The sequence below is a fragment of the Armigeres subalbatus genome, chromosome 3, assembly GCF_024139115.2.
Source record: "Armigeres subalbatus isolate Guangzhou_Male chromosome 3, GZ_Asu_2, whole genome shotgun sequence".
Classification (NCBI taxonomy): domain Eukaryota; kingdom Metazoa; phylum Arthropoda; class Insecta; order Diptera; family Culicidae; genus Armigeres; species Armigeres subalbatus.
Window position 1 is genome coordinate 363,931,431 of NC_085141.1, and position 144,179 is coordinate 364,075,609.

General features: G+C 41.4%; 7 protein-coding genes and 2 long non-coding RNA genes across 15 annotated transcripts; 4 read left to right on the forward strand and 5 right to left on the reverse strand.

The window, feature by feature from the left end:
* Positions 1-4,148: 4,148 nt before the first annotated feature.
* On the reverse strand, positions 4,149-24,390 carry LOC134223454 (polyglutamylase complex subunit TTLL1-like). 5 transcript variants are annotated; one of them, XM_062702599.1, is made up of 7 exons: positions 23,973-24,390; positions 23,763-23,920; positions 23,510-23,665; positions 22,590-23,162; positions 6,210-6,411; positions 5,802-6,142; positions 4,150-5,740 (listed from the first exon to the last, which is right to left on the reverse strand). In XM_062702599.1, the coding sequence occupies exons 3-7, from the start codon at positions 23,563-23,565 to the stop codon at positions 5,602-5,604; spliced, it is 1,311 nt and encodes a 436-aa protein (XP_062558583.1). In that variant the 5' UTR covers positions 23,566-23,665; positions 23,763-23,920; positions 23,973-24,390; the 3' UTR covers positions 4,150-5,601. The 5 variants fall into 5 exon arrangements, with proteins under 5 accessions (XP_062558585.1, XP_062558583.1, XP_062558584.1 ...); XM_062702600.1 differs by lacking the exon at positions 23,763-23,920 and having other exon boundaries at positions 23,510-23,623; XM_062702598.1 differs by lacking the exon at positions 23,763-23,920 and having other exon boundaries at positions 23,973-24,389.
* Positions 24,391-46,710: 22,320 nt separating this feature from the next.
* Positions 46,711-51,121, reverse strand: LOC134226307 (cytochrome b-c1 complex subunit 8). Its single transcript, XM_062707004.1, has 3 exons — positions 50,966-51,121; positions 50,568-50,747; positions 46,711-46,898 (listed from the first exon to the last, which is right to left on the reverse strand). Exons 2-3 carry the CDS (start codon positions 50,719-50,721, stop codon positions 46,804-46,806), a joined length of 249 nt encoding a protein of 82 aa, XP_062562988.1. The 5' UTR covers positions 50,722-50,747; positions 50,966-51,121; the 3' UTR covers positions 46,711-46,803.
* A 1,441-nt stretch (positions 51,122-52,562) lies between these two features.
* LOC134223455 (uncharacterized) lies at positions 52,563-53,418 on the reverse strand. 2 transcript variants are annotated; one of them, XR_009982584.1, is made up of 3 exons: positions 53,163-53,418; positions 52,947-53,115; positions 52,563-52,884 (listed from the first exon to the last, which is right to left on the reverse strand). It is a non-coding gene; the product is annotated as an uncharacterized LOC134223455 (long non-coding RNA). The 2 variants fall into 2 exon arrangements; XR_009982583.1 differs by having other exon boundaries at positions 52,947-53,094; positions 53,163-53,416.
* Positions 53,419-58,598: 5,180 nt separating this feature from the next.
* Positions 58,599-60,971, reverse strand: LOC134223456 (uncharacterized). The gene is made up of 3 exons (XR_009982585.1): positions 60,780-60,971; positions 60,597-60,677; positions 58,599-58,736 (listed from the first exon to the last, which is right to left on the reverse strand). It is a non-coding gene; the product is annotated as an uncharacterized LOC134223456 (long non-coding RNA).
* Positions 60,972-64,251: 3,280 nt separating this feature from the next.
* LOC134223457 (large ribosomal subunit protein uL23m) lies at positions 64,252-64,985 on the forward strand. The gene is made up of 2 exons (XM_062702603.1): positions 64,252-64,685; positions 64,753-64,985. The coding sequence occupies exons 1-2, from the start codon at positions 64,392-64,394 to the stop codon at positions 64,912-64,914; spliced, it is 456 nt and encodes a 151-aa protein (XP_062558587.1). The 5' UTR covers positions 64,252-64,391; the 3' UTR covers positions 64,915-64,985.
* A 1,891-nt stretch (positions 64,986-66,876) lies between these two features.
* LOC134223458 (uncharacterized protein CG13380) lies at positions 66,877-67,727 on the reverse strand. Its single transcript, XM_062702604.1, has 2 exons — positions 67,385-67,727; positions 66,877-67,321 (listed from the first exon to the last, which is right to left on the reverse strand). Exons 1-2 carry the CDS (start codon positions 67,562-67,564, stop codon positions 67,196-67,198), a joined length of 306 nt encoding a protein of 101 aa, XP_062558588.1. The 5' UTR covers positions 67,565-67,727; the 3' UTR covers positions 66,877-67,195.
* A 3,579-nt stretch (positions 67,728-71,306) lies between these two features.
* LOC134226310 (heat shock 70 kDa protein 4) lies at positions 71,307-96,587 on the forward strand. 2 transcript variants are annotated; one of them, XM_062707006.1, is made up of 6 exons: positions 71,307-71,839; positions 90,382-91,053; positions 91,115-91,937; positions 92,451-92,558; positions 94,726-94,827; positions 94,910-96,587. In XM_062707006.1, the coding sequence occupies exons 1-6, from the start codon at positions 71,733-71,735 to the stop codon at positions 95,603-95,605; spliced, it is 2,508 nt and encodes an 835-aa protein (XP_062562990.1). In that variant the 5' UTR covers positions 71,307-71,732; the 3' UTR covers positions 95,606-96,587. The 2 variants fall into 2 exon arrangements, with proteins under 2 accessions (XP_062562990.1, XP_062562991.1); XM_062707007.1 differs by lacking the exon at positions 92,451-92,558.
* Positions 96,588-122,893: 26,306 nt separating this feature from the next.
* LOC134226313 (uncharacterized) lies at positions 122,894-126,092 on the forward strand. The gene is made up of 2 exons (XM_062707010.1): positions 122,894-123,193; positions 123,266-126,092. Exons 1-2 carry the CDS (start codon positions 123,062-123,064, stop codon positions 125,963-125,965), a joined length of 2,832 nt encoding a protein of 943 aa, XP_062562994.1. The 5' UTR covers positions 122,894-123,061; the 3' UTR covers positions 125,966-126,092.
* Positions 126,093-141,072: 14,980 nt separating this feature from the next.
* Positions 141,073-142,265, forward strand: LOC134223460 (uncharacterized). Its single transcript, XM_062702606.1, has 2 exons — positions 141,073-141,987; positions 142,064-142,265. Exons 1-2 carry the CDS (start codon positions 141,144-141,146, stop codon positions 142,066-142,068), a joined length of 849 nt encoding a protein of 282 aa, XP_062558590.1. The 5' UTR covers positions 141,073-141,143; the 3' UTR covers positions 142,069-142,265.
* The last annotated feature ends 1,914 nt before the right edge of the window (positions 142,266-144,179 follow it).

The window sequence follows — 144,179 nt, forward strand, 5'->3', positions numbered from 1 at the left end:
ACAACGAGCAAATCTCGCCTAACTTTTCAAAAGGACCTAAGTAACATTTTTTTCATGAATTAATTTGAATACTGCAATCAATTTCTTTTTTTTTTTTTACTAATTTTATTTGCTAATTATCTAATACATGCATTCATCTCTTAGACTAGGTGTTCCGTGTTTTCTTAACACTATCATCCTTATTTGCTATGTTACTTTTTAGTTATTATTAATACATTTCAATTGCCTCTGGCAGTTAGAATTTTTCCTCTGGTTGAATTGAACCATGTAGGAATTACAATGTTTTCAACTTAAACTAAACTTAACCTATTTTATACTAAGGGTACAAGGAGTTAATTGTTGCAATAGAAGATTGCAACGATTTTTGTCTAAAATTGGAAATTATTTTGTTGGACATTTGTTGCAATGTCTCAATATTAGAAATTCTATGAAGTTCATTGGTACTATACCACGGAGGCAACTTCAGAATCATTTTCAAAATTTTATTTTGAATCCTCTGGAGTGCCTTCTTTCTGGTATTGCAGCAACTAGTCCATATTGGCACAGCATACAACATGGCAGGTCTAAAAATTTGTTTGTAAATCAAAAGTTTGTTCTTAAGACAAAGTTTTGATTTACTGTTTATAAGTGGATATTGACACTTAATATATTTGTTGCATTTGGCTTGAAGGCCTTCAATGTGATTTTTAAAAGTTAATTTGATCTAGCAGAAGTCCTAAATATTTAGCTTCGCTAGACCAATTAATTGGAACCCCATTCATAGTGACAATATGTTTACTAGAAGGTTTCAAATAAGACGCTCTCGGATTATGTTGAAAAAATATAAGCTGAGTTTAAGAAGCAATCGGGGAAATTTTCCAATTTTCAAGTAAGTGGAGAAAATATCCAAACTTTTTGCAATCTACTACAAATGACACGAAGGCTTCGCCCTTTGGCTGAAAGGCCCGTGTCATCTGCAAACAAAGATTTTTGACACCCTGGTGGTAAATCAGGTAAGTCAGAAGTAAAATGTTATACAATATGGGCCCCAGTATGCTGCCTTGGGGACACCAGCCCTTACAGGTAATCTATCAGATTTAGTATTCTGATAGTTTACCTGCAGTGAGCGATCTGATAAATAATTTTGGATCAGTTTAATGATGTACAGAGGAAAATTAAAATTCTTCAATTTTACAATCAAACCTTCATGCCAAACACTGTCAAATGCTTTCTCTATATCAAGAAGAGCAACTCCAGTCGAATATCCTTCAGATTTGTTGAGCCGAATTAAATTCGTTACTCTTAATAACTGATGGGTGGTTGAATGCCCATGGCGAAAACCAAATTGTTCATCAGCAAAAATAGAATTGTCATTAATATGAACCATCATTCTATTTAAAATAATCTTTTCAAACAGTTTGCTTATTGAAGAAAGCAAACTGATTGGGCGATAACTAGAAGCATCAGCTGGATTTTTGTCCGGCTTCAAAATTGGAACAAATTTGGCGTTTTTCCATTTATCTGGAAAGTATGCCAATTGAAAACATTTGTTAAATAAATTAACTAAAAAGGATAAAGAGCTCTCAGGAAGTTTTTTGATAAGTATGTAGAAAATACCATCATCACCCGGGGCTTTCATATTTTTAAATTTTCTACTAATAGATCTCACTTCATCCAAATTAGTTCCCAACGAAGTTGATTGATAATGTATTCAAAGCTCCGTGTAACCTGATCCTCAATTGGATTAGTGAGACCTAGACTAAAATTCTGGGCACTCTCGAACTGCTGAGCAAGTTTTTGAGCCTTTTCGCCATTTGTTAATAAAATTTCATTTCCCTCTTTAAGCGCTGGAATTGGCTTTTGAGGTTTTTTAAGAATTTTTGTTAATTTCCAAAAGGGTTTCGAACTGGGATCCAACTTCGAGACATTATTCTCAAAGTTGGTATTTCTCAGAATAGCGAAACGTTTTTTAATTTCATTTTGCAAATCTCGCCAAATAACTTTCAACGCGGGATCGCGAGTTCTTTGGTATTGCCTTCTTCTCACATTTTTAAGACGGATCAGTAGCTGAAGATCGTTGTCAATAATAATGGAGTTGAATTTAATTTCACATTTAGGAATTGCAATGCCTCTGGCTTCGACAATTAAATTTGTCAAAGATACGAGAGCATTATCAATATCACTTTTGGTATCGAGAGGAATATCAACATCAAAATTCCTATCGATATATGTTTTATATAAATCCCAATCAGCTCTGTGATAATTAAAAAAAGAGCTGATTGGATTATACATGGCTTCTTGTGAGATTTCAAATGTCACAGGAAGGTGATCAGAGTCAAAGTCAGCATGAGTTACCAATTGGCCACACAGCTGACTTGAATCCGTTAAAACTAAATCAATTGTAGAAGGATTTCGACTGGAAGAAAAACAAGTAGGGCCATTGGGATATTGAATAGTATAATATCCCGCAGAACAATCTTCAAATAAAGTTTTACCATTAGAATTGCTTTGAGCATTATTCCATGAACGGTGTTTGGCATTGAAGTCACCAATTACGAAGAATTTAGATTTGTTGCGAGTCAGAATTTGAAGATCAGCTTTCAACAAATTCTTTTGCTGCCCATTGCATTGAAAAGGCAAGTAGGCTGCAATGAAGGAAAATTGTCCAAAATTTGTTTCAACAGAAACTCCCAAGGTTTCAAAAACTTTGGTTTCAAACGAAGAAAATAATTTATGTTTGATACGTCTATTAATGACAATGGCGACCCCACCACAGGCGCTGTCAAGACGATCATTTCTGTAGATAAAATAGTTTGGATCTCTTTTAATGGAGAGTCCTGGTTTTAAATACGTTTCAGTTATAATGGCAATATGCACATTATGAACTGAAAGGAAGTTGAATAATTCATCTTCCTTACCCTTTAGAGAGCGGGCATTCCAATTTAGAACTTTCACACAATTATTTGGATCCATTGAAACGGAGTCCGATAACAATTTTTTGTGTGTACTTTATACCAACCTGAACAGCTTCTGGTATGGTATTTGCTTTGAACATTGCATCAATCATGTTATGCAATTGTTCAGTTAAAAAATCAAAATCGGAAGCAGTCATGCTACCTGGATCGGCAACATGACCGTTATTTTCCGTTGGGACATGGGTATAAACCTCATTTTGAGAAGAGAAATTTTGTCTACCAGCAGCGATGTTTGCATACGTAGGTACATTGGAAAAATTGGAATTTACTGAAGTGCTTGCTACCCGTTGACGAGCGGCAAAATTTGTTTGTGAATTGTGGTGGGTATGAATTGCTCGACCGGTAACCGGTTTCGAAATTTGAGCGTTTGAAAAATGTCTACCCGTCGAATCTGGGATCCGATTGGAATTTCCCGTCATCAATTTTGCACGGGAATTCAAAACTTTTTTGCGTGAAGGGCATTCCCAGAAATTGGATTTATGATTGCCCCCACAATTAGCACATTTAAATTTATTGGAATCTTCTCTCACAGGACATGCGTCCTTGGCGTGAGAGGTTCCACCACAAATCATGCATTTAGCATCCATGTGACAATGTTTGGTTCCATGACCCCACTTTTGGCACTTACGGCACTGGGATACTGCAATCAATCATGTTGTTCTTTTGATTGCGCTATTCAAATTAATTCATGAAAAAAATGTTACTTGGGTCCTTTTGAAAAGTTAAGCGAGAAATCATCAAATACCATTTCCTACTGTGCAAGGTAGAAATCAATCACCCATTACAAGGAGTTGATGAATCAATGCATCAAGCGTCTCCATATGCTTGTATGCTTGCTTATACATCGAACATGTTCAAAACGTGTTGGCATAACAATCAACAAATTTCCTAAAGTAAGGAAATTACGAACTTGGTGTCTTCGACAAAGTTTTTCGGAAGAACTTCTGCTACAATTTTCCATTCTTAGTAGGCACTGACTTTGACGACAGCTGAAAACAAAGTTTTGAGTACCCACGTGGGCATCGTTACCATGGTAACGTTATAACAAATTCACATAATCGCTTAGCCCAAAATAACGTTAATTTTTTAACCAAAATAATTTAGGCTTGGATAGCGCAGACAAGCGGAGATGTAAAAATGGATTTGATTCATTGGGATTTATTCAATGATAACTTATTAATGATGGCTATCGACATCGGTATATGAGCCAAATTATAGGTACGGGTTGAAATCTGAGCTGAGACAATATTTACAAGGACAAGACGATAATTTAGGGAACATTGGGACTTGCATAATATATACTAACTCTTATTAAATGATTCTGTATCTGAAACGATAAGATCACTTTAAATTATTATATCACACATTTTTTTGAACAGTACAACATTATTTCTGATTACTACATCGTCCAAAAATGGATGTGACGGTTGTTTTGAATCAATGTATGATGAATGCATTTGTATTCGAGTCTACTTTCGGACAATCGGTGTTCTACCAAACCGCACCACCTTCTGACTAACTTGCGATACTTTGCGGTAAAAATAAAACGAAAAAATATTCGTATCAATTTATGCGTGCATTTTCTATCTACCTATCTATCCTCAGCAATTATAGACTGAGGGAGATCCGGTTTGATTTGTAGTCAATTAGAATAGCTGCACTAAAACTTAATCGAAAAATCAAGCGATTTTCCAAAGGCGCTTGGTGCGATTTTGCAGAACCCCGACCAATTGTTTGTCACAGTGTAAATAAATTGGAGCTTTGGGGAGTTATATTTAATTAACTTATTATCAGAAGTACTGAACTTTTTTTCTGTATCAAATGAATGTCATCGTTAATAAATGAATCTGTAAAAAAAAAACATTTTTAAGTTGTACTACCGTTTACTATTAATTATTTATGTATGAATTTTAACACATATCTAAATTGACAAAAAAAGATTTTATTTACTACGATATTATTAGTTTCTATGGTTTATCTGTGGTATTCATTTACTACACGCATGAACCGCAACTCATTCTAGCGAGTTTCATAGTTAAACACCCTTCATATTCGATACTTTTAATCTATTCAAACCCCCTCTACTACTTGCTTCAATTAGATGTGCTTATCAGTTCCGATAAATTTTATGTTTACAAGACATTGAAAATGGTAAGTATGAACTGTTCAGACCCCTGCTGAATACACTTTTCTCTGAAGTGAGACTTGAAATTTGGAAAAAATGACAAATAAGAAAACGTTCGCACAATTATTGTATAGTACCGAGAAAGACAGATATAACAAAAGAAAACCGCATATAGAGAAAATATTTAACGAAAGTAAAGCAAATCTACCGCATTTGAGTTGCATATAGGAAAATCGAGAAATTCGGAACCAAAACTAGTGTTAGGTCATTGATACAATCAACGAAGCCAAGTTGGGCAAATTGATAGACGCGTTTATTTTTTGGGAGCCACGCGCACAACGCGGTGGCGTTTGCATTTGAATCAACCAATTTGAACACGAAGAAAACATTGGAAATAAAAACAAACCGATTGTCAATAGAACCAAAATAAACACTTTTAAGAGAAAAGGAAATGTCCTTAAACTGAACCATTAAAAATAAAAAGAAAATTAAGATAAATTGTACGTACGTTTTAATTTATTCTCATTTCCACCGATTGTTATTCGATCTACTTTTTCCGATGTTGCTGGGGGCGCCTTCATCCTGTGCAGCGATCTCCTCATCGATCAGTAGATCAAAGTTGCCGAGCATATCCGGACTGGGAATCTTATTCCACCGAACACTGAAAGAAAGTTCCCCTCGTAAAAATGATGACCAACCCTTGCCATGCACTCTGAACTTACTCTGGGATTCCATCCGGTGGCAAAACAATATTCAAAATATTATCAATCAGCTTGTACTTCAGTATCCGATCGTTGGCCGTCGTCGATGTGAGAGAAGGTGAAGCGTTGACCTCCACCAGCCAAGGTTTCAGCGTGTTGTCGATGATAATGTCATAACCGTAGCACTCGAAACAATGCCGATCGCTGGCCATCACGCTGGATACGGCCTTCAGCGAGTGTACGATCAGCCACGTGATGGATCCGAACAGCTTGTCGGTGACCTCTTTGCCACGGGTTCCCTCCAGGAAGAGCCGTAGATTTTGGACACTCCACTTTCCGCCGTGATGATTATTGTATTCACCCTAAAGTTAGTGGACGGGAAAATTTAAAGAAAACATACATAGTAAGAACAATCGTGATGGAACTTACGCCATGTTTTTGAACGCTGACGTTGGTCAAGTGGACGTACATGTTGTCCAGTTCGGTCACACTGGTGTCATATTTTACCGTGCAGAACCGACAGAAACCCAACCGGAAGAGATATGCCTTGAGAGGTCGGAACGAGGTGACCAGCACGTATAGACGAAGGTCGAACTTTTTACCGCCGATAAGAAGGGGATTCTCGATGTATCTGATGGTGGGAACAAAATAGTTGAAAGAGTATTTGTATAAACGTTCGTTATTGTTCAGCATCAACCAGGAATATTTTCAATAACCTTCAGGACCGCCTCGTACTTCATCTTTTAAAACAATGGACCAATCAATAAGCAAAAACTGCCGCTATGAAATGAGCAGATCGCGCCACCGTAGACATGTTCTGTCAAACACACACGAATAGAAATATGCGTATACAGTGCCGCCGTTGTTTTGATGCGGTGAGTGCAAAATGAGTTACCTTGATTGATCCATTGGCAGATTTTCAATATTAATGCCTCTTTATACGCATATCTTTATACGCATTTAAATCTTCTTCTTCTTCTTATTGGCATTACATCCCCACACTGGGACAGAGCCGCCTTGCAGCTTAGTGTTCGCTAAGCACTTCCACAGTTATTAACTGCGAGGTTTCTAAGCCAGGTTACAATTTTTGCATTCGTATATCATGAGGCTAGCACGATGATACTTTTATGCCCAGGGAAGTCGAGACAATTTCCAATCCGAAAATTGCCTAGCCCGGCACCGGGGATCGAACCCAGCCACCCTCAGCATGGTCTTGCTTTGTAGCCGCGCGGCTAAGGAGGGACCCCTAAATTTAAATATCTAAAACTAACAATATTTTGGGAAAAGTGGCCTTATAGCTAATTAAATCCCGCTATAAATATACAACTGTAACGACTTTCACAGATACTTTTACCTTATATAATAGTTCACAAAAATACTTAGCTGATGCCATATTAAAATTATTGAAAATCTAGATGATTTAGAAAATATTCAAATTAAAAAAATACTGATGTTGTTCTTCTACCGGTAAATTGTTGGAGGCAAAACGCATGAACGATGTACCAGGCGTTTTTGTCTTTCGTTTTGATATGGACAGACAATCGTGGAGGCGTGTTGTATTCCACAGATTAGAATTGCCGGTGCGTTTCGCCTCACAAAATCGTTGAAAATTTCAAAAGTGGAAAATCTCAGTGTCCCACACCTTTTGTTTGTTTGCTATTTCAATACTTTTATATTTTTGTTACGTACAAACCTCAAACGAGATATACTATATAGGGGCGGGGGTGACGTTATATGGGGCTTCTTTTACTATCGGTTTAGTATTTACTATTGTTGCGATGCTTAACAGCTACGGTTGTTTTACATACGAGAAAGGCTTCATAAAGATCAACAAACACCCCTCCCCCTTCCGTGGGATAATGCCTTTTGGGTATTCCCTCATATAGTTATAACGAGGTTAAGATGGACGCAACAAAACTAGGCCTAAAATTATATACTTTATGTGAATAACGTATCAAAACAAAATATAGCAGAGTAAGAAAAACGTTTAATCCAGTTGGGTTCCGGTATTTCCTACCTTCCTATCTATCATTTTCCAAAATTGGATGAAACATCTAACGTTTTGGCAAAGCAAAACGCCAGAGCAGAGCGGCAATAAGCTACGGCGCACCACGCGCCTCCACTCACTGTCCATATAAGAATGTTTTGTTCATAAGCCGATGCTCGGGCACATGAGGACACCGCTAAAGAATATCCCGCACGACCGGATTTTGTCGAAATAAGGAAGAAAGCCAGCTCCGAAAATCTTACGAGAAGCCAACCACCGGTCATCAAAGACCAGAACTTTCCGAGCCTCGTACCCCCACGGCACACAACAACAACAACAAAAATATCACAACCGGTCAACCCATGGTCAGCTGTTCCTCCTGGATTACGACAGAATATCGAATCAAAGCCCGTACCCGTACCGATTGCTTTCCCTGTTCAACCAACTGGTAGGTTGGTTGCGTAGCTGCAAAACCCGCATGGACCAGATCGTGCTACTGGGCATATTTGTAATCGAGAATGGCATCTAGAGGATTGAGCGGATAAACGAAACGCCAGCGCGCTATCCTGGCAAATTTAGGTTAGTTAGTGTAGTTAGGTAGGATAAAAAAATTTGAAATTTAAATCCCAAACCAGATACCAGAAAAGTTAAGAATGTACATGGTTGAGGATAAGTGCCCGAAAAATGAGTGACATTTTTACCCGATTATTGCGTAAAAAAAAGTGTTTTGGCCATAACTTCCAAACCCATAGTCCGATCTGGCCAATTTTTGCAATCTGGCCAATTGTAAGCCAATCAGTTGAGGATAAGTGCCCAAAAAGAAGTGACACTTTTGCTACATTTTGGTACGTGGGTGCGCACAGACACACACACATACACACAGACATCACCTCAATTCGTCGAACTGAGTCGATCGGTATATAACACTATGGTTCTCCGGGTTTTCTATAAAAAGTTTGTTTTTGGAGCGATCATATAGCCTTTACGTATACTTAGTATACGAGAAAGGCAAAAACAGAGCTGAAGAACTTTTGGGTTATAATTCTCGAAATGTAAAATTAACTATGTAAAAAAGTTGAAAAATTAAAAGAAAGAAGGGCAAAATTTCAATTTAAAAAAAACCGATGCTCGGTGCATTGTTCTCGTTACACTTATAGTTAAGGCTCCCCTAGAACAAAGCGATCACCAACGCGACGGTGATAACTAGTAGCCGCGATTCTATCGTTAGGTCGTGGCAGGCAATGTTCAATTTCTCGGAGTAAAACAAATGGTGACTAGTCGAGTCGGTGGTTTCAATGAAATATATTTAGTAAATACATATTAAACAATCGATTTTGCTCCACAGTGCTCATCTGATTCTTTACCATGTTCTGAGTGTTCTCTGAAAATTTGAGCTAATTTGGATTAAAAATGATTTAGCACAAGCCGTTTCAAGTTTGCATGCAAATTAATATGGGGAAATAATTTTTTTATTATACTGTTAATGACGCTTCCCCATTAAGAGCATGTTAAAAGAAAACCTACATAGCTAAAAGGAATGAGTATTCTCACTCAGTGAAAACCGCATCTCAATTAATCGTTCCAATAATTAGTAATCGAATTTAATCTATATCGTGGTTTTCTGGAGCTAATTGCATAACTCATCAACAGGCAACATTGCTGCTCGCGGCGCGAAAGATAGCACACACAAATTCAGGCTACTATGTTGCACTGCACATTTCAGTGATGCCCTCAAAGAAGTTTAACGATCATGACTAAAGATTCGCAACCTGTCGTAAAATCGATTACTAATTATTGGGACGATTAATCCACATGCGGTTTTCGTCGGCTGAAAGCTGGTGAGTATCCCTTTCAGCTATGTAGGTTTTCTTTTAACCTGCGCTTAATGGGGAAACGTCATTAACAGTATAATGAAAAAATAAATTTCCCCATACTAATTTGCATGCAAACTTGAAACGGCTTGTGCTAAATCAGTTGTAATCCAAATGAGCTCAAATTTTCAGAGGACACTCAAAACATGGTAAAGAATCAGATGAGCACTGTGGAGCAAAATCGATTTTTTGAACCATCCTAATGGCATACTGCATCGTGATTGGGTTTTCTTCATTAACACTCCTCCTCAAGCGCGATTAACTGTAGTCCCAATGATAACTCTCAGCTTTCCATGTTTGATGCGTGATAATGGTTTTGTCAGTATATCAGCTAGCATAAATTCGGTGGAACAGTATTGAACTTCAAGAATTCCAGTATTTTGCAAGTCACGGATGAAATTGAATTTTGTATCTATGTGTTTTGTACGTTGACTCAGTCCGTAACAGATTAATGCAACTCTGATTGTCTTCTTGTAATATAATTGGTTTTTGAAGCTTCACTCCCAGATCCGACTTCAATTTTAATAACCATAGCAGTTCCTTACTTGCTTTAGAAATTGCTACGTATTCAGCTTCTATTGAAGATAGTGTTACGCATGCTTGCTTTCTTGCTGTCCATGAAATAGGTCCTCCACCGAGTAGAAAAACGAAACCGGTATTTGACTTACGATCAGACTTATCTCCAGCCCAATCTGCATCAGCATATCCAATTAGTTCTCCAGATCCGTCAAGAAAAAGTTTCAAGTCAACGGTGGAATGTAGATAACGTAAGACTCGCTTAACTTCTGTCCAGTCAGCTTTGGTTGGCTTGCTAACCTTGCGTCCTAATATTGAAGCACTAATAGCGATGTCAGGTCTGGTACTTAACGCTAAATACAGCAAAGCTCCTACAAGGCTTATGATTTTTTCTCTGATGGGCATTATCTCCTCCTTTTGCTTGATGTTAAGTATCCAGGATCCATCGGTATTGCAGACGGCTTGGCTTGATCCAATTGAAATTTGATGGGTAGTGACTTAATGTAGCTTTTCTGGTTCAGCATATATTTACCGTTTGCGTTTTGATTGACCTGTATTCCAAGGTGGTTGTTGATATCTCCGAGGTATGTTATTTTGAAATTACTTCTCAAGTAGACTACCACATTCTCGTATTCTTCTTCTTCTGAATTTTGTCTGTTTGTTTTTTTGGCATGATTCATTACTAACTGAAGCCAAACGGCAGACAATCGAAATTGGAAATTTTGGAAGGGCTCGTGTACAGTTGCCTAATTTGCGATTGTGTGTAGATGTGAGTGTAAGATTAGCGCTAAATTAACCGATTTTTCCCATACCTGCATAGAGGTAGGCAGTTTTTATATCGATGTGTTTAACTATCAATTTACGTTCAGCAGCTACCAACAATAGTGCCCGAAACGTAACCTGCTTAGCAACTGGGGCAAATACAGCATCATAGTCATCTCCGTATTTCTGACTAAACCCATCGATCTTTTTCTTATATATCCATTTGCAGCCAATGAGTTTTCTATCCGATGGTAGTTTCACAATTTCCCATGTTCGGTTTTCTTGTAACGATATAAATTCTTCATCCATTGCTTTTCTCCACGCATCTCTTTCATTGCCTGATATTCGGTGTAATTTCTGGGTTCGTGACAATTTTCATTTACAAGTCGACAACTTTCTTTATACCGCGATGGAACTCCTTTCGTCGAGCGATTTGAGATTTGTGCCGGTGTATGAGTAGATTCAATCAGTGTATTGCTAGGACATAGATCCACTTCCATTGTCATTGATAAGAGTTTCGTTAGTTTCATTGCAATCTTCATAATCAGGTTCAGGCTCCTCCTCAGAATGTAAATGTCCGCCTATTACGTCGCCTGCAACAGTTGATGGTTCACTAGTCTTGCAAGTAGCTTTTGAAATTGTAAATAACGGGTAGTCTACGAAACTTTCGTCTCCATCTATTTTACGAGATCTGTTGGTTGGTAGGAACTTGGTATCTCTACTGTTCACAACACGGTTTGTCTTCAAATCGATGAATCTATAGGCTTTCTGGTTCATCGAATATCCAACAAAAACAAGTTTCTGTGCTGTTGATTCCAGTGTAGATTTATTTGCCTTCAGAATCCACACATACGCTTCGGATCCGAAAATCTGTAAATGATTCAGGTCTGGCTTCTCTCCCCACCACATTTCATATGGTGTACGCTCTATTGGTATCGATGGAAGCCTATTTTGAAGATAGTTGACAGTACTCACGGCTTCTGCCCAAAACTTCATTGGTAGTTTAGCATCAAGCATCATACATCTGGCCATTTCCTTCAGCGTCCGATTTTTCCTTTCAGCAACTCCGTTCTGTTGTGGGGTATGTGGTGTGGTAAACTGTTGACGAATACCTTCGGCTTTGAAAAATGCTTCTAATGACTTATTCTTGAATTTTCCGCCATTATCCGAACGAAATATCTTTGGTGGCCGCCCAAAAGTCGTTTTCATTTCCCTCACAAATTCTTCCAAACGTATTTCTGCTTCTGACTTCTCGCGGAGAAAATAAACAGTGCAATAACGAGAATAATCATCTATTACCGTAAGAAAATAGCGACAGCCTCCAGGTGTAACTGTGTTCATAGGTCCGCATACGTCCACGTGTAATAAATCCAAAGTTTGTCAGCTCGTTGTCATTGAAATGGAATACGGGCTGATTTTGCTTCCAAATAGCATTCACAGACAGCACGCTACCCGCAATCTGTAATCTGCATTCCCGTGACAAATTTATTCTTCAGCATTTTTTGAACTGCGTCGTTGTTACGATGTCCCAATTTTCGATGCCATTGATGTTGACAGTCTGCGCAATGATCCTTTTCATTTACTTTCAGTGCTTCATTTACCGTATTCAACTCATATAATCCACGTTTTAGTATAGCAGAGGCCGCTTCTTGTTTTCCCTTCATGATCTTGCAACCGCTAGCGTCTAAGGCGACATTCGCTCCCTTGGCAACAAGCTTTCAAACCGATATAAGGCTTGCTTCCAAATCCGGTACAAACAGTGTTTCAGAAAGTGATGTTGTTCTTGTTACCTGCAGACTGCAGAGTCATAGCACATAACGCTACAGGTTCCTCTACCTTTAGCCTTCGTTGTCTTACCATCTGCCAAAGTGATATATGCAGTAGAGCATTCCACCAGGTCCGTGAAGTAGCTTCTATCTCCACACATATTCAATGTTGCGCCTGAATCAACAATCCATTTCCCTGAAGACTTTCCGGAATCGAACATCATGAAAGCGAAATCAGTGTTCTCACGTAGGGTTTTGTTTTTGAAAAATTCTTCCGTGCTTTGCGATCATCTTGATGTATCTGTTTCACGACTGTTCATCATCTTACGGCATTTCCGCTGCATATGTCCAGGTTTTTGGCAATAATAGCAAATTAAACTTCTCTTTTTTTGTTGGGGCGTAGAACCACTGCGTCCATTGAGTTGAACTTTTGTGGTATAAACTTCTCTTACTCGTGCCTGCCTTGAGAACAGTTTTGTCGCTGAAACTTCCTTGCTTCGTGACTTCATTGATTAGTTTCATTTTGACCAGTTCCAAGGTAAGTTCCTCATCTGCACGTCCTTCTAGAGCTGTCGTTAATGTGTTGAATGACTTCGGAAGACTGCTTAATACTAACGCAACTTGTAATTTCTTGTCGAGTTCAAGTCCAGCTTGAGATAGTCGTTCAAATGCTTCTTCCATTTCAGTGACATGCCGCTCCATATTGTCGCCTTTGGAGTACCGTTTCAATATGAGATTTCTCAGGTACGAAACTTTCGAAGTAAGGGTAGGTTTCTCAAAATGAGTTTTCAGCTTCCCCCAGGCTTCTTTGGCCGTGGTCGTTTGCTTAATGAGTCCGTGTTGGCAGCTCGCAGCTAGTATTCAAGCAACACGTCTCATTCATCGTTGACAAAGCATCCAGAACTATGGGATTCATCTTTAGAGTTGCAAAGAATTTCACCGACATATACTGTTTAAAAAAAGATATTTTAGTTACTAGATAAAGATTGTCGCTTCGGTTCCCTTTGTTCTGCTGTCCGGAACATGTTGGGTACCAAGCTCAAATCGTATGGATTTTTCTTCTTTGACATTTAGCTCCCCTATCCTCGCCAGCAAAAGATGTTCCGAACAGCGATGACAGCAGCTCAGTTGTGATTCTGCTTTCGTCAATCGTGGACGTCTAGCAGCAGATTGGTTTCGGACTACGGCAACCGTTGTAGGTATCGATCAGTTTAGGTTTTTTTGCTTTGTCTGCTTATCGCCCTGCTTTATTTGTCGCGGTAGATAATAGAGTGTGAAATGATAGAGAATACGGTTCAATTTCGTTTCCCTGTTTCTGCTCCCCGGCCGAGCTGGGTTGAGATCGCCGGGTTTGTGCGGCAATTAGATGTGGATGTATCGTCTATGGAAACTGTTTACAAAACAGCAATGGACAGATCACTGTTTGTTAAATTTGTTACACTGGATGCAATGCAGGATGCATTGAAGAAAAATGTGGAACCAAGAAAGTTTCATTATTCTAGTGGAAAGACAGTTGAAGTAAATATGGTGATTGCAGGCAGTAATGTCCACTACATCCGTGTATTTGACTTACCACCTGAATTACCGGATAGTGAGTTATTGTCGCGTCTGGTGGAATACGGAAAAGCAGAGCGCGTGATCCGGGAAAGATTTCCGCCCAACTTAGGATTGGATCATATGTTTACTGGTGTGCGAGGGGTATATCTGGATGTTCAGAAGGAAGTTCCACCGTCGCTTGAAGTACTAAATTGGACCGGCAGAATATTTTACCAAGAGCTTCGAAATAAATGCTTCGTGTGTCGAGAGGAAGGCCATCGGAAGGACTTGTGCCCACAATGGAAGAATAGGAGTCGGGAAAACCAGGATCATGGCAAGCAAGTAGGGAAAAGCAGAGATGGACAAAACCGAACATACTCAGGAGTGGTGATCGGATTTGAACGGACAGCACCGGAGCAATCGTCAGTAGAAATAATGGAAAATGAGGTAATCGAAGAGGATGCAGTTGAGTTAGACACTGGATCGACGGCAACAAAACAAGCGGAAACTGTGTCCATCCCGGATTCTATGATCGAACGCGAGAAGATGGCGGAAACAATGAGTTTCAAAAATAAAACTGATCGGATCTGGTTTGTGAAGAAAGGAGTAATGGGCTACACAGACTGTGTAAGCGCATTGAGGAAGGAGGAGGAGAAAAGCAATCACGATTGGCGAATCAGCGACTACATCTAACTATGGCAGGTTCCATAGACCGGTCGCCACCGAAGAAAACCTCTCGCAGGAATGCTTCTCACAGCACATCAGAAACAACTTCAGATTAAAATTGAATTGTTTATAAGCTTTTGGCTCCGTAGAGTTTTATTGTAAACATCTGAGCCTGTAAAATAAACGAAATGAGTAAAAAAAAAAGCGACGACAGCGACAATCTTTATCTGGTAGTAAAATATCTTTTGTTTAAAAGCTCTCTATTGCTCTCTGGTGCGCTCGACCCTAGTGTACTGTTCTGTTATCTGGAGTCCGTCTTACAACAACGGTGCTGAGAGAATCAAATCTGTTCAACGGCGTTTCCTTCGATACGCGCTTCGAAAACTACCTTGGCAGAATCCGTTTCACCTACCGAGCTACGAAAGCCGTTGTCAGCTGATCAACTTGGAATTACTTCGCTCAAGGAGAGATGTCGACAAAGCCAATTTGATCGCCGATACCCTGCAGGGACGAATCGACTGTCGAGTTATGTTGGAACAAATAGACCTGAACGTCCAGGCACGCACGCTCCGTAACAGCTATATGTTGAGGCTGCCCTTTCGTCGTACAAATTATGGCATGCATGGAGGTATTTGTGACCTAAATCGTGTCTTCAACAGAGTCGCATCACTCTTCGATTTCCACGTCACACGGAGCATGTTACGCCGAAGATTGTCATCGTTCTTCGCAGACATAAACAGACGAAGAAAATGACAATGCTTATTTAAATGTTTTATACCTACTTTATATTATCTCTTGACAACATATTTTCATGTACACTTTTTTTTCAAATACTCTCTACATTATTGGGAAACATTCTCGACACCCTGGCATAGTGCATCCATTGTACTTGCCACACAACATACATACTCTAGAAATACTACAATAAGAGATCGGCGAAGACGCCATCTTGTTTCCAATCGAACCGTCAAAAGCGGTTCCAATTCGACTTGTTTACTTTTTGCATCCATAAGAAGCAAGCAAAAAGTTCAAGTGATGCCAGTATTATTTTCACTATTTCATGCATTTTCATACGTTGCCATTCGACAGTTTTTCACTCCGTCGGTCTCTGGTTATAGGGTGGCTAACATACTCTACTCATGCAATGGCGGGCATATAAAAACTTTCAATTAATAACTGAACTGAGGAAATGCTAATAGAATACTAAGTTGAAAAGCACGGACCACGGACCATATACGATTATTCAATCATCTAAGTTTAAATACTAAGGACTACTAAGACCGGTAGTATAAATCGCCCACTTGTTGTTTTTCATACAAAATGGTCAACTTAGAAGTTCTGGACCTCGGTTGCCCGTGAACCTATTTTGCTAAATTTTGACCATAATTAAATTATACCAATGTTTCGACCATATTGAGTCACAGGATAGAAATTATTTATATTGTTCCCTTGGCTGGCTCACCTCTGGGAAACAAAGAAACTATAGCGGTAAAACCAAAATTAATTTTTAGACAGATAAAATGATTTTCAAATATCTTGAAGACTTCAACTATTTGTGCAAAGGTACATCCAGCAAGCAGTTTTGCATTGCAAAAATACGCGTTTTCGCTGAACATATCATCATTGCACAGCCCAAAGAATACAAGGAATTTCAAGTAAAAGCATAAGTACTAGAACGCTAGTGGCGCTGTAGTCATTTTGACAAAATATGCTTCCACAAGCATAACTTGTCGGTTTGTTATGCATAATGTTGTAGTGCATGTTATGTTTCATTACCTACATTGGTTTGACACTTGTAGTACCGGTACTTTGGCTGCCAGATCAAAGTGACCTATATAGATGTTAGTCACGCGAACAGGAACGACATTAGCAATCTAATACTCATGCATCTACTGAATTTCAAAACAAAAATGCGTAAACAATGTTTTGGTTTCACCAGCGCTGTCATCCCATATGTATTGTGATCAACATGAGTTGATTCAAAAGTATAAGATTGCTATTGTCGTTACTGTTCGCGTGACTCACATGTAGGTAACTTCGACCTGGCAGCCAAAGTACTGGTACTACAAGTGTCAAACCAATGTTGGTGATGGAACAAAACATGCACTACAACATGATGCATGAATTATGGCCAATTGAAACTTGTTGAAGCATAATTTGGCAAAAAAAATTAAATTGCTTCTATTTCAAATTTATTACATTGCTTTTAAGCCTTCACTTCAACATGATTCAACCAAAGTAACCAAATTTATTATTCTGGTTCGCTTTTTCTCAAGCTTTCTCAAGTGTGGAGATTAGGCTACTGTGATGTAAAACAATGATATCTGACACATAGTGTACCGCCTTGATCAAAACATGTAGATAACAAGATTTACGACGCCATTAGCAATCTAATACTTGTGCATCAACTGTTTCAACGATGTTGCGATGTTGGTCTAGAAGTGTACGATTTCTATGCTGAAAATTTTTCAGACATTCCGTATTGTATACTTCGTACAAAGATGCAAAGATGTACCCCTTTTTTTTAACTAATTTTATTTGCTAATTATCTAATACATGCATTCATCTCTTAGACTAGGTGTTCCGTGTTTTCTTAACACTATCATCCTTATTTGCTATGTCATATTTTTAGTTATTATTAATACATTTCAATTGCCTCTGGCAGTTAGAATTTTTTTCTTCTGGTTGAATTCAACCATGTAGGAATTACAATGTTTTTAACTTAAACTAAACCTAACCTAATTTATACTAAGGGTACAAGGAGCTAATCGTTGCAATAGAAGATTGCAACAATTTTTGTCTAAAATTGGAAATTATTTTGTTGGACATTTGTTGCAATGTCTCAATATTAGAAATTCTATGAAGTTCATTGGTACTATACCACGGCGGCAACTTCAGAATCATTTTCAAAATTTTATTTTGAATCCTCTGGAGTGCCTTCTTTCTGGTATTGCAGCAACTAGTCCATATTGGCACAGCATACAACATGGCAGGTCTAAAAATTTGTTTGTAAATCAAAAGTTTGTTCTTAAGACAAAGTTTTGATTTTCTGTTTATAAGTGGATCCACTTAATATATTTGTTGCATTTGGCTTGAAGGCCTTCAATGTGATTTTTAAAAGTTAATTTTTGATCTAGCAGAAGTCCTAAATATTTAGCTTCGCTAGACCAATTAATTGGAACCCCATTCATAGTGACAATATGTCTGCTAGAAGGTTTCAAATAAGAAGCTCTCGGCTTATGTGGGAAAATTATAAGCTGAGTTTTGGAAGCATTCGGGGAAATTTTCCATTTTTGCAAGTAAGTGGAGAAAATATCCAAACTTTTTTGCAATCTACTACAAATGACACGAAGGCTTCGCCCTTTGGCTGAAAGGCCCGTGTCATCTGCAAACAAAGATTATTGACACCCTGGTGGTAAATCAGGTAAGTCAGAAGTAAAAATGTTAAACAAAATGGGCCCCAGTATGCTGCCTTGGGGGACACCAGCCCTTACAGGTAATCTATCAGATTTAGAATTCTGATAGTTTACCTGCAGTGAGCGATCTGATAAATAATTTTGGATCAGTTTAATAATGTACAGAGGAAAATTAAAATTCATCAATTTTACAATCAAACCTTCATGCCAAACACTGTCAAATGCTTTCTCTATATCAAGAAGAGCAACTCCAGTCGAATATCCTTCAGATTTGTTGAGCCGAATTAAGTTCGTAACTCTTAATAACTGATGAGTGGTTGAATGCCCATGGCGAAAACCAAATTGCTCATCAGCAAAAATAGAATTGTCATTAATATGAACCATCATTCTATTTAAAATAATCTTTTCAAACAGTTTGCTTATTGAAGAAAGCAAACTGATTGGGCGATAACTAGAAGCCAGCTGAATTTATAACAAATCCAGCTGCATTTTTATCCGGCTTCAAAATTGGAACAACTTTGGCGTTTTTCCATTTGTCTGGGAAGTATGCCAATTGAAAACATTTGTTAAATAAATTAACCAAAAAGGATAAAGAGCTCTCAGGAAGTTTTTTGATAAGTACAGTCAAACCTCCATGAGTCGATGTTCTATGACTCGATATCGACTCAAGGAAGCAAATTATGCCATATTAAAAAATATTTTCTGGGTTACTGTGATGGTCTCTTCAAACGGCTGTCCAAAGATTTGCTATTCCTCATCTCGATATTTCCATAAGTCGATGGTCCCTTCAATATCGACTCATGGAGGTTTGACTGTATGTAGAAAATACCATCATCACCCGGGGCTTTCATATTTTTAAATTTTCTAGTAATAGATCTCACTTCATCCAAATTAGTTCCCAACGAAGGGTCAAAAACATTATCTTGGTTGTGAATGTCTTCGAAGCTTCGTGTAACCTGATCCTCAATTGGACTAGTGAGACCTAGACTAAAATTATGGGCACTCTCGAACTGCTGAGCAAGTTTTTGAGCCTTTTCGCCATTTGTTAATAAAATTTTATTTCCCTCTTTAAGGTGATTATAGAATGAAGCCAAAAATCGGCCATTTTGTAAACCACGTGCTTTTCCAATATTTTTTTCAAGAGCACGTGATAAAAGAACCATAACGCGTATGGGACTGAAATAATGATAGATCGTTTGCTTAGTTATGCTGAACAATCATAATTTAAGTTTCGGCACTGTACGAAAACTATTACGCCAGATTTGGGGTTTTGGAAATTCTTCTTCTTCTTCTTGGCATTACATCCCCCACTGGGACAGAGCCGCCTCGCAACTTAGTGTTCATTAAGCACTTCCACAGTTATTAACTGCAAGGTTTCTAAGCCAGGTTACCATTTTTGCATTCGTATATCATGAGGCTAGCACGATGATACTTTTATGCCCAGGGAAGTCGTGACAATTTCCAATCCGAAAATTGCCTAGACCGGCACCGGGAATCGAACCCAGCCACCCTCAGCATGGTATTGCTTCGTAGCCGTGCGTCTTACCGGTTTTGGAAATGTATGTAGATAAACGTGTGGTGAATTTGAAATTCACCACGGGCTTCATTCTATAATCACCTTAAGCGCTGGAATTGGCTTTTGAGGTTTTTTAAGAATTTTCGTTAATTTCCAAAAGGGTTTCGAACTGGGATCCAACTTCGAGACATTATTCTCAAAGTTGGTATTTGTCAGTATTGCAAATCTCGCCAAATAACTTTCAACGCGGGATCGCGAGTTCTTTGGTATTGCCTTCGCCTCACATTTTTAAGACGGATCAGTAGCTGAAGATCGTCGTCAATAATAATGGAGTTGAATTTAATTTCACATTTAGGAATTGCAATGCCTCTGGCTTCGACAATTAAATTTGTCAAAGATACGAGAGCATTATCAATATCACTTTTGGTATCGAGAGGAATATCAACATCAAAATTCCTATCGATATAAGTTTTATATAAATCCCAGTCAGCTCTATGATAATTAAAAGTAGAGCTGATTGGATTATAAATGGCTTCTTGTGAGATTTCAAACGTCACATGAAGGTGATCAGAGTCAAAGTCAGCATGAGTTACCAATTGGCCACACAGCTGACTTGAATCCGTTAAAACTAAATCAATTGTAGAAGGATTTCGATTGGAAGAAAAACAAGTTGGTCCCAAATAAAATTTTACCATTGGAATTGCTTTGAGCATTATTCCATGAACGGTGTTTGGCATTGAAGTCACCAATTACGAAGAATTTTGATTTGTTGCGAGTCAGAATTTGAAGCTCAGCTTTCAACAAATTCTTTTGCTGCCCATTGCATTGAAAAGGCAAGTAGGCTGCAATGAAGGAAAATTGTCCTAAATTTGTTTCAACAGAAACTCCCAAGGTTTCAAAAACTTTGGTTTCGAACGAAGAAAATAATTTATGTTTGATACGTCTATTAATGACAATGGCGACCCCACCACAGGCGCTGTCAAGACGATCATTTCTGTAAATAAAATAATTTGGATCTCTTTTAATGGATAGTACTGGTTTTAAATAAGTTTCTGTTATAATGGCAATATGCACATTATGAACTGTTAGGAAGTTGAACAATTCATCTTCCTTACCCTTTAGAGAGCGGGCATTCCAATTTAGAACTTTCACACAATTATTTGGATCCATTGAAACGGAGTCCGATAACAATTTTTTGTGTGTACTTTATACCAACCTGAACAGCTTCAGGAATGGTATTTGCTTTGAACATTGCATCAATCATGTGATGCAATTGTTCAGTTAAAAAATCAAAATCGGAAGCAGTCATGCTACCTGAATCGGCAACATGACCATTATTTTCCGTTGGGACATGGGTATAAACCTCATTTTGAGAAGAGAAATTTTGCCTACCAGCAGCGATGTTTGCATACGAAAAATTGGAATTGGAATTTACTGAAGTACTTGCTACCCGTTGACGAGCGGCAAAATTTTTTTATGAATTGTGGTGGGTATGAATTACTCGACCGGTAACTGGTTTCGAAATTTGAGCGTTTGAAAAATTTCTACCCGTCGAATCTGGGATCCGATTGGAATTTCCCGTATTCAATTTTGCACGGGAATTCAAAACTTTTTTGCGTGAAGGGCATTCCCAGAAATTGGATTTATGATTGCCCCCACAATTTGCACATTTAAATTTATTGGAATCTTCTCTCACTGGACATGCGTCCTTGGCGTGAGAGGTTCCACCACAAATCATGCATTTAGCATCCATGTGACAATGTTTGGTTCCATGACCCCATTTTTGGCACTTACGGCACTGGGTGGGGTTTTGGAAATTTCCCCCAGGCCTGTGGAAATGTTCCCATGTAACACGGACATGGGACATAATACAGGCCTTTTCCAAACTTTTCATATTATTTAGTTCACTTTTGTTAAAATGAACTAAATAAAATTCTTGAGAAATGCCCCTCTGGGAAGTACCAGAGTGGGATTTCTTTTTCATCTTAATTATTTGGACTGGTGAAAACAGGAAGAATGAAGAAAGAGGAACAAGGAAGTAGGAAGAAAGAAGAGGAAAGAAGCAAGAGAAAAAAAGGAAGACGTATGAAAGAAGAATAAAGAAGGAAGAAAGAAGAAAAACCAGGCAGAGAGAAGGAAGAATGAAGAATATAAAATATAGAAGTAATCTTGGCAAGAATCGAAACCCAAATGCAAGAACCAAGAACAATAAATAAAGTCTTGTTCTTTTCTATGCTACCTCCAAATTTGTTGTGCAGTGTTTCTTGTGCAAAAGTGTATCAAAATCTGACATGTGACTGACATGCGACAAGTGGCTTTTGATTTTCAAAAGCCTGTTATTTTATCAGCTTTTCTCAAAGTTGAAGTCATTTAAAGCTTATTTCTGGAAGAAAATCAAAATCATCAAAAAATGACATGGGACTCTTATGCCAATGGCGAAAGTATAGAGATTTTTAATGCACCTATGTTAAATAACGGATTATCCCTTCAACGCTTCTATAATCAAGTTTATGATTTTTATAAATAGAAGCTTGTGATTGTTCGTTGGCTAAAACTGACATTTTTTTGTATATCTACCTCACCAAATAAAAATATCATTGTGGTAGTAATAAAATTTTACAGATATTTCAAAGTCATTACTTTTGAGCTTTAAGCCTAATGATTTTTTTTTATGATTGTTTCAATTTTTTACACCCCTTCAATATGCGAAGAATACTAGGTCATATTTAAGAAAAATCATAACTGGCAAACTTCAAACTTTCCGTCTACTAACCTGGAAATTACGTAGCTCTCCTTTCCAATTTGTGGATGAAATGATGTCTTCGCCTCCCGCGACCATCGCTTCAGCTTCGATAGCTTATTGATTAGAAATATGCCAGCGCCTTGTGATTTTCCGCACGGCTTCATAATCCATGTGCTTTGTGGGTTCTTGCGGTACTCCTCAACAAACATGTTATAATCTGCCGGGAGAACAAATGTAACCGGAATGAAATCCAAGTACAAATACTTTGATCCTCCGGGTATGTTCACTTCCGTCTTCTCAGCCAAAGGATTTCCATCTCGTTCCAAGTCCTTTCTGTAGCGTTTGATATTTTTCACCAGTAAATCCTTCCGCGACAGCTCATAGTGGTTCGGAAAGTGATTGATCAGCTGGTTATCATGCATCCGATAGCCGCTGTCCACGCTGAAAATATTCCGACATGTACCCGTCCCGGCCCAGTAGAAGTTCCAATCATCATCGGCCGACACTTGAACCCATCCACGCTTCTCGAAGTTGTTGATCAGTACCGATTTGTCCAAATCCGTACAGAAACATATCTTCATCCGTTCGTGTCCTGCGGCGATTCTGAAGTCAATACAAAATAATCTACGGTTAGAGCAGATTAATTAAAATTACCGCGTCGCATTTTCTTGAACCGCGTTGTCATCTAACGTGTACGATCCAGAACAATAGCAAAAGTGTAATGTTAGGTCAATCCCACTCAGATGGCACCTTTAGACTAAATCAAACCCGAAAATGTCCCATCTCAAAGCTGGAGACCAACCACCCTCAATATTTACAACAATGCCTCAACTTGGTTTTGCTTATGCAACGACGCCAAGAATGTGCGGTTATTCTGATCGAACCATATAAAATGGAATATACGACCGCCGTTCGCTCGTCCTTTCCATGTTCTTCCTTAGACAACTCACCTGCCGTAAATGGTGGCCAAATTGGTTGAAACACGTTTGGGTTCTGAAGTTGACATCTACTCAGCTCTATATGGCAAACCCAGCAACCGCAATGTTCAAATCGCTCCGAACGCCCTGTCAAGAGGGAGAGGCACGCAATGATCTAATTTCCGGTCCCTGAAGATACACAGTCAACAAATATGAAACAATACACAGCAATGCATAGCGTACAGCAAGAAGGTTCTCAAACCTTTACAGAAGCGACCGAACTTACGTATGGAAAAGAAGGTACATTCTTAGATGTCAGGTCAGACTTTCCATGAGTGTAATTTTAGAATCCTGAACGCCAGTGTGTTTAGATCTTGGCGAGCCGCCTTATAAGTTTAGCTCATTGCCACCAGCAGGTTGACATCCATAGCAGTTTGAGAAACGCTTTCGTATAGCACAAATATCATAAACAATAAATCGGATTGAAATAACATACCTTTACTATTTGTCTACAAACGATAACTGGAACGATGCTCCAGTTATTTATGCAGTCCGGGTCACGCGAAAGCCACAGAATTGCGAGGCGAAATTTATGCACACTCTACAATCCCAGTCACGCTCCAGATCCTGTACCTATATATTTTGCCACCTATGCAAATTGTCAATCAATTTCTAGGCAGTTTCGAGATCCGAATACGGTGTTTATAGAAAATAGGATCGTCGAATTGTTTTTAGCACATTTTCCTAGGGTTCTATGCACACTTTAATAACACTGACTGGAAAATAATAAACATCCACAGCGCAGTGCTGCTTCCAGGGCGACCGCGAAAAGCGCCTCGTCCCTTCGATGCGCACGCTTCATGCTCGAGTTGCTATGATAACCACGTGGTTGCAGAGGACGTGCTGATGGCTGATAACTTCCGACCAAAAGATTTAGGATGCGGGTTGCGTTTGGCCAAGCGCGGGAGCTCCGAGTATCGTTAGTTAATAGGCTGTGAAATCATTCGAACGCTTAAGGTCCACTTATTCGCTTCATAGTACATTGATTTTTAAATGGCCTGTTCAGATTACGAGGTTTCTTACTAAATGAAAATAAGATTGAACTTGACATCAAGATGCCCTTCATTATGTCCTAAAGCTCATAATCTGTCAAGGACAATCACGTAAGCGATAATATCGAGTTAGAGAGATGAAATTTAGAATACGCTTTGACAGTTGTTAAATGAGTAAATAAATTAGTTAATTGATCGACCAGCTCAATAATCGAGTAATTTTAAATCGTTGGCTCCTTTTCAATCGAGATAATCGATTAGATTGCTTTGATTAACACAGCGATTATTGCGAAAATGTTAACATTCTTTCATTTATATGCTCGCAGCAAAAAGTATAACATTGACTCAATACTTTGACGTTACAATACCTGGGACCGCGTCCCATCCCTCCAATTTCGATTGCGCCCCACTCGCCAAGTGATTTTGCACCTGGTTCGCCTATCTAGCTTTTCTTGTATCAGACGTGTCTGAATCTAGGTCTGAATCAAATATAATTTTAGCAAAGTTGCTGCACGCCATTCTTGCAACATGCCCTGCTCATCGCATTTTTCCCATTCCTTCTTGCAAACTTAACTAAACATTTATAAAGCTATGTCCAATTAGAATCCGGAATCATTTATTGTATTGCAGCGGCACGGAAAGTGACCGCTGCAAGAATTCTTTTACAGCGGTTTGTCTACCTAGGCGCCCACTTGCTGTGGTATAAATTTCACGAAGGTTCGTGCAGCGTGTCAAAAATTATTCCAGATGGAAGCCGAAAGGAGAGAAAAAAGTCTGCACACCCACGTTGATAATTCTGTCATCGACGATAGAACCTACGTCAAAATGGATTTCGGACAGCTTCCTAGCCAAAAATTCTACATGGTGACGGCACGAGGAGTAGTTCCTGCGAAGTTTAAGTTTGCTTTTTGGACAAACTTGCGAAAAAAAACGGATGATTGTGGCAAGGGATATGCAACTGTGGGGCAAAGTGTTTGTGACGAATAAGACGATAGACTCGAAGTTGTACAAGGAGGAATGTCTCAAAAACCGCGTTCGACCTTTCAATAAGGCCTTAAAGGTCCCGTGAAGTTTTGGCCAAATTTGTCGAGTTGCCACTACAGCCGGGAAGTCATACAGTGGTGCCGCGATAACTCCGGAACCTACCCCCGATACTGGCTAGGAATATCCTCCTTCTAGCCTAGGCTCCGGTAGCGCACAAGTATAATTAGCCTCCCAAACGACACCCAAATAAATCCCACCACTGGGTCAAACAGCCACCATTCAGCGCGATCAGTAATCCCACACGAGCAATATCAGCGAGAAACACTCCCTTTTTCCACCGTTCACTCCTTAAAAACCACCCACAGTCAAGGATTATCCCAGGACACAATTCTTCCGTAGAGAAACACTTTATACACCGACCGTTTCTTATTAAAAAACTATATTCAACTACTGAACTTAAACTTAATAATATTTCAATTTGGAGGTAAATCAACCGACCGTACCGATTTTGTTTGTAGTGTGGACTGGTCACTGGTATCTTCATCAGAGCAATCCAACCTTCCTCCGTTCTCTGTTGAAGATATCAGTGACGTCATCGTTCTGAGCATAGTCCGACAGTGAGAGCTTATCTCCGTCGGTTGCTCTGTTGTCCACTATGGCATCTCTAGGCACCCGTCGGCTGGTCAGCTGCTATCGTCATACAAAGAAGGCACAGCAGCAACGATCGTCCAACAGCGTAAAGCATTGTTTGCCTCTCCGTCCCATCCTTGTCGCCTTGCAAATGATTAGGCTGCGCCGGCAGAACACAAGCAGAACAACGTCGATTGCTCACCGGGCGATACATCCTCTGCAGATTAAAAGCGGTCTGGCTGCTGTTGGAGATCGCAGGCAAAACCACTGGTGTACACAGGGGGGCGAGCCCAAACAGATTTCATCAATAACAACATAAATCCACGCAACTGCCCACAGCTCCGGCGCGAATTTTCACTAGAAACAAGAAGAAATTATTTGTACCAATAATTTTTCCTAAAAGTACAGTAAATTACCCTTGTTTTGATGTATTAACCTTATTTGTGCATCAATCCGTTACCGAGATACAGATGATTTTATTATTCCGGATTCTTAATGGACATAGCTTTACCCAACTAACATTTAATGTCAATGTAAATGTTATTTCAACTCGTCTATACGGCTTCAAGCTGAATATGTGTGCTATACATGTGATCAAGAACTTCTATTCAATGCTTTTACCAGCAAATCTGGCGAATCTATTCAGCTGTTTTTGACGTGTCTGCACAACTACTTTACAGCATGTTACACAGTTTTTTCTCAATCTTTACTAAACCATTTAGTAATATAATTCGCTTCAATGGCGCTTATTCAGATTTTTTGAATCTGTTAAATAAGTTTTATACAGCCACTGAATTTAATTTGATTAAATATTATTTGAGAGGAGAGTAAATTTCGGGAGTTTATTCAATGTTTTTTTTTGTGAAAACTCAAATATCAATTTTGTTGCTACCTAGATTCGAACTCCTGATCTCCTGATTCAATGGCCGCTGCTCTGTCATCACCGTCACTTTGACATATGTAAATAACAAAGAAAATTATGGATGTGCTTCTTCGCATACCCTATAGGTTGTTTTACCCATTTTACTAACGCTATTTTCAGATTCATGCTGTATAAACGTTAGAAAGAGGCCTACATGCTGCTTTCAGCACATAAGCTTAAAAATTATGCTTTCAGCATTATTTCAACCATTATTCAAACATCTATCAGCATGTTCTGTTGGCTAACTTTTATCCATCATCAATCGCTGAAATTGTTTTTAGGCAACATTTTCTCGACCTGTATAGATGCTACTTTGCTGCTAATCATTTAACAGTAGCCGTCAACAGAAATATCGCTTCTAAATGGCTTGTTTTCTTACGCTACCTGCTAGCATTAATGACAGCGCTAGGTCAGTTGCTATAAGAGCAGGTGAATATCTTTGTAGCTGCATTACAGAAATCAATAGCTCATACACAGCACCAGCAACAAAAATCAAATGTAAACATAGCGGTTTTGACGTTCCATACTGATATGCTATTAAAAGAAGCAGTAATATATAGGTTTACTTAAACGTTGTGTAATCTTCAAAGGTACAGAAGTTGCCTAAAAGCTTCGTTAGTTCATTTATAGCGCCATTACGCTATATTGTTAGTGCTATAACAACAGCAAAAACGTTTTCATTGTGTATGCTACTCACCGTAATATGGGAAGTTGCCAACAAGCAACTCAGTTACATACATGAGCTCTTAACCGATAAGCTTTGTTGCTAATTCAGACAGAGCTGTTTTATGACTTTATGAAAGCTGCATAAACGATAAAAGATTAAATATATTTCAGACCGCATCGTGCTTTCGTGCTGTGCGGTTCTTTCTCTCTTTGCGGAAGGAAGTTTTTAATACTACCCGAAGCTATTTTAATTTCAACGGTGCTTCTTAGCGCTATTTGTACCCACTGATCCCGTTACGATCTTTGCAAGGACCCGTGCCTTCGTTTTACGTTGGACCCGTTTGCGGAAGTAAAATTCCGACAAGCGGTGGTAATCCTGCAGGGACACCGTTCTGGGAAAAACCTCTTAGAAGGTCACGTCTCCACGCTCAGCCATGAGCATTAATAAAAACAAGAGGAAGGGAGTCTCTGAATTCTCCACTTCCTTCGAAGAAACAAGGTTTCAAGACCGTCCTGCCTAAGCGCGGAAAAAATAGAAGGAAGCTGGAGAATTCAGATATTCCTTCAAACTCTAATGTCGGAAATAAATTTCTCCTATCGAACTGAGCAATCAGTTCGATTTGATTAATGATGATATTGAGCAAATCGAATCTAGCCCAGGTGATTCGATTCATGCGAAAAAGCAAAGGATTCCGCCGATTGTGGTATCTGTTGCCGAGTTTTCTGGCTTTAGGAATGAGATTTTGAGTAACCTTCAGCGGATCAAGGTTTCATTTCAGATTGCTAGGAAGGGTGACTGCCGCGTTTTGCCGGGATCCTTTGACGATCGCAAACGTCTTCTGCAGTATTTAACTGAGAAGCGCCATAAATTCTTCACATACGACGACAAAACTGAGCGATTGTTCAAAGTCGTCTTGAAAGGTCTCCCCACTGATGACAAATCACTGGATGAGATTAAAATTGAAATTTCTCAATTACTTGGATTTTCACCAGTCCAAGTAATTAAGATGAAAAGAAATCCCACTCTGGTACTTCCCAGAGGGCATTTCTCAAGAATTTTATTTAGTTCATTTTAACAAAAGTGAACTAAATAATATGAAAAGTTTGGAAAAGGCCTGTATTATGTCTCATGTCCGTGTTACATGGGAACATTTCCGCAGGCCTGGGGAAATTTCCAAAACCCCACCCAGTGCCGTAAGTGCCAAAAGTGGGGTCATGGAACCAAACATTGTCACATGGATGCTAAATGCATGATTTGTGGTGGAACCTCTCACGCCAAGGACGCATGTCCTGTGAGAGAAGATTCCAATAAATTTAAATGTGCAAATTGTGGGGCAATCATAAATCCAATTTCTGGGAATGCCCTTCACGCAAAAAGTTTTGAATTCCCGTGCAAAATTGATGACGGAAATTCCAATCGGATCCCAGATTCGACGGGTAGAAATTTTCAAACGCTCAAATTTCGAAACCGGTTACCGGTCGAGCAATTCATACCCACCACAATTCACAAACAAATTTTGCCGCTCGTCAACGGGTAGCAAGCACTTCAGTAAATTCTAATTTTTCCAACGTACCTACGTATGCAAACATCGCTGCTGGTAGACAAAATTTCTCTTCTCAAAATGAGGTTTATACCCATGTCCCAACGTAAAAAAACTGTCATGTTGTTGATTCAGGTAGCATGACTGCTTCCGATTTTGATTTTTTAACTGAACAATTGCATCACATGATTGATGCAATGTTCAAAGCAAATACCATTCCTGAAGCTGTTCAGGTTGGTATAAAGTACACACAAAAAATTGTTATCGGACTCCGTTTCAACGGATCCAAATAATTGTGTGAAAGTTCTAAATTGGAATGCCCGCTCTCTAAAGGGTAAGGAAGATGAATTATTCAACTTCCTTTCAGTTCATAATGTGCATATTGCCATTATAACTGAAACGTATTTAAAACCAGGACTCTCCATTAAAAGAGATCCAAACTATTTTATCTACAGAAATGATCGTCTTGACAGCGCCTGTGGTGGGGTCGCCATTGTCATTAATAGACGTATCAAACATAAATTATTTTCTTCATTTGAAACCAAAGTTTTTGAAACCTTGGGAGTTTCTGTTGAAACAAATTTTGGACAATTTTCCTTCATTGCAGCCTACTTGCCTTTTCAATGCAATGGGCAGCAAAAGAATTTGTTGAAAGCTGATCTTCAAATTCTGACTCGCAACAAATCAAAATTCTTCGTAATTGGTGACTTCAATGCCAAACACCGTTCATGGAATAATGCTCAAAGCAATTCCAATGGTAAAATTTTATTTGAAGATTGTTCTGCAGGATATTATACTATTCAATATCCCAATGGACCAACTTGTTTTTCTTCCAGTCGAAATCCTTCTACAATTGATTTAGTTTTAACGGATTCAAGTCAGCTGTGTGGCCAATTGGTAACTCATGCTGACTTTGACTCTGATCATCTTCCTGTGACATTTGAAATCTCACAAGAAGCCATTTATAATCCAATCAGCTCTACTTTTAATTATCATAGAGCTGATTGGGATTTATATAAAACGTATGTCGATAGGAATTTTGATGTTGATATTCCACTCGATAACAAAAGTGATATTGATAATGCTCTCGTATCTTTGACAAATTTAATTGTCGAAGCCAGAGGCATTGCAATTCCTAAATGTGAAACTAAATTCAACTCCATTATTATTGACGACGATCTTCAGCTACTGATCCGTCTTAAAAATGTGAGAAGAAGGCAATACCAAAGAACTCGTGATCCCGCGTTGAAAGTTATTTGGCGGGATTTGCAAAATGAAATTAAAAACGTTTCGCTATTCTGAGAAATACCAACTTTGAGAATAATGTCTCGAAGTTGGATCCCAGTTCGAAACCCTTTTGGAAATTAACAAAATTCTTAAAAACCTCAAAAGCCAATTCCAGCGCTTAAAGAGGGAAATAAAATTTTATTAACAAATGGCGAAAAAGCTCAAAAATTTGCTCTACAGTTTGAGAGTGCCCATAATTTTAGTCTAGGTCTCACTAGTCATAGTGAGGATTAGATTACGCGGAGATTCAAAGACATTCTCAATCAAGAAAGTGTTTTGACCCTTCGTTTGGATCTAATTTGGATGAAGTGAGATCTATTACTAGAAAATTTAAAAATATCAAAGCCCGGGTGATGATGGTATTTTCTACATACTTATCAAAAAACTTCCTGAGAGCTCTTTATCCTTTTTGGTTAATTTATTTAACAAATGTTTTCAATTGGCATACTTCCCAGATAAATGGAAAACGCCAAAGTTGTTCCAATTTTGAAGCCGGACAAAAATCCAGCTGATGCTTCTAGTTATCGCCCAATCAGTTTGCTTTCTTCAATAAGCAAACTGTTTGAAAAGATTATTTTAAATAGAATGTGATGAACAATTTGGTTTTCGCCATGGGCATTCAACCACCCATCAGTTATTAAGAGTAACGAATTTAATTCGGCTCAACAAATCTGAAGGATATTCGACTGGAGTTGCTCTTCTTGATATAGAGAAAGCATTTGACAGTGTTTGGCATGAAGGTTTGATTGTAAAATTGATGAATTTTAATTTTCCTCTGTACATCATTAAACTGATCCAAAATTATTTATCAGATCGCTCGCTGCAGGTAAACTATCAGAATACTAAATCTGTTAGATTACCTGTAAGGGCTGGTGTCCCCCAAGGCAGCATACTGGGGCCAATATTGTATAACATTTTTACTTCTGACTTACCTGATTTACCACCAGGGTGTCAAAAATCTTTGTTTGCAGATGACACGGGCCTTTCAGCCAAAGGGCGAAGCCTTCGTGTCATTTGTAGTAAATAAAAAAAGATTTTCTACTAAACTTGCAAAAATGGAAAATTTCCCGAATGCTTCCAAAACTCAGCTTATAATTTTCCCACATAAGCCGAGAGCTTCTTATTTGAAACCTTCTAGCAGACATATTGTCACTATGAATGGGGTTCCAATTAATTGGTCTAGCAAAGCTAAATATTTAGGACTTCTGCTAGATCAAAAATTAACTTTTAAAAATCACATTGAAGGCCTTCAAGCCAAATGTAACAAATATATTAAGTGTCTATATCCACTTATAAACAGAAAATCAAAACTTTGTCTTAAGAACAAACTTTTGATTTACAAACAAATTTTTAGACCTGCCATGTTGTATGCTGTGCCAATATGGACTAGTTGCTGCAATACCAGAAAGAAGGCACTCCAGAGGATTCAAAATAAAATTTTGAAAATGATTCTGAAGTTGCCTCCGTGGTATAGTACCAATGAACTTCATAGAATTTCTAATATTGAGACATTGCAACAAATGTCCAACAAAATAATTTCCAATTTTAGACAAAAATCGTTGCAATCTTCTATTGCAACGATTAGCTCCTTGTATCCGTAGTATAAAATAGGTTAAGTTTAGTTTAAGTTGAAAACATTGTAATTCCTACATGGTTCAATTCAGCCAGAGGAAAAATTCTAACTGCCAGAGGCAATTGAAATGTATTAATAATAACTAAAAAGTAATATAGCAAATAAGGATGATAGTGTTAAGAAAACACGGAACACCTAGTCTAAGAGATGAATGCATGTATTAGATAATTAGCAAATAAAATTAGTTAAAAAAAAAAAAAAAAAAAAAAAAAAAAAAAAAAAATTAAATATATTTGGCACACTGACTAGCTGATAGATATTTGGGTAATAGTCGAGTGGAAGTTTAAGGGATTATTTGCGGAGGCTTTTCTTTTATTCAGCATTGGCTGCTTTTATTCAAATATTATACAGCCAAAGGCTAGAAGTTGAAGCTTTTAGCACCAAAAATGTTAGTTGGGTATGTCTCGGTGTTTCGAATTTCACAACACATTAGTAAAATCTATTTAGTCAATCTCCATGGTAAACTTGTTAAAAAAAATGTAAAGAAAATAATGCAAGTTGAATGAAATTTGAGGTTTGAACTCCAAACCAATTTTTTATATGCTTCGGAGTATAGGAAAACTGAATCCTTTTCTCTGCGCTCCAGAGAACCTCCGAATTCTTGGTAATTCAAGGCTTAATCATATTTAATTCTTGCTATCGGTAACAATTTCTGTATTAACCCTTTCAGGACGGATGGGACCAAAATATCTTCTTCTTCTTCTTCTTCTTCTTCTTCTTCTTATTGGCATTACATCCCCACACTGGAACAGAGCCACCTCGCAGCTTAGTGTCCACTAAGCACTTCCACAGTTATTAACTGCGAGGTTTCTAAGCCAGGTTACCATTTTTGCATTCGTATATCATGAGGCTAGCACGATGATACTTTTATGCCCAGAGAAGTCGAGACAATTTCCAATCCGAAAATTGCCTAGACCGGCACCGGGAATCGAACCAAGCCACCCTCAGCATGGTCTTGCTTTGTAGCCGCGCGTCTTACCGCACGGCTAAGGAGGGCCCTGGGACCAATATATGCCCTCTATTTTAGATTGACAGTGAAAAAATATAGAAAAGAGTAAGGTCCCTGGTTTTTCAGTAAAATTGTTTATCTGGATGCTAGCTTTCCCGAAAAAATAACGAAAGTTAAGTTTGATTTCAACGTAAAGACCCATATGTTTAAAGTGCCTTTTGAAGAATTTATGTTCTTGGATGGAACGTGAGGAATGTGACGGAATCTATTTTTTTTTTTTCAATAAACTCATGTTTATTTTCTTGTTTTTTCCTTTAACTTTTTACATGACAAGTATTTGGCCAGCTGGCCCTTCATATTTTGTTTTATTTCTTGTGGTTTAGTTCCGATAGAAACAATTTGAAAATTATCTAATTTTACAGTTAGCTGTAAAGAGGCATCGTTTAATTTTAACAATTTGATAACCTAACTACAAAAATATTTATAATAAAAATTTGACAACCTACATTGAAACGAGCGCCTTAATCGCTGGTTGGTCCGAAAAGGCACAACGACTAAACCTTTCCTTGCATTCACCAAAGCGCTCTTGTAATGTTTTGAGCCTGATCAGATGGTGGACCTCAGAAGTTCGTGTCCTGGGAGGAGTGTTGAGGATCATCCTCAGGAACTTGTTTTGAACTTGTTGAAGTTTCAGATGATGAGTTTTTGCGCAGCTCTCTCAGACCGGCATGCCGTAATCGATCACAGGGAGGATGATTTACTTGTAGACAGCAAGCTTATTCTTCAGCGACAATGACGACCGACGGTTGTTCAAAGGGTACAGTAGCTTCAACAAAACGTTACACTTCGTCACCGTCTTGTCAACTGGTTGCCGGAAAATAAGCTTGCTGTCGAGGGTCAAGCCAAGGTAGTCGGCCTCATTGGCCCATTCCACAGTCGTGCCATTGAGGATGATTTTACAGTCCCCAGGCGGAACATATTTGGGGGATTTGATTTGGATTTGGGGGAAAATGATGACCTGGGTCTTTGCCTCGTTGATACAAATCTTCCAGCTGGTGAACTGCCGTAATCTGGCAAAGTGACGTATACGCCATTTTCCAAAAATGGTGTTAACGAGTAGTACTCATCGTACTCTTGAACAGAAAAATAGAAAACATGTATGTTGTAAAATGGCGCATACATTACTTTTTCAGATTACGGCAGTGAGGTACTCTGTCAGGGCACCCAGGCCTCGTTGGAGTTTTGACACTGGCGATCTGATCACTCTACCGTTGTAGACGATGGAGGTGTCATCCGCGAATAGAGACAGAACGCCGCCTTCTGGAGGTTCTGGCATGTCCGAGGTGAACAGATTGAAAAGCAGGGGCCCGAGGATATCTCATTTGCCCTCTCTTTAAGAAAGGGTACAGACTGGAGTGCGCCAATTACCGAGGAATAACCCTTCTTAATTCGGCGGACAAAATTAGGTCCCGTATTCTGTTCAACAGATTGAGACTGCTTGAAGAGTGCTTCGTCGACGAATACCAGGTTTCGCGAGGGCCGATCAACGACGGATCAAATGTTTACCCTGAGATAAATCTGTTGAGAGAAACTTATCACTATTGGTTATTTGACATGCTCTGCTATACCGAAAGTCTTTTCAGGTTATGGGCCCACAGGGTGTCGACTACCTGGAAAAACCTGGAAAGTCAGGGAAAGTCAGGGAATTTCATTTTGGACCTGGAATGTCAGGGAAAGTCAGGGAATTTTGATTGAGGTCAGGGAAAAAAATCATAAAACCCAATATTGAAAATTTATAGGATTTTTTTTAAATCCGGGTAATGTATACTAAACTAAGGACACTTATGACAATGAAACTCTGAACCTTAATTAATTGAAAAAGGCCCAATAAAGGTACTGGCGTGACCGGAAGGCGTGGCCGTCGGCAGTGTCAATACTACTCCGGGCCCTTTTCATGTTCCTCATGGTAATCGAGTTTGTTTCTATTAATCTCTAAGCAATAACAGAGGTTCCAAAGCTACGTTGCTCAAATAATCACTGTTCAGACCAGATCCAAATAGTCTCATTTAATATTTTAGATTTGTTAGTTTGAGTGGTTTTGTGTCGGAGTCGTTATGAATATTTGCAGTTTCGTTATTGGTAGGGTTTGAGTCATGTTCCTATCAAAAACAAGAAGTTCTGAAAGTTTATTCTAATACTTAATCATAATCATCAATCGTGAGAACTGTTCAATACATCCCACCGGATAGAACGCGTGACAGTTCTTTGATCGATGCTCATACGCATTCAGTTAACTCGATCGTGGACCAAGCTTCGCCCTTTGATGACATCGTCATCATCGGCGATTTCAACATGCCCGGAATCAGCTGGCGAGATTCTGGCAACGGTTTCCTCTACTGCGACGCTGGCCATTCTATGTTTAACTCGTGCACGACGAGTCTTCTGGATCATTACAGCTCAGCCACACTTCAGCAAATCAACCATATTTCGAATGAAAATAACAGATGCCTGGATTTATGCTTTGCTAGTCTTCGTGACACTGCTCCATCAATTTCATTATCTCCTGCGCCGTTGGTAAAGTGGGTTGCTCATCATCCCCCACTACACATTATTATCGAAAAACACAACTTAGTTGAAGGCAAAGACGACATTCCACCTGTTATTTACGACTTCTGGAAAGCAGACATCGGCAGCATGAACCATATTCTTTCGACACTGGACTGGGATGACATATTGCATGCTAACAATGTAGATGCTGCAGCTCAAACTTTTTCCCATGTTCTGTCGTACGTGATAGATAGACATGTTCCCAAGCGAAGCCTATCTATTAACCGCACTCCGTGGCAGACACCTAGACTCCGGCAGTTAAAAAGCAGAAAAGAGCGATTCTGAGGAAGTACTCCAAGCACAAGAGTCAACCACTTAGAGACCACTACGTGCGACTCAATAATGTCTACAAGAGCGTCAGCCGTAGATGTTTTCTTCGCTATCAGAACAGCATACAACGTCGCTTCAAGTCCCAGCCGAAGTCTTTCTGGAAATACGTTAAAGAACAGCGCAGCGAATATGGGATTCCTTCTTCAATGCAATGGAATGGTGCTGTTTTATCCGACCAACAAGCCATATGTGATCAGTTCGCATCGAAGTTCTTCGGCATTTTTTCGCAAGAAACTCTAACCGCTGAACAGATTAACGCCGCATCATGTATTACTGAGCCTTCAGGCTTCATTATGCCTATTATTAATATCAATGACGATTCCATAATGGCAGCCGCAGGTAAACTGAAAACATCGACTTGCGTTGGACCTGATGGCATTCCATCGGTAATATTGAAGAAGTCGATTGGTAGTTTGTTAACCCGCTGCTTAAGATCTTCAATATGTCGCTTGCTACTGGAGTGTTCCCTTTCTGCTGGAAAAGTGCATTTATGCTTCCTGTGCACAAAAGGGTGATAGGAGAGAAATCGATAACTACCGTGGAATGTCGTCCTTAAGCGCTGTTTCAAAACTTTTCGAGCTCGTTGTGATGGATCGACTACTTTTCTACTGCAGGCGACATCTAAGCATAGACCAACATGGGTTCATCTCGGGACGCTCAACGACATCAAATCTTTTACGTCTCACCTCCTATGTGACTGACAGTATGCTAGAGCGAGCGCAAACTGATGTGGTGTACCTAGACCTTTCAGCAGCATTCGATAAAGTCAGCCATCAAATCGCTGTTGCAAAGCTTGAGAGGTTTGGAATGCAAGGGACATTTTTGAACTGGTTCCTGTCCTATCTAAGTGACCGTCAGTCGCAAGTAGTCATAGGTAATTCCACTTCGGCATCGTTTCCCATCACCTCTGGCGTACCGCAAGGCAGCCATCTTGGACCCATTATCTTTCTCCTATATTTCAACGATGTAAACGCAGTAATAGAGGGACCTCGGCTATCCTTCGCTGATGACTTCAAAATCTATTTTAATATACGCTCTGAAGTAGATGCACAGTTTCTACAACGGCAATTGGATGCCTTCGCCGATTGGTGCCAGAAGAATCGTATGACTGTTAATCCTGACAAATGTTCAGTTATTACGTTTTCTCGACTAAAGAATACACAAGTTTTAACTATTTTCTTTCTGGAGTTTAGTTGGAAAGGGTGGACGAAATTAAGGACTTGGGGTAATACTAGATTCCCAGTTAACATTTAAGCAACACGTATCTTTTGCAGTAGATAAGGCTTCCAAATGTCTGGGATTTATCTTTCGGATAACAAAACGTTTTCGGATATTTATTGCTTAAAGGCACTTTACTGTGCCTTAGTGCGTTCGATACTGGAGTATGGCTCGACTATTTGGAGCCCATTCTACCACAATGAAGCAGAGAGAATCGAGTCAGTTCAACGGCGCTTCATTAGATTCGCACTCCGTCGACTACCATGGCAAGATCCACTGCATCTACCAAGCTACGAGGACCGTTGCCGACTAATTCGTCTGGATACCCTTGCAAGGCGGAGAGATGTAGCTAGAGCTCTTCTAGTTTCCGACATCCTCCAAAACAGAGTAGATTGCCCGAGCATTCTTGAACGAGTAGACATTTATGTAAGACCTCGAGCAATTCGGAACAATATGATGCTGCGACCACCATCTCATCGTACTAATTATGGAGTGAATAATGCTATTACTGGGTTACAGAGGACATTCAACCGTGTGGCTTCAGAGTTTGACTTTAATGTATCAAGAGACGTGCTTCGAGCTAGATTTTTTACGGTGTTAAGATAGTTTTAGTTTTTGTAATATATGTTTTTTGTCAATGCACAAACCATCATTGGGGCTTCGAAGCCTGTTGATGTAGAACCACCCAAATAAATAAATAAAATAAATAAATAAATTCAGAACTGCTCAACAAACAATCATCAAACATGTTCAACCTACAACCAACAACCCTTGTTAGAAGAAAACGCCGAATAGTATCTTTGTGGACCTGTGACGGCACTCCACAATCCACAGCATCGGCATCATCTTCAAACAAGATTCTGTAGATAATGTTTTAAAAACATTTCGTGAACTTCCATTTGAATATGGGCTTATAATCGATCCTCACGCCCTTAGGTGATATGAGAGAATGATAGTGGATGAAAGCATCATATCACATAATCATATGTTCTACCTCATGTATGTAGGTGGCGATAGTCTCAATTAAACGTTACTCGATACTCCATAATCATACTCGGACGCAAAAGGAAGATAATATTGTCAATGGTAATGTTTCAGTTTTACAGTTTTACAATGAAATTGCTCACTGAAACATAAAAAATCTAAAAGGATTTAAAAAAGTTGTCTCGAGAGTTTTAATCCTGGAGCTATATTGTTCAGCAAGTTTTTTTGTCAATAGCTCCGCTGCAAAAAACTTGGTAAAATTTGTCGTATCTACTCAAATTTGAACTGAATGTCTTCGTGAAGGGATTCATATGAAGAATATGCTAAGAATCTTCAAACATATTTCCACGAGTTCTTCAAAAAACTATTTGATGTTCTTATTTAAGTTTTATTGCTTGTTGCAGTTGTCTGATAGTAGTAGAACTTTCTATAAATAAAACAATGCTTGAACGATGATATGGAAATGCTAATATCATCTTCCAAACTTGAAAGCGAGCGGAGGGCAATATTTGTGATGGCACATATCACACGACCTTCCTTCTGCCAAGCTCCCGTATGAAGGGGGAGGGAAGAATGCTGGAACACCAAGACCATTTTTGAAAAACGTCAAAAATCGATAACATAAATTTAGTAGCTGTAGCTTCCCTTAGCATTTGAGAAAAGTTGTGCCATTTCTTCACAAACACGACCTAATTTTTTGGGATATTTTTCCATGGGACAATGTTTTATTTAATCCGAAGGCCACAACCGACAAAAATCAAACGACCTGAGTGTATTCAGACTAAATTATTTAAAGTATTGCAGTGGTTAGAATGTTTAGCTGGGCTCACTGTAAGTGATGCATAGATTGTAGGAATTGCATTCTTGATTATCCGGAAGATTGCAAGCAGTTCGTAACTATTTTTAGAAGTCCATAAACTCCACAGTGTGAATAAGAATTCTTACTCCGTAAGTATACTTAAGAGCCAATGGAGGTTTCTCGATGGTCACGGAAATACCTTATCCGATTTTTAACGGCATTGGAAGGTCGTGTCAAAAGATATGTACAAGACTTCACGCAAATTTCCAGAAAGATAATAAAAACTTGATCGATTTGAAGAAGTCTGTCAGTAGTCTTGAAGGACTATTTCGACACCAAGGAGTCCATAAGAATTCCCAATGGTGGATGAAGGCACCAAAAACTTATAACATTAATTGGGGCCATTTTTGGAAAGATGTGAATTATGAAAATCTGTCAGGAGTTCTGAGCATTTACTTACATGCATAGATTTTCCTACGCTTCTAGGAATTGAAAAAAAAATTCATACCTGGAATTTTTCGAGGAATGGTCTGGAAAGTCAGGGAAAGTCAGGGAATTTTATTCTCAAATTTGAGTCGACACCCTGGCCCAGTCTACGCTCTAATCTGCAAAAAAAATTGTGCTTTTTCGCGTTTCAGTCGAGTGAGTGGTGGTTCCGGCCATATGGAGGAGGATCGAAAAGTGTACCTTTTTGTTGGTACCAATTTTGCCAACTGGAGCTTCCGGGTGGAGTTGCACTTGGAAGAGCTGAGGCTCCTGCCATGCATCCAGCAGCTGCCGGAAAGTGCCAGAATACAAAGTGTTCGCTGCCGACAGTGCAGACGTGAACTGTTACCCAAATGGAGGTAGTGTTTCGGAAGAACAGTGTTGAGATTCTGCAAAAACCGGTCGTTTGCACGGGAAAACGTAAAAACAAACTATTCGAACTTAAATTGATGACGTGATGCGAGTAAAAGAGCCGGCCGCTCTGGTAGCCGAGATATAAGCAACAAAGAGCTAAGGCACCGGCGCTTCGGCCACATCGGCAAAAGTGAAGATGGTGAACAGTGAAATAGTAAGTGGCCTGAATCTGAAGAAAAGCGAGTTTGTGGATCGAGCCGTCTGTGAGCTCTGTGTCAAGGGAAAGCAAGCAGACAAGGAAGCCCTTCACGCAGATGCCTCTACCTCGGAGTTCCCGTCCCCTCGAACTGGGCCACAGCGAGCCATGACACCGACGGCGTATAACGGTAAGCGATTTTTTGTTTCCTTCACGAACGATTTTTTCCATTTCACTACTGTATACATGTTGAGCACCAAGGACGAGGTGCTTGAAGCATTCCAAACCTACGCTGCGATGGCTGAGTCGCACTTCGACAGCCGAATTTCCCGTCTACGTTGTGAAAACGGGGGGGGGGATATATCGGAAAAAAGTTTCGGAGCTTTTGTCGGGGAAAAGGAATACAGATTGAATACGTATACACCGCAGCAAAACGGTGTGAGCGAGCGGCTCAACCGCACGATAATGGATAAAGCGAGGGCGATGATCGAGGACGCGGGAATGTTGAAGACGCTATTGTGTGAGGCAGTTTTGGCGAAGTCCAAAGGCGGCACTGGCGGTCAAACAAGACACCGTATGAACTCTGGTACGGTCATCGACCGGACGTGCCGAAGCTCCGTATTTTTGGTGCGGAAGTTTTCAGTTTCGTGCCGAAGAAAAAGCGGAACAAGCTGGAGTCCAGGAGCAAGAACTGTTTTTTTCCTTATTGGGTATTTTAATCACTGCGACCATTTGTTAGATCTATTTTGATATAAGCCCCATTTGATATAGCTTTGTCAAGATGACGCATCATTGCTATGTAGAGCAATTATTGTGGACGTAGCACCAACTTAGAATTCGGAAGTCGGGACTTCCGAACCGAAGTTTCTTCCGAACTTTTATCTGTCAAACTAATTGATGCGTTGTTGAGCGCATCTTGAGGGGAATCCAGCGCACTACTTCCGAAATTGAGATGGTTCTGATGAAGCCACAGAGAACAAACATACAAGTTCGTTTTCAATCGTGTGTAAGAAATTTTACGACCATTTTGAAACAAAACACAAGTGGCAATCTCATGGAGGCGCTGGCATCGCTAACTTTCTCTCATCTCATCAGCTGTCAAAACTTTAGGCGCCACCACCCACCATAGATATAAACAATAGATACTCCTCCTCACTCTGGTTTCAATTCCATGCGATGTTGCTTTCTTACATTAACGCATGGTTTGTTTTGTGATGAGATGTTTCGTTGGTGAACAGCAGCTATAACCTTTGATTGTATTTTCTACTGTATTTCTCTACTCTTTCATTAGCTACAGCCTCGGCTAAAAGATATTTTAGTTACTAGATAAAGATTGTCGCTACTGTTCCCTTTGTTCTGCTGTCCGAAACATGTGTGGTACATACCTGTCAAATCGTATGGATTTTCCTTCTTTGACATTTAGCTCCCCTATCCTCACCAGCAAAAGATGTTTCGGACAGCGACGACAGCGACAATCTTTATCTAGTAACTAAAATATCTTTTCCTCGACTACATCATTCATCCCAGTCAGCATAAAAACACTAAAGGGATGAACAGGCCATAATTTGTGCTCAAGGTTATTCATAAATATTTATCCAATTAGACATGCCCCGTTAATCCAGTATTTTGCGCTCGGTAATGGCGGCGTGAGTTACCCTTAGTTTGACATTCAAGAGGTAGAAAACATTGGAACTCATCTAGTTTGCCATGGTGAAATAAAAATTTGTTGAGAAAATAAACAAACGTCAACGATCGTATGTAATGGAAGTTGAACCATAGATATAATAATTATTATCGTTAAATTTAGTGTCTATATAATGCTATTTATGTCCATTTTGAATTTTTTAAGGAGCTCCACAGTTGAAGGTAATAAGTTGATGTTATTCCAACATATTCCGACCTGAGAATATCAACTATATTTGAAGAGGAGAAGGTCTGATTAAAAAACGCCTCTATTTCCGACCAAGATTATGAAAGGTTTTCACATCACTAAAAATACGTAGAGATGTACCAAAAATTGTTGAATGCAACTTAGTAAAAAACAGTACGGATGAAAATATAAATGCTAAACAAATATTCTACCAAAATCTCTAATTTGTTTCATCGTTCTCGTTGAATTACACTTCCAAACAGAACAGAAATTTGAATACGAGACATTAATATGTAGTATCAATCCAATTTGAAAAAGATCATGTACACATCTTTCAATATTTATAATTTTTAGGAGATGGTATTTAAATGACAATGTTTTTTTTCAGCTCGTTTGTATTGAGTGAAATTATCACGTAAATTTATTGGAAAACTTTAGAAACTTTTAAACGATTTTGTTTGAGATTTCGCGTTTTCAGCAGACTTGTGGGAAGTTCTTACGTTCGCTGTGTTCGTAAGTAATTGCAAAAAAACGGGCTCAGAATGTATGCATCAATCCCCAACAGTTCCACATAAAATCGAAAGACCTAAGTCAGAGCAGAAGTGTTGGCTGTGGTTGCGAAGAATTCATGTATGTTTGGTAATCCATTAGGACTATCAGCATAATTGTCCTGATCCACATCTATTAATTCTTCATTTTCCTTGGTTTTGTTAATGCGTTGTGGTCCTCACATTCCTAGAAAATAAAATTATTAGGAAAAAAGGAACTAAGACAATTACAAAATTCTTATAGAACGTATGTGACGTTTGCTTGTTGTTGAGAATTCCGATGAGTGCCAATATTTTTTAATTAAGCGAAGCCTACATTGATTAAAGTATGTAAATATTTTCTACCTCTTGAATGTCAAAAAGGAACTCACTAGACCGCCATTATCGAGCGCAAAATACAGGATTTAGTCCATTCGGATAATGCAAACAAAACTATCTAGCATTACCGACAGTAAATTGATTCGGAAGACTATTTTTTTTTCGACGGTAGTTGACAGTTTTAACTAATCATTATCTGAATAGACTCCTAGAAGACGCCATGAATGACACCTAGCGCCACCAAACGACGTATTGCCACAGTCAGTATCCCAACGTACTTTGATTTACACAGCCTTTCAAGTAATTTTTGTTCTAGCCTGTATGTCTGTTATCTGTGGTTGAAATATCAACAACAAAATTAAAATTTGCTGCAAATGTATTTCCGAAATGATTCCCTGTTTTCACTGAAATTTCCCTGAGGATTCCAGGTTTTTCCATGTTGAACAAAATCCTCTGAGTATTCCCGGTTTTCCAGGTTTTTCCAGAGAGTAGACACCCTGATAATCCCCGTAAGTTAGGCAATTATTGGTCAACCAGCAATGTTTGACATTCCTCTTGACTTGAACATCCCTGATTTTCCATACAAACTTGTGTTGGAATATCAGGTAGTATGCGACGCTTCGCTGTAGATCGAAGATGGATAGGAGGTAGGCGCCAGTTGGTTGTAGTTGCTCTTGGGTAGATTAAGGAATATTGTTATGGATGTATTGTAGATACCTATTATTGAATAAAGAGAACTGCAGCTGCTGGCAGAAGTATCAGTCAGTAGCCTGCCTTGGAGTGAAAGGGAATTCTTGTATTTGTTGTTCTTAGTGAGGGGGTTCCCTTCTCCGGCCAACAGGTTATGGGCCCAGTAACGATTCCCGTTCTCCATCTTAGTGGGATGTTATTGCCGTCGACGTTATCGCAGCGGGATCATGGATCGGTCGCGTGGCGCAGTGGGATCATGGATCAGCTGTGCAAGCTACGGAGTCGGGCCACTTGTGCAGGCGCATGTGCTGGAGAGGTTGTCGTACAAACATCGGAGTTGAGGCCATTTATACGGGCAACAGATTTGGACCAGGAGGAATTCTTCCGGCGAGGAGAAGCTCTGGACGGGAGGTTTGGTGTTAGGAGGAATATCAGGTAGTGTGCGACGCTTCGCTGTAGATCGAAGATGGATAGGAGGTAGGCGTCAGTTGGTTGTAGTTGCTCTTGGGTAGATTAAGGAATATTGGATGTATTGTAGATACCTATTATTGAATAAAGAGAACTGCAGCTACTGGCAGAAGTATCAGTCAGTAGCCTGCCATGGTGTAGAGAGGGAACTCTAGTAATTGTTGTTCTTTGTGAGGGGGTTCCCTTATTCTGGCCATCAACTTGCACCTTGGATTTTGAAGCTGCTGTTCTAATTTTTTCAAAAATTCTTTCACCAGGGGTAGGGTAACCATATGGTATCCTAAAGGAGGACATGTCCTCCTTTTTCGATAAAAATCGGATGTTCTCCTTTTGGGCTGAAATGGGCTTACAACAAAGATCCATTCGCAAGTAAAACATACGGTGGTAAATATACACTTGCGTTTGATTCCTTTCCAACTTGGAACCCTTTCCATCTAGTTTTCGATTAAAATCAATGTTAATACCAAACATTAGATGTGTGTATTAGAAATGTTTTGAAATAATAGTTTGATTCAAATGCTTCTCAAGGTGTGCTGCGAAAAAGCATACATTGAATGATTGAATCTTATTTCGATCGTAACACATGGTACGTGTCCTCAAAATAAGTCTAAAGAAATCTAAAAATGGTCACCTGTCGTAAGTCGAGTTTAGTACTATTCCATTAAATTCCACTGCAACGTGGTCCCATAACAGGTAAAGACATTCTACTAAAAGAGCTTGATAAAATGTGTTGGAGGAAACATGGGACTCAAACTTATGACCCTATTGCAAAGACGGGTGCAAAAATATATTCCCTAGTGAATAATATTCTCTAATCAAAAATAAAGTTCCAAAATTTATCTATAATACCCCGAAAATCTTAAAAATAGTCATTAAAATCTCCGTAGTTGTATCCACCCTGAAAACATTTTTGAATTTCTACGAACAACTATTGAAAGCATCGTGATAATGGTGTACGCCGCGCATTAGGTGCATTCGCATGCCATGAACTTGTTGGTATTCAAGGAATAATCTCCGCTGGTCTTTTGGGTGCCTTAAGTAATATACAATCGGTTGTATATTATCATTCTAATCATCATTGAGTCATCCTAAAATAAATGCCCAGCATATTGATACACCAAACATTTGTGTACCATTATTTAGATAGGTTGAAGCTTGTCAAATTTTCGGTTTGGTAATTTCTTTCACATGTCCTCCTTTTTCAACCAAATGTCCTCCTTTTTGGCATGATTTGAAGGTATTGTCCTCCTTTGGAAAATTTTCATATGGTCACCCTAACCAGGGGTCACTAGAGACCCCAAACCTCAGTTAATTTTTGGATTCATCTTGAAGCGCGATCCATTGTTGCGCTTGCGCAGTGTAAAGTGTAATCGAACATCTCTACACAGGACAGAATCAACAAAACTTCCCTTCATTAATACAAGGAAAGCTTCCAAAAAACATCAGAATTAAATATTCTGTTATGATAATATCACAAACAGTTAAATGGTTCTCCTCAGACCAGCTCTATTCCATGTCTGCATGTGCCGTCAGCGATATGTAACAAATCTGAACGCTTCAGTGATTGTCGAAAAATGATACTCTCAGCCACGTTCATTCGCCTTGCCGAAAAAGCGGTGCTGCGCTTTAGCTTTTGTTTTTTATCCTGTCGTCAACGTCAACTTAAATCCCAGAAGTAATCAACAATAAAATAGAAGATTAGCTGCCGTTTTATATAAGACCATTAAGTGATCATTAAATTAAATTTTGAAAGTTTTATTTGTGTAAATTTTGAAAACACTTAAGTAATTCTTTCAGCAGATTTATATAACACACCCCTATTGAACGGATGATTGGAGACTCGACTGTATCACAAGTTTATTAGGTGTCATGTAGTGTGCATAAATGAAGGCGCATTACTAAGTTTTGTGCAAAGCTTTCACCAATCAGATTTAGTAGGGGTGAAGAGATTTTACTTTATAATTTGAGAGAGGGAAAAGCATACAACCTCTCTATCTTTGGAAAACATTATAACAAAATATAGGAAACATGAAATCTTATAAGCCCCTTATTAGATAAGCGCACTACTAGAGAAATTTGGTTTAACGGTTGTATTCCGAAATGAAGAAAAAAAAATCCAATTTCGATAGCCCCCCATTCAACTTTTCAACTTGATTGAGTATAAATTGTGAATGATCAAAAAATGTTGTGAAAGGCAGAGATGCAGGTGTAGAGATATAAATGCAACATTGATAAAACAGGCGAATTTTGTGTTACGTAATTTGAGGTTTGACCTCAAACGAATAATAATTAAAATTATTATTTTGCTCATTTTTAGAATTCTTCGAGTAAAATTAATAAACAGACTAGCGCATCGCTAGCGAAATCAAGTTTAACGTACGGATTGGTCCAAGTTCCCCTATTGCGGTTTTTATATATTTTGATGCATTAATATGCTATTTACATTACGCCATTTATTATATATACCTAATTCTTATATTTTTTCTGCACCCACAAATCTAAAAAGCAAAGCTTCATCTTCATTAGTTATTTTTATAATAATTTCAATTCAATAATATAATTCATTATAATGACGATGACATAAATTATCATAAGCAATGTGGTATATTCACCTTAAGAGCTATCCTGATGCACGAGAAAGGACTATAACTGCTAGGTAGATTGGACTATTTTTTTCTTTTTTCTCATAAATATAGACGGGATAGACGACCGTTCTTCGATTTATTCATCATTTGTTATGGGTATTTTATAGATAGTGTACATAATCGGCTAGGTCCGAGCATGAAATCCCTGCCTTAGGAATCGTTCTCATAGTCGGCTGGGTTCTTACGGTTTATTTTGACGTGCAGATCCTCCACATAGTTGTAGATCAGGTAGCCCATGATGAATGCTGGAATAAAAAAATGATAGAATATATTAACAACTCAACCGCAATATGCTCATACAAATTTTCCATAGGGGCCATACACTAATTAAGAATAATTAAAAAAAGAGTTTACGTAAATAGTGTATAACCGGATATCTCTCACGCAATTCTGTCTACGCACTATAAAGATCGTAGTCTGAAATGGGCTTGTAACACGACTCTCTTGACGACATTTCACATGACCATCAAGAATAAAAACTAATATCAACAGCTTTTTAATCTGATCTATTTAATAAGAAAATTATTTTGAGCTTTTTAGTGGAATGTCTTCACTTGTCATAAGACGAGTTAATACAATCCCATTGAATTCCACCACTTAATTGTATCTTGACAGATACGTATTTCGACCTCAACAGTAAGGCCGACCTCCCACGGCCTTACTGTTGAGGTCGAAATACGTATCTGTCAAGATACAATTAAGTGGTGGAATTCAATGGGATTGTATTAACTCGTCTTATGACAAGTGCTGATCTATTTTACAAAATGAAACATAACATTCGCACGCGAACTTATTAAATGCACTTCGATTTTAGGCTGATTAAGAGTCTGTCTTGTCTCTTCATGCTTCATTAGCTGAAAAAAAAGTCTCAGTGTTAGATGCGTCGTTTTAATATACAACAGTCGACTCTATACATCTCGATGTGCTATATCTCGATATCTCTACCTATGTCGATGATTTCCTCAGTCCCTTCAATCTACATACATTTGGTCTTTCTTCATCTCGATAACCTCCCTATCTCGATATCTCTCTATCTCGATGGGCTCTGATCATATTTTGTTCATGATTTACTCTCCTTATGTCGATATGTTCAATTTTTTTCAATGTTTTAGCAAGGCTGGTAGCGACCAATGCCGCTCAAAATAGTGACTTTAGTGACCAAAGCTGACGAAAAAAGGGACCAAATAGTGACTTTCAGTTGCAGAAAAAGTGATAAAATAGTGACTTTTAGTTTCAGTTGCAAGTTTGATGAGACGAATTCAAACGTTTTTGGGTCGAAGGAGAATCTTTTTTCGTAATTTGTGGCGGAGAACAACTTTCACTCACCACAATCTCATAACGAACTCAGAAGAGAAACGTAAATCGTGCAAGCTAACTTTTATCTACTCAGTTACCAAGTAAAATTGTATTGGCCGCTCTTTTTTTTATCCCACGGAAACTAAATATCAGTCAGTCAGTCAAAAGCAGCATTACTCAAAATTATTAGTAGTCCTGCTAGCAAATCAAATGTTTGTGCCACTGGAAGTGAACGAAACAAGGTTATCACTTATAAGACCTGTGTTTCTTTTCCGAAAAATGATTTCTCGGCTAAAACGCGTGAAGGAATATTCTCTTCTCGTGAGAATGAGTGAAAATTACGATCATTGGATTAGCTGAACACCTACTTAAGAAAGATGCAGAATTTTTTGGAATTGTTGGTGCAAAAGAAACAACAGTACGGATCGTTTTGGCAGAAAACGAAACAACGAGCCAAGGATTAAACGCTCGACCTCCTGCTTATAATGCAGGACCATCGGGCTCGACTTATTCAAAAGTTATCAAAAGCTAACAAATCTAACAAAATCAAAAAAAAAATCACACTTTTTCATATTTGAATCTTTTACATTTATGTCATTTAAAATGTACAAATTATCATCATAATATATTTTGGAAAATTCCAAAATATTGATCGTAGTTGATGTTGGGAGAAAAAAACGGCTTTTTCTCATGTTCTTGCAGCAAAACTACTGTGGGATTCCTTACATATTTAATGTACCTCCCCTCAATTCGATTTCAGTACAATCATAGATGCAAATATCATTATTTAGATTTAAAAATATTTATTTTTATTCTACCAAAATATCACGCGCTGCTGTCAAAAGTCGAATTTGAAAATATTCGGAGGGTATTGTTCCTTCTCCAAGAACTTGCTTTCATGAAAGTAGAAAAGTGCTCCCTGAACTTTTAAATATTTTTCCTCCAAAAAACGTAGATTTTTCGACTTGCTGTGCATATTCATGAATGATTTTTGCTATGGAATTCGACAGCGCATGCAATCTTCAAAATTGGGGAGTCTTAATCCCCTTTAAATGATATCTACTCAATAAATATTTTTTCGAGCGAACCCTTCATTACATCTATATCTACAAAAAAAATTATCCGCTTTAGCACAATTTATATTTTCTTGAATTTTCTCGCCAATTTTATGTGTTCGGCCAACAATGAAAAATACAAATATCCTGAAATTGTAATGGAATGTAGGAATTTTTATCAGTAAAAACAATTTAGCATACTGATGGCTTTGTGCTGTGAAAAAACGATAGCATTTGGTCATTGTTGGGAGGAGTTGTTCAAATTTTTCGTAGCCGCTAAAAAAATCTTCAGGAGGGACAAAACACAGTAAATAATAGAGTAAATAAGATTGTCAATCCAAAAAATAACTCGCCACATAACATTATTTGTCTAGAGGATTTATTAGAAAAATACGCTAGTCTCCCAAAGGGTTAAGTCTCCCAAGGGGTCAAGTCTCTCAAGGAATCAAGTCTCCCCACATCCAAATAGTCAGGTCTCCTGCTTGCATGACCATATACCAATTCAAGACAAAATTTTCAAAACGACTTATCTGCTTTTGTAAACAAAGGTTCAAACGACGAATTGAAGAATCTGATAGCTCTCCCACGCAAACCAACACCACCAATAGGAAGGTGAAGGTTTCCGCTACCTGTTGATGGTGTTAGTTTGCGTGGGAGAGCTATCAGATTCGTCAATTCGTCGTTTGAATCTTTGTTTACAAAAGCAGATAAGTCGTTTTGAAAATTTTATCTTTAATTCATGAATTCTGACGTAAAACACCTTCAATTAGTTACTGGTGAAATGCCAATAAGAGCAGCGAGTAAAATGGCTGGCGAAGTTTCAGAGCAATCAGAGTTTTCCCAAGATCCGTAATTTCATTTCCGCCATGAACAAAGCATCATCCGACGGATACATAAAGCTTCATTCATAAATCTTAGTCAATAGTTTCAAAATAGTTGAAAATAGTGACTTTTTGCGAGAAAAAGTGACTTTAGTGACTTGAGGTCGAAAAAAGAGATTTTTTGGTGACTTGCCCGAAAAAAGTGACCAAGTCACTAAAAAGTGACCTGCTACCAGGCCTGTTTTAGGCTGCTAGACCATCTTTGGACAATAACAAACACATCAACAACAGGAAACGACATTTGTTTTGTTGTCTTTTTCATAGCAACAGCAACGAGCTTTTTTTTATCTGCATAGTACCCATTTCAATTTTCCTTCCATTCCTCGATCTCTCCCTATCTCGATGGTCCCTTCAATATCGAGATGTGGAGAGGCGATATCAGAGCGACCTATCTAACAAAAATCAGTGGCGGATCGTAACCGCACTTTGACCTGTTCAACGCCACAAAAATAAAACATTTCTAACTGATACTTATTTAAACAAAATCATCGTCGAAAACTGGCTACTTCTCTCCTAGATGCGCGGCAAGCGATCCTATTCTGTTGCAGTTTGGAACAAACTTTTTTTAAAATTCTTTATAGTGATTTTTAGTGTCTCGTGCATGAACCGACTTGATGTCAAATATGAGGCACCCAAACGGTTTATTTCTGCACCGTACAATATTCCAGTTGGTAAAACTTACGTGGTGTTACGATGAAAATCTGGGACCGAATTCGTCGCAGGGTGTTGGGGATCGCCTTGGTCCACCATCCGGCGAAAGCCTTTTGCTCGTACGAGGAGATTTTGTGGGTGACAATACCGCGCACCTTGGCCAATTCACCGAATCCGTGACCCATTGCTGCAGCTCTGTGGATTAGCTCGTCTGAAACAGGATGAAAATAATTTTTAAAACACTGCTTCGAAGCATTACATAACCAAAAGTGCAGGGCCGAAAACCGAGCAAATGAAGATTCAGAAGCCAAAATAACAACATTCTGAGGATTTATTTAGCAGTTTTTAAACTAACTAAAACTACAACAAAGCGAAAATGTCCCGAATCGGTGCGAAAAACTTAAAAAATTTAGAAAACTTTTCACAAACCTTTGATGAAACTATGCGGAGAGACAATGGAATCGAACACGAACTGGCGATGCTTGCCTTCACTCAAAACCTGACCCTTTTGAGACGTCAAATGATACCGTCATCAGTTTTACCGAATTTCACCGATAATGATGGTCGCGTGTGGTACTCGTCGATGGGGTCGATAGTATAATTGCGCTACCTCTGCTTGAATTTTGAACAACATTTTCTACAAAGTTTCGCAAAGCCCGGCCAAACCATTCGTCAAACTTCAAAGTTATTTATCTAAAATTAAATGACTTTATCGGCGATTCAGCACAAGCGCCACGCTCAGACTTAATTTGGTACTCCAGCACTTTGTAACTCGGCGGAAGCTTTGCCTGGAACATGTTTGAGGCGTGCGATGAAACAGGTTATATCGTCCCGGTGGAAAGCAGCATCCAAGCTGATGGTAAGCTACGGTGTCGAGCGTCATGAATTGCAGCCGTAAAACGTCCTCTGGAAATGCGTGATTTGGTGTTTGATCATTTTTCACAGCCGATCTAAAAGAAAAGTCAATTTATACGTACAGTCGCGATTCGCTGGTTGGGCCACGACCTCGGCCCAACTAACGAATTCGGTTTTTTAGTTGGGCCAACTGACAGCCATTTGAATACGTGTATTTCGACTTGAACATCACAAATGATGTCCAGTGACGCCCAATCCCGTTTTCCGTGTTTACATTGAATTTTGACGTACGGTTGCTTTTTAGGGCCGATGTCCACGTAGCGGTTTTTCAAGCTGCGTTGACGCAGCGTTATTCGGCGTTGAATCAGGCTGGGAATGCACACGACAAGCGGTAATTTGCCGCAAAACTTCTAACGTCAAACCTATCTGTCACGCCAAATGTCATCCGCCTGCCAGCTGTTGTCAGTCTGTCATTTTTCATTCTCTTCCAATATGAATCGAGTTCTCCATTCACATAAAGACATCAAACGTGAAATATTTAGATTTTGATTTGTATGAAGCTCATCGCCCCCGAACAATATTCAATGGGTATAATGCTATTCTAAACATTTCATGAGCTTTAACATACCTATATGATGACAGACTAGTGATGGTAACTCAGTATTATTCCAAAATAAAAAGTTCAATTAATGCTTTTTAGTATAGAGTAGAAAAAATAACTCACTGTAGATTTAAAAGTCTCCCATTACTTCTAAAATGAAAAGTTTGAACTTTCGAAATTAATTGTAGATCTGTGAAATTGAAATCGTGCCGCACAATTCGATTGTTTGAATAAAAACGTTTTCAATACAGAGAGACAGAAATTTGGCCTCGCTTTGCTTAATCCCAATATGTTTTCTACAATCATAATAAATGAATATTATTACAATTTCATAATGTTGCTCATTCTTTATTTCCAACTTAAATTTATTACTTCATAGATTAATTTTGAATAATAGTGGATTCAGGCATTCAATTGTTCTTGTCTTGAATTGAGCATCTGTTTCATTTGGGGTACGATTTTTATTAGTTCCATTTATCGGTAATCATTTGCTCACGAATAAAAAGTCATTAAACTTTTTTTTTATTCTTTATTAAAGTGTTTTTTAATTTTAAAATTAAGTTCAACACTCAGTCATTAAACATTTTGGTCAGATACTGCAGTCACTCCTACAAATAAGGTGCTCAAAATCTTCCTCCGAAAGCATCACAAGCGATTGCTGGCGTGTTGCTACGTTTGTCGTTGTTCTTCCAAAGAAGTGCTATCTAAATGCCAAACGTCGTTATTATCATTGCAATTTTCACTTCACTGCAACACGGACCGATCGCAGTAGCGTTGCCCACAACACTAGAAGAAACGCATTAGTACTGTAACTCGCCATCCCTTTATCTGATCTCGTTTCTTCTTGCACTTGCAATCCACATTATTTGACGATTTCCTTCCGTTGACATTCCTAAAAACATGAACATATATCAGCAATAGAAAAGCCAAGATATAGGAACCTCCATATCAAACCTATATTTAATAATTCTTCCCATGGCGGAACTGGTATCGCCTTCCTTGGTGTATACAGGGTCCCGCGGAATGTTGGTTGGAACTTTGTTGGTTGAATGGTTGAATTTTGCCTGGTCCGTTATTCATCCCAAAACTGCCACATCACCGTCTGTTCGGAAATCAATTTATTCTGATAAAGTTGGTACAATTAACGTCACAACACTATCCGACACATACTTCCGTTGACTTTGACTCTATCCACCAGCCTGGGATGGTTGCTTGTCAGTTCTTTCCAAAGATGTTTTGACCGCGACTGGTACTAACACAGGAACGAAAGAAACACTTATTGCTCCGAACTATTACAATTGAATTACTAGATTTGAAAAGTGTTGCAATTTGCAAATTAATTTGCGAAACCAAAATGAACTGATTTGCGAAGTATTTTTGTTTGTTTTGATTTCGCTCTGACACATTCTTTCACATCACAGATTTTCCCATTAGAAATCTTGTTGGAAAGAAAAGAATAGAGAAATGTCAAAATACTCGCGTGCACGCAGCGTTCCTGTGGGAGTTGCGGTGACTTTGCGGTAACTCTCGCCGCAAATGAGACGCGTGTCGACGCCGCGTTAACGCAAGTGCGTGTGCATGATTCTATTTGATGTTGGGTACTTCCTACCGCAATTGCGTTGACGCTGCGTGCACGCAAGTACAAAACCGCTACGTGGACATCGGCCCTTTAGTTGGGCCACGGCCCAACCAGCGGAGGCCCAACTAAAAAGTGACCCAAGTATTAAAATCCCAACCAGCGAGTTCTGACTGTATACACATATTTTACAATATTGCTCACTTTCCCACCTCTTTGACGGCCTCAAATGCTGTTTAATTCAATAAGTAATTAATTGAAAATTGTACGGTACGAATGATGGGGACCACGCGCCAGAAGAAAATATTATTCCGTGTATAGTAGAAAATCGAAAATTTGTTTTTAATAAAATGAAATATCTGCAGTTATCAGACGTCGCAACTCATTTCTGATTAGTGCGCATGATAGTACATCCATGCGTGCATGATGCGCACTACTAATGAAATATTTCAAATTGTCGCGACTCGCGTCGCAGCGCGAGTGCTCAATCGCGCGGTCCGGTTTGGTGCCGGCCCGACAATAAATTCTGAAAAAAGACAGAATGCAACCAACATATTGCCTGATTTTCTCAAAATTGCACGCGGCGAACCCACCATGAAAGGTACCACCGCGCTTTCTGCCCCCCGTTTACTTGATTCTTTTGGGTGAATAGCATTGCGGTGTATCGTTTGGCGCGGCCGTACCTTTCAACAGTAGGCTGACCAGATCCATTCGGTGGAAAAACGGGACAAACGCATTTGCAAAACGGGACATGTCAAAAACCTTGTGACAAAATTCAAGAGCTGTGGAATTTCAAAATTTATGGGCTTAGTTTTAATTTTCCTTGTAAGAATATTACAAAAAAAGTTTTAGAAAGATTTTTTCACAATCATAACCTTCTATTAAGTACCTTAACTAACCTTCTAAGCATGAAGTCAGTTGTGAAAAAATACTGAACAACAAATATTTCACTCTTCAAAGGAGCGCGGACAAAAACACGAAGGAATAAAAAATTACGTATTTTTCAATATTAAAAAAAATGTGGAATTTTGAAAAAAAAAATAATCCATTTTTAAACATGCATTAAGGTCTAAGGATTTTATGACTGACCAATATCAAAAACTTTTCCAATTTTGAGCAATTGAAAATAACAAAAAATAGTCAAAGTATCCTTTCTGAAGACTAGTTTATAGTTCGGAAAACGTGTCACGGGAGTTGGTCCCTTATGCATTTTTCAAGGGGGGAGGAAGTTTCGTTTTCCTAGCCCAAATCCCGCCCCTTGAAAAATGCATGCGGGACCAAATCCCGTGACACGTTTTCCGAACTGTAAACCAGCCTTGAAAGCCGGTGTGGACATTAGACATAAAAAAATAATTTTAAGAAAAAAAAGTCGAAATACAAATGTGAAAAGAGTAATGGGATTATTGATTTTCCGTGCAAAAACCCTCTTCCATGAATATAAGTGAGGAAAAATCTGCGGAACAAGAATCTCAACAAGAAAAGAACATTATTAAGAAGTAATTTTAATTATTTTCATGAATATAGTTGGCGCATGTGAATAAATATCAAATCTAATCAATTCACAGCTTTTTTATCGAAATTGATTTAAATTATGCTAAAAGAAGCATCACATCTCGGGAATCTTGTCCATTAATTTTGTTCTCATGTGCTTCCAAATAGACCCACACATATGGAGGCTCCTGATCTGTAAACTAAGTACGTGAGGACCAAAATCCGATCGAATTTTCACTTGGTTTGTAACCGCCTTAAACTCGATTTGGTTTTGTTCAGTTTATTTATTGATTATTATTATTTTTAAACATCTTTTTTTTTGCAGTGGATAAATTCGAATTATTTTGAATTATTCAGAAAGACTTTGAATGATTCTTAATGTTTCGAAAAGAATCAAACGATTGAAAAATATGTGGTAAAGCAGATAGTAAAGCAGACTTCGCTAGATGTAAAAAATATCGAAAATGAACTTAATCTGGAAGTCTGTGCTTCTGCGCTTCATTTTATTAAAGTTGTGAAGTTGAAGCGTGACCTGATTTTCAGGATATACTTGCCCGCATAATCATGGACCATACGTAGACCGCATCTGTTATAATTGAAGAGAATAAGTGTGATTGTAGCTATGGTCTCACTAATAGTAGTTAACTATAAATGGACAGTCTCATATACTATTTCAACAGTAGCTCAGATGGTAAACGGCCAAACGACCATATGAGTAATAGGCGGTTAAGTATAATTAACATTTAAATCCAATCGTTTTTTCGAACAAAATTTTCGATGTACCATACATCAGTTGGTAGATGTACAGTTGAAGAACTATATAATTACACATCGACAGCATGTTATGTATTAACAGTAAGTGTTGATGTAGGGCTGGTATGGTGAATCCAGCTTAAAATTGTATGCTAACAATGAAGTGAATAGTGACAATATATCTTATAACGCATATGTAATTTTGACTGCATGGTATGTCGTTTTTCATTATGCGGGTGCCTACCAAGGTACCGGTTCCGTTCAATCCACTAATTGAATTGGTCAAAATTTAATGCCGTTTTGGAGCTCTTTGGTAGAATCAATGAAAAAACGGGACAAATTGAAGATTTCCTAGATTACGACGGGACAGCACAATAAGGTCTAAAAAACGGGACTGTTCCGTTAAATACGGTACGTATGGTCAGCCTATTCAACAGTCATTCGCCGCGTGAAGTTTTGTACAAGTACCCATTTGGGAACATTACAAACGCCGCGCAGTGTATCATATCCAGAAAATCTGACAATATATTTCTACGTTAATCCCGCTCAGTTTAAATTATAATCATTGATAGTATATATTTTTACACTAGCTTAAGGCTACCTTACACCTCGGGAAAATTTTCCGACGGATTTTGGTCCCTGTGCATTTTAAATGGGGCCGGGATTTTGATTTTCCGTGCCCAAATCCCGAAAACATCGCATATGCAAAAATACATGGGAAAAAAATCCGCGAACCAAATTCTCGAGGTGTGAGGCTACCTTTAGGGTCTGTCTCATTTGGAGAACTAAACTTAAAAGTGACAGTTCGAAAATTAAAAAATCACCCCGTTACAAGAAAGGCTGGTGCTACACAGCAATTCCAATAAGACATCGATGGAAAATGATTCGATATCTGTCAAAAGTAATCTTGCTCTGCGTACAGGGTTATTCAATAACTATATAAAAGTCACTTTTAAGTTTAATTTCAGTTTAATTATCCAATCGAGACAGACCCTTAGGGCCGATTCTCACGTAGCGTTTTTTCAAGCTGCGTGCACGCCGCGTTCACGCAAGGTACCCGGCATCAAATGTAGTCGTGCACACGTTCACTTGTAAAAAAACGCTACATGGACATCGCCCCTTAGTATAACTTTCAGAAATAGCGGAAAAGTTTAATTTAAAACCATTCTCGGATTAGTTTTATTTCTGAGTGTAGTTGATATACGGTACGGAAAAAGTTCTGAATTACATATTTGGAAGCATATCTCAATGTTTTGAATATTTTCCAAAAATGTATCATACAGTTCGGAACTTTTCCCGTATCATACATCAACCAGATTTAAATTACATTTTGTCTAGAATTTATTATAAGCATTTTAAAATAATCTCCCTATGCTGTGCTGTAGGATCTGTCAAAGTTAACACCGTCGTGTGTCTTCTTCTTATTTTTACTTGGATTCGTCTATTATAGTCCAGTGATCTTGGAATACTAAGTTTATCAAAAACAGTTCCCCTTGGTGGGCTCTAGATGCTTAGCTGTACTCAAACCGGTCTCTATTATACAATATTTTAGGCATAGACAAACAGACGTAACAGCTTGAACATGTTTCAGAAAAATCCATCGCCCAACTCCTCTACTACCATCTTGCGAGCATGTTAAACGAAACAATGTTTCGTATGACATTGTCACCAGAAGGCGCTGGAGTGAAATGTCAAATTCGAAGGATTACGACGCTAGCGCCTCTAGTTGTGAAACGCGCAATCGATCTAATTCAAATTGAGCCTTGAAGTCATCCCGCATAATCATGTACCATAAATGGATAATTACTCAAAACGTTCATAACAATAAAAAACGATATTCCTACTATTCTGATGTTTGTTCATACTTAAGATAAACTAACCAGATCATGGATGGTCTTCACACTATGGTATACTGTATTTGGCCAATCGACTATACGGGTAATAGGCGGTTAAGTATAATTACAATATAAAAAAGGGCTTTTTCCAGTACATTATTTTCGGCTTACAGTATATGGTACAGTCTAGTTATAATCATTGTTTTAGATTAGAACAATAAGGGATGTAATACGTAAAGGTTGGTATCGTGTTCAAAAGAAATTTCTTTTTCTATCTCAATCACATGTTAAATTCCGTTCACTGAATCGGAAAAGTAAAGAATCGAAACAAAATTCTTACAACAGTATCCACATGAAAAGAACAAAAAACAAAATTGGCATTTGTAAGGTTCCCACGCAAAGTAATGGGAGCTGTCACTTTACTTTCGGAAAAATATTCTGCTCGATTATTCCGTAAGTAAAAGTGACAATTTGCTCCATGCAGATCAGTTGTCAAAATTCCTCTTGGTAATATTGAACAAAATTCCGTAACCTCTCTACTTTTTAAGTCGATACTGGCCTTAAACCGTAGAATTATATGAAAGAAAAAAATTATGTACCATATCCCCTATCTTATACTGGAAGCACAGAGAACAGACATTGAGGCTCGAACAAAATTTCGTGCAAAACATGTGTAAAAAATCAAACCGAACCTCAACGCCATCGACGTCGACATTGCAACTCACAAACTTTTTTTCACATCACGATGGCGCTGGTGTACTCTTGTATGCAGTACGACACTAGCGCACAGCGGCATTTTTTGCTGATGCTAGCGCTGATTTTGCAGTTATTTCAAAATGAACAGTAAAAAGTTATCACAACATAGCGAGCGCAGCTTCAACGTCTGTTCTCTGTGCTGGAAGGAAGGGCAACTAGAATCATTTTCTATTTATTAAATAAAAACACGAAATTTAAATATGTTACATTATTATTATATAGTTTATTGCAATAACTACTTGATAGCATAAAGCAACATCTTTAATGCGTCTTCCTTGTCACGGGTTGTATGGTATCCAGGAAAGTTGCTCCAAGGTGACGATGTGGTATGCTCTGAAAGAAACACAGGAGGGGAATTCTTGTATCATAAATATGCAGGCTATCCAGCTTTTTATTATAGCTACGGGTCAACTATGGTAATGCAGTTTGACACATGCTGTGTACGGATTTTATAGTATTTGCCATCCTAGTAACCTTTGTATATTTGCTGAACAAATAAAACGTCAAAATGATTGGCTTTATTTTGAAACCCAATTATTATCAATTCTAACTATTTCTCTTTTAGATGGATTTCAATCGAAGCCAGGTTATCCAGGGCATGGCGAAATTGATGAAGTTCCAGTTATACAGTTTTAAATGTGGATTTATCGTGGGAGAGAGAAGCGGTTATAGTACTAAAATGCAAGCAAGTGTTCATAGTACTAGGATCGAAATCCCGATGGAGAAGGCTACTTTCACAGCCATTCGACAGATATCAAATACACTTCATGTTCCGATAATTTGGTTCGGCACAACCTGCTCGCTCCAAAAGTATCGATTTTTTGACGACGAGTTTTTGCACGCACAAAATACATGCACCTTTTGAGTGATTCCTGCCCCTTTCTGTTGTTTTCCTTACGAGCTCTAATCTCTGATGCATAACGTCAATCTACCTCCTATAAATGATCAACGGTTGAGGGTGCAGAAGTGAAGAAATGTGTTCCAAGTAGATTGGACTTGGCCAGTATCAATATTAACTCTGAGCTTGAATGTTACTTAGTGTAGGTGTTTGTTTGTTTCTTCGTGACCATAACAACAGCTCGCGATCCCCTGACGGTTGTTAGAACTTGAGAACTTATGCATAAGATGATAATCTTTTGAGTGTATGCAATACATATAAGAATTGTAATAGATTTGATTCCAAGTTAGATTCCCTAATTATGTCTTTAGGCTAAAATTAGTAAAACGAATAATCGACGAACAAGCTAAAATCATATAAATGGTCAAAACCAGTGAAAACAAGGTTTGGCTAGGGTCAGACAAGGCCGCATTTATTTTCGTTCCAGCAGCTTTTTCCCAGTAAAAGACTCTTCAGCCAGACAAAGCGACAGAGAACGATCCGGAGTGATTAGCACTTGAGTTCATCCCAGCCGATATTGTTAACGGTATCCCTGCCAGCGGTGTATTCCTTCGCAGTCATCATCCATTGCGAATGCTGTATTTTGTCGTATCATTATATTTGTCCAGTGGATTCTCGCTATTGAATTTGCTGGAATTCCAAGTGTGCTGTCTATCCAACCATATTTTGGCCTTCGTAATGGGATATACAAATTCCGCAGCCGAAGGTTTTCTTACTGGTGATACAAAATTTGTTAATGTGACAAACCACCAGGACAGAGAGTTCAAGTGTAATCCTCCGAGGGTGACGTCATCCAAAGGGAATGGGACAAGTTCTTAAATAGGTCCAAAGTGCTTTGTCAAAATTGAACGGAGTTATTAATCCTCGTCTTTCTGGAACCGTCTCATTTTGTACCTAACATCAGCGTCCTCAGCTGGAGATGTGGGGACAAATTAGTTGCAGCCACCTGCAACCGAGCCCGAGATCCCAATTTCTTGATCTCGATAGCAGAGTTTATGACTCTATGATAACAGAGACAGTGAAATAGTAATCTTGAATTTAAAGACCTAAAACAATAAAAAATAATTAAAATATATGAATAATAAATTATGGACGACTCGCTACGATACGCTTCAAAATAAACAAGGTGAAAATTTTCGCTCCATAAACAATTCTGTAGGATTCCTAGGCAACGAGAATTATACCATAATCATTGTACACAGTTAGTGTCAAAATTGAACTGCCATAGTTGATTTATGGCTAGCGTAAAAACCTGGATATTTAATTCTTGATATAATTTAAGATAAAATACTTACCAACGCTAATTCCTTCTGCACAAAAGGTCGCGAGATTCACCACCGATCATCACCATTATCCGACCAGGAACCGTTTTTGGACTAGAAAAAACATTCAAGAGTATAGATATTTTATTGAGTTAATCATCATAATAATTGTTATTCTTAATAATTATTATTATTAGGCGAATTGCAATTTCTTACCTTTTTGTTTCGTTGCGAGAAACTGCAAAAAATAACTTGAAAAAAAAATCTGGTTCCAGCACATCAGCATTTTTGTCACTATAAACAAGCACGGAAAATTACAGTCTATCAAACGACAAACACAAACTTGTCGCAGAACTTCAACGTATATCATGGTTTTATAATTCAAGGATATGTTTTCCAAAGTGTGTGTGGAACTGCAAGGGCTCAAGTGTTGGAATCTGCCGATATAATTACGACAGAACAGGCACAGTGGAATGTCCAACGAGACCGGGGGATAACCGAAACGGAGTTGCAGAAAGAAAAAGATATTATTTCCCGTCAATAAAACCGATGTTTATTGGAAGACGATTGGATATAAACTGAATACATTTATGATTTCTTGGATCTATGGTGAGGGGAGCGTGGGCCAAAACGCCAGCAAAAGGATGCAAGTGCAAAAATATCGTTACAATTCAACACTCCTCCTCGATATTTGCAGCCTGCTTCTAATTGTTCAACAATCTACCTCGCAATCCCCGACACCAATAATCAAAATTATTGTCCATACAGTCCATAAACACTTCTTTATGTTCATCTTGATTTGCCCTAGTTCTTTGCAACAATGAATCTTCCGGATACTTGACCACCTCGTTCCAATTTGATGAACACTTCAACTCGAACAAGTTTTCTCGTAGTTCACCAAGAGGTTCACCAATAGCCACTACCTTCTTGTACGGATCGACGATGCTGCACCTCAATGATCCAAACTCAACTTTCAATCCTCTCTTCAGCAGTATTTGGACCGATAAAACTCCAATGTACAGACTCGGTATGTACAACACCTCTTTGATCCAGGTCGTAGTCAGTTTTCCATTGCCGTCAATGCACCTCACAGACCCTCCGCCGATACCGACAGACTTCACCACAGAGCCATCAGCTAACACTACTTCAGTATTCACGGTCTCATCCAGTTTTCGGAAGAACTGCTCATCATTGGTCATGAGACACGAACAGCTACTGTCAATTAACCAACGCCCTTTTTGCTGATGCTGCTTGGCCGAAAAACAAACCGGGTTATCATTTTCATTTGCTTGCTTCGCTTCGACGGCACCTCCGTTGTCCACGCTTTGCATCTTCAGGAACAGACGACAATTCCGCTTGAAATGTCCTGGCTTTCCACAATAAAAACAAATTTTCTCCTCCTGTCGCTTCGCATATGTCCTCAACGCTTTTTCACCGTTCTCCAAACTTGCACTCGCTAGTCGTTCCGTCTTTCGTTGCCACTCGTCGAGTAACTTCTGCTTCACGATCTCCATTGTCAGATCTTCATCTTTCCGGCTTTCTAACGCTGTCACTAATCCGTCACATGAATCAGGTAGACTCCGGAGCACCATTGCTATTTTTAAAGACGGCTCTAGCTGCTGACCCGCGCATTGTAGACGATCGAAGAGTTCTTCAAGCTCGAACAGATGTTTCTCCATTTCGGGTCCTTCGACACGTTCTTCTCCTACACGTAAAAAAATTTAATGTTGTTTATTATTAATATTTCTAATACTTTTTTGCCAAAGCAGGCGCTTAATGACATGTATAAGAAAAAACTTATACTTCGCATTAGTCACATACATTCGAAAACTTATATGAATGTTATTAGCTATTTGGTATGGGATCATTCATTAGGTGGCATAATGAGGAGTATAAGTATTTTCGAATGGTTTTTTGTCATAACATATAAGGTTATTTTTTTACGTGTAGATTTAGGTTACAGATCCGTTTCAGGAGCGACACGCGTGATGTCATACTCGTCTTCTCATGATACGCCTTCAACTTGTTCCAAGCCTCCTGCGCCGTGTCTGCGTCCCTCACCAAGTTCATCTGGCTATCCTCTATAAATAACACGATCGTTGCCAGCGCCTTCTGACTTGCCTTCCTCCATGTTGTTGTGACAGGATCCGGCTTTGGATCTACCACCACAAACCAGTAGTCGTCCCGTATCAACAACATCTGCATACGGATTTTCCATGTCGAATAATTGCTGTTGTTCAACAGCGGAAACGAAACTTTCTCGGCCATTTCTCATTCTTCTTCACCGGATGAAAATCTCTTCCAAACTAATTATCCGACGCGCTTAACTTTCCTCTCGACTTTGAAAAACAATCACAAATCGCAATAACTTTTCTTCAATCTTGGGTCACTTTACCCCCTGGTGCGTTTCGTACCGTTCTCCCCTCGCACCGAAAACCAACAGCACACAAAGTCAATTACTGTTTACTTTCTCTATTCTTTCTACCAATTTCTTCCTCTCTGGGCTTCAGCTTTCAGTCAGCCAACTCTTCCGTTCTCACGACGACTGCACTACACAGGCAACTACGCGTTCCGAACGGGTACCGCAACGAGCAAACCAACCAACGCACCGCGAAAAAACGAACCAACGCCAGCGAACAAAGCCAAAGCACTGTCTTTTTCACTTGGACGCTGTGTTTTCGCCAGCACAAACTACTTTTCTTCTGCACTATAAACTCCCTTCTGCTGGGCCGATAACCTGTTGGAATCTGCCGATATAATTACGACAGAACAGGCACAGTGGAATGTCCAACGAGACCGGGGGATAACCGAAACGGAGTTGCAGAAAGAAAAAGATATTATTTTCCGTCAATAAAACCGATGTTTATTGGTAACCGATTGGGTGTCAACTGAATACATTTATGATTTCTTGGATCTATGGTGAGGGGAGCGTGGGCCAAAACGCCAGCAGAAGGATGCAAATGCAAAAATATCGCTACAATTCAACATCAAGAAGATACATAATTATGTTATTACAGCTTGCCGTATCATTGCTATAAGAGTTATCAGTCGTTTACAATTAGTTATAGTTTTGTTTCGAAATAATGAACAATAAGAAATTATAAGGAAGAAATGAAGTGTGAAATTATTGCATACGATATAGTAGATTGAACATGCTGTATAATACTAGCTCTAGATCAGCATAAATCGCTGATGATATAAATAGTAACAATATTCTTTAATAAATATGATTAGTATCAACAATAATGCATACCGTTTTCGATTATGCGGGAAGTGTATTGAATTAAGGTGTTTACACGTTCCAAGCCACTTGCTCAATTCAAGACAAAATTGTCAAAACGACTTATCTGCTTTTGTAAACAAAGATTCAAACGACGATTTGACGAATCTGATAGTTCTCCCACGCAAACCAATACCACCAATAGGTTGGTGAAGGTTTCCGCTACCTGTTGATGGTGTTAGTTTGCGTGGGAGAGCCATCAGATTCGTCAAATCGTCGTTTGAATCTTTGTTTACAAAAGCAGATAAGTCGTTTTGAAAATTTTGTCTTGAATTCACTTGCCTTGTCTAAACGCAGCATAACAGCTCGAATACATTTTTTTGCGCTACTAGTTGTTTATGCAAAAAGTAGCGCGAAAAGTGCGGTATTATTGCCAAACCCCCATGTTTTTTGTCTGCTGTCAAGATTTGGAATCACCCACGTTTTGTTTACATCAGGGAGAAGACTGCTATTATCCAATCATCAGGACACAGATTTTAAAATTATTCAGTATTTTGAAAGTTCAAACCAAATTTGAATTAATCCGACATAAATCATCCTGAATCACCATGTCCACTCGATGGTATCCCATCTACCAGCGAGGCAATCCGCAATTACGGGTATTTTTGCCAAACTTCTGGATGAAATTGGTCCGGCCGGAACACGAGCAGCCCCCAAATGTAGTGCAGTTTGCGTGCTCGATGGAAATGACCAAATATGACGTGAAAAACTATCTGGAAAAGGTGTACAATATCCCGGTTGTTGACGTCCGGACTCGGATAGGCATGGGAAAGACCAAGCGGGACATGATCATGGGGTATATTTCCAAAAACGAGGACACCAAACTGGCTTATGTTACGCTGGTAAGATGCAAAATGTATTTTTTCGTTCTATGATTAATGTACTTTATAATATTTAATTGTTTTATAGCCGAAAGAAGTGAAATTCGATTTTCCGGACATTTTTCCGTCAGATGCCAAGCAACAAATAGAGGATGATAAGAAATCGCTGGACGAAGCCAAGCAAAATCACAAAAAATATCTCGAAAAGAATAAGCACCGACCCGGCACGCCTGGCTGGTTTACAATTTAAGATTGTGGAATTCAGTTTTTATTTCAATTAGTTTAATGAGTTAAAAGAGAAAAAAAAAACAATTCAACCAATGTTTTTTTTTTATTCATTTTAATTTTATGATTTTATTTTATTTTCTATCCACCTTTATTACTAGAAGAGTATACTAAGACATTACCATTTGGCCCGTTCACATATTTGTTAACAATGAATTTCAATACATGTGAGTTATTGAATTACATCTGAGACTTCGCTTCAAGGCTTTTCAAATGAAGCGTTTAATTGGCGATGGCGTTTAAGACCAAACAACTTACCTCAATTTAATTAGCTTGAACTAAATCTGGTAATATCAACGCACCCTCTGACCACATGCTATCTGCGTTGATTTAATTATCGCTGAGCGATACGCCTACCGAGCAACACGTCCGATGGGCACGTCAATAAGATCCTTAGATGCAACCGGACCGAGACCTCACTTTAGGCTCCGGAGTCCGGAGGGTCTCGCTTCGTGATGATATCTCGGGTACTTATTCAAAAGGACGTATATGATTTTGTAAACAAAGATGCAACCCTTGATTTGTCCAATCTGACAATCTGTGGCAAGTCAATTCATTCACCCATCAGATAAGGATGAGCTCAGTGCAATAGAAATATAAACGAAACACGATAAAGTCGAGTCAAGTACGAGACACTGAAGACGGCCTCACTGTTTAGGACGAAATACCTATCTGTAAAGATAACAAAAACGTAGTGGAATTAAATGGAAAGTACTAAACTAGTCTTGAACAGTTGAAGACATTTCACTAAAAGCGCTTAACTAATTTTCTAGAAATAATTATTAGCATGTCCACCCATGATATGAAACAATGTGTCAACTTCTTCTTCTTCTTCTTATTGGCATTACATCCCCACACTGGGACAGAGCCGCCTCGCAGCTTAGTGTTCATTAAGCACTTCCACAGTTATTAACTGCGAGGTTTCTAAGCCAGGTTACCATTTTTGCATTCGTATATCATGAGGCTAGCACGATGATACTATTATGCCCAGGGAAGTCGAGACCAAGATTTTTTTTATGTACATCAGGTTATCCGACTTGTCAATATCCCCAACTCAGCCATCTTGGATTTTTGTATGGAATTTATGCTCGTTTGTTTACGTTTTGCACTGAAAATATATGTTTCCTCCCCGCGCTGGTTATTCCCATCTACTGACGAAGTCGGATAACCTGTACATAAAAAAATCTTGGTCGAGACAATTTCCAATCCGAAAATTGCCTAGACCGACACCGGGAATCGAACCCAGCCACCCTCAGCATGGTCTTTCTTTGTAGCCGCGCATCTTACCGCACGGCTAAGGAGGGCCCCGTCAACTTACTCACCAAATCTATATCGAACAATACGCCAGCCGACAATTAATACGAAACTAGCATAATGCAAACGCTCATCAGCAGCCGACAACCCCTGTCGACACCACACCAATTCCGCGCCAGTAACGCCAGTACAGACCTATCCGACAACACCGGCGCGATACCAACCTAATGCAAACAGGAACCGTCATGCGCTAACACGCGTCCACACTACACCAACCCCGCGCCAGCATCGTCGAACAGCATAACCGATGTCAAAGCGCCATAGATGCGGGAACGGCACCACAGAGAATGACGCGGGACATATGTACAACGAATGTCCAACTATTACTATAGTGGTGTCTTCGATCACTACAGGCACTAGGCAGTATTATACTAAGTCTGAGTAAAACGAACGGAAGTAATCATCAACATTACAATAACAATATTATAAAATGCGAAATAAGAAAATATCGAAAATATAGATTCGATGTAGATGAATGATAACGTAGATTTTCTTATTTAGCTCTAACAAACTTGCCATTTCCGGATTGGCAATTCTACGCCTTTTTTTGCAAAGCTTACTAAAGACCCACATTCGGAGATTCGGAGTATAAATAGAAAATAAACGCGGAAGATATATTTCTGGTCGTCTATTTATGCACTTTTGTTGGTAGATGTTAACTACATTTACTTTTAGTTTGTTTTTTTAAAATGAAAAAGAATCGTACGTAGTTTTAAAATGGGCGAAAGCCGCAAACATAAACATTCACTTCTTTCTCTGATTTTAGAAAGATTGACTCCTTACGTTTCCAACTACTATTTGTTAGAATCCGCGGAGGTCTACCACTTTCAAGCAATAGTTGGATGGGAGCAGAAATATGCTTAGTCGTTATTTACGTTTTGCGACCTTCGCCTTTATTAAATAAGTGTCAATTCATTCACGCTTAAACCACTTTAAACCCTCTTACCCAACTTGATATTGGTTAATCCGCTCTGGTTGCCGTTTTCTGGAACTTCCTTGAGAAAGCGATAGCTCTGGCGACATTTCGGACAATGTTGGAAATCCATCAAATAGAAGACCTGCAGAAAAGAACAAGTCAATGAAATTATCACCACATAGAATCACATCAAAAAGAAACATACATTCGGATGGGCCACACACGGGCGGAGCACTCGCCCGTACGACGCAAAGTTACATAAATCGCAAACAATCTTCGTCTTTGGCCGCTTGCAGATACAGCTCGGGTTGTAGCTTGCTGCTTCCGTCAAACGATTGGCCAAAGTGGATTGCTTCGACGGCGGACGGTGATTCGATTTCTTCATTTTCTGCACGCAAAAGATAACACAATTCTACATATAAAATGTTCAACAAACTGAAGGAAACTATTTTAACAAAAGGTAAAAGTATTTTTATTCAAGTAAATCAAACAAAAGGATTCACAAATATTCAATGTTTTTTTTACTAATGGCGGCTTTGCAGTAAAATCAGTAAAATTGTTTCACCGACAGAGAAAATGTATAGTTAGTTCAATGCTATGGGGCTGATTACAAATTACGTAAACTGTGACACTGAAGAACTGAGCAAAATAAATATTTACAATATTTATTTATATTTAATATTTATTTCTGATCTTTTCAAAATTTTCCTTTTTACTTTATCTGTCAAAGTTCTACGTCTACCGCACTGCCCTTCTACGCATAGTTGTCCCATATGTTAGTTTTTGTGGATTCTGACTTTTCACCATAGAGCAGTCTATTTTGATGCATACTTTTAGGCTGTGAACCATTCCACCGATTCGTTTAACTTTTAGTTAAAATTTGACACTACGATGGTTATTTTCCCATCGTGGTTAAAATTTTACTCCGAAGCCGACCCATTTGAGTTCTGACAGATTGATAGTTATTCGGAACGAAATGGATTTGGCGCCAATTTTCTCGCGAACAAAGTTTAACTATCGAACTGTCAAATCTAACCATGCTCCGGAGCAGGGTTATTTTTAACCACGGCGAAATAACCATCGAACTGTCAAATTTTAACTAAAAGTTAAACGAATCGGTGGAATGGTTCACAGCCTTAGAAAACTGTAACAGAATTCGAACTTTGTTCGGAAAATCATTGAAAACAACATCAAGTCTATTTGTCCCATTGCTTAATTTCTACGCATAATAGTCTCGCGGTGATTAAATTCATCATTATGGCGGATTCTGTTATTTTATGAAGCAACACACATTGAAATAGCATTTTCTGTTTAGATCTTGCAATCTTAGCCTGTTGCACTGGTTTAATGGGGGCAATTTGTACAATACTCATTCTAAGCGACATAATCACTTCAACCACGTGGCAGGTTCACTTCCATAGATAAAGCATGTGGAGACATATATATGTCAATCGCAGTAGTCATTCACGAAATCAAGGTATGAGCGTTGCTGATATGCGTAGAAACCGAGGTAGAAACCACAAAACAAATGCTCTATTTCTTGGCATAACTGTCCCGCCAAACTATTTTCATGATCGTTGTCGCAAATTATATTTGTGAGTGAAAAATAAGAATGATTTCAATGAAATTAAGTCTTCTGAATGGTTCTGTGATGTAATAATCTTATATTGTATTATGGTTATACGCCAGCAATGAAAATCAGTGTTCATTTTCAAATGCCATTTTCTCATTTGTCGTTTTATGAATTTGGTACAAGCATACGTAGAACGGCAGCGCAGGCCTACAAAATTGCGTTTATTATGCTGTAGAAGGAAAGTCCAATCTTGTACTGCTAACCGTTTTTAGTTAAATTACTCCTCAAATTGTTTGAGAAGAGTTTTATAAAACCTCCCTTTTGCTTCCCCGTGTATTTTTTGTTTTCAAATCATCCTTCGACTTCTTCTTCTTCATGCAAACTTTATTCGCCAATCCAGTTCTATGCTTCAATTTCTAAGTCACAAATCAATCACAGAAGACATTATCGTCAATTGACAGTTCAAGACAAAATTTTCAAAACGACTTATCTGCTTTTGTAAACAAAGATTCAAACGACGATTTGACGAATCTGATAGCTCTTCCACGCAAACCAACACCATCAACAGGTAGCGGAAACCTTCACCTACCCATTGGGGGTGTTGGTTTGCGTGGGAGAGCTATCAGATTCGTCAAATCGTCGTTTGAATCTTTGTTTACAAAAGCAGATAAGTCGTTTTGAAAATTTTGTCTTGAGTTCTTCTATATATGAAAGTGACACCTTCGGGTTTGCAAGCCTGTTCAGCGGTGCAGTCTCGGCAGTGTGTAACCTCTCATTTCGGTTACATTTATTTTGTAAATATGTTGTACATAGTTTTTTCCCGTTTAATCCGATATTTTTTATATTATTCATTTTATTTTATTTTCTATTATTATTACTCTTTTTTATTATTTCTATTATTATTAGTCCTATTATTTTGGCTATTGCATGAAAATTATAGATCCGTGAACTGAAAAAAAAGAATGAATTTAAAAAAAATAAATAAATAAATATCGAAACAATCCTTCCCCAACCCCATTGAACACCCCTACATCCCTTTTTACCACACACCGTTACACCATAACGCCACTGTTGACTACGACTGTCAACCAAGAAAATCCTATACCAGGAAAGACGAACCCCTTTAAAAGCCGCTGTCATCGAGACGGACGGTCTCTATTAGGTGAACGTTTTTCATTCGCTACGGTTGTGCCTAATTGTAAAAGTTTTCTTTCCTCCGGGCAGTGAACGCGAAGCCATTTTCAAACGATACGACTGTGTAGTAAAGCATCCTGAAGTGAATCGATTCCGGTCTAGGGAACTCCGCCGGAGAGAACGAGCTCGTTGTGTTTGGTGAAGTTGAGCTAAAGTGGGATCCCGATCCAATATCGTCGACATCCGATCGCTGATGCGGAGGGTTTCTGGCCGAACCTTAATCGTTGGGAACCACGAAGAGAGGGGCCGTCGAATTTCGGTTCCGGTAGGCTGTTTAGCACGCCACTAGAAGGAAGCACCGGCCACGAGGGCATCTCCATCCAGAACGACGAAGGTTTGAAGCAAAGCCTCGGCATGGTTCGTCGAAGATCCGTCGCAGTTAGCCATTCTTCTGGCTTGGATTGTGCCACAGCGAGCGAGAATTCAACAATGGTATAAATTTATAAAGGTGTGTAACCCTACCTCTTTCCTTTCTCCTTCCTTAATAATGATAATTAAAGTAAAACCATGAATGAAATGTAAATAGCTCACGTTTACTTAATTTTTATGCTGAGCCCTGCTTGTTCTCCCATCTTAGTCGTGTTTGGTCCACTTTGGCCATTTTTTTAAAGGGAAGTTCTTCCGTATTCCAATTCTAATTCTTTCTGGAGCCATCTATATTGAAACGACCCTGATTCGAAGGACAATAGGTGTTCTTAGCAAGTAAAAAGTCTTACAAGTGTCACATGAAAAGGCCTATATCCGCCGGACTGTAGTTGCCTGACTTTAATTGAACGCACTCTTCTCGGGTTGTCAGCTGACAATCTTGAAAAAATCAAGAAAATTCGAGAAAAATACCTAGCATGATTTTGGAAAAAGTCCAAACTTTTCTTTTACGTTTACATTCTATAATTTCTACAAAGTCTATATTTCATCAGAATTTGATGTACAGAAGATAAATTCAATAAACTTATCTTGCATCAAAAGGAGAAAATCTAGCTAAGCCGTAGATACTAATGCAACTGCAGCTCTTTGCGAAAGAATGATTACAAACGTATGTTTCGGCTTTAGTATGCTTCCAGAAATCATGCTAGGAATGCGTTTGTGTTGGTGAGGGATCACGGTAGCAGAGCTGTCACTTTTGCGATCGAGTTGGTGCGAGCAGCGGACAGCGAACTGCCCGGTAAAAATCGTTTACTCATTAATGGGTACTTTTTCTCTGCTATCTCTTTCTCTCTGCAGAAAAATTCACCCATTTTGGAAGAATAAGTGGATTTACTCATTTAAATGAGTAGATCCACTTATTCTCCCAAAATGGGTAAATTTTTCAGCAGAGAGACAGAGATAGCAAAGAAAAAGTACCCATTAATGAGTAAACGTGTTTCTCCGTGTGGCGTGAAAAATCATCCATCCGTTCAGTTTCATTTTTTCATCAGCGTAGTTTGGATCGTTCTCGTGATTTTTCGTGCGGACTGCGTGTCATCCTCGCGCGAGTGAGTAATCAGAAAATTTTTACCACTTCTAGCGGCTGTGAGGGCAGTGAAAAAGCTCACGCGTCATTCGCAGAAAGTGTAGTGCGAAAAGTGGTCGACAGATTTTTGCGGAATCAAGGTGCAAAACCAACGGCAGTGCGGCGAAGGTCATTATTTTTCCCAGCGAGGGTAGTGCGGGCAAAAAAAGCAAGCCGTGTGTGGAGTGGATTGTGGTGAAAAGAGAAAAAAACGGTCCGCTGGAAGAGGAGGGTTGCACTTAGTGATAAAACTGGAAATTTTCCTTGAACAAAGCCAGCAGCAGATTAATCGGCACAATGTCAGTGATTGGAATAGATTTCGGCAACGAGTCCTGTTACGTCGCCGTGGCAAAGGCCGGTGGAATCGAAACCATCGCCAATGATTACAGCCTGCGAGCCACCCCGTAAGTACTTGGATGTGTTTTTCTGGTGCTACTTTGACTCCAATCGACTGACGATTACCGACCTCCATTGCATGGTACAGCGTTTATTACATAAAAGTTTTACTCCAGATCCGGAACGATTGTGACTGGTATGGTTTCGATAAGTTTCTTGGAATCGTCAAGCTTATCAGCTAACTTTTCACGATAATGATTTTCAAAGAATTTGGACTCAATCGAGCGTTCCAGCGGATTTTCTGTTCCATCATTGCCTGACAAGCAAAGCAAAATTTCCCTCACCACTCGCGCGATGTTTCTCCCTGCTGTTGCTCGCGACATAACCTAAAACATTCGAGAAGATTCTCGCTGATATCGATTTTTCTAGCACTGGGATACCGTGCCGGTTCCGGGGGAATTTCTTACGAAATTTCATCAAAATTTTGAATTCATTTGGTTAGTGCGTTCAAGAGTATGCAGCTACAGATTGGGAAAAAAAAAATCAATGATCAGTGCATCCAGAGACCATGCCTTGGGGTTGCCTTTTCCGAAGAGTGTCACATACACATGGCTAACCGAGCGTCAGTGGTTCTCGAACATTCTGGAAATGGGTCAATGAATTTTTATTCCAGAACAATCCGATCGTGTAATTTTCAACTGATTAGTAATGTCATTGTATTCATATCTCGGGCTTAGGATCATAGGGGCGTAACTACATTGATCGATTTCTCTTCATCGATATTTTCTTCTTATAAATGCAGCGAATTTCAACAGTGTTTAGCTTAGATTTGATAATTCGGGGCGCTCAAGGATAGTTGAAGCTTGTACCAGAAGCAACAATCATGGTTGTAACTTTTATTTCAGTTGAGTTAATAACGAAAGAAAAACTCTATGAAGAGGAATCGATATTTAATTATAATTATACTTAAGGAAAAAGACATTTACATTCTTACTACTTAAAAAAAAAATGTAATTGAATGTAATATTGATATGTAGTAGGTTGTAGTTAACACTCGGCGGGCTATGTGTATATATTGTCTATCCGGAATAAATTTATATACCGCTTTTTATACCGAAGTTGGATTTTTCTCTAGATACAGGCAACTTTACCTGCTACGCCGACAATAAGTAAAGCCAAATAATCACAAAAAAAAAGTGTCTGAATATCTTTTTCTTGTGATGGGTCATTCATTCTTACTCACGCTGAAAACGGTTTCTTAGATTTTTATCATAAACAAGGTGTTACTCCGAAGGCCCAGTGAATAATTCATCTGACGCCGTGTTTTTTTGCTCTTGACTTGCTCCTCACTTATTCGTGAGGATGAAGACACTACATTTGGCTCCAATTGACTTCATTCAACTGTAGGAAATTTTTATGAGTTTTGTCATGGCTGCTCATGAGACTGTCGTTGAGTCAAGAGCCTTTCGTTAAGTACTCCATCAGTGCTGCCTTTCTACTTCCTAGTTATGTTGAAGAGAAGCGTAACCGAGAGTAGTAATCCTCATGTTTTTTGCTGTATGTAGCCTAGACTTCGCATACAACTCTTTTTTGAAAACTCGTTTTTGTCCAAACCAAACCAGAATAGGATGATTCCGGAATAAAGGGAAAAGAAAGATCCTTTTTAAGGCTCGCATTTGTCCTATACAGTCGCCTCTCCACATCTCGATATTGAATGGACCATCGAGATAGGGAGAAATCGAGGAATGGAAGGAAAATTGAAATGGGTACTCAGGGTTTGCAGAAATCGGTCTCAATAGATAACGAACAACGATAAAAGAGAGGCAAAAACTGTTCCGAATCATAACAAGCCATGATAACAAATTTATCAAACTTGTATACAAGTGCGAAAAAACAGAATCGGATAAGCAGCCCTCACAGAAAAATAGTGATTCTCGCTTTGTTTTCGCTCATTTCGTGTTGGTTACTGCACAGCTGTGTAGAACAAGTTGAAATGCATCATCAGAGCCAGTGCTCCCCGCATTTGGAGCTTTCTATACGAAATTCTCTATCATGACAGCTTGCGAAAAAAGTCTCTCGCGGTATGCTACATATCGTATATGTATACAGAGATGATAAGTGAGAGACTTGTTCTTTCTCTTTAGGATTCAATCCCTGTGGGTACTATAGATCCAAAAAAGCTCGTTGCTATGAAAAACGACAACAAAACAAAAGTCATTTCTTGTTGTTGATGTGTTTGTTATTATCCAAAGATGGTCTAGTAGCTTAAAAATTTAAACATATCGGCAAAAGGAGAGTGAATCCAGAGCAAAATATTGTCGATGCAGATAAAATCAAGAACATGTATGAACTTGTCTCAACTACGTCGCTCGACTGAAATGTCGCTGGTCGCTGGTCGCTGGCGACCCTTTCCAGTAAGTGCTCCAGCGACGCAGGCAAATTTAATGCGTCGCTGCAGCACCAAACTGGAAAGCGCTCGCTGGTTGAGCGACGCGACGGTCCAGCGACGTTCCAGCGATGACTCGCATGGGCAATATGATCAGAACACATCGAGATAGATAGATATTGAGATAGGGAGGTTATCGAGATGTAGAATGCTCAAATGTATATAGATTGAAGGGAGCGAGGAAACCAACGACATACGAGGAATGGAGATATAGAACATCGAGATGTAGAGAGTCGACTGTATAATAATATTGAAAGAACGCGTTTGCTCGGAAAGAGGCAAAAGAGGGAATGCATTTATTTAAATTAACTCATTCACTCAGTATAAGGCAAAAGATGAATTCTGGAATAATGTAATACTATGTTCGCACTACGGCCGCACTATTCAAATTATCGTCAAAAGAAAGCTCATCAAGATAGCCGATTAAGTCTGTGATCGTGTTTCTCTGTGGTGCAGCCAGCGATGAAGATGTTATTCCGGACGATGAACTACAGATCGAACAGAATTACACTCAGTTTTTCCTTTTGCAGCTCAGTAAAATAGATAACTGAGATTGCAAGATGATTTTTAGCATTTTTTTTTCTTCTGATGTTTCGGCTGTGCATTTGAGTATGTTTCGAAACATTTTGATATCCCGGTGTGCAAGTATCGATTCACCGAACGTTGAGTTCGTCGCCGTTCAAAATGAGAATACCACCAGTTATGGTCACTTTCCGGATGGGGATTACGGTCTGGAATTCGTCGAGATTGTTGAGGTAGCCATCAGAAGCCGTGACCGCAGATGCCTTTGTCTATTTAGTGGCTGACTATCTGATCTAAATCTACTACTAAGTTTTAGAGATGATGGTAATGTCTGATAGAAATTAAAAGCGTTCTCCCCAAATAACCCATCTTCTCGGCAAGACAGATCTAGTTTTTGTTGTTACACTTCATTCCCAAGAAATCGTCAGTGCTGTACAGCTCACGAGGGAACCCTCTCCACCAGACGGCTTTTTGAGTAACCGTCGAAAATGCCATGTACCCTGCTTCAGTGGTTGATAAGGCCACTGTGGCTTGTCTCCTGGAACTCCATGGAACAGCTCCGCCTCTCTGGAGAAAGACACATTCGCTTATCGACCGCCTCGTCTCGGAATAGTTCACCCAGTCAGCATCACTATATTCGGAAAACGCCAAATCTGCCTGCCGTTCCGTACGTTAGCTTGCTCTGGTATCCCAAAGGTATCGTGAGACTCTTATAGCTGTTGTTCAATGGTAAAGCCCTTGATGACTGCAAATATGACTGACCACACTTACAGCGTAACTGATATTCGGCCTGTGCAATGAATAGAAGGCCTCCAATCAGCTCACGAAATGGCACCTCCTTCATCTTTTCCCTCTCTTCCTCATTTTGAGAGTTTATCGTCTTCAGTAATCGCTGGTTCGCGTCCAGCGGAGTTCATACCGGCTTGCAATTATTGCTCATATTGTATTTCTCGAGTAGCTCATGGATGTACCTTTCTTGATCGATCGAAATTGATCCATCTCTCCTGGTGACTCAAAACCCCAGAATCGATTGGCTTGTCCTAAGTCGATCAACCCTTGGTATTTGAAAAACAGAAGATAGTCGTCAAAGTACACCGCTTCGATGGTTGTTTGGTTTTCCAATTGGCCATTTTGTGGTACACATACGTGTCTGATCCAGTTTGACATGTAAAACCCTGCTTGCCTGCTTGAGCCCGTAAAAAGCTTTCTTCAATCTGTAGACTTTATTCGACGCTGCCACACTCGGGAATCTTGCAGGTTGCACCATAAATATCTCCTCGTCGTCAAAATAGCCTTGGCGAAACGTTGTTACAGCACCCATGTGGTAAATGATGGGGTTTACCTGCGCGGCCAACAACGATAATAAGATGACTAGTCGAGCCTTAGCAAACAACAGGCGAGTAGATGTCTCTGTAGTACACCTGTGAGTACCCATTTATAACGTCTTGCCGTGTACCGTTCATTGATGGTGTCTGGGTTGGTTTTGGTCTTGAAAACCAATTTATTTTTCAACCGCCTTCCGGTGCCTTCCGTCACTTTGGAAGATCCAAACGACACAACGCGTGATACTCGGATACCATCGCCTGAATCCATCGTTCGCGGTCCTCTCATACTACCTTCTTGTACCGTTTCTAAGTCCTTGATAAACTGTGGAAAAAAATCCGGGAGAGATGGCTGCCGATAGCTACAAATCAATTTGCCTTGGATTTCTACAGGTTTTTCCTTCGAGTGTGACGGAAGGCTGCGTTTGTTCTGTGAAGTTGTGCTTCATCGTAGGCTGTTGAGCAAGTTACGAGTGCTTTTTTTGGTTCTATACTATTCCCCAGAAAACCGTTCCCCAGAAAACCATACCCCAGAATTCCATTTCCCAGAATGTACCATTCCCCAGAAAACCAATCGCCAGAATGTACCATTCCCCAGAAAATCAATCCCCAGAATGCACCGTTCCCCAGAAAACCATTCCCCAGAATGTACCGTTCCCCAGAAAACAGAATATATAGATAAACATGATTTCATTTTCTTGTTTTCTTACAAAGATCATCACAAGACCATAATTAAAATCATTTGTCATGATGAGTTGGATGTGGAATGGCCATTGTGGTATGTAATTATTAGAAACTATAGTTTCAAATACAATGTGCCTTTTGGCATAATGACCATAAGGTGCCCGCCAGAGTAAGGTTCCTGTGAGAGTAAACGCGTCTACGCGACGTCGCGCGAAAATTGCACGCAAAGGAATAACAATCAATAATGACGCGACTCACGCGACAATGAACTGTCAAATTGCACTGTCGCGTCACGTCGCATAGCATGGTCACGTCTATTCTGGCTTAGCATAGCATATGGTCATGTCTATTCTGACTTCACCCCACAACAGAAAATTCTCATTTTGAAGCATGCCTTGATTGAGGAACCAAATTAGGGACCCACGCATTTGCCCGGAATCATGCAATTAAGTCAATGATTCCTTCTTTTAAAACGCGCATTTACTCGGAAAAAGGCAAATGAGTGATACATTCTTTCGACTCACACATTTGCCTGAAATACGCCTTCTTTCAAATCACGCGTTTGCAAGGAGTGTAGCAAACAAGTGGATGATGCCTTCTTTTAAAACATAAATTTACCCGCACTAATAAAAATCTACAGTTTCATTGAACAAACAAAAAAAACAAATACTGCCGTTACACGCATAACTGTCCCATGTACATAGGAATGCCCGTTTACTTTAAGCATTTGCCGGAAATAAGGTAAATCATAACTGAACGAGCCATTCTCTTTATTCCAGTTTTTTAGTTGCCAAAATCTTTTTTCTTCATTGCAGGAATCTTTTTGAAGGTATGAAAAAAATTCTGGGATATGGTGCATTCTGGGGAATGGTTTTCGGGGGAATGTTTCATTCTGGGAAATGGTTTTCTGGGGTATGGTTTTCTGGGGAATGTTATAGAATCATATTTTTACCTCTGTAGTTTTTTGTATATATAAAAAACAATGGTTTTTCGTATGAAAGTGCACATTTTTAGGACCCCCTCCCCCTTTGAGAGTTACGTTTTCTTTAAACATTCCCTAATATATGCTCATTAAACATCAATTAAATGTTATTAACTCTTATTTGTGTTAATATATACTTAAAGCACATGATTGGATAAATGCGTTCTCTTACCCCACTCGATGCGCACTTTTACCCCACCGGTGGGGTAAGAGTGCGTTTTTCACTTGTCTTGCAATAAGGGTTCTACTAAAACGAATCTCAATAATTTAAATATTTTTTGCACTGGGTAACATAAAGGAAGAGTATATGAATCATCGACACAGATTTGATATGCAGAAGCTTGCTTCATAAGGGCCACATGATCGATTGAAAAGGGATATCAGAGTTTGTAGAAATAGGCAGAAAAGTGCGAAAAAACAGATTCGGATAGGCAGCCCCACAGAGTAGTGATGATTTTCGCTTTGTTCTCGCTCATCTTGTGTTGCTGGCCTTACTGCTGTGTAGAACAAGTTGAAATGCATCATCAGAACCAGTGCTTCCCGCGTTTCTTTTTGAAAGAAATTTATCATGAGGTTCATGAGAGAAAAGAATGGTGAGTGAAAGATGTTTTCGCCACAAATTACGAAAAAAAAATTCACCTTCGACCCAAAAACGCTTGATTTCGTTTCATCGAACTTTCAACTGAAACTAAAAGTCACTTTTTTTGCAACTGAAAGCCTCTATTTGGTCCCTTTTTTCGACAGCTCTGGTCACTAAAGTCACTATTTTGAGCGCCATCCGTCGCTATCAGCCCTGACTTCGTCAAATGTAGTCTTACACACGTATACGCGTTTTTTTTTTTTTTTTTTTTTTTTTTTTTTTTACAAGGGAGAATGCATTTACACACTAACCCAGTACACGTGCATTGTAGTTGCCAAACTACCACACGGAAGTGTACGGGAGTGTCGGACTCGACCATACCGGTAATACCGACTAAACTCCCTTTGGCTCCACCATCGTTTCCCCCAGGAACTACCTCGCAGTACTACTTCTGGGGGGACGGCAGTACTAAGCGTACTCACTCATTATCGCTCACACAGGCACTCGTCCCACGCGAGACTGACTTGGGTGCTCGCACCCCATTCACTCCATTTGAGTCTTACTTGGATGCTCTCCCGGACGCTCCGCTGCCATGCCTCGAGGTGTCAATAGCGGTAACTGCCTGGGCCTACAGATATTGCGCTACGACACTCTGCCTCAGCACGAGCAGATCAATCACACCACTGCCGAAGCAGACCATACGCTACCCTGCCGAAGCAGGGACACTCCCCATGCACCACATGTGCACAACTGTAGGTGTGTGGGTACAACCCACTGCTACTCTGCCGCCGAAGCAGCTTCTCCAAAGACCATTCGCCCCATGTGACCCTTTTTCGGGTGCTCACTCTAACACTCCACTGCAATGCCTCGAGGTGTCGATGGCGTACCTCGACTCCTGCCTCAGCATGTGCAGTCCATACTCAGACTTCTGCTGCGCTTTGAGGTGACAATAGCGGCGGAGACACGCTATGACACTCCTGCCTCAGCACAACCAGATCACTCACTCCCTGCCGAAGCAGCTCACGCGCTACCCTACCGAAGTAGGTACACTCCACAACTTATTCTAACACTCCACTGCCATGCCTCGAGGTGTCGATAGCGGTATGTGGGGACTAATCAACGATACTACGCTACGACACTCTTACCTTAGCATGTGCAGTCCATACTCAGACTTCTGCTGCGCTTCGAGGTGGCCATAGCGGCGGCGACTCGCTATGACACTCCTGCCTCAGCACAAACAGATCACTCACTCCCTGCCGAAGCAGCTCACGCACTACCCTACCGAAGTAGGGACACTCCATATGCCAGTTGGCACTCCCTCCCTGGGCTTGTGCTTTTGAAGCGGCACACAGTCGCTTTGATAGAGTCCGCTTACGGGCACTTGTGGTTTTTTGGGAGGGATTTTAGCAGAGCCCACTGCTAAATCCCACCACACCCTAGGCAGTTCTCCCTGACTCGCAGACAGCTGGGGAGGGGTCGTCAAGCCCTTGGACATCATGCTGTTCCTGCTGTCCCTGCTGCCCCACACACGTATACGTGTGCATTACTCCATTTGATGCTGGGTACCTTGCGTGGACGCAGCTTAAAAAACCGCTACGTGAACATCGGCCCTTAACCTTCGGAATATACGAAACGGCTCTTGCTCTGAAGATACGGGAATTTTCTTCCCGTAATTTTTTTTAAAAATGGGGTATCGAGATACTCGATGTTGGCGGTTGGATGATGAAGTAGATTGCTTTTGGCACTGTTTCTGCCCATAACCGTGTGTTCAACTTGTCATCGAACAGTAGACATCAGGCTTGCACCTGAATTGTCCGGTTCATGCGATCAGCTAACCCATTTAGCTTCGGATTGTGAAGCACTCGTGACAAATATCGTGCGTCTTGATGAATTTAGCGAAATGCTTACCGACAATAACATACTCTCCTCCGTTGTCAGTCTGCAAGCACTTCAATTTTCTTCTGGTCTGGGCTTCCGGATCGATAGGTTTTAAACTCCTTGAACGCTTTAAACACATCCTTCTTGGATTTCAGGAAGTACAAGAACAACGTCGACAACTTCTTTACGGATACATAAGCAGCCTCGTCCTTGCACATATGGTTTGCAGCTCCAGAATTCAGTATTCATTCTCCTACTGTTCCATTATGCTTCTTATACGCCAGAAGTGCCTTTTTCTACAAGCTTTGAAAATTTTTTTCGTGCTTAAACTCGATTTCTGTGGACATTCCGATGCGTAGTGCCCAAGCTTCTCGCACTCGAAACACTTCATGTTCGATTTGTCCTTCTTTTTGGTGGCTTGCTTCGGACACATAGTCAGTGCCCCATTTGATCCGCTAGCCCTGGAACCAGGCTCAATCGGTCGTCACGTCCCGAAGAATCTTCGATTTGATTCAATCTGCCATCCATTCCCATGATCATTGATTCGTATCTTTTCGGTAGCTCCATCAATGACATCCACTCGTCGTCAAGTGGGAAATCTGTGGCTGTGCGGATTTCTGCCGAGCTGCAGAAATAAAAACTGAGTGTGCACGATCTCGACCCTATTTGATAATAACTAAATAGCTTTCTCCTTTCTTCATGATTCGACTTCTCGTCTCTACGTTTCTCTTGGACGTCTTCGGATTGATCGATTCCAACTTTTGATCCCATAGTCCGATCTGGCCAATTTTCAATAGGAAACAGTGGGACAGGATTCCCCGTTGAATGTAACTTATTGCAAACAAATCGGATCAAGATAAGTGCCTGAAAGATGAGTGAGTTTTATTTTGCGCACATACATACACACATAAACACAGACAGACATCATCTCAATTCGTCGAGCTCGATATTTGCTTGAAATATTACAACTTACTAAATGTGTTTTTCAAACTATTTATAATTTTGTAGTAAAACATCCATTCCAATAGAACATCTGTTAATGGTGAGAAAATTACGACTCCTCCAGGACGATTGACAGCAACAACGTCAAACAATAAACATGGAGCTGGGGAGGCCAGCCTCATCTCCAAGTGCGCATCGACATCGAACAGCTCTTTGATAATCTCTTGCCGCTGTGGGCGGATCAAGATGCATTTCTCTATTGGTATGACCGACAATGAAGCACGATTTTGGATGATATCATAACTACAAAAAAAGGAAGTCATTGATGAAATAGAAATGTTGATACAACTGGATGCTATCTGGCGAAAGTTTGAACTACCAAATTTTAAGCAATGCTATTCAGTAAGGATGCTTGGAGAAAGATAGACGACTTATGAACAACGCACTGGAGTCAACTACAAGCTCTCAAATAATTTGACATTATGTGAAGAAGCCATATGATGATAATCGTATGAAGTATGAATATAAAATCTATCTTTCCCTATCGAATGGATAAGCAATGGAAAGTTTTGATTGTGCCAAGAATTTAAGTATTTGCGACATTTCCAAGTTTGTCCGCTTCTGAGCTCAACAGTCCAATCTATTGTTGTTTACACCGCCGGAAAGCTGCAGCTCTTTCTCACGAGACAGAGTTTGGGAACCCCTGCTTTACATCATCCGATTTCGCTTGACATCTTAACTACTCTACTTGACGGAAGGCACACAGGTAAATGTTTGTGTAAGTGGAATAATCCGGTCCGGTCTAACCGTATGAGTAATAGAAGCAACTGAGCTGCGGGAAACCGATATTGTCCGGAAAAGATTCTTCAATTGCAGCCCGGGAGCATTCGTTATCAGCAGCATATCATGCTGCGAGGAAAACGTGAGTCGCACGAGACGAGCGAGTGCTCTGTCGTAGTGCAACGAAAATGATATTGAACCATTTGCAACTGTTGGCAATCGCGCATTTAAAGTAATAATTTATTATATTTATTCAAATGATGCGGCGCATCCTCAACTACCCCATCAGCCATTGTCGCCAGCCAGCATAAAAACTTTTCGTCGGATGACGGACAGTATGCCAAAATAATCCTTCCTCAGATCTCGTTAGTATCTGGTCGAACATAGCCTGGACGATGCGATGATGCTTAGCCTTATAAGGATAAACTCAAAACAACAAAGGATGGCAAGTTTACAATCGTCGATATTTGCAAAAAACCTTGCAGAAGCGGTTGCCATCGGCAATGGTAGACAGATTGTCATGATCGTTTCCAGCATAGTCGTAATTCTGGATCTGCGTGATTTGCTTGTTTTGCTGGAGAGTTATTAGACGGGTCATGTACAGTGCGGACTGCCATAATGGGTCTAAAGTATCGAGCAGAACTAATAGCAACTTGTGGTGGCAGCTGTCATACGGTATCGATCGTTAAAGGCTAGATCGGACCGTGTCACTCCGATGACCCTAGCCAGGCAAAGGGAAAATGGTACGAGCAGTTTCTTTCACATTCACAACGACGACGACGACGACGGCGACGATGGTTCTGCTGCAATGCTCACGCCATTACCACGCCAGACGTCTGTTCCTCTTACCTGCTTATACGGCGCTGGTTCGTAACGGCGTGCAATTTATACAGAGCTGTCTCCCCCAACCCATCAGCACTCGCTCGGCAGAATCGGTCAGAAAGTGGTATCCAAAGCGTATGGGTGTACGAAAAACATACAAACATGGTTTGATGTGTGTTATTTATGCATTGAGAATGTGGTATTGCATATGCGACCTATGCTGCTTAGATCACCTTATGCCACGCGAGTTATACATAGTTGGGTTTGATACTGATTAATGACATTGTCTCAACCTTTTTAATTTTAAGGAAATCGATTTTTTCTTTGTCTTTGTTTTTTATTATTATCCTCTTGTCTTCTTAATTTTGAAATTAGATTTGGTTCAAAAATTGATACCGATGAAAAATTTGTATTTGTTGTGTATTTTATTTCTATAATAACTATGATATCATGTCAATTTGTTCGTTAATTTATCATTTCACCGCAGTTGAACCGTCTGGTCCCAAAATGGCAAATGGGGGCTACATTTCATGTTACACAATCGTACGGCTGCTGGGAAAGCAAGATCTCCTCTCGAATTCATCATCAATTCACAATATCTTTGTGCATCTGTCCCTGTATCCAATTAATTTTTCTGTCCCAATCGGGTGTGATTCGGTTGTTGCAAGCTTATAAATTAAAGGGAAAGCGTTGGCGGTGCGAAAATATTGAGTCCAACAGTTGTGGCTCGATCCATACAAAACAAAACAACGCACAGGTAACGAGACATCTTCCATCCGACTGGAAGTCCTTGAATTAAAAGTGAGTTTGCTCATAAATCCTGTTCAAGTTTAGCCGCAGTTGCTGAATTGATCTGTGCGATGACGGCGGTGACCGTTTTTGTAGCATTGGAGAAAGGTCGTCGGCTGAGAATTGTGACTAACGCGCAGTAACAGTGACATCCTTTGATCGAGGAGAGTGATCAGCCTCCACGGTAACACCGTCTCAGTAATAAAAAATAAAAACCAGAGCTGCGAAGGCGGAGATCCAAAAATTCTCTAAAGCAAGTGGATTTGCCGTTGTCGTCTGCTGGTGTGGATCACGCACAAGTTTTTTTTTTCTCTTTACTGGAATTACCTTCTCCAACGGGACATTGTAGCTTATTAATTATGGTTTCCACATGAATCATCAACTATGATATTTATGAACGATATGTTCAGTTATGCACTGTGTTAGATTCGAACCCAGAACCTTCGAACCCTCGGTATGTTCTGCTTAGCAGTCGCGCATCTAGCGGAGGCCTCCCTACGTGCTAGTCATTTCTACCGGTACAACGAAAGTCAGAAACGACGACATCATGAGGTGTGCTTAGTCATCCATGTTTTCGCAGTTCACTTTTGGTGGTCACCCTCCAGTTGTTCGGTGCAACCGTTTATTTGGTTGATGGAATTTCTTCGACGTCTGACGTGTGATTGGTGTCCACATGGTGACGAATTGATCGATTTTTTGTTGGTTCAATTCAAACGAAAATGGGAACCGGAAAATTTCCGGTTGATTGAATTGTAATTGTCTTGTTATGGGCGTCGATGTAGACGTGTATCGATACGAACCAAGCAGACGAAGAAACACGTGATGTGTTCCGATCTAATTGGATAGACATTGGCTCGGGAAGCAGCAGGGTCTGTGTCTGTGTAACGAACGAGTCATACTGCTATTTGTTTTAATCGTGTTTCGATCAGGTGTTAAACTTATGACAACAGGTCAGATAGATCGTGTGATCGATGACACGCTTACCGATTCTTCCCAAACAGCGCAGACATGCACAGCACAGCCACAACCAGCTACCAGTTTGGAAGTAGATTTAAATTTTTCGACTTTTATGGAGTTGGCCTGTATTGTTTACTGTACGAAGTTGGTTTCTGTGTGAACAGCTTACACAGCATCGAGCGTCAATGTTCACTGCATACTCACACAGTCCAATAGTTGTGCATATTGGAGGCGTTTTAGCTGTTCATAAGTGTGTTTTCATCTCACACAGTGTGGTAACGAGTGGACAGAAGATGATGAACAAAATGAGAACAATTTCATAACTATTACTGACTACGCCACTGGTAGAAATCAGTTCATGCATGATGAACAGATGCTCACATTAATTGCAAGACGCTACATGGTATGGTGGCAGCGAAAAGGCTGGAAACTGGCTCTTGCTTATAGAGGCAAGCGAGAATCTACTCATTTAGACTTATTCACCTGATGTATTTTAAGAACCACTCGGCAACAACGACGTTTCCTCGTCCCATTCCATCACCGACGCCGGCTCCCAGCGCAGCCGTACGTAAACAGTTTCGGAGTAAACATACCCCAACCAACTAGGGTGGGTCTGAATTTAAGCTTTGACCCGGGTTTTAGATAAAAGAGATAAAATAGAGGCAAAAACGGTTTGGAGTAATTACAAACGATGAAACAAATTGATCGAACCTGTATATAAGTGCCAAAAATAACAAAACCGGATAGGCAGTCCCCACCAAGAAGTGATGATAAAACGTAATGTTTTCGCTCATTTTGTGACGGGGACCATTTTTCTTCGCACACCTGTGTAAAAGAAGTTGAATTGCATCATCAAAACCAATGCCCCCACGTTTGGAGCCTTTTCAAACGAATTTATCATGGGGTATAGCCCCCCCTTCCCGAATCAGTTCTTTATCATGACAGCTTGCGAAAAAAGGTCTATCACGGTATTCTACATATCGTAAAGTTTTTTGTTTTTTGCCTTTCTTGTATACTAAGTATATGTAAAGGCTATAGGGTCGCTCCTTTTGATAAAAGGCTCGGAGACTACCTTAAAGATGATCGCAGTTGTATTACTGAATTTTTCTCCTCCTTAGATTGGGAGAGTATTTTGGATTCAGCAGACGATAATAGTTCTGCGCGAACTTTCTCCAATGTTCTAGCATATGTAGTTGACAGATTCGTACCGAATACAATTCGTAAAAAACAAATCGGACCACCTTGGCAGACAAATGCGCTTCGAAAACTAGAACGTATCAAGAGGAGTGCTCTGCGAAGGTTTATCAAACATCGAACAATCCCGCTTAAACGCTATTACGCCACACTCAACCGTAAGTACAAGAGGGTCAGCAAGCTATCTCTATCATCTCTATCAGCGGAATATTCAGCGTAAGTTTCGATCACAACCTAAACGGTTTTGGAAATTTGTGAAGGAACAGCGCAATGAGTCTGAACTGCCATCGTCAATGACGTTCAACGGAATACTACCCGCTTCTGGGTCAAACACTCAGCTTTACCAATATCGATGAAATGGTAATAGTCAGAGCCTCTTCAAATCTGAAATCGTCTTTCAACCCAGGGCCAGACCAGACAGTTTCTCCTCCGCCTTTCTCAAAAGACACATTGAAGGATTGATGACTGCTCTGCTGCGCATCTTTCTTGAACCTGTTGCAAGCGACTATTTCCCTTCCTGTTTCATATTTCCGGTCTACAAGAAGGGAACTAAACGAGAACGCCGACAATTATCGTGGTATCACCTCTTTCAGCGTTGTTTCGAAACTATTCGAACTCGTGATCATGCAGGCACTACATGCCCATTGTAAGCAAAATATCTGCGATGACCAAAACGGCTTTATGTCTGGACGTTCAATAGCTTCAAATCTCCTTTGCCTAACTTCCTACATAACGGAAAGTATGGTCAGTCATGCTCAAACAAGAGGGTTGAAAGCCTCCTTTCAAGAGGCCTGGAAGCCTCCTTTCAAAAGGCCTGGAAGCCTTCTTTCAAGAGGCCCGGAAGCCTCCTTTCAAGAGGCCCGGAAGCCTCCTTTCAAGAGGCCTGGAAGCCTCCTTTCAAGAGGCCTGGAAGCCTCCTTTCAAGAGGCCTGGAAGCCTCCTTTCAAGAGGCCTGGAAGCCTCCTTTCAAGAGGCCTGGAAGCCTCCTTTCAAGAGGCCTGGAAGCCTCCTTTCAAGAGGCCTGGAAGCCTCCTTTCAAGAGGCCTGGAAGCCTCCTTTCAAGAGGCCTGGAAGCCTCCTTTCAAGAGGCCTGGAAGCCTCCTTTCAAGAGGCCTGGAAGCCTCCTTTCAAGAGGCCTGGAAGCCTCCTTTCAAGAGGCCTGGAAGCCTCCTTTCAAGAGGCCTGGAAGCCTCCTTTCAAGAGGCCTGGAAACCTTCTTTCAATAGGCCTGGAAGCCTCCTTTCAAGAGGCCTGGAAGCCTCCTTCCAAGAGGCCTGGAAGCCTCCTTTCAAGAGGCCTGGAAGCCTCCTTCCAAGAGGCCTGGAAGCCTCCTTCCAAGAGGCCTGGAAGCCTCCTTCCAAGAGGCCTGGAAGCCTCCTTCCAAGAGGCCTGGAAGCCTCCTTTCAAGAGGCCTGGAAGCCTCCTTTCAAAAGGCCTGGAAGCCTTCTTTCAAGAGGCCCGGAAGCCTCCTTTCAAGAGGCCTGGAAGCCTCCTTTCAAGAGGCCTGGAAGCCTCCTTTCAAGAGGCCTGGAAGCCTCCTTTCAAGAGGCCTGGAAGCCTCCTTTCAAGAGGCCTGGAAGCCTCCTTTCAAGAGGCCTGGAAGCCTCCTTTCAAGAGGCCTGGAAGCCTCCTTTCAAGAGGCCTGGAAGCCTCCTTTCAAGAGGCCTGGAAGCCTCCTTTCAAGAGGCCTGGAAGCCTCCTTTCAAGAGGCCTGGAAGCCTCCTTTCAAGAGGCCTGGAAGCCTTCTTTCAATAGGCCTGGAAGCCTCCTTTCAAGAGGCCTGGAAGCCTCCTTCCAAGAGGTCTGGAAGCCTCCTTTCAAGAGGCCTGGAAGCCTCCTTCCAAGAGGCCTGGAAGCCTCCTTTCAAGAGGCCTGGAAGCCTCCTTCCAAGAGGCCTGGAAGCCTCCTTCCAAGAGGCCTGGAAGCCTCCTTCCAAGAGGCCTGGAAGCCTCCTTCCAAGAGGCCTGGAAGCCTCCTTCCAAGAGGCCTGGAAGCCTCCTTCCAAGAGGCCTGGAAGCCTCCTTCCAAGAGGCCTGGAAGCCTCCTTCCAAGAGGCCTGGAAGCCTCCTTCCAAGAGGCCTGGAAGCCTCCTTCCAGGGGGCGTGGAAGCCTCCTTCCAAGAGGCCTGGAAGCCTCCTTCCAGGAGGCCTGGAAGCCTCCTTCCAAGAGGCCTGGAAGCCTCCTTCCAAGAGGCCTGGAAGCCTCCTTCCAAGAGGCCTGGAAGCCTCCTTCCAAGAGGCCTGGAAGCCTCCTTCCAAGAGGCCTGGAAGCCTCCTTCCAAGAGGCCTGGAAGCCTCCTTCCAAGAGGCCTGGAAGCCTCCTTCCAAGAGGCCTGGAAGCCTCCTTCCAAGAGGCCTGGAAGCCTCCTTCCAAGAGGCCTGGAAGCCTCCTTCCAAGAGGCCTGGAAGCCTCCTTCCAAGAGGCCTGGAAGCCTCCTTCCAAGAGGCCTGGAAGCCTCCTTCCAAGAGGCCTGGAAGCCTCCTTCCAAGAGGCCTGGAAGCCTCCTTTCAAGAGGCCTGGAAGCCTCCTTTCAAGAGGCCTGGAAGCCTCCTTTCAAGAGGCCTGGAAGCCTCCTTTCAAGAGGCCTGGAAGCCTCCTTTCAAGAGGCCTGGAAGCCTCCTTTCAAGAGGCCTGGAAGCCTCCTTTCAAGAGGCCTGGAAGCCTCCTTTCAAGAGGCCTGGAAGCCTCCTTTCAAGACGCCTGGAAGCCTCCTTTCAAGAGGCCTGGAAGCCTCCTTTCAAGAGGCCTGGAAGCCTCCTTTCAAGAGGCCTGGAAGCCTCCTTTCAAGAGGCCTGGAAGCCTCCTTTCAAGAGGCCTGGAAGCCTCCTTTCAAGGGGCCTGGAAGCCTCCTTTCAAGGGGCCTGGAAGCCTCCTTTCAAGGGGCCTGGAAGCCTCCTTTCAAGGGGCCTGGAAGCCTCCTTTCAAGAGGCCTGGAAGCCTCCTTTCAAGAGGCCTGGAAGCCTCCTTTCAAGAGGCCTGGAAGCCTCCTTTCAAGAGGCCTGGAAGCCTCCTTTCAAGAGGCCTGGAAGCCTCCTTTCAAGAGGCCTGGAAGCCTCCTTTCAAGAGGCCTGGAAGCCTCCTTTCAAGAGGCCTGGAAGCCTCCTTCCAGGAGCCCTGGAACCCTCCTTCGAGAGGGCCTGGAAGCCTCCTTTCAAGAGGCCTGGAAGCCTCCTTTCAAGAGGCCTGGAAGCCTCCTTTCAAGAGGCCTGGAAGCCTCCTTTCAAGAGGCCTGGAAGCCTCCTTTCAAGAGGCCTGGAAGCCTCCTTCCAAGAGGCCTGGAAGCCTCCTTCCAAGAGGCCTGGAAGCCTCCTTCCAAGAGGCCTGGAAGCCTCCTTTCAAGAGGCCTGGAAGCTTCCTTTCAAGAGGCCTGGAAGCTTCCTTTCAAGAGGCCTGGAAGCCTCCTTTCAAGAGGCCTGGAAGCCTCCTTTCAAGAGGCCTGGAGTCCTCCTTTCAAGAGGCCTGGAAGTCTCCTTTCAAGAGGCCTGGAAGCCTCCTTTCAAGAGGCCTGGAAGCCTCCGTTAAAGAGGCGCGGAAGTCTTTCAAGAGGCGCGGAAACTAACTTTCAAGAGATTCAGAAGGTCCGTTCAAGAGGCGCGGAAGCTTACTTTCAAGAGATTCAGATGGTCCGTTCAAGAGGCTCGGAAGTCTCCCTTCAAAGGGCTCGGAATGTACGATATTAGAATACTGCTCGGAATTCCGGAGTCCGAACTTTAACAATGGCGTTAAGAGGATTGCATCTTTGCAGCGATGTTTTCTACGCTTTGCGCTCTGTAGATTTCCAAGGAGGAATCCTTTCCAACTTCTAAGTTACGAAAGCCGTTGTCTTTTAATTTGTCCGGAACCGCTCCACGTACGAAGGAACGTGACAAAGGCTTCGTTTGTTGCTGATGGTTTACAAAGTCGCGTAGAATGCCCAAGAATCCTGGACCTGGACATTAATGTCGCACCTCGAGTGTTACGCAACAACATAATGCTCCGTATACCGTTTCGACGCACAAACTATATCCTACACGTAGATGTCATGGGGCTGCAGAGGGTTTTTAACTGGGGGGGCTCATTATTTGATTTATCCGTTTCTCGTCAAACGCTTCGTCAGCGATTCCCCCAGTGTATATATTTTAAAGACTGGAAAATTGACTATTTTTTAATTGTGTATCGATTTGACTTGACCCCAAGTTCTCTCAAGATTATAATTTTGGTTAAGCCGCTAAGAAAAAAATGGCTGCTACTGACGCCATTCAAATGAATAAACGTTCCCTTGTATAAAATTGTGGTTCTGAAAAGAACTGATTTATTTTCAATAATGCACCTTCTCAATCGCCAACAGGAACAAAATCAGAATTTCGAAAGAAAATTTACTACTAGTGACACCATCCATGCGAATATATTTTTGCAACGTCTCCTTCCCACGCGCTTTTGTGATTCTGCGGCCTTTCCAATGATTAACTACAACAAGACCAGCGCGAGAACCATACGAGAAACTTGCAGTGGAGTGAGGCAAAAATGATATCCACTTGCTATTCAGTCAGCAACTAATGAAGTAAAGACTCAAATAAATTATAGGAGAAAAAAGACCTACCCTAATCTAATTCGCTGCTCCCCCTCTTACTGACTGACACTGCACGCAGAACCGTTTTCATCATCGACTATTAAAAGCACTTGTTAACGTTCTTCGCATTTCTTTCCCACCATCCCCTGCGTTCTATTTATAGATCATGCGTTGCATTCGCGGGACGAAACCGTGTGCTCGGTGTGGCCGCCAAGAATCAGCAGGTAACCAACATGAACAACACAATCGGCGGCTTCAAAAGGTTGCTCGGCCGCAAGTACAACGATCCGCATGTACAGAACGAACTCCGCAAGATACCGTACAAGGTGGAACCCCGGCCGGACGGTGGCATCGGCATACGGGTTCACTACCAGGACGAGGAAACTGTGTTCAGCCCGGAACAGATCACCGCGATGCTGTTCACCAAACTCAAGGACGACTCCTTCAAGGAGCTCAAGACGCAGATCAATGATTGCGTCATTACGGTGCCGTCGTACTTTACCAATGCCGAGCGGCAGGCTCTGCTCGACGCGGCTGGCATCTGCGGACTGAACGTTCTACGGTTAATGAATGAAACCACGGCCACCGCTCTCAGCTACGGTTTCTATAAGCAGGACCTCCCGGCTCCAGAGGAGAAAGCTCGTGTAGTGGTCTTTGTAGATTGTGGCCACGCGTCGCTGCAAATTTCAGCCTGTGCCTTCCACAAGGGCAAACTAAAGATGCTGGCAAGCTGTGCCGATCAAGTCGGCGGACGGGACTTCGATTATGCCTTGGCGGAGCACTTTAGCAACGAATTCCAGACCAAGTATAAAATCGATCCCAGGACAAACAAGCGGTATGACTCAATAATCTAATCATTATTTCATCCATTTGTTAATTTCTCTTGCTTTTTATAGGGCTTATCTTCGTTTGCTGACCGAGGCTGAAAAGCTTAAGAAGCAGATGTCCGCCAACAGCACCAAACTGCCGCTAAACATCGAGTGCTTCATGAATGAAATTGACGTCCACTCGACGATGCAGCGGGTCGATATGGAAGCGATGTGCGCCGGTTTGCTTCAGCGCATCGAAGCTACCATGAAGAAACTGTTGAACGATTCTAACCTGGCTCTGGAGGACATACATTCCGTCGAGATTGTCGGAGGTAGTAGCCGTATTCCGGCCATCAAGCAGCTGATTGAGCAGATCTTCAACAAGACGGCAAGCACTACACTGAACCAGGACGAGGCAGTATCGCGCGGTGCCGCTTTGCAGTGCGCCATTTTGTCGCCAGCGGTTCGCGTGCGCGAGTTCAACTGCAGCGACGTGCAAGCCTACCCGGTGTTGATCTCATGGGAAGATGGAACTCAACGGAACGAAATGAAAGTGTTCGAGCAGTATCACGCAGCCCCATTCTCTCGGTTACTGACCGTTCAACGTCGGGAACCGCTGACCATCAACGTTCACTACGAACCGAATAGTGTTCCCTTTCCGGATCCGTTCATCGGTGCGTTCCATGTTAAGGACATCAAACCGAACGCCAACGGTGATCCTCAAGAGGTGAAGATCAAGGTCCGTATTAACCAGAATGGAATCCTACTGGTTTCCAGTGCCACCATGGTGGAGAAACAGGAAAGCGAAGAACCCGTCACGCCTCCCGGTGCAGCCAATGGGGAACAGCAGGCCCAGGCTAACTCAGGAGAGGAATCACCCAAGGCAGGAGAACCAATGGACCTTCGAGAGGTAAATTTCATCTTCATTCTGTCTTATCTTTTTGTGTTATGTTAGTCAAACTGTATTCGGTTATCGTTCTACTGTATTTTGAGGTTTCTTGTTCTAACATCAGTGCAAGTTTTAGCTAAGTAGGTTTATGTTCTGTGTCTAATACACTCATCCGTAAGAATTGCATAAAAAGAGATAAAAAATGTGCTAATCAACACAACCCTGTGAGACTTCCTCCTCCTAACTGTTTGCTTCTTCTGTTTTGTGATATTCGTAAATATTGACAACATGACTAGAACATATTAAGGGAAAATTACTTCCGGAAAGTGCCTCTTCGTCAAAAAACAAAACAAAACAGTAATTTCGTGATTTTGTAAAAGAGAATCATTCGTTCAAATAACGATAGGCCAATTTATGTTTTACCAAACAACGAAACAATCTTTTCGGATTGTGCTTCCTTCTGATACACTTTGTTTTCTCTCTCCTGTTCCCTTTTTCCCCGCCGACGACGTTACGGACGGTCCATATTTCCAGGGTAGCGATGATGAGCAATCTAAAAATGATTCCACTAAATCAGACAACGATAACAGTGGAGGTGGAGGGAGTTGGACGCAGAGGGTCAGCAGATGGTTTACCTCTTCGGTACGTCTCAAAAGAAAATTCCTTAAATAATCTGAGTAATGTTTTCGTCTTTTTTTTTTACTGGAACCGAGAACGTAAAATCACACCATGCTCAGGCTGCCGCCTATGTTTTGCATTTAGTTTCATACGCACTCAATGCTCTCGATTGTACGCTTGTTCATATCTATTCTAGCTAGTGCTGTTTATTTCTATAGTTCTTGCATCTTTTTGTTTATATCACCGCTTTCTTTCCGACACTATCATGTCTATTTGATAACCTGCCATTTCACAATGTGATCATTCTCATTTTCTGTTTTTTACAACATTATTTATTATTATTTGAGTAGTTGTACTTTGTAGACGTTCTGATGCAAATGGGATTTTGTGTTTTTTTGTGAATTGTGGATGACTTTTTTGATGGTTATCGTAAAATAGAGAATCACCATCTAGCCAACTCTCTAGCGTTCCTCGGTTTCGATTGACACTCTCCCTCCAGTTCCTCTTTATTAGTTGATCTTGATTTGTGTGTGGTTAGAATCCTCAACGAATATTTGAAATATGCTGTTCAATGAGTGTATTTCTTTACTAGCCTTGTATTTGAAATTTAAGCAAATTCCTTGCCTAAAATGACATGCATTGGTGTGCTTCGATGGTACTGAATTGTGTCTGGTTAACATTTTCATTTGTGAAGGAAGCTACAATTTGTAACATTATTCAACACCCACCCAATTCTAACGATTTATAGTATTCGATTACTTAGCAGACTGACCCTGATTAATCGTACGTAAAAAAATGTACATATAGATGTATAACTGTCAGTCACTTGGGAATTGGATTCGTTTAAGATTTCATTTTCTGATTATAGCTTGAAAATAAACAAATATTTTGACAGGCGTTTGAAAGCTAGCACTACGTGGAATTCATTAAAACTACTTCAAATACTTTAACAACAGTTTAATCAGTTGTCTATTTTTCGATTATTAGCCACCTGACATCCCATGTAACCAAAAGTTGCTTTAAGAGAACATTTTTCGCTTAATCAGCTTCACAGAGATGGTTAAGCAAAAAACGTACTTTTAAAGGAACTTTTGGTTACTCGGGATGGAGCTTAATAATTAGGCGGAACAAGTTTTATTATCTTCTGTTTCCGCTCCCCAAAACTTTTTTAACAAAAATAATATAAAATTTTAAACTTTCAAAGTACATTCTTTATAAAAAATATGTCTTTCGATTTAATCGCTTTATTTATTACTTCTCACCCCCTTTATTTTCAAAAGATCAATAAGACAAAAGAGGAAATCGACGATTGTCCCGGCCTTACAGTATTTAAAAACAAAATGTGCATATGAAAAGTTCTTCTAAATATGTAATTTAAGGCAACCGTTTGATTGCAACTGTCGGTTGGGATTCATTAGGATTCATTGGGCTGCAAAAGCAGGAAAAGCAATTGTCGGGGGTGGGGTCGATATGTCTCCAAAGGATACCTAGTGGTTGCCTACAATGAATTTTTTCTAGCTGTCAAAAATATAGCTCACTAAGATGGAGGACATCCATCTTAGGCTTCTTCGAGTTCTTTGCAATGCACAACGACATTCCACTCTTGCGTTCAGTGCAGTTCGAGCCATCAAAAGCGACTACAAAAAGTTCAACACTTTGATAAAATTTACAAACGTGTACTTGAGATCTTTTTTTTTTCTTAGACACACAAATTACAATCACATCAAACGAATCTTATAAACTTTGCGGAAACGACCGAAAAGGTGAAAGCGAATTTAAAAAGCAACCCTATGCGCAACTTAACAAATGTTGTTTCACAGATTTCAGACAGAGACAGATTTTCTGTGATTTTTTTTTCCATTTTTCAACTGTTAAAATCACTGAATATCTGTAAAAATTATGTATAGCAGTTCTCCTATTGAGATTTTGGTGAAATGTTTCCGAAATCTGTCATTTATTTCAAGTGTGTTGCAATTCTGTAATTCTCAAGATAAGAAAGCCTTTTTTAACTGTACTCACATCCATCTTAACATGATCCCGCCTAACACATTACGATATTTTCAACACTTACATAATAATGACACTAACTCACGGAAAGCGATTATTATAATTTTTTTTTAATGCCAAGAGGATAAGAAAGAACGTCGAGTGAATATGACCATTATTCTAACCTATCGTATCTTTGTTGCAGGACAAGAAAAAGAAGGTTACTACGAAATCCATTGATCTAACGGTTGATGGCAAAACGCATGGATTCCTCAGCACCGAACTATCCAAGTACCACGAATTGGAAGTAAGTTGCATTTAACTGATTTGATAGTATTAGATTTATTTAATCGGTCACCTCACTGTTTCCCCCTCCCCCCCCTTGATAGATGCAAATGATTGCTAACGATCGCCAGGAGAAGGAACGTATTGATGCGCGCAATGCACTCGAGGAGTTCGTCTATGAAGTACGCGGCAAAATTCAGGAGGATGGCGAGCTGCATGCCTATGTCGAATCGGACGAGGCCTCCAAGATTTGTCTCCAGCTGGAGGACATCGAGAACTGGCTGTACGAAGACGGAGAAAATTGTGAGCGAACCGTGTACAAGGACAAACTTCTTGCGCTGCACAAACAAACGGACCCCATCCGGGTGCGGTGCGAAGAGTACAACGGTCACGACCAAGCATTTACCGAGCTGGGGCACATCATCCAACAAACGTACAAGGCCGTCGAGCAGTTCCGCGCCAAGGATCCCAAGTATGACCACCTGACCGAGACCGAGATCCTGAACATCACCGAAGCGGCACAGAAGGCGCAAAAGTGGTACGAAGAGGCGCGGGGTAAGCTGGTGAATGTGCGCAAAACGCAAGACGCCCCGATAAAGGTAGCTGACATCCGCCACGAAAATCAAACCCTTGCAACCTGCACGAACTCGGTGCTGAACCGACCGAAGCCAAAGCCTCCAACCCCGCCAGCGGACAGCAACAAAGATCAACAATCCCAGCAGAATGGAACCGATCCATCCAAGGACCAACCAACGGAACCTCCGAAGGACTTCACCGAGGACAAGATGGACGTAGAATAAAATAGTTAAATAGTTTCTCTTCGCTGCGCGTTTACGTTACACACATTACACAACCCCAGATAAACTACACAAACACACCTACACCCCCTATTTTATTATTATTGAATGATTAACTAAAAAGGGACGAGTAATGGACACGTGAGAGAGGTGCGAGTGTGGTCAGATTTGTATAAATGCAAAGCTTGTATTTTTATGTTTCACTTAAAATTGAACCAATAGCCGTAAGTTCCAGTAAACTTCACTACACAACCCGGAAGAATGATTAATTATAACAACTGAAAGTCATTGACACAGTAAGGTAGAACTTCTCTTTAATGCTTTAAAATCAAAATATCTGAAATATACGTTCATGCTTCGTTTCTCCTTGAAAATAAAACGGTTTGTTTTATCCGTACTGTGCATATTTCACCAAAAGCCAATACAGCACATGAGTTCATATAGTTGTTCAATGTTAAACATGTCGAGCAGTCAACGGGCTACTAACAAGTAACAAATGATAAGTAATTGAATAAAGCGATAGCTAGACAAACATCATCATATATTAAAAGAACTGTGTATCACTTTAAAAGTACTGTTCTACTTGGTTTTGGGAGGATTCCTGCAGAGGCTGGATGGACTAAAAAATGGATCGACATGTCGTAAATAAGAATAGGGTTGATATGTGAAACCACAACAAAAAAACTTGATTCCAAAACAATTTACTAAATTTGCTTCTTTTTTGGGAAACTATCATTTTTTTCGAGTAAAAAAAAACAACCATTCGCAGATGCGGAAGTTATGGATATAGCTAGACAAAGCTCTTGAATGCGGAAAAACTAGTAAATGGATCATGTAATGTTTGACTTGGTATAATAGCAACGTTTCGAGAAGCAAGCGCATGTTGTACTGAACTAATCCTCCAGCTCCAATTATATTACATTGTTGATGTAGGTATGAAACACGCTAATCTAAAACAAACGAATGAAATATGGAGACAAAACTATGATTGCGACTATTTATTGGATTCCGAAACGACCTCTTAGTAGTCTGTCGATTTATGCCGATGATAAGTTGAAATATTGCGGATGAAATATCGACGTCATTTGTTACCTTAGATGGATTAAAGCAAGGTAATGCAATTTCGAATCTACAGTTCAATATAGCGCTCGAAAGAGCGATTAGGAGAGCTGGTATGCAAAGAAGCGGTACCCTTATCACAAGATCGTATATTCTCCTGGGATTTGCGGACGATATCGATATTATCGGGATTGATCGCCGTGCCGTCGAAGAGGCTTTTGTGCATTTTAAGAGGGAGACATCGAGGATTGGACTCACGATCAATAACACTGTAGAGATGCACCGAATATTCGGGCCGAATAATGGTAACATTTTTATTTTGCCGAATATTCGTTTCACCGAATACTAAATCGCAATATTCGGCCGAATAAGCCGAATAATGCCGAATATGCTAAATAAATTCAAAATTTATTTAAAAAAATAGTTTACTGAATACTGAAACAAATGTTTAAATATTCTACTGTGGTATTTTTGTAATGTCATCCCCCACAGGGTAAAGCTTAAGAAAATAAGACCCCAGCTCCGCTACATAATTTGTGAAATAATTTTTAATTCTTTTAATTATTTCAACGTGTTGCACCTTCGGATCAAATTTTCATGAGCATGAGCATTATGATGTTGGGATCAAATTTTCATGGTTACAAAAAAAAAGATGTTTTTTGTCTTCCGGTCTCTACTGGCAAATATTATGAAAAATTCATATTAAAATTCAGACGAGAGCAGGTGATAACACTACTCAGGTATACAATGGTAATGAATCTGGTATTTATGTCGTTTTTTTTTTATTCATTATGGGTTTTCAAGACCTATACTGCCCCTATTCGCATAAGCGTCCCATGTCAGTTTTCTTCAACTTGAGAAATATGCCGTTGAATTTTTCAAACCCGTTTTACATGGAGAAATAAAATAAAATCTAATAAATCGATAAAACCAGCAATCTTTCTGAAAATTTGGCATAATATTCTTTATTTGTATACATTGCTATGGAACAATTAAATGGACCATAATTACATTGATGTTTTGTGCGAGAGTGTATCAAAATCTGGAATGTGACTGTTATGCGAATAAATAGCAAGATGGGACAACACAAGTGGGTTTTGATTTTCAAATTTCTAGAACAAAGCCTATTATTTTATCAGTTTTTCTTAAAGATGAGTTCATTTTAAGCTTATTTCTGGAAGAAAATCAAAATCGTCAAAAATCGACATGGGACTCTTATGCGAATCGCGGCAGTATATATCATCCTACATCCTTTAGTTTCTATTATTAAAATCGGCTTTCCCGATAAGGCAAACACAAATATGTATAATTATTGTCGACTTTTTGGCTTGGTCGCAAACATATTCTGGCATTACGTGAAGCGTTCCAAATAAAGTAATTGCCGACATTTGATTTGCAGTCGTCTCAAAACCTATTTATCTTTGGCCTAGCTTTGACACTTGATAAAAATGTCTTAATGTCAAAGTTCACACATCCTATTTTCATTTTATATGAATCGTTATGTTTTAGAAATTTTAGAAATAAGACGTTCTTCTCTTCGAAAACAATTCGTAGTCTATCAAAAGAAATCCTGCGTTTGATTTCTTAGGAGGTAAACATATTTATTTCCTTGTAGAATAAACCTACTGAAATTGGTATCAATTGAGCATGAGTGATTTTTCGGCCGAATAAAGGCAGATTATTCGGCCAAGGGCAGATTATTCGGCCAAATAAGGGCAGATTATACGGCCGAATATTCGTTTCGCCGAATAACTAAAATTGAAATATTTGGTATTCGGCCGAACACCGAATACCACTATTCGGTGCATCTCTAATACCAGCAAAACGAAGTACATAGTCGCTGGCAATCAACGTGGGTTTATTAATGGTGGTGGTAGCCAAATGGTGCTGGATGGTTGAAAATTTGAAGTGGTAGAAGAATTTGTGTATCTTGGAACATTAGTGACGTGCGATAAGTGAAAAAGCGTATTGCAGCTGTAAATAGGGCTTAAGTCCCATAGTCTGCAAACGAAGACAAAATTTGCGCTGTATACTATGCTGATTCTTCCGGTGGCTTTATACGGCCATGAAACATGGACGTTAAAGGTGGCTGATCGGAGAGCTTTCGAAGTGTTTGAGCGTAAGGTGCTGCGGACAATACTCGGCGGAAAACAGGAGAACGGTATCTGGCGGCGTCGCATGAATCACGAGTTGTACCAGGTGTATAAAGGGCTGGATATTATTAAAAGATATTTATACCACACGGCAGACTACGGTGGGCTAGACACGTTGTTTGTATGCCGAAAGAACGTCAAGCAAAGATTATATGTAGAAGAGAACCCGGAAGAGGCCGCAGGCTTCGTGTAAGGCCGCGTACACGATGGCTTTTTGCAGTTGAAGAGAACATGAGGGCGCTCAATGTTCAGGGCGACTGGAAGCGATAGGCCCAGTGTAGAAGGATACTCCATTCGGCGTAGATTCATCAAAGAGCTGTAGCCCATCAAGTATCAAGTAAGTGTAAGTGAAATATTGGTGTCTTCTGATGTATTCTCATTTCAACCTAACTTCGGAATACGTGGTGCGTCCACGCTTGCTTACCCCGTCGGCATGGACGTTGCTCTTCCTTTTTCTAGAGCCGAGCATCGATGAAGGGCTAAGTTAAGAGTATAGCTCCTGATTAGTGTTCGCTCTGTCGCGGCTTTGGTTGCACTTCGTATATATATCTTCTACTATCTTCTACTACCATAGCTTCTACTATAAGAAGATCCATAAAGTACGTCACGTAAAAATGGTAATTTTCAACCCCCCCGTCTCCCCTTCGTCACACTTTTTGTATTAATTCTCTAGAAAAAATAAGGATCGTCACACTTCTCGAAACCCTCCCCCTAAACACGTGTCGTACTCTGAGGAAAATGGAGGTAAGATTTCCAATCAAGCGCCTTATGAAAATTTGCCACAAGGAATCGGTATGAATTCCAATATGTTGCCTTATGAGAATGATGATTTTCATTTGAAAAAAAGTTAAGTCCGGCAGACTGGGTTCGAACCATGGACGTCGAGGTCATGACGTGAGGCCGGTATGTAGACCACATGCCCATCGACGCTTGAGTACTCTAGAAGGTAACTGCCTATAAGAAGCACTGTTGTTGAAATAATCGGTCGAAGATTCATAAGGCGCCAGTTATAAATTTCGATAGTCCAGTTCGCTGAGTGTACCTTTTTGCCTTTCTCGTACAACAAAGTTGTACCGAAAGGCTATCATTTCACTCCGAATACGAACTTTTTATAAAAGCCTCGGAGACCCATAGTGTTATATGTACTCAATCCAGTTGGAACCCGAAATTGGGTGCTAGCGAAGTTGGATTTTTCTCACAATCCGTACGCTGAATAGCGCTTCGCGATATGAAAACACCGCACCACTTCCGAAGTTAGGTTTAACGTACGGATTGTGAGAAAAATCCAACTTCGCTATCCGCCAATTCCGGTTTTCAACTGGATTGAGAATATCAATCGACTCAGCTCGACGAGCTGAGCAACTGTCTGTCCGTGTCTGTGTATGTATGTGTGTGCGTATGTGTGTGCACAAAAGCTAAGGAAAACTGCGTTTAAAAGTTATAAAGAAAATAGCACATCGAACCATATTAGCACCATATGAGTTTGGTGTCTTGGCTAAATGCAACAAAGGCAGTATCACTACTCGGTGAATTACAAGGTGAATTAAGTTGGTTTTTTAAATATTTTATCTTTTCACCGTGACATATTTCAGTCGGCGTGTGTTAAACAATCGTCCATCTGCCTCCTACAGCCAACAAATCCGCGCATTGCTCAGGCGTATTTTGCTAATGAAGAGGTGATGATCGGCACCACATTTATTCCGTATATCAAGAAGGTTCGGTTTTGGTGGTGGCTGGCCCAATTATTACTTCCGGTCTTTTACTATACTTAGTATAGTAATAGTCAAGCATTCGTTCTACATATTACTAATATGGGGGTAAGCGTGGTCAATTGTTACTTACTTGATACTTGATGGGCTACAGCTCTTCGATGAACCTACGCCGAATGGAGTATCCTTCTCCACTGGACTCGATCCTGGGCCAATCGCTTCCAGTCGCCCTGAACATTGAGCGCCCTCAGGTCCTCTTCAACTGCAAAAAGCCATCGTGTACGCGGCCTTCCACGAAGCCTGCGGCCTCTTCCGGGTTCTCTACTAAATATTATCTTCGCTTGACGTTCTTCCGGCATACGAACAACGTGACCAGCCCACCGTAGTCTGCCGTGTTGTATAAGCTTAATAATATCCAGCCCTTTATACACCTGGTACAATTCGTGATTCATGCGACGCCGCCAGATACCGTTCTCCTGTTTACCGCCGAGTATTGTTATCAGCCTCCTTTAACGTCCATGTCTCATGGCCGTATAAAGCCACCGGAAGAATCAGAGTAGTATACAGCGCGAGTTTTGTTTTCGTTTGCAGACTACGGGACTTAAGCTGGTTACGAAGTCTGTAATAAGCCCTATTTGCAGCTGCAATACGCCTTTTCACCTCGCGGGTAACGTCATTATCGCACGTCACTAATGTTCCAAGATACACAAATTCTTCTACCACTTCAAATTTTTCACCATCCAGCACTATTTCGCTACCACCACCACTAATGAACCCACGTTGATTGCCAGCGACCATGTACTTCGTTTTGCTGGTATTGATCGTGAGTCCAATCCTCGCTGTCTCCCTCCTAAAAGGCGCAAAAGCCTCTTCCACGGCACGGCGATCAATTCCGATAATATCGATATCGTCCGCAAATCCCAGGAGCATATGCGATTTTGTGATAATGGTACTGCTTCTTTGCACACCAGCTCTCCTAATCGCTCCCTCGAGCGCTATATTGAACAGTAGGTTCGAGAGTGCATCACCCTGCTTTAATCCATCTAAGGTAACAAATGACGTCGATATTTCATCCGCAACCCTTACACTTGATTTCGATCCGTCCAACGTTATACGAATCAGCCGTATCAGCTTCGCCGGAAAACCATGTTCAAGCATAATTTGCCATAATTCATTCCGTTTCACTGAATCGTACGCCGCCTTGAAATCAATAAACAGATGATGTGTCTGCAAGTTGTACTCCCGGAATTTATCAAGGATTTGTCTCAGGGTAAACATTTGATCCGTCGTTGATCGGCCCTCACGAAAACCTGCTTGGTATTCGCCGACGAAGGACTCTTCAAGCGGTCTCAATCTGTTGAACAGAATACGGGACATAATTTTGTACGCCGAATTAAGAAGGGTTATTCCTCGGTAATTGGCGCACTCCAGTCTGTGCCCTTTCTTAAAGAGAGGGCAAATGAGGCCGTCCAACCAGCTGGGGGCAGCAGGGACAGCAGGGACAGCATGGACCATGTCCAAGGGCTTGACGACCCCTCCCCAGCTGTCTGTGAGTCAGGGAGAACTGCCTAGGGCGTGGTGGGATTTAGCAGTGGGCTCTGCTAAAATCCCTTCCAAAAAACCACAAGTGCCCGTAAGCAGACTCTATCAAAGCGACTGTGTGCTGCTTCAAAAGCACAACCCAGGGAGTGCCAATTGGCATGGGGTAGGGTAGCCGGTAGGGTAGCGCGTGAGCTGCTTCGGCAGGGAGTGAGTGATCTGGTTGTGCTGAGGCAGGAGTGTCATAGTGCGTCACCGCTATTGTCACCTCGAAGCGCAGCAGAAGTCTGAGTATGGACTGCACATGCTAAGGTAAGAGTGTCGTAGCGTAGTATCGTTGATTGGTCCCTACATACCGCTATCGACACCTCGAGGCATGGCAGTGGAGTGTTAGAGTGAGTTGTGGAGTGTCCCTACTTCGGTAGGGTAGCGCGTGAGCTGCTTCGGCAGGGAGTGAGTGATCTGGTTGTGCTGAGGCAGGAGTGTCATAGCGTGTCGCCGCTATTGTCACCTCGAAGCGCAGCAGAAGTCTGAGTATGGACTGCACATGCTGAGGTAGGAGTCGAGGTACCCATCGACACCTCGAGGCATTGCAGTGGAGTGTTAGAGTGAGCACCTGAAAAGGGTCACATGGAGCGAATGGTCTTTGGAGAAGCTGCTTCGGCGGCAGGGTAGCAGTGGGTTGTACCCACACCTACAGTTGTGCACATGTGGTGCATGGGGAGTGTCCCTGCTTCGGAAGGGTAGCGTGTGGTCTGCTTCGGCAGTGGTGTGATTGATCTGCTCGTGCTGAGGCAGGAGTGTCGTAGCGTAATATCTGTAGGCCCAGGCAGTTACCGCTATCGACACCTCGAAGCGCAGCAGAAGTCTGAGTATGGACTGCACATGCTGAGGTAGGAGTCGAGGTACCTATCGACACCTCGAGGCATGGCAGTGGAGTGTTAAAGTGAGCACCCGAAAAAGGGTCACATGGAGCGAATGGTCTTTGGAGAAGCTGCTTTGGCGGCAGGGTAGCAGTGGGTTGTACCCACACACCTACAGTTGTGCACATGTGGTGCATGGGGAGTGTCCCTGCTTCGGCAGGGTAGCGTGTGGTCTGCTTCGGCAGTGGTGTGATTGATCTGCTCGTGCTGAGGCAGGAGTGTCGTAGCGTAATAGCTGTAGGCCCAGGCAGTTACCGCTATTGACACCTCGAGGCATGGCAGCGGAGCGCCCGGGAGAGCATCCAAGTAAGACTCAAATGGTGTGCGAGCACCCAAGTCAGTATCGCGTGGGACGAGTGCCTGTGTGAGCGATAATGAGCGAGTACGCTTAGTACTGCCATCCCCCCAGAAGTAGTACTGCGAGGTAGTTCCTGGGGGAAACGATGGTGGAGCCCAAGGGAGTTTAGTCGGTATTACCGGTACGGTCGAGTCCGACACTCCAGTACACTTCCGTGTGGTAGTTTGGCAACTACAATGCACGTGTATTGGGTTAGTGTGTAAATGCATTCTCCCTTGTAAAAAAAAAAAAAAAAAACCAGCTAGCAGGCATTTCTTCGTCTTCCCATATTTTCGACATAATATGGTGCAGAACTTCATAAAGCTGCTCACTGCCATGTTTGAGAAGTTCAGCCGGGAGCTGGTCCTTCCCCGCAGCCTTATTGTTTTTCAGCTCTTTGACAGCTTTTTTAACCTCATCTAGTGTAGGTGACTCCACAGCTTGTTCATCGTCGCTAATATTTATTCTGTTCTCCGATGCACCGTCACTTCCTCCATTCAACAAAGTCTCGAAGTGTTGCTTCCACCTGGCAGCCACTTCAGTTTTATCTGTCAGCAAATTCCCTTGTTGGTCGTTGCACATGACGGGAGATGGCGCTGTCTTTCTCCGCACGCCATTGACAGACTCATAAAACCTCCGCATATCGTTCTGCTCCATTTTTTCCTGCGCCTCACTAATCACTTGTTCTTCGTACTCTTTTTTCTTTCTGCGGTGGGTTCGTTTTTCGGCTGCTCTCGCTTCCTTGTACCGATCTCTATTCGATCGGGTACCTGACACCAACATCCGGCTTCTGGCAACGTTCTTCTCGTCTGTCACTCTCTGACACTCCACATCGAACCAACCCGTCCTGGGTCGCCTCCGTGCAGTGCCTACCACTTCTCGTGCTGTTGTGCTCACCGCTCCATGGATCGACTCCCACAGATCGTTGATGTTGTCGCTAACGTTGATTGCACTTATCCGTTCGTCGAGCTTCTGGCGGTACTCAGCCGATACTCCTTCCGCCGACAATCGCTGGATATTGTAACGCATCGTTCGCTGTGATCTTTCGTTCGATACAGTTGACAACCGTGATCGAATTTTACTGACAACGAGGTAGTGATCAGAGTCAATGTTCGGACCTCTGAATGTCCGCACATCGATAACATCCGAGAAATGGCGCCCATCCACCAGAACATGGTCTATCTGGTTGCAAGTTTCACCATTTGGGTGTCTCCAGGTGTGCTTTCGGATGTTCTTTCGTGCAAAGTAGGTGCTACTGATGGCCATCCCTCTGGCAGCAGCAAAATTTACTAGCCGTAGGCCGTTGTCATTGGTAGCGGAGTGAAGGCTCTCCCTACCGATTATGGGACGGAAAAAGTCCTCTCTACCGACCTGAGCGTTAGCGTCTCCGATAACAATTTTCACGTCATGCTTTGGGCACTCTCCATAGGCTTTATCAAGACATTCATAAAACGTGTCCTTCACGTCGTCGGATTTATCGTTTGTCGGTGCGTAAACGTTGATTAGGCTGTAATTGAAGAATTTGCCCCGTATCCTCAACACACATATTCGTTCGCCAATGGGTTTCCACCGCATCACTCGCTTCATCTGCTTGCCCATCACTACGAAACCAACTCCATGCTCTGCTTTTTCACTGCCGCTGTGATAGATGTTATACTTGAATGCAGTATTGGTCGTGGGGTCCACGGCTCGGAATTCACGTTCTCCGGATCTAGGCCATCGGACTTCTTGAATAGCAGTCACGTTCACTCCAACCTTCTGCAGTTCACGAGCCAGAAGGCTCACTCGTCCAGGTTCATTTAGGGTCCTGACATTCCAGGTACCGAGTTTCCAATCATAGTCCTTATTTCGTTGCCGGGTCGGTTGCCAAAATAACGTTCTCTTTTTCTTCTATCTCCATTTTCCGTGGTATTTGAGAGGCTTCAGTAAGCTACCTTACCGGGGTCGCGTTACCTACATCGCGATGATGGGGCTGCCACCTTAGGTATAGCTGACGCGATACAGCATTTCGTTAATCAGCCGCTGGGTACCAGGCAGACGCTGTTTGAGCCGCACCTCCTGGTGAACAGACGCTCGAGGCGTACCTTCTCACTCTAGCTGAAGTCAGAAGGACAACAGTGCCCAGGCTGCACTACCAGCTAAGTACACAACCCTTAGCTGGCGGTCTTTTGTCATCGGACGACCCGTGGAAGCGTGAGATAGGGACTTGTGGGGACCAGAGCTCTGTTTGGCGCTCCTTCCTTGATGTCAACCCACCATTTTGCAGCCCGTGGTCAATTGTTATAGAATTTAAAAAGAAAACGAATGCTAAGATCAAGTGCCACTGGATGACTCCAAACGGGCCAGTATAATGTGGGGTAGTCAGGGTTTAACTAAATTAGCTAATAGTATAACTTATTTTGCCACGCACCAATTTCAGTATAATTTGTTTCTACGAATCAAATTCCTAGAAGTTAGGTTTTCAGCATTACTTAGCGCAAGAGAGGGTTTAAACTCTGCGTTAAACTGCATTTTATTCGCCGATTCGGGGCGTTATCATGAGTGATCAGCACTCATGGAACACATTGTTTAACGCGAATGTCAGCCGGGTTCGATCAAAAGTGTAAGATTTAGTGTAATTAGTGTAATTATTTTTATTTTTTAGGCATCAAACGTTAGGAGCATGTTTTCAGCGTCGCACAGCTCAGGAGAGGGTGTAAGCTCACAACGGTATAGTGTTTTTTTTTTTTTTTTTCTTCCTAAACAATGGAGGGACATCCTGGGTTGACCAGGAAGTGCGGGGTTAGGGATCACCGAGGGAGGCAGGACTACATCCCGACCCGCTAAACCGTTTCCATTGCCGCCAAGCCCATAGTCCCTTCGGTACAACCAGAAAGTAATGCTTCAAAGGGGGGCCAGTGCACAACGCACCCTCGAGGTTAGCTGCGTGTCCTTGCAGCACCGAACATCGTAACTCGCTTTTTAGAAGAACACCATGGTATCGTGCCAGCGCGTTGCCGGCTTTCCAGGTGGCCTTACCACGCCCTATGTCCTCGGAAGGTGGGAAGGGTCGACTTCGCGCCTGCTTCCCTCTGCACGACTGGTATCAAGAATGATGATGCCGCGTGCACCCCAAATTGACCTTTCTGCGATAGGGCCTATTCGTCAGCACACAGAGGGACTTGCCGGCGCGGTGCCTACGCCTGCCCCAGCCTTGACGAGGACCCCTTTCCGTCCTCGGGCTCGGAACCCGCCCGGTTGACCGACGCCGCAAAAGCGACGATACCATGTTGTTCTTCGCGCGGCCACTTGTTCGATAAAAGGATCGAGTTCGACCACAGAGCATGACCACCGGTATGACCCATGAAGCCGACTCCGATCCCTTGGACCACCTCTTATTTGCGCCTGAACTAGCCATCCTTGAGTCCACGCGCCACCTTCTGTGTAGCTTCGAGACGATTTGGGCGATAGCCGATAAAACGGCGTTCCAGCCAACTTCATCTTTACACATCCTCCGAACTAGGTTGTCCGGGGTAGTGTCCAGACCACATGTGGCAAGCATGTGGTCACGCATTGCGCGAAAACGTGAGCACACGAACAACATGTGTTCCGCCGTTTCCTCTAAACCTGCGCACACCAAACACTCGGGCGAGGCCGAGCAAGCCAGCTGCGTTACCTGCACTTTGATTTTGCAGCACGCTTAAACGCCGGGCACATCGAACCCCCCATGGGGTGCCTGCTGTTCACAGCTTTGCTGGAAATATATTTAAAAAAAAACAATTGGGAGGGTTCGTGCAGCATTGTGCCTTATGTCCCTCCAATCCGCAGCGCCGGCAGAGATTGCTTCTGTCAGGGCCTTTGCAGTCCCATTGCTTGTGCCCCGGTTCCAGGCACTTGCAGCAAACTTCGGGTTGTTCGTATATGCGCACAGGGCATACCGACCATCCCACCTTGACGCTCCCTAACTTGACTACCTTGGAGGCGTCCGCTGCAGATAGCCGAACCAATGCTACCTGCGTCCCTGCCGGACCTTTCCGTAGCCGAACGGCTGCGGTGGGCGTCTCCACTTCACACTGTCACCGCAGTGCCGTGACGAGCTCTTCGACTTCAGTGATCTCGTCCAGGTCTTTAACCTTTAGATTCACCTCCGTCGTGAGTGCCCTCACCTTGACCGTCTCGCCTAGGACCTCCTCCGCCAACTTCTTGTAGGCGGCGCCCTTTTGCGAGACGCCCCGCTTCAGCTCGAGTATCATCTCGCCCATCCGGGTACATCTTATTCGACGTACGTCGGAGCCGAGTTCACCGAGCTTGACGTCACTCCTCATCGCCTTCAAAACATCCGAGTACTTAGCCTCGTCCGCCGTGATGACTAGGGCATCGCCCCTGGAGCGATTGGCGCCTACCCTAGACTTCTTGCTACCCTCATTCGCCTGGGCCTTCTTTTCGGCCCTTGACGTCTTCGGTTTCCTCTTGTTCTTGACCAGGGTCCAGGAGGCGTCATCCCCCTCTATTTCCCTGGTCTGGTGCGGCTGAGAACTTTCAGCCTGCCGTAACCCCTTACTACCGTCTTTCCTGAGTGGACGGACCTTTCCAGGTCCTTCCTCCCCCGGTTTTGGAGGTACCTGACCGGGGTTCAGCTTCCCAGCCCCACTACCCTTGTTCGGGGTAGTAACCCTCCGCGTTTTGGAGCGGCCCCCAGAGAGCTCATCCCCTGGAGACTGTCTCCCCCGTTTTTGTGTCTGCTCCGTTGGAGCAGTCACCCCCGACGTACCCGCAAATACTTGAGCCTCAGTCTGGGTAGACTTTGGCACCACCGTCTTCGCTGGCACGTCTTCGGTCGATTCGACCTTGCCCGAGTCCGCGAATCTTTGGGCCTCAGTCTGGGTAGATCTCGACTCCACCGATTTCACGGGTTTACACTTGGCCGTCCCGACCGCCCTCTCCAGCTTGGCGTCCAACATCGACTTTCGAAGTTTCTGCAAGCTCCTCTTGAGGTCCTTGCTGATATTATGCTTCGATGACGCAAAGTCGATAATGGCGTCCAGCTGTTCCGTCGCCACCTCGAAGGCCGAAAGCCCATCGCTTTTGCGGTTCATCGCCTCCACAAGCCATGGGCCGTCAATAACCCCTACCGGCGTTTTGATAGCCGAGAGGAAGGTTGAGTGACCCACGCTGGCGCTGCGCACTGAGCTGCCGACTATTGCCTCTGGCCTCCTAGGCAGAGACCTGAACAACCCACCTCTTGCGAAGGGGTTGTCGCCTACACTACTACCACTAATTGAAGAATTGACTTGGTTTTCCATTTTGGTCCCACGAGTTGCTCGGGAAAAGAGGTCCACCACGCCAGAGCCCAGCATGACGCGGTAAGGGGCAATTACTGTGGAGGGTGCCCAGGTACCCCACAGGCTCCGTTAAAGGCCTAGCTTATTATTTCACCCCCCTGGCCATGCATCCCCTCTGCACGGGTCGCTTGACGCCTTGGGATTAGGGGTTAGGGACGATGGTCCCGGTCTAACTCGCAGTGGCCATCGGGAGGGGTCGTCAAGCCCTTGGACAAAGTCCCTGCTGCCCCTACAACGGTATAGTGTAGGCTGTCCTCGATTGGGGTCCTGTGGGTCGCATGTAGTGGCTGTGCTCGGGGCAGTTATGTGTTGAAAGCGGTTTCGGGGCAGTTAGGATTGAGTTTTAATATAAACAGATGTAGGATTGAACAAAGTTATAACCTTCAAGGTTCATATTATGGAGCCTATTGACAGCCAAAGCGTTGCTTATCCTCCTTAGTTAGGAACTGAATTAATTTATCCGATTTGGAATTTTAGATTGAATAGTAGGTATATATTGACAATAATAGAAACTATATACAGTTATTGTTTTATTAAGTATTGAAAATATGTTTTTAGTTAAGTTGAGTATCAGATGGGCATGTGTGATATCCATTAATAAGACAGAATTATTAGAACTGTATTTTTGTCTTTGTAGTAAGATTAATTACTTACTAATGTTTTGCGGGCCGGCGAGTGAAAGCGGCCCAATTCTTTTATCTACCTCTTTCCAGACGACCAGTGATGAAGAAAATCTCATAGTTCCGGTATCAGCAGTGGTATTCATATTCATAACAACCACCGTCAATACAGGAAGTCTGTGTTCTCAACGTGATTACTTCAAGGACAATCCCAACATCTTCTGTGAATTGCAGATAAGTATTGCGTTTATATTTTAATTGCACTGAGCTCGTTCTAATCTGATCGATGAATGAATTTACTTGTCACTAATCAATATCATTAGATTAAAATATTCCCGTAGATTAGAAAAGCAAGTGCATATATTTCTATTTTATGGCAACATATCACAACGAAACGGACCCTTCGAGTTTAAGGTCATTTCCTGACAGAATCAAGTTTCAAAGTGCTCGCGTTTTCAGGGCACATCACTCGATACGGAGGCGGCGGACAACTGTCATTTTGTTGATTCAGCTTTGCTGCGTCGCAGCATGCGTGAAAAAATGAAAATGACAGTTGTGCGTTGCTTCCGTATCGAGTGATGTGCCCCCGAAAACGCGAGCACTTTGAAACTTGGATTCTGTCATGAGTGACCTTAAGTAAGATCTCGGTCCGGTTGCATCTAAGGAGATCTTAGTGCAGTGCACACCGGACGTGTTGCCCAGTAGACGTATCGCTCAGCGGTATTTAAATACAACGCAGATAGGCTATGGTCAGAGGGTGCGTTGATATTACAAGATTACAAGATTATATCAAGAAGGTTCGGTTTTCATTTTTGGCTGGCCGGAGACGAGCCAGCCTCGGGCTGAAAGTCTCCTTAAAAAAGTGGTCGATTTGATTTTCTTTAAGACCGGTACGGGAGCCCTATAGGTATACGATAGATGGTGGAGAACTATAGTGGAAGATTGTCGCTGTCGTCACATCATCTTGAAAAATCCTTTGTTGGCGAGGATAGGGCGCTAAAAGTCAAAGGAGGAAAAATCAGTACGTTTTGATAGTTGTGTACCCAACATATTTGAGAATGAGAACAAAACGGAACCGCAGCGACAATCGTCTTCTATGATTTGTTACCTCTATTTGTAGAACGATCCCCGATCACCATGTCGTTGCTAACTGATTTACAGTTCGGAAATAGTATCACGGAATTTGACGCCCATTTTTAAAGGGTCGGGAATTTCGTTTTTCCGTGTCCATCAAGTAAATGACATCGAGTACGGCCATGGCGGAAGTCACAAAACAGATAGACATCATAGAACAAATTGCAAATTTCAAAGTAGGCTCTTTGTGTATCAACAATCGACGAATGGCACTCCCGTATATCCAAGGCGAAAGAAAGTGAAAGCAAAGCATGCGATACTGCTCTGTCTAATGCGCGTTGTTCAGTAAAGCTTGACTTCCACCGCTAGGTTCGCTAGCGTTCCAAAATCATGGAAGCACCACATTCCACGGCAAAGATGCCTATATGTTATGTGCAGATAGGCTATGGTCAGAGGGTGCGTTAATATTACAAGATTACAAGATTACAAGATTATATCAAGAAGGTTCGGTTTTCATTTTTGGCTGGCCGGAGACGAGCCAGCCTCGGGCTGAAAGTCTCCTTAATAAAGACATAAAAAAAATTGGCTGACACAGTTGTGGTCGATTTGATTTTCTTTAAGACCGGCACGGGAGCCATACGGTAGATGGTGGAGAACTATAGAGGAAGATTGTCGCTGTCGTCACTGGTGAAACATCTTTTGTTGGCGAGGATAGTGCGCTAAAAGTCAAAGGTCGAAAAATCAGTACCGTTTGATAGTTGTGTACCCAACATGTTTAAGAATGAGAACAAAAGGGATCCGCAGCGACAATCGTCCTCTATGATATGTTACCTCTATTTGGAGAACGATCCCCGATCACCATGTCGTTGCTAACTGATTTACAGTTAGGAAATAGTATCACGGAATTTGACGCCCATTTTTAAAGGGGGGGGGGGGAATTTCGTTTTTCCGTGTCCATCAAGTGAATGACATCGAGTACGGCCATGGCGGAAGTTTGAGATAGAAACTAGTTCCGTCTGAGGACGTTGGTAACTTGGTGTCGGCGGAAGCCATCTTTACTTTTTTTTCACTGCCACTCACGACCGTTCGTCACAACTTTCTTCTATAAACTGACTTGTCGGTACCACGCCAAGCGGCGCGACAATTTTTTTTTTGAGTCTTTTGCTTCGTTATTCGAATGTCATTTTCGAACTTCATTTCATTTCATTTATTCAGACTAAGGCCGAAGTGGCCTGTGCAATACATAAAAGTCTTCTCCATTCAGCTCGACCCATGGCTATGCACTTCGCCAACCACGCAGTCTGCGGAGGATCCACAAGTCATCTTCCACCTGATCGATCCACCTTGCTCGCTGCGCACCTCGCCTTCTTGTACCCGTCGGATCGTTGTCGAGAACCATTTTCACCGGATTACTGTCCGACATTCTGGCTACGTGCCCGGCCCACCGCAGTCTTCCGATTTTCGCGGTGTGAATGATGGATGGTTCTCCCAACAGCTAATGCAACTCGTGGTTCATTCGCCTCCTCCACGTACCGTCCGCCATCTGCACCCCACCATAGATGGTACGCAGCCCTTTCCTTACGAAAACTCACAGTGCGCGTTGGTCCTCCACGAGCATCGTCCAGGTCTCGTGTCCGTAGAGAACTACCAGTCTAATAAGCGTTTTGTAGATAGTCAGTTTGGTACGATGGCGAACTCTATTCGATCAGAGCGTTTTGCGGAGTCCAAAGGACGTACCATGATGCGTCTCCGAATTGCTCTGCTGGTATCGTTATCGGCGGTCACCAGTAAGCTCAAGTACACGAATTCGTCAACACCTCGATTTCGTCACCACGGATAGAAACTCGTGGTGGGTGGCTTACATTGACCTCTTGAGCCTCTTCCTATCATGTACTTCGTCTTCGACTGTTGATGACTAGTCCAATCCGTTTAGCTTCGCTTTTCAGTCTGATGTAGGCTTCCTTCATCCTCTCAAAGTAATGTGCCATGATATTAATGTCGTCGACGAAACCAAATAACTGGACGGACTTCGTGAAAATCGTTCCACTCGTGTCAATCCCTGCCCTTCGTATTACTCCCACCAAAGCGATGTTGAATAGCAGACACGAAAGACCATCACCTTGCCGTAACCCTCTGCGGGTTTCGAAGGGACTCGAGAATGTCCCTGAAACTCGAACTACGCACATCACCCGATCCATCGTCGCTTTGATCAACCGTGTCAGTTTATCCGGTAAACCGTGTTCGTGCATTACCTGCCATAGCTTGTCCCGATCGATTGTATCATATGCGGCTTTGAAGTCGATGAATAGATGATGTGTGGGCACGTTGTATTCGCAGCATTTCTGCAGTACTTGGCGAATGGCGAACACCTGGTCCGTGGTGGAGCGTTCGCCCATAAAACCCGCCTGGTACTGCCCTACGAACTCTGTTGCAGTTGGTGCTAGTCGACGGCATAAAATTTGGGAGAGTAACTTGTAGGCGGCGTTCAGCAATGTGATTGCGCGGTAGTTGCTACAATCCAGCTTATCGCCCTTTTTGTAGATGGGACACACGACACCTTCCATCCACTACTGCGGCAAAACTTCCTCCTCCCAAATCTTGGTAATGACCCAGTGCAGCGCTCTAGCCAGTGCCTCACCACCGTGTTTAAATAGCTCTCCTGGTAGTTGGTCAACCCCAGGGGCTTTATTGTTCTTCAGCCGGCCAATCTCCTCCTGGATTTCCTGGAGATTCGGAGCCGGTAAGATTATGTCCTGCGCGCGTTCTCCCAGGTCCATCACCATACCGCCATCTTCGTCTGCCACATCGCCATTCAGGTGTTCTTCGTAGTGCTGCCGCCACCTTTGGATCACCTCACGCTCGTTCGTAAGAAGGTTCCCGTTTATGTCCTTACACATATCAGGCTGTGGCACGTGGCCCTTACGTGAACGGTTTAACTTCTCATAGAACTTTCGTGTGTTATTAGCGCGGTACAGTTGCCCCGTCTCTTCACGGTCTCGATCTTCCTGTTGGCGCTTTTTCCTCCGGAAAATCGAGTTTTGTCTGTTTCGCGCCTGTTTATATCGTGCCTCGTTCGCCCTCGTGCGGTGTTGCAGCAATCTCGCCCATGCTGCATTCTTCTCTTCCACTAACTGCTCACATTCGCCAAGTGCAGCGGTTGCGGTGCTACCAATGGCGGATCGAATATCTCTCCAGCCATCTTGAAGAGACGCTGCGCCTAGCTGCTCTTCCGTTGGGAGTGCCACTTCCAGCTGCTGCGCGTATTCTTGGGCTAGTCTAGCGTCTTGTAGCCGCCCAATGTTAAGCCGCGGCGTGCGCCTTCGACGGGTGTTGTACACCGTCGAGAGTTTTGAGCGCAGGCATACTGCAACGAAGTAGTGGTCGGATTCAATATTCGCACTGCGGTAAGTGCAGACGTTCGTGATGTCGGAGAAGAATTTACCGTCGATTAGAACGTGGTCGATTTGGTTTTCCGTTTCTTGGTTAGGTGATCTCCATGTGGCCTTGTGGATATTTTTGCGGGGAAAGAAGGTACTTCGGACTACCATTCCGCGGGAGGCTGCGAAGTTTATGCATCGTTGGCCGTTGTTATTCGATACGATGTGCAGACTATCCGGTCCGATGACCGGTCTATACATTTCCTCCCTTCCTACCTGTGCGTTCATGTCACCGATGACGATTTTGACGTCCCGCAGTGGGCATCCATCGTATGTCTGCTCCAGCTGTGCGTAGAACGCTTCTTTCTCGTCGTCGGGTCTCCCTTCGTGTGGGCAGTGTACGTTGATGATGCTATAGTTGAAGAAACGGCCTTTAATCCTCAGCTTGCACATCCTTGCGTTGATTGGCTGCCACTCAATCATGCGTTGGCGCATCTTACCCAGCACTATGAAGCCGGTTCCCAGCTCGTTGGTGGTGCCACAGCTTTGGTAGAAGGTAGCCGCTCGATGCCCGCTTTTCCACACTTTCTGTCCTGTCCAGCAAATCTCCTGCAGTGCCACGACGTCGAAGTTGCGGGGATGTAATTCATCGTAGATCATCCTGTCGCAACCTGCGAAACCTAGCGACTTGCAGTTCCATGTTCCAAGCTTCCAATCGTGATCCTGTATTCGTCGCCTAGGTCTTTGCCGATTATATCGAGTCGCATTATCTCTTATATTGTTTCGTAATGATTGGTTTTCTAGGCGGCTTATTGGGCCTGCGCAAACCTCCTGTCTCGTCGGAGGGCCGTCGTGTCAGAGCTGTTTAGCGTCCCACCTAACACCAGGACTTGGGCTTGTGCGCTTTGAGCGGCACACGGTCGCTTTGGTGGGGCCTACTTGCGGATACATGCAGCTTTTTATAGAGGTTTAACAGGGCCCACTGGCAAGCCCCACAACTCGCAGATGGCCTGGGGAGGGATCGTCAAGCCCTTGGACATAGTCCCAGCTGCCCCTTGTTATAACTTGATACGTTTTCTATACTACTATACGGGGGTAACTTGATACGTTTTCCGAATTGTAAATTCCAAATCCATTCACATTACCATTTTTGCATTCGTATATCCCAGCCCAGCTACTCTCAACGTGGTCTTGCTTTGTGGCCGTGCATCTTACTGCACCGCTAAGGAGGGCCTGTTGCCTGAAAATAAGCAGGTTCTGACCTGTTCGAAGTGAACATGTTAAACAGCAGGGACCCGAGGATACTGCCCTGGGGACGCCGTGCGCATTGGAACTCACTCCGCTGATTGAATGTCCGGAATGACCTGTTCACCAGATATCTAGGAAGATTGTAGCATTGTATACAACTATAGTTTGTACACCAGGCCATCATGCCATACATTGTCGAACACTTGCTCATCTTGTCAATCGAGTACGGCCATGGCGAAACCGTCAAGTATAATTCAATCTGAGGACGTTGGTAACTCGGGTCAGTTGATGCACGGTGAATCGACCGCGTCGGAAACTATGGTTCTGTTTCTCGAGCAAGAAGTAGCTGAGATAGAGGCACTGATTAAAGACCGAATAGTGATCAGAGCTGAGCTCCTGGTAGACGACTAGCTGCCATAATGTATCATTCATGTTGGTTATGTACAGGTCTATCGTTGCATGGACTCCGGACCGACTCAGCCGGGTAGGGTAATCTGGGCTCAAGATCGTGTAGTGGCCTTTCTGTTGGCCATAGGAAGGGAACCCCCTCACAAAGAATAACGAACTAGAGTTCCCTCTCACTCCACGACAAGCTACTGACTGATACTTCTGCCAGCAGCTGCAGCTCTCTTTATTTCAACAACAGGTATATACTATAGATAGTGGAATATATAGATGAGCGAAGATAAATCCTCTGTCTCCAAACGAACTGTCAAACGTGTTTCCAAACGATCATGACGTCACAATTTAAATGGAAACGTTAAGGGCTGTGACGTCATACGCGCGTGTGCACGGGCAAAAAAATCGACTCAGCCTTGCTTTCGCTCATCTATAGATTCTACTATCTATAGTATATACAATACATCCACAACAATATTCCTTAATCTACCCAAGAGCAACTACAACTAACTGGTGCCTGCTTCTTATCCATTTACGATGTACTGCGAAGCGTCGTAAACTATCTGATATTCCAACACTCCTCCTTAGTGTGCACGCATCGCTACTGTCCTGGCTTCTCCTAACACCGAGCCTTTAGTCCTGAGCTCCTACTCACCGAACAATTGGGCTTATTCTACGAGTCGAGTGACGTGAGGTGAGTTGATTTTAGCCATTCTCACGTGAGGTGACCATGTTATTCAAATGGGGCTATACGACTCTTCTCACGTCATTCGAGCAATCTCACGTCACCCCACTCGTAGAATAAGCCCAAATTCCTCCTGGCCCAATCCGTTGCCCGTACAAATGGCCTCTATCTGTTAGTCAGCTCCTGAATGTTCCGACGCTCCTTCTGGACTCCTACTGACCAGCCAGCATCCTACCGAATGTTCCAACCTCCTGATGAATTCCGCCGGGCGCTACCCAAGACACATATTACACATATCACACATATTTAACATATTTAATATGCTTATAGTAGTTTTAACTACTGTCGAAGAGAGATAGTGTTCCAAAACAGTTATTCAGTTATATTCCTGTACATAACCTAAATTGAAAGACTAGACGGGACATGAATAATTGAAAAATCATGAATATATTTGCACACCAAAATCTGAATTCTAGTTACAGCAAAATGAATTGCTGAAATATGTCCAGCAATCTAATAGTTTACTGTGATTTCAGCATCGAATTTTTCTCCTGATTGATTGATATTTCTATGAGACGTAAAATATTTTCTAACAATGTCATTAGTAGCAATGAAAAAAGTAGAAAATTAATTGTGAAGCTGCTTTCAATGAAATTCCAATGCTGTCTGATTTCCAGCGAAATAAACTTAAAGTGTGAGCCCAAATTATGGCCTTTTCATCCTTTTAGTGCTTCGCTGCTGGCTGTGACGATGACTGTGGCTAATGGAAAGGGTCACAAAACAAACCATGCGCTCCATGATGGCAGAGAATCGCTTGCGTTAGTGTGAGAAAGAAACATGACATGGAATCAAATGGCCCGTTTACATATGAGCTAGTTCTAGCGGACAATGCACTGTCCGACAATACTAGCGCGAAATTAGCATAATGTAAACAGGAATTGTCATGTGCTAATAGTGTTTACATTATGCTAATATCGAGCTAGTATTGTCAGACAGTGCATTGTCCGCTAGAACTAGCCTATATGTAAACGGGCCAAAAACCAGAGTGAGGAGGAGGATCTGTTGTTTATGTTTGTGGTGGGTGTTGGTCAATGTTATGGATTTTATACAGGTTCGGGCGAGACAGCACAAACGTGTTCGTGAAATATCGGAATCAGTAACAGTGTTCGTTTCGCACGACGACGGCGGTGGCTCGGGTGCCGAAAACAAAAGAACGATGACGTCAATCTCACACCTCATGAATGAAATTTGGTGTAAGTTTGACGTCAGCAATCAGTTGATCAGGAATGTTTACACTTTTTGAGCTACTAATACGAACAATATATGGGGATGTAATGCCAATAAGAAGAAGAAGAATAATACGAACAAAAGGCACGCTTAACCGGACCTGTATAAAATAAATGACATTGGGTCTATATAGCTTTGTCTATATCGTGCTGAATTGACCTTTACCGTCAAAAATTGTATCCCGTTTTATTGTCTTAGTCGTCTTTGGCTTATTTAAGGTCAACTTTCTCAAAGAACCCATATTTTTCAAGCCTGTAACTATTTTTAAAATCGAAAAAAAAGCGAAAAAGTGCTGCACGTGTGCCTGAAAAATTCACCCGATGTTCGTTCAAAATCGGGCTAATTTTAAGAAAACAGCACTTTTTCGATTTTTGTTTTCAATTTTCAAAATATTTAGAGGCGTCAAAAAACACAGGTTCTTTGGGAAAGTTGACCTTAAATAAGCCAACCCGGATAAAAGTGTACCATAGGCTCAACAGTGTAAACAATTGAATTACCATACGCTCTACGGTATACAATGGGATATATAGTTTCTTGATGGTTGTCCATATTGTATCAACACCGTGGATATAATACGTCAACATAGTTCTCTAATGTAACATTGCTTCCAATTGTTTTTAGAACATTTAGTGCATAAGGACGTTTTCACCGCTGCTCTATTTTTTTGGTCTAATTTTATGACAGTTTCAAAAATATAGACCAACAAAAATAAACCAAATATTTGCCATTTTCACCGGTGTTGTTTTAAAATGAATGTTTTTGTTTTAATGCTTCCGAGAAACAAAAAAAAAAAACAAAAAACCACAACCAAGGCGAAGCAACATATATTGAATAAACCGCTGGGAATTCCTCTTGAAGTTTCGCCGGGAATTCCTTCAGGTTTCTCAAGGAGAAATCCTCCTTAAGTTGCTTTGATAATTCCTCTAGATGTTACTCCAGGAAATCTTCCTAGAAGTACTCCGGGAATTCTTCCTGAAATTCCACCGGGAGTTCTTCTACGAAATCCTCCGGGAATTACTCCTGGAGTTGGTCTAAGAATTCCTCCTTCAGTTACTTCAAGAATTGCTCTGAAAATTTCTCCTGGAGTTTGATCAGGTTTCTCCAGGAGTTCCTCCGGGAAGGTAATCTGGGAATTTTACCTGGAGTTAATCTTGGCGTTCCTCCGGAAACTCCTCCTGGAATTCCTCCGGGAATTCCTCTAAGAGTTTCTCCGGAAATCCTACTTGGAGCTCCTTCGGGAATTCTATCTGGAGTTTTTCCGGGAATTGTTCTTGGAATTCCTCCGGGCAATTCTCCTGAAGTTCCTACGGGATTTCCTTCTTCAGTTACTCCAAGAATTCCTCTGGAAATTTCTCCTGGAGTTTGCTCAGGTTTCTCCTGAAGTTCTTTCGGGAATATCTCTTGAAGGTAATCCGGGAATTTGACCTGGAGTTAATTTTGGCGTTCCTCTGGGAATCCCTCCTGGAGTTACTCCGAAAACTCCTCCTGGAGTTCCTCCGGGAATTCCTCTAAGAGTTTCTTATGGAGTTCGTTCAGGTCAAAGAAACTTCAAGAGGAACATTTGGATGAACTGCTGGAAGCATTCTAGAAGGAACGCTAAGGGAAATTCATACAGGAACTCCAGGAGGAATTTCTGTAGGAACTCTAGGAGGAATTTCTGTAGGAACTCCAAAAGGAATTCCTGTAGGAACTTCAGGAAGAATTCCTGTAAGAACTCCAGGAAGAATTCCTGATGGAACTCCAAGAGGAATTCTTCCAGTGAAAACATTCTACTAAAAAAGAGATAAGTAACTTTTCTCCAGGAGGAATTCATGGAGAAACTCCAGGAGGAATTCCTGAAGGAACTCTAGGAGGAATTCCTTAAGGAACTCCAGGAGGAGTTCCTGAAGAACTCTGAGATCAATTCTTGGAGTAACCCTATGAGTAATTCCAGGAAGAACTCCAGCAGCAATTTCTGGCTGAACTCAAAGGAGGAATCCCCGGAAGAACTCCAGGAAAAAATCCTGAAGGAGCTCCAGGAGGAATTCCTGAAGGAACTCCAGGAAGAATTCCTGGAGCTTTCTAAAGGAACTCCAGGAGGAACTCCTGAAGAAATCCATTTCTAGAGGAATTCCAAGAGAAATTCCTGGAGGAATACCAAAAGAAATTCCTGTAAGAAATCCAAGAAAAATTCCTGGAGGAATTTCAAGAGAATTTCCTGGAGGAACTTCAGGAGGTATATCTTGAAGACTCCTGCAGGAATTCCTGAAGGAACTCGAGCCATCCCTGGAAGAACTTCAGAAGCAATTCCTAGAGGAACTTACGGAGCAATTCCTGGAGGAAGTTCAGGAGCAATTCCTGGAGGAACTTCAGGAGCATTTTCTGGAAGAACTTCAGGAGCAATTGCTGGATTAACTTCAGGAGCAATTCATGAAGGAACTCCAGGAGAACTTCCTGGAGAAACTCTAATAGGAATTCCTGGAGAAACTCCTGGAGGAATTCCTAGAAGAACTCTAGGATGAATTGCTGGAAAAATTCCAGGAGGAATTTCTGGAAGATCTTCAGAAGTTATCCTGGAGAAATTCTAAGAGAAAATCCTGGAGAAATTTCTAGGAGGTATTTCTAGAGAACTTCTAGTAGAACTTCGCGAATATTTCCAGGAGATATTCCTAGACAAACTCCAGGAAGAAATCGTGGAACTCCTTAAAGATCTTCTAAAGGAATTGGGGGTATCTAAAAGGAATTCCTGGAGAATCTCCTGGAGGAATTCTTGGTAGAAACTCGGAAAGGATTCCCGTCGGCATCCCGAAAAAATAACCGTCCGAACCTTGAAAGGATTTTCTTCGTAATCACGAAAGGATTGCAATCGAAATTCCAAAAGTGTTCCCGCCGGAATCTCGAAGGATTCCCGTCGTAATCTCGAAGGATTCCCGTTGTAATTTTGAAAGAATTCCCGTCGGAATCCCGAAAGGATTTTCGTCGGAATCACGAAAGGATTCCCGTCAAAATCCCCAAAAGATTTCCGTCCGAATCCCTCATGGATTCCTATTAGGATCCCCAAAGGACTCCTGTCAGAATTCCCAGAAGCTTCCCGTCGGAATCCTCTGATAATTTCCGTCAGAATCCCTAACGAACTCTTGTGTGATTTCCCAAAAATCCGGAATCGCGAAAGAATTTCCGTCGGTATCTTGAAAGGACTCCCGTCTGAATCTCCAAAGAATTTCCCTCGGAATCCTAAAAGGATTTCCGTTGGAATACCAAAAGGATTCCCGAAAGGGTTCCCGTCGGAATCCTGAAAGGGCTCTCTTCGGAATCCCGAAAGAATTCCTGTCTGAATCCAGAAAGGATTCTCGTCGTCACATCGAAAGGTTTCCCGTCGGAATCCCAAAAGATTCTTAATGGATTCCTATCGGAATCCCCAATGAAAAAGTATTCCTCCAAAGAACGCCCGTCAAAATACCCAGAAGCTCCCCGTCAGAATCCTCAAAAACTCTTGTCGGAATTCCCTAAAGATTAATTCCTTAAAGATTCACGTCGGAATCCCAAATGATTTCCGTAGGAATCTCGTCGCAATACCAAAAAATTTCCATCGAATCAGTATTCTCTTCGTTAGTCTCTGGGAAATTACGCTCTCACTGTTTCATCTTTTTAAATAACGTTGTCGTTGCAAGGTATTTATAAGATTCTGTATGTGCTCATAGTTGCTACCGGGACCTTGATTACTCGCAGCTCTTCCACCGCTTCCGGTTAATACAAAGCGATTTTTCTCGGAAGTAACGGTGGAGATTCACTCTCTTGGCACTCCAGCTCTTCGAAGCCGTAGGCGCTGGAAACATTCTTACTGTTTTCGCTACAATCGCCCGAACTGCAACGGTTGCTACATAGTCCCGGGTCGAACACTTCCAGCAACGACACTCGCGAATTGTCTTCGGATCCGCGGGAATTCCGGATCTCTACCGCGAAATCCTTCTCCTTATGCCGGCATACCGCTGGATTTGACGTTTAAAAAGCTTCATAATCAAAACAAACAACATTCTTCTTTGTATTATTTTTGTTTTGGAAAATTTGGAGCGCAGGCTGAATTCTGGTCCAAATGTGAACAAAATTGAAACAAAAGTGTATGACAGATTCATTTATTTGAAACGAAACTGTTCGAAAAACAGATTTGGACCGCCCCGGTGAAAATGGGAAATTTAGATTTGGTCTATTCTACTGTCAAAATTTGGAATAGAACGCGACCAGTGAAAACGTCCTTAGTTTATAATCATTGATAACTTCTGAAAATTTTGTTCAAATTGCATATAAGCAATATAATAATATTTATCCCATTGCCGCAAATATGCATTATTTTTCTTAAAATTTCATTGTTGAACGGTAAAGTCGTCATAATTAAGAAATCCAATATCGTATTGTTTTACTATAAAAATACAATTCAATCTATGGTAATTTGAACGGTTTTCTTCGGATATTTCAACAATATATTTACGATACACTCTATTGTTTGACAAAAAAAAGTGTATGAAAAAATCTCAGATTTTGTATAGTTACGATACTTAACAACCCGTACGTTCTAATGCGGAAACTTCATTTACAATTTAATGAATGGTTCATAACAATGCATTCTAATGTATTTCTATTATTTCATATACAATAAAATCTATTGTAAATTTATTGTGTTTTATAGTGATGTTACAATAAATTGTATTGCTTTTCTATAATATTTTTTATTCGGGAAAGAATCAATCAAGCGAATAAAAATTGAAAGCAAACAGGGGGGGAGTAAGCCTGTCATCCACGAACAAATCAAGCCTACCTAAGATGTATTATCCGGGCCTCGCCGCTTGGGAAAGGCGGGCAACCCTGGGCCACCCCGCTTGGCAAGTGTAACATTTTTCGAACTGGAATCTTGTAGGATATTGGTTAACCTTCACTACTGCGGACTAACGAAAAAAATGTGGGATTGTTTATTTACATTTGCTTCATACTACATGCAAAGGAGGCGTGATGCACCGCATATTACCCCCCTGAAAGCAAACCATGTTCAAAAAATATTATAGCGAGGACAAAGAGAGTATCCCTTTAGCGCATATGACATATTCTCAAAGCACTCTGGATATCCTGAAATAATTTATAAATTATTTTACATAATTATTATCAATTTCCCACCTTATCGGCCGCGACGATTTGAAATCGTCGCAAAGCAAATTGACGCCAAAATCGTCGCCAGCAGAAATGACCAAAAGATCTGTCAAATCAACTGTGAACAAAATTTTGCAAACTCAATAATCACATTTATTCCCAAAATTGGGCCCGATTTTCATGCAGATTAACATGATTTACTAATAAAACTAACACAGTTAGAATAATGAAGTTGGCGACGATTTTGAAGGTGCTTAAAAAATGGTCGGCGCGTTTTGTTATCAAGGAAACAGTCAATATATTATTCAGAACCCAATTGCTGATAAAAAAATATTAACGCATATTTTGATTAAATTTTCTGGCACGTGTAAAAGTCCGCGCATCTTCTTCGAAATCCATTTTTTTTACCGCTGGGGTTCTACTCTATAGTTTGACAGTGGGGCTCTAGTTTGACAGCCGGTTGAAAACGACGCCGCCGACGTGCGAGAATCGATCCGCGAGATCGCATTTTTTCCAGTTTTTCAATTTGTTTGTAAATACCGTAAATATACCAACTTCTTCGACAAAATCTGGGGACAAACAAGTCTAGGAACAAAATAAGTATTTCGCAATGCAGCAAAAAAATGACGCCAAACTCTATCAAAGATGCTGTCGGATTTGTATGGACGATACAAGGGAACAAATCGACGTCGTTTCGGATGAAACTTTGGTTGAAACCTTGAATCAGTTGTACAATGTGAAGGTATTGATTTTTCTAAAAATATGTTTATAATAAATTAATTTGTGCTAACGAAATGTCCATCTCATTGGGCAGGTCGATATAAATGATCGGATCTCCAGCAAAGTATGCCTCGAATGCATCCAAGAAGCGAAAGAAACGCAAAAGTGGTTGAGTTTCTACGAGGAACAGAAGAAGCTGATTGCGGAGAACCAACGGGTCTACAACGAGGAACTGGTCAATCAGCTGGGACCAGAAGCGACACATTCTCCGGCTCGTTCTCCTTCCATATCGACAAAGACTCTGACCCGGACGCCAAGGACCAGGAACCCTCCTCGAAGGATTGATGACGACGATGAGGAGGAAGTGAAGGGGGAAAAAGATGAAGATTTCATTCCGTCGAAGTCGGCTCGGAAGATTAAGAAAGAGCCGATCAGTACTCGGAGGAGTATAAAGCGCGAATGGGTACCGTCATCGGATGGTAGCGGAAGGGGATCCACGACAACAACCCCGACGGATAATGGCTCGGATGACGAAGATGAGTCGGAAACAGGAACCAGTACCTCTGATGGGGAGCTCAAGTGTCCCAAGTGTGAGAAAGTGTTTTCTGAAATTGATCAACTGGAACGGCACAATTGTGAATTCATTTGTAACATCTGTAGTGCAGCGGTCAAGTACCGGAATAGCTTGAAGCGTCACTTGATGGTGGTGCACAAGATAAAGGCCAACCAATGGGAAGATTATTGGAATCCTACTGGGGACCAGGGAGGTGCCTCTTTATTGGTTGAGACCAAAAAACCGAAGAAAAGGTATCGCTACGAAAGTGATTCTCCTACGGATATGGAGGATGATTCTAACAATGATGAAGACCAAAAAGATTTGATTTGTAGCAGCTGCGGTGATAAATTTTATTCAACACAAGAGATGAAGAATCATGACTGTGATTATGGGTGTAATATTTGTGGAGCTTCGTTTGCCTCTCGGAACAGTGTGAAGAGACACAAGATTCGCCTACATAATGTAGATCCAAATGATCCGTCGGTAGCTTCACATTCTCGTGCGCCATCGGCTACAACTGTAGTGTCCACACCTAAGCCTGCCTCAAGACCACCCTCCAGGGCTGCTTCAGAGAATGCTTCTGACGATGAACCACTCTCTGCAATGGCATCTGATGAAACGAGATATCGGTACTTCTGTCCCGATTGCGATTATTCCAGCTATAGGCGTTATACAGTCACTACACATTTGGCAGTCTTTCATAAAACTCCTAAAGAGCAAATCGATGTTGAAGCGATTGTTAAAAAAATAGTACCAAGAACTTCTGACATTGTTCGGTCAAAAACGCCAGTACCTGCTGCTGTTTCAGATGAAACACCGGTTCGTTCAAAAACACCCATTCCTGTTGAGCCAGCTGTTGTCCGTGCAAAAACTCCAGATCCAACCAAAGCCCATCGCCCACCAAGTACTATCCCAGCCATTGCGAATCCACAAGCTGCTTCAAGCAATGAATATCAACAAGTCGATATCTCCGGTCAGCATCGCAGTCGTTCCAGATCGATTCATCGTGATTCGCGCAACAGCAGCAAACGCAAGCGCTCTCTTTCGTCATGCTCGAACAAGGCTCCTCGTGCCGTTCGGGCTCGATCAAATCCACCAGTGGATCGACAAATACTCACGGCTAAGCGACGTCTATCACCGTCGCGCATTCTCGCCAGCGTTCACGAGAAATTCCGTCCTACGGTAACTGCAATCCAGTCCAACCGGCTATTTGTGTCAATCCGTCAAGGATGCGAGCTAATACAGCAAGGCCAACAGATTCGCTTCCGAGCTTCTTCGTACCTTCTACAGGATTCATGTCCCACGAAACGCCTGTTTAGACTTCGAGCTCCTGTTGGAAACGAAAGACAGCAAGTGCAAAACCTTCGGGGAATATTCAATAAACTATCCCACCAGATCAGCGCCCATTCTAAAGTAAACGAAATTGACGTGGACTCATTGGTATTGGACTACATTCACAATCCTACGGCCGCCCAGTCAAGTAGTCCAGTAATCAAGGACAATGAGGGAACGACATACGAGATCCGCGAACTCGATAACGAAGAAACAACAGAAGTGATTGACGTCGAACCTTCGGCCTCCGTTCAGGTTGAGGATGATGGACATAACGCTGAACCACCGACGGAAACTGTCACCAAGGATGATGGTCAAGTTGCTGAAAACGATGCTGCGAGTTCGCATAAAGAGCAGGATAAAGAAAATGAGGAACTAACAAATGAAAACGAAGAAAATCCCGAAAATAAAAATACTGAAGAACCCATGGAAGTGGATGATGTTATTCAGGAAGATGATAATGCTAATCAGGGTGACGAGAATGTCAATCTGGAAAAGAATAATGGCAATCCGGAAACAACAGAATCGACGGGAACGTCGCCCGAAGATAACAAATCAGAACAAACGGACAACGAGCAAAGTCAAGAACAAACGGAATCGTCTGTAGCGTCGCCGAAAGGAAACGAATCGGAACAAACGGACAATGAGCAAAGTCAAGACCGGACGGAACCTGCTGAAGCGTCGCCCAAAGGAAACGAACCTGAAAACCAAAATACGAAGTGTCATCAGGAAGCCGTGGATCCAATTGCCGTTTCACCGGCCGTAAATGAACCACAAAGTTCAGAGACTGAGCAAAGCCAGGAAGCTACGGAACCATCTGCAGCGTCGCCAGATGAAAGCCAACCAGAAAGTCCGGAAACGGAGCACAGCGGTCAGGACGAAGGCGTTTCTATCATTCCGGATTAAATGCGAGTGTTTTAGAATTCTCAGGTTTTATTAATAGGAATGACGGTACATTTTATCGTTTCAATTGTATAACAAACGAATGCAGAATAAATACTATAAACTCTGTTCAGGGTTATACGCCTGTCTACTTCTGAGACTTCACTGCTTTCATGCGTTTATCGGCTCATAGATATTCACACCTATTCTTGTTTACGGAAGAACGAAACTTTCGAACGAATGCAGTTCGTTCGAATCATTTCCCCATGTGATTTTGCTGGCGTAAACGGTAATGCGCATCAGATTTCGTTGGAAAGCGCGTTCGAACGTAAACAAGAATAAGGGTGGCATTTGTTGTCCGAACCGTACCGCATCCCTGCTGGGAACGCCATCTGAGTCGCGGATAAGAAATTCGGACTTATTCTAATGACGTGAACGCACTAGTAGAATAAACCACATATCATAGCCTGATGAGTGATGACGTTGGCTACTTTATAGCAAATGTCAATAGACGAATCCAAGTAAAAATAAGAAGAAGACACACGACGGTGTTAACTTTGACAGATCCTACAGCACAGCATAGGGAGATCATTTTAAAATGCTTATAATAAATTCTAGACAAAATGTAATTAAAATCCTATTGATGTACGGTACGGAAAAAGTTCTGAATTACATAGGGTATGATGGGGCAAGATGGGTCGCCTAAGGCGAACCCTGAATTTCTCAAAACAGAAACATTTTATTTTAATGTTTCAGCATGGATCTATAAAAATAGCTCATAATCTGTAAGCCAGGGGTATGAAATAACAAAAACTCCACTTTTTATTCCATTTCGAGTCATTAAAGTAGAAGTCTATTTTTCTGTCAAAAAATGGCGGGGTAAGATGGGTCAAACAGCGGGGCAAGATGAGTCACCTTTAAATACTGCAATTAATATTGTTTTTATTCCCAATATTGAATTACACACAGATAGATAGCTTTATTGCCAATGATTATATTGAATAAAAAATAATGTTTAAGCCTTGGATGAAGAAATGGCTCTACATTTAAAAATATCTGCAAATTCTTATGAAAACAAGCCCTCTAAGTATAGCTTTCTTAAAAACAAAAAATAAACATTTTCAATAAACAAATTAACATCATTATATCAAAAGTAACCCTAAAATGATTGAACCACCAATGGAAAATATGTTTTGAATAAGAACTATGCCCCTCAGTATGTGCTGACCCATCTTGCCCCATTTGTAAGTTCACGTTAAAATGTCTAATTTTCGATCAAATTTATTTATTTCAACGCAGTTAGTATAACATCACCTACATTACTTATAATACGTTCCCTATGTTACTAAAAATGTTTAAATTTCACATTGCTCGACGAGATTACACGTTTTATAGCAAGTGTGTTTCGCATAAGGGGCCATCCACAAAGTACGTCACGCTCTTAGGGGGGAGGGGGGGTTCCGAGCAGCGTGACGACTCATACAAAATTTTTAGAGGTTTAATACAAAAAGTGTGACGAAGGGGGGAGGGGGGGTCGAAAATCGCCGATTTTTGCGTGACGTACTTTATGGATCTTCCCTAAGAAACCATGCTGAAAAATATTTTACCTTGCCATACACCACCGAAATAAAATTTTATCGTCAAATCGAGTGATAATAAAGTAGAACCAAATTATTCCTCCTACAAAGTCATAATATCCACATTAAAATGTACACGATGCTCAAAAACGGCCCTGACCCATCTTACCCCGTGACCTATCTTGCCCCGCCTAACCCTATCTGGAAGCTTATCTTAATTTTTTTTAATATTTTTCAAAAATGTATCTATCATACAGTTCGGAACTTTTTCCGTATGATACATCAATCAGATTTTAATTACATTTTGACTAGAATTTATTATAAGCATTTTAAAATGATCTCCCTATGCTGTGCTGTAGGATCTGTCAAAGTTAACACCGTCGTGTGTCTTCTTCTTATTTTTACTTGGATTCGTCTATTGTGTCAGTGTATGTTTCTGTAGCCAAGGTGAACGATAGAGCCAGGCTACTGACATCCTATTGTTTAGCCCATCGCCAGATCGTAGCCAGGATGTCCTGGGCTATATTTTTTTTTCATACTGCGTTTCAATGATGACAGCGGTCTATGTCTATTGATGATGATGACACCGCGCTTGTCGCCGGCACGAACACACCAGTCAAGCAGTTTGACGAACATTGACTCCGCCCCCAAGAAAACGCTTCGGTTGCTGCTTTGTTTGAACGTGTGTGAAGTTGATCGAACAACCATTTCACAGTTGGCGGCTCGGTTGGAAAAAATTAAAACGGTTTGATTTTGGTTTGAGTTGTCGGGGGTGGAGTCAAGGTTCGCCGAACATGTATGAGCATTTGTAGTGAAGTTGCACAAACCCCCATATATTTTTTGATGGTTGGTGGTCAAGTTGGCGCTTCGGTCTTTCGTGTGTGATATTTTTGGTCGAATAAATTGATTGTTCGTGCCGCTGTTGTTAAACTTGATGGATGTTTGAATAAACGAGAGGTGGAGTCATTGTTGGTCAAACTGCTTGACCGTGTGTACGTTCCATTAGGGCGAAGTCAGAGTAAACGCGACGGCGCGATGCGAATTTACAGTTCATTGATAATAATTGTTATTCTTTTGTTGAAGATGATCCGACTGCAAACCTCAGCATGCCATGACTTTTAGGCGTGCAACAAAATGTAAATTAATGTAGAAATAAATGTTTAATTCAATGCATGCATTTTGCCGCAGTTAAATGACACATTTTTCATTTTGATAGTTGAAATGTGTACTGAAAACAGTGAAAAAGACCAAAATGGCGTGTTCTTAGCACAAATGACAAGTGACGGTCTACCCGAAAAACTGTATTTTTTGTATTTTTTTTACGTTCGGTGACAACTGATAACACATGGTTCCAATAATTATAATATTGTTGAAGCCATCTCATGAGAATTTGGTTTGATATTAATATTTTTCATTAAAATATATTATGCGCAATGTTAGGAACCATTCTTCAATACAGTGTACTTAATTTTGCGCACAACTAGTACTTCTTCGATATTTTCGACATTTATGATACACCTATTCGGAAAAGGGTTTGCGCAATGGAGAACTTTTGTTAGCTTTGTTTAATGTACATAAATGAGGCTGTACAATGTACATACACCAAAAGACGTGATAACATACTAAGTATGTCGAATCATAAGAAAATAATGCCGGGCATCTTCACTTTCTCAAACATGCTCATAGGGAAGATCCATTAATTATGTAACGCAAAAATTGGCCTTTTTCAACTCCCCCTCCCCCCTATGTCACACTTTTTGTATAAATCATGTAAAAATTTTGTATGTATTGTCACACTTCGGTCAGCCCCCCTCCCCCCTCTAAGCGTTACGTAATTTATGGGTGCTCCCATATATGCCTATACAAATGAAATGAACATTATTAGTAATAGTAGTATCAGTTGAAAAAATATAATTTGGATGAAAACTTGTATGATAGACGCTTGCTTTGTGTTAGAAATTTTCCAAGTAATGTGCGCAAAATTAGGCATATAATAAGGGGTCTGCTTTGAAGTTCAATTTACTATTTATTTTAAATTTTTGTACCAAATTTAGTTCTCAAACTATGATATGATAATAATACTACAGCATGAAAACTATTTCAGGCGGATAGCTAGTTTCTATAAGTTGTACGAGTTGATTAAATTTTGAGTTTCCTTAACTGCGCAAGGTATGGTGCGTGGGTTGTTAAGTTTTCCATTCCAAGTCGACCCGGCAGACGTTGACCTGCAAAGTAGGTGAAAATGCGCATTCTGAACTGCCCATGCAAAGTTTCCATACGATTCCTAATTTTAGTTTTTCACGATTCACGCAACGTTACTCGTGATTTTCGTTTGAGGAAATATCATATAAACCCGTCGGAAACTGCAACGAACATATCTACTGAAAGAAAGAAGGAAATCCATCCAGCCCTTTTCGAGTTATGCGGATACGAACACAGACCATTTCATTTTTATTGTATAGAAGATTGAGAATAAAGATTCGGCTGCCGGTGGGACTTGAACCCACACTATTCCATTAAGTACACGGACGTATTACCAATTATACAACAGCTGCATTTGCGAGAAGTTGTTCCATAACCAGCTAATAACGATGGGATATCAGTCAATTCCCCGTATCCATCGAAACTGCTTTGGCAATAGTGTGGGTTCAAGTCCCACCGGCAGCCGAATCTTTTTTCGCAATATCTCATAAAAACACCTTAAAATGGCAAACTTAACTATGTGTATCAAAATTAAACATTTTTCCAAAAAAAAAAAGAAAAAAATCTGACTACCCTCACAAGTCAAGCTCTATCTGGAATAAGGGCTCGTCGACTTCCCCTCTTTTAAATAAAAGTGACAAACAGCGGTTAACTTTGTGGTTTATCACTTCAGAACGATAGAAAACAATGCGAACTTGCGTTCTGAGGTGATAAACTGTATAGAAATCCCCTGCTTGTCACTTTTATTCAAAAGAGGGGAAGTCGACGAAGAGAATTCTCTCTTGCGACATTCGCCCTTTTACCAGATAGAGTCATCAATCAAGAAAAATGTAGAAATAAAATTTAGTTCTGATTTGACCGTCTAGCAACAAAGTCGTTTTACTGCTTTCGGTCCGAGCTACAGCCACTTCACATAGGTTATGGGCCATTTGTGAAGAAAATTCTAAAAGAAGAAAAATTTTTTTTTTTCGTCTTTATCAAGACTATTTCAAATTTCCAGTATGGACAGAAGCAAGTTTGGTCTGGAAAAGATGAAGAGTGGCGGATACGAATGCCTACGAAAACCTCCGACGGATGCGTGGAAGGAAGGAGATGCCAAAGCACGGGCCACTATTGTTCTACTCGTTGACGACAGCCAACACTCGCTGATCGAAACTACAAGACCGCTAAGGAAACCTGGGAAGAATTGAATATCCAAGTAACCAAAAGTTCCTTTACGAGTACGTTTTTCGCTTAATCAGCTTCACTGTGCTGCCTAAGCGACAGATACCTGAGCATCCACACTATGCTCGAAGGCGAACAGGGCTGGGCTCCTTCCCGACCTGCTAAAAATGAGCCTCCCGGATAAATCCGGGTCTCTTATCCTCCTTGCCTCGATCCCCCCGGGACCACGGGATGCTGCGACTACTTCCGGGGGTGGGCTGTGCTCATGCACTTCTTCTAAAATTCCGGCCCCTAGCTTAGGCTAGTTCACCGACTGGCTTGCTGAGATCCACTGCTGCGTTGTCTCGATCCCTCGGCGGTTGAGCCACAACATCCCCGAGCAGCACACATCGGACAAAAATGGTCGCAGTAACTTGATTGTGACTGAATCGGGTCACATTTCATTCATTTATTTAGTCTACATCTAAACAGATAACACACATATGAGTGGCAGTATCCCATGTGGAACAAGTGTGCTGCCAGGGTCCTAACTCGAATCCTCATGACTCCCTCCGGCGTCGAGGATGGTCCACCAGTTCCGGTGAAGGGAACTTCCGCACTAATGGTGCCCCGACTACCGGCGGCAATCGCAGGGGTCGCCTTCGCGCATTGCGCCAACTTCATCTTCGAGTTGCAGAGGTGGTCCGACAGTTCCGGTGGTGGATGACGACCCGAGGCCAAACACTGCTTACTGCTCTGGATTTTCCTCCGAGTCGACGCTTATTTGCTGGTCCCTTCTCCATCTACGCTGCAGCTCTGACAGTATTAGCGTCACGACTCTGCTTACCGCATTCCCACGTATCTTCATCATGACACATTCGCTCTGCGATATTGTCTGCCCTTAGTGCAGGCGTTTTTCTACGTGCTTTCGCAAACTTCGGACAATCGAATAACACGTGCTCTGGAGTCTCCTCTACGTTGATACACGCCGGGCAGAATGGCGATGACGCATGGCCACACTGCACAGTGATGCCACTCCATACAAAACATGGAAAAAAGTCTTTTCTATCACTTTTTGTCAACCGATTTTCTCGCAACAGGTTGCATTCGATGCGGAATGTTGTCCCATTGTTTCCTATTGAAAATTGGCCGGATAGGACTATGGGCTCAAAAGCTGTGGCCAAAATACATTTTTTTCATACAAAAAACGGGTAAAACCCCATCACTCATTTTTTTTGGCACTTATCCTCAACCGACTCGCTCGCAACAAACTACATTCAAAGCAGAATCCTGTTTCATTGTTTCTTATTAAGAATTTGGTCAGATCGGACAATGGGATCAGAAGTTATGGCCAAAATACTAATTTCATTATTACAATACAAAATCACTTTTTTTGGCACTTATGTCCATCCGATTTGCTTGCAACAAGTTGCATTCGGCGAGAAATTGTATAATGCATATAAACAAATATGAAAAATAAGACCTATCCACATATTTGTGTTATTTTTACCTTTTCTTACATATTTCCAAATTCTTTTGAACGAACGAGAAAGGCACCATCACCGATAGGTGGATTATTTAGGGTTTTTGTGCTTGAGATTGCTACGAAGCTTTTTCAAGACAGTCATGTACAAAACTTATCATATACATATGACGATTTTATGACCCTGAAATAAGCCTTATGGTCTAAGGGAAGGGTTTTCCGTTAAAAAACACGTGGCATCCCTCTCTGAGAGAGAAAATTGCCCAATTCAGCCCGCCAGAATGACGTTGTCAGTGTCGCCAAAATTATTTCATCATTATGTAGTTTACAATTGCTAAGACAAATAAAATTAGTTCCTCCAGGAATTCCTCTGGAAGTTCCTCCGCAAATTCCTTCGGAAGCCCCCCCCCCTGAATTCCTTAGGAAGTTTCTACGGGAATTCTTCCTGGAGTTCCTAAGAAATTTCCTCCGGGAGTTCTACCAGAAATTCCTCCAGGAATTCCTCCGGAAAATCCTCCAGGAATTCCTCCGGAAGTTCCTCCAGGAATTCCTCCGGAAGTTCCTCCAGGAATTCCTCCGGAAGTTCCTCCAGGAATTCCTCCGGAAGTTCCTCCAGGAATTCCTCCGGAAGTTCCTCCAGGAATTCCTCCGGAAGTTCCTCCAGGAATTCCTCCGGAAGTTCCGCCAGGAATTCCTCCGAAGTTCCTCCAGGAATTCCTCCGGAAGTTCCTCCAGGAATTCCTCCGGAAGTTCCTCCAGGAATTCCTCCGCAAGTTCCGCCAGGAATTCCTCCGGAAGTTCCTCCAGAAATTCCTCCGAAAGCTCCTCCAGGAATTCCTCCGGAAGTTCCTCCAAGAATTCCTCCGGTAGTTCCTTCTGATATTGGTATAACTGAGTTCCAAATCGTATGCATGGGCTCTACTGACTTGAATGGACATCTTATTGCTGTCAGATTTGTACCGAGCGCAGTTGACCAGGTAGACCGATTGATCCGAACTCCAGAACAGTTTGGAGAACCTGAAACATCTGGTATGGGTATAACTGAGCTGTAAATCATATGCGTGGGTTCTAAGGACTTGTGTGGACATGATTAGTCGATTTCCGATAGCTATCGAGCTCAGTTGACCTGGTAGACCAATTGATCCAAACTCCTAAACAGTTTGGAGATCCTAGAACATCTGCTCTGGGCAAAACTGAGTAGAATATCATTCCCCTGGCCGCTATTGACCTACATGGACATGACGGGTTTCCGTAGTTTTCATCGTCAACATTTGCATATCATCTTTCATTACTATAGAGGTAATTTTGGAGTCGCTAGGGATGTACAGAAGAAACATTTTGTTGACACATAGTATAGTCAATGCTAGAATAGTGTTATAAAAAAAATTTTGAACCTGTAAGTTCCGACTGAAAAATGTCATGTAAATCGAAATTTACTATATTTTGATTTAAAAAAACATCCTTACTCACACCCCTCTAGGAACAAATTGAGCATCCCTAGAAACATATCTCACCAGTATGAAGAAACTAGATGAGATAGGTAAGACATCCATAAAAGAATTGTTAAAATCGGTCGAAAGACGCTTGAGATACAGCTGTTTGAAAATTTAGTTCCCACGATTTTCTGATCACTGTATTCGGCGTGTTAATGCTTATGTTTACTTCAAGAATGCTTCGAAGAAAAATGCTATTTGCGCAGATTTGCGCAAAACAATCATCATATCCCCGAAAAGCTGAATAAATAAGCTTTGAAATAAGCCCGATTCGGCATGCGTGCGATTGCGTGCTCATAGTTAAAAATCAGGTTGAACAACATCATGTCTTCGCCATACATGTTACAAGCAATTTTAAAAAACATCTTTGATTTACCATTGGATCGACATGATGCGCCCCGTGCAATTTTCATCCAATCTTCGTGAAATTTTGAGGAAAGACATTTCAAACATTATGAAAAATTATAAAAATACTTTCGAAGCTGTACGCTCAACTCAATTTTCTTCACTTTTTTCCGCCTTGGCATCACTGTGCACTGGTGCAAATATTGGCGGAAGCAACCGTGTCCGGATAGGAACTGAGTGAGGTTTCCTGCTCACCCACGTCGACACATTGGGGATGAGCCGGTGGGTCCACCTTCCATTATCTGGGTGTCAATGAAAATGATATTTTCGAATTTCAAAAATCGACATTGCTCACAAGTTTCATTACCCCAAAATATGACCCCATATGAGCCCAAAATCAGAGCTCAATCGGACATGATTTAGAGGTGCCTAAAATTCATCAAAGTTTTGAAATTTTTACCAATGAAAATTTTCCCAAATTTTTGATGCCAAATGACTTAAAAATGCATGAAACGTCGAGATCTGATGTTATTTTTTAAAAAATGCGACTGTAAGCAACGCTCTGAAAGTTAGCTGACTGGTGCAAATAACTCGTCGAAGTCCGCGCCGAATTTCTGGGAAAATCCGTGCGCAACTAGCCTCGCTTTGTACTTCGCAACATTTCCATCTTCATCGAGGTTGCGCTTGAAAATCCATTTGCTGCCAACGGGTTTGCGATTGGCGGGCAAAATTGCTAACTTCCAGGTACCATGCAGCGATTTAATTTCGTCATCCAGCGCAGCATGGCACTGCGTCGCCTCTGGTCCATTCGTCCATTGACTGCTTTAGCGGAACTTCTCGGTTCCACCATAAACTTGTGCGCCATCCCGGTAGTCTCCCGAAATCGAACTGGCATCGAATTGAACGTCGGATTGGCGTCATTACTTCATCATCATTTTCTTCTTCGTTGTCGACTTCGACTGCATCACAAGTTGAATCATCGGATTCATTTCCATCAGCGGGTGGCGCAAGTTTCGATTCATATTCCACCATCGTGCTTGGATTCTTCGAAATCCAGTTCTGGACGTCATCTTCCATCCCCACGAAACGAACATCACGACTGATAACTATTTCGTATTTTCGTGTATCGATTAACCGGTATGCCTTGGGACAGTCGGAGTAATCAACGAATGTGAACTTCTTTGCCTTCGCTTCTCTGAGGGGATGTGAATGATAAAAATGTGCAATCGTCCGTAGTTCGGTTTCTTCCCAAACCAAAGCTCGAAAGGTGTCCTATCGACAGATCTTGATGGTAGTATATTCTGCAGACACACCGCTGTATTGACTGCTTCCACCCAAGGATGTTATCGATCATTTAGTAATTTGCGTTCGATCATTTCGTAGTTTGTCAATAACTCATTGCATAATGTGGATTTCAAAATGTGTTATTTGGTGGACTTCTAGTGCGAAGGTTTTTCTACAACTCTGCCTAGTGGTTCGTTGCTAGAATTCAACTAATAACAGAGTTAGAGCGCTAGTTACAGTTGTCGTATACAATTGTTTTTAATCGCGGACTTTTCAAATTTTCGGACGTGTTTATAAACTAAACTTGCTTCCACAACAATCGTTTTCAGAATGACACCCCAGACAACAGCTAGAGATTCCTTCTGAGTCTGAGGGTATCTTTGTTCGGTTTGAGTAAGTACCTTCGATGCACATGCTATTATCCTCGGATTGTCAGTTTCGTCGAACTGAACGAGAACCGCCCCAAGTCCGAATGGTGACGCGTCTACAAACAATTCTGTGCGATGAGGTACAACAGGAGCACCAGGATGAAGAAACAGCTACGTATCTGAAGCACGATTTTTCATCGAATGGGCATCAACCATCGATTCAGCAAAGTTCACTTCCTTCAGAAAACAATTCCGCATCTCCGTCAAATTCGGATACATCCAAAAATACAATTCCGACCTCCAAAGAATCTCGGTCGCTTCGCGACAGGAAAGTGATAAAACGGCCAATGCGATATGAAGATTTTGTATATCACGTTTTTCATTAGGCTCAAATTTCTTCGCATTGAAATTTTCATTGTTTATTTTCAAAATCCCCATAGCAACCACTACATTCCAACATTAATGTATTCCCGTAAAGGCTTTAAATATTCCTGAAAATAAAGAGATGAGATTAATTATTTAACTTGTGTCGATTACCTTTTAATTAAGTCTTAAGAGTAGAGATGAAGAAAGATGTAGGAACTGAGGATTCTGAAAAATAATATCTAAAATAAACAAAAACATAATTTATGCTAAAACAAAATTCTGCTGTCAAAAAAATAAAACAGGATGTGAGACGACATGTGTATATACAAGGTTGCCTTAAACATATGTTCCACACGAACAATTTAAGTTAAATACACACTACAACAGCAACTTTAACTAAATTATTGGAATTTTGTTATCATTTAGTATAAGTTACTGAAACTGTAGCTATAACTCCGTTACTAGTGAAATTTAAACAATCTCTGCCTAATAGCAGAGTTGTAGAAAAACCTTCGCGCTAGAAGTCCATCAAACAACACGTTTTGAAATTCAGCTTGTGGAATGAAGTATTGACAAACTACTAAATGATCGAACGCAAATTACTAAATGATGGATAACCTTGGGTGGAAGCAGTCAATGCAGTTGCTGATGAAGAATGTATGTAGCCGCCAGACATTCTTAATACTTACGCTCCCTTAATGTGAACGTGTACTATACACATGTGGAAGTGTTGGCTTGAGTCCCATCGAAGGGAAAGTGGTTACCTCCAATACATTTTTCAATTCAATATCTACCACATAATGTACATATTCACATATGAGTCTTCAAGAAATATCTGCATAACTCGAGAACTAAGCAGAGAATAAATCAATTTTAGGCGAAACAAAGTTCGTCGGGACTGCTAGTACTGAATAAAAGCATGAATTATTTGAATGAATTTTGAACTTCCAACCATAGCAATCAACTTTCAAATAGTAGGCTATCAATCAGTTAAATAAAATCTCGATTGACAGAGCGAAACGAAGAATAAAACGATACTACAGTCAAGACATACTTCGGAGTATACAATACAGCCCATGAGATGTGATAGATTGTGATATTCGACGGATGTCCTAAGACATTCGCTCGGCCACGACAGTCAGAACACATGTGCGATGTTGCACCCGAATCGACGATCCATAACTTCGAAAAATTTGTCGTCGCAGCAATCATGAATGCAAATTGCTTTGCCTTGCCAACCCTTACTTTGGATTTTAAATTTTTATTCGACACGCGGCTTGGCGCTCCATCGCTTGCTTAGAAGGGAAGTTCTTGAAACTGGGCACTCGAGCTTCACGTGTCCCGATTTGTGACAGTTGTGGCAGACAACAGACTTTTTGTCCCCACCGGCAGGATAGACTCACCTCGATGGTTTTTCTCTGCTCGCTTTTGTGCTTCATCTAATAGCTTCCGCTTCATCAGCTCCATGGTGAGCTCATTTTCGGATCGGCTTTCAAACGCTGTAGTTAAGGTCACTCCTGACGGAATCCAAGATTAAAAGTGCTCGCGTTTTCGGGGGCACACCACTCGATTCAGAGGCGGCGCACAACTGTCATTTCTAGACCAACATTTGAAAAGGGCGTAACAGCCAAAATTTAATCCTTCTGATTCTCCGTCTACATAAATAGATATATGTGTACAAGGAATCAGAAGGAATAAATTTTGGCTGTTACGCCCTTTTCAAATGTTGGTCTAGATTTTTGTTAATTTAGCTTTGCTGCGTCGCAGCATGCGTGAAATAATGAGAATGACAGTTGTGCGTTGCTTCCGTATCGAATGGTGTGCCCCCGAAAACGCGAGCACTTTTAATCTTGGATTCCGTCAGGAGTGACCTTAGGATATTGAACGAGTCGGGCATACTCTTCAACAGCATCGCTACCTTCAAAATGGATTCAAGCTCCTGTCCTATGTTCGCGAGGCGTGCAAACAGCTCCTCCATGTGGAACAAATGGTCCGCCATGTCCCCGTCGTCGGTGTACTTTGCTTTACACAACTTTTTTTTTAAATAACCCTCGGAATGGTAGTTTCGACTGCAATATTTTTGTGCGTGTATATACAACTATGGGTCTCAGGGCCTTGTATAAAAAGTTTGGTTTTGGAAATAATATATAGCCTTTACTCGTATAGTGTACGAGAAAGGCAGAACGGAAGGGATCGAACAATATCCCTGTTGACGTCACATATCGCACGCTTTCTTCCAGCTCACCTGCTGCAACAGCAAATTTGTTTGCCAGTTTCTTCCGCTCAGTACATGACGACAATCCTGTTCCTTTGGATGGAAGCTACATTGAAAGTATCCCGTCGTATTCCTCAAGTAACTTTCAGCAATGCGGATATTTTTGAAGCTCTCAGCTCGGTCTCTCACATCAAAAGGACCGGGTCCCGATCGCTTACCGCCAATTTTGAATCGATCTATAAGCGACTGTGTTTTCCCGGATGCTTGGAAGCTTGCTTCAATCGTTCCCGTCTATAAATCCGGCAACATACATAATGTAGAGAACTACCGTCCGACATCCATCTTGAACTGTTTTGCTTAAGTTTTTGAAAGTCTTTTGCATGGCGTGTTATACCCAGCAGTACAGTCCATCATTTCCGACCATCAACATGGGTTCATGAAAAAGCGCTCGACGACATCCAACCTAATGGTGTTTACGCACACAGTTCTAAGCGAATTGGAGAACCGTAGCCAGGTCGATGCTATTTATTTCGACTTTTCAAAAGCATTTGACAAGGTGCCTCATGCACTAGCGATTGAATAACTTGACCAACTGGGCTTACATACCTTGATCATTCGGTGGTTTCTTTCTTTTCAAACTTTATTATTGTGTTTTTTTTAAACAGCATTAAGTTTCATCATTCGGTGGTTTAAATCGTATACTTATCCTCTTGCAAGGCTTTCGTCAAAGTACATGGCGCCATGTCCGATGCCTACATTCCTTCTGGAGTACCGCAGTGCAGTCATCTGGGACCGCTTATCTTTATTCTTTTTGTTAATGATCTGTGTAATAACCGGAGTCCAGGGAAAACTGCTTTATGCGGACGATCCGAAAATTAACCTGCCATAAAATAACTTGTACACTGCAGTGCTTGCCAACCGATATTGAATATGTTTCAAACTGGTATAAGATCAATGGTATGCAGATGAACTCGACGAAATGCAAAGCCATAGAGTTACATCGAACAAAGACCTTGGAATCGTTCTCGACAGCAAGCTTCGTTTCACTGAACATGTCTCAGTTACCATCGCTAAGGCAAACGCTATGCTGGGTTTCTTACGGCGTAATACAGCACAGTTCGATGATGTCCATGTTCTCAAATCGCTGTATTGTGCGTCGCACACTCGAATCTTCTTCTTCTTCAACTTGGCCTGCTTTTCAACTTAGTATTCTATTAACATTTCCTCAGTTATTAATTGAAAGCTTTTCTATGCCCGCCATTGCATGAGTATGTATTTTGTGTGGCAAGTACAATGGATACACTATGCCCAGGGAGTCGAGAATGTTTCCCATCCGAAAACATCCTAGACCGGACCGAGAATCGAACTCGCCATCTCCGGATTGGCAATCTTACGCCTTTGCACGCAAGGCTACTGGAGACCCCCGTAGCATACTCGAATATGGAGTTCAAATCTGGGCTCCGTAAATTTCTGCTCACGTCGAATTCTAGAAACGCTTCGTCAACTACGCCTTTCGCCGTTTACCATAGAACGATCCAGACAATCTCGATCCAGATTGACTCGCGACCATTATCATTAGCATGGATCCGTGGCCACCGCACCCATTTCGGCCAAAATAAAGTTGAGTCAAGTACGAGACACTGAAGACGACCTTACTGTTGCGGTCGGAATACGTATCTGTAGAGGTACAATTAAGTGGTGGAATTTAAATCGGATTGTACAAACTCGTCTTATGACAAGCAAAATAATCCATTAGATTTATGCTGCAGACTATTTAATGAAATGCGTTATTTTTTCTTTAATGTTAGTAAATTTGTTTTTAAAAATAGAATTAAGTCAAATAATTATCAGTCTGTGAAATCTATAAATTGAAGACGGTGTTCAAATAAATGAAAAATTTCTTCCAAAATACCTAAGGAAAATCCTTCGCAGATTTTTCAGAAGCATATACGGTAATTATTTTTGTAACAATATTGAAATACTGGCAACACAGTGAGATAGAAACAAATCTTTTGTATAGCTTTCAGTGTTAATCGAGCGTTCGTGCAATAAACAATCATAAGCACTATCATAAATCCGCGTGTTTTATTGGCACTATTAGAGATGTCGTAAAATCCCGATTAATCGATTAGTTACTAATCGATTACTCTTGATTCTTGTCGATTATTGAATCGAATAATCATTGTATAGTAATCGATTCAAAATTAATCGATTATCACAACGATGAATCGATTAATCGAAGTAATCGATTAATTTGCGACATCTCTAGGCACTATTCCGACACTTCTTACATGGTGTCAGAAGTGGTGTGTGGTGGTTGCCCACGAATTAATTGTCGCGAACTTCGCGAGTGATTAAAAAAGTGTATTCCGTGTTAATTGCGGTTCACGCAAGCCTTGCGGCACATATCGATACGAGCGGCTTCGAGAAGCATCGAATTTTCATCGATATAGTATTCATAAAGTTCATCGATCCGATTCGAGAAGTATCGAAAGTTCATCGATCTAGTAAAGTGCGCGAAAAAGCTTCATCGGGACGATTGACTGTCAACTGCAAGAAAGTGATCGGTGTCGATGTCAGAAGTATGACAGAAGTAAACAAACGTACGAACTAAAATTCAGTGGTCTATAGTGAAGAGGAAAATGGAGCAACGTCTGCCATAACCATTGGATTTTACGAATCTGGCCAAAGAATGGCCTAGATGGAAGCAGCAATTCTATATATACATGATAGCCAGCAACAAGAATGCCGAGGTGGAGAAAAACAAAATTGCCACGTTTTTGTGGCTCATTGGAGAACGCGGAGTGGAAATATACAACACACTTTTCCCGAATGACGGTGGTATTGATAGCATGTTCGGTGTTGCCGCTGCTGCTGGAGCTGTACCTGTTGCTGGAGCTGCACCTGCTGCTGGAGCTGCACCTGTACGCACGTTGGACGATGTAGTAACGGCATTCGATAATTATTGTCTACCGCGGAAGAACGTTGCCATGGAGGCATTCAAGTTCAACATGATTGTCCAAAAAGAGAAGCAGTCTTTTGCGGATTTCGAAACAGCTCTTCGAACCCAGCTGGCTTATTGTGAATACGAATGTCCAGCGTGCAATGCTTCATATGCCGATCGGATGCTACGAGATCGCATCATAATTGGTGTTCAGGATAAAAAACTCCAATTAAAGCTACTGGATGGAAAAGACGAGCCACTGCGAAGTGTGGTAGAAACATGCAAGATTTTTGAAGCAGCCTCGGAAAATAAACAAATACTGGATAACAAAGCTCACCATGAGATGCACGTCGTCAACGATCAACCAGCGAATGGAATGAAGGAGGAGATAGCAGTTGTAAGGAGTGCGGCTTGTTTTAACTGCGGACAACACTTCAACGCCAAACATCGTCTCCATTGCCCAGCGAAGAATGTGAACTGTGACGCTTGTGGACGACGTGGTCACTTCAGGAGGTTTTGCAAGGCACCGAAGATGGAAGATGGAATGAACCGGAATGTTCGTAAGTTTGATGACAAACGTAAGCCAAATAGGGAGTCGGTGTACAGTCTCAATTGGCGTGAATCAGGTAAAGAAACTAAACGAGATTTGAATGCCAATGAAGATCATACAATCACATTTAGAGCTTCTCATTTAAATTATAGAATGATTTCGAACTGTGGTATCGATAGGGTATCACGCGTCAGGTGGACAAAGCGTTATTTGATTGGAGATTATCCAGTGGACTTCAAACTGGACACAGGGGCGGATGTAAATTGTATTCCATTGATGTGTGTGAAACAATCAAAAGTTCCCTTCGTTCGTGATGCCTCTCTTCCCACAGTTGTAGATTACAGTTCTAATAATGTTAACATACATAGTCGTATTTGTCTCCCTTGTTTCGATCCCGATCAAAAAGCACCCATAATGCGAAGTTCCTTGTTGTTGATGATTCATTTGAACCAATCCTAGGACTTTAAACGTGCGTAGCTTTCGGATTGGTTGAGCGTTTAAATACTGTCAAGTCTGTTCTGAAATTCCCCATAGATAAGACTGCTTTTATAGAACAGAATCTAAGTGTTTTTGAAGGACTAGGGAAATTCCCAGGAAAATGTTCTATTTCACTTAAAGAAAACTCAATACCCGTCCTTCATTACAAGAAACGAATCCCCATGAGCCTGCATGAGCGTCTGAAACATGAATTCAAGTCAATGGTTGAACAAGAAGTCATTTGTCCAGTAGATTACCCGACAGACTGGGTCAACAACATGCAAATAGTGGAGAAGCCCAACGGTTCCCTTAGGATCTGTCTTGATCCTAAGCCGCTGAATGCGTGTATAAAGAGAGAACACTTTTTGATTCCAAAAGCTGAAGACATTCTATGTCGCCTGAACGGTAAGCAAGTGTTCACGGTTTTGGATTTGCGTAATGGTTTTTGGCAAATGGAACTTGACCAGAAAAGTTCCAATTTGACCACTTTCATGACCCCTTTCGGCCGTTTTAGATGGAATCGTGTTCCTTTTGGTATCAGTAGCGCGCCTGAGATGTTTCAAAAACGTATGGTCCAATTGTTCGGTGATATTCCTGGAGTTGAAATTTACTTTGATGACATGTTAATAGCCGGCAAAGACTTCGAGGAGCACGATCGGATTTTATCAATAGTTCTCCAACGAGCTCGTGATAACAATATCCGATTTAATCCAACAAAAATTCAGTACCGAACTAATAAAGTGAAGTTCATGGGTCATATTGCAACGAATGGTTCAGTTGCACCTGATGTATCATACATTCAGGCAATTATTGACATGCCTAAGCCTGGCAATAAGTCGGACGTTCTACGAATTCTTGGATTGTTAAAATATATTGGTAAATTTATCCCAAATCTTTCAAAACGCACTGCTAACCTTCGAAACCTGACCAGGAATGATGTTGAGTGGAACTGGACCATTGATCATGAGCGTGAGTTGAATGACCTACTAAGTTCCATAACTAAAACGCCTGTTTTGACGATATTTGATCCCGATAAACAAGTAATCATACAGACGGACAGTTCGAAAGATGGTCTGGGTAGCGTTATCATGCAAGATGGGAAACCAATTGCCTTTTCTTCTCGAACACTATCGAAAAGTGAACAAAAGTGGGCTCAAATTGAAAAAGAATTATTAGCCATCGTTTTTGCATGCGAGAGATTTCATCACTATCTTTATGGTCGTAGTTTTATTGTCCAATCCGATCACAAACCTTTAGAGTCACTTGTGAAACGGGATATAGATGAGGTCACTCCTCGGCTCCAACGTATGTTTCTTCATCTGCTGAAATATCCGGGTATGCAGATCGTGTTCACTCCTGGAAAACACATGCTAGTCGCTGATTGCCTCTCCAGGGCTGCGCTACCGGACGATGCTGACTATAGCGAAGAGTTAAGTGGTGTTATTTATACGGTCTCGCAACAGGCTTGTTTGTCCTCAGATAACTACAATTATTACGTTGAAAAGCTTAACAGTGATGAACGATATCGTCATGTTGTTCATTACGTCAAAAATGGCATATAACAAGCTTGATGACCTTGGTCAGCTTTTCTACAAACATCGAGATTTCTTGCATTATGAAAATGGATTGCTTTTCAAAGATCACCGTTTAGTTATTCCTAGAGTAATGCAAAAGTGTATTTCTAACTGGCTGCACGCGCCGCATTTGGGAATTGAAAAAACTCTATCCCGTGCCAGGTCACAATTATTCTGGCCAGGTATGACGAACGACATAACTGAGCTTGTAAGAAGT

Bases quoted from the DNA above. Each gene is read 5' to 3' on its own strand.
- LOC134226307 (XM_062707004.1), bottom strand. From the start codon at position 50,721: ATGGGTCACGGATTCGGTGAATTGGCCAAGGTGCGCGGTATTGTCACC. The intron at 46,899-50,567 runs GTAAGTTTTACC...TTTTTATTCCAG, and splicing joins GATTTTCATCGTAACACCAC to CATTCATCATGGGCTACCTG.
- LOC134223457 (XM_062702603.1), top strand. From the start codon at position 64,392: ATGTCCACTCGATGGTATCCCATCTACCAGCGAGGCAATCCGCAATTA. The intron at 64,686-64,752 runs GTAAGATGCAAA...ATTGTTTTATAG, and splicing joins AACTGGCTTATGTTACGCTG to CCGAAAGAAGTGAAATTCGA.
- LOC134226313 (XM_062707010.1), top strand. From the start codon at position 123,062: ATGCAGCAAAAAAATGACGCCAAACTCTATCAAAGATGCTGTCGGATT. The intron at 123,194-123,265 runs GTATTGATTTTT...CTCATTGGGCAG, and splicing joins ATCAGTTGTACAATGTGAAG to GTCGATATAAATGATCGGAT.
- LOC134223460 (XM_062702606.1), top strand. From the start codon at position 141,144: ATGATAGCCAGCAACAAGAATGCCGAGGTGGAGAAAAACAAAATTGCC.
- LOC134226310 (XM_062707006.1), top strand. From the start codon at position 71,733: ATGTCAGTGATTGGAATAGATTTCGGCAACGAGTCCTGTTACGTCGCC. The intron at 92,559-94,725 runs GTACGTCTCAAA...TCTTTGTTGCAG, and splicing joins GCAGATGGTTTACCTCTTCG to GACAAGAAAAAGAAGGTTAC. The intron at 94,828-94,909 runs GTAAGTTGCATT...CCCCCTTGATAG, and splicing joins CCAAGTACCACGAATTGGAA to ATGCAAATGATTGCTAACGA.
- LOC134223458 (XM_062702604.1), bottom strand. From the start codon at position 67,564: ATGAAGAAATCGAATCACCGTCCGCCGTCGAAGCAATCCACTTTGGCC. The intron at 67,322-67,384 runs GTATGTTTCTTT...TCTTTTCTGCAG, and splicing joins CGTGTGTGGCCCATCCGAAT to GTCTTCTATTTGATGGATTT.
- LOC134223454 (XM_062702600.1), bottom strand. From the start codon at position 23,565: ATGTCAACTTCAGAACCCAAACGTGTTTCAACCAATTTGGCCACCATT. The intron at 23,163-23,509 runs GTGAGTTGTCTA...TATTGACTTCAG, and splicing joins TTGGCCACCATTTACGGCAG to AATCGCCGCAGGACACGAAC. The intron at 5,741-5,801 runs GTAAGTTCAGAG...ACTTTCTTTCAG, and splicing joins CCACCGGATGGAATCCCAGA to TGTTCGGTGGAATAAGATTC.